Raw genomic sequence first — 144,179 nt, forward strand, 5'->3', positions numbered from 1 at the left:
CTCTGTTTCCAATGCAGCATAGTCTGCATCATTCTGGATTTAGTTTCAGCTACAGAAAGGTTGAAAGCATTCCACACTTTACCTGTCTTCTGCTTGGCGGTGGTAAAGATATGGATATGGACCATAAGTTTGAATTATACATTGAGGAGATGGGTGGTCTAACAAAGAGAAGCGCATATTCCACTGTGAAAAGGACTTTCTGCCCCAATAGTTTACTGTTCCATTATTAAATTTTGGCCATTTGTAGCGCTCAGCAGGAAGAGAGTGGCTTTAAGGGCAACTTTGAAAATACACAAATCATTTAAATAACATGCTTGGCGGATGCCTTAAAGCTGTACTTAGTTTTACAGAACAGTATGATATTCACAAACAGTCTCAACAACAGAGTACACTGGCAGGACTTTTTGAAAAAAGAACTGGTAGAAATATGCAAGAGAAAAAATTACAAACAAGTGTTTTACTACAAAAAACTGGAGACTACAGATAACACAGTGACAGCAGTGTAAAACTGGCCAGCAGAAGGACAGTTTTAAAGAACGAGGTTAGGCCTAAATTTACTAGAGACAAAAAGCACAGGCTGGGGCATTACTACAGAAATTAAGATAGTACAGAGGATACAGCATAAATAAAAACCCCAAATTCTCCCCTATTTCCTTTCTGTTTCCTAACTGACCCTAATTTCTCCCTATGCAGTTTGTCTGCTTTCCCTATCTTTACCCTACAGCACCTTCCAATGCACTGACACTAGGGCTTCCCAGTACCCCGTTTTTATAGTGAGTAGGCTGGTTCATATAAAAGCTTCCTTTTTGTTCCTTCTAACCCTGCTGTTCACAGTTTAAATGTCATGCATTGAATTATTGCAAAAAAAAAAATTCCTAGGATTGCAAATCTCGAACTCACAGGATTTACCTTGAACCCATAGTGGAGGACCCAAACATAATTACATAGCCCGGCCCTGGGCTATACCGCGGGTCCCATCGCTGAAGCATGGGCCCTCTAGCAGTTTAACTGGATCATGCATAAGGGTCAGTATACAAAGACATTTGTGTTTTGATCTGTTCGTATTTCGGATTGTGAAATGTTTGTGCAGAATTTGAAATGCAGTGTTTAAATTTTGATTTGGGTCTTATGCAGCAGTGTATTCTTTGCAAATTATTCATATGAGAATGGCAGATCTTTAGAAATGATGTTTCCAGGTACAGAAAGCATGCATTGTGTATGAATGATAATCTTAAAGTTAACCTGAACACAGAAAGTGAAGATTTTCTATCCTATAGGAAATATCTAGAATTATTAATTGCGCCTAAGCAGTTCATTGAAAAAATAACTATTTTGTCTAAGATATATGTTAACCCTCACCTTGTAAAACAACCCATTCAGGTTAAAACATGAAAGACAAAACATTTGTGTATAGATATAAAAACATTATAAATACCTTTTTCCCCCCTTTTGTAAGTGATCACATGCCCTCTGTTCTCAGCTGCATAAGGATCTCAGAGAGCTGGGGGAGGAGAAACAGCAGAACACTGACCTTCCTAGTGAATGGCTGTGGGGGGTGTTGGGGGGGGGGAGGTATCAGCACAAGTCTGACCACACTATGCTCTCCTGCCTAGTGTGGTCATTTAATAATAGCAGGAAGAACATCAATTATTTCACACAAAGGAAGCAACACAGAGAGAACAGGATCCTTTTTCATACAAGTACATGGTACAGCAGGCCCATAATGGGAATATAAAAAGTTGGGTTTACATATTCTTTAATTTCTCTTAACCTCCCTGGCGGTATTCCCAAGTGTAGCTCGGGTTAAAGTTTCTGTACCAAAAGCGGTAACCCCGAGCTACACTCGGGCTTACCATGCGGCGCTGCATAGGGAGTCCCTGCAGAGCTTACCTTGTCCTTCGCTCCCGCGATGTGTCGCCTGCAGCGTCCCCGGCCATCTTCTCCGGCTGATGCCGGCATCCGGCTTCTGTGTTCTGGTCCCTGTGACATCGGGACGTACGGGCGCCGCCGGTGGCGGGAAATTCGAAAATTTAAAAAAAATGTCATTTTTTTCAAAACGAATTTTACATAGTAAAACATTGCTGTTTCAAACCATTTCACATACATTTTGTCCTGAGTGCTTTGTCCTGTCACCTGTCTGCATTTTTACTGTTCTTTCTGCCTGGAAACTTAGAAAAGTCCATGGCGTCCAAAAAGTGTCCCTTTAGGTCAAAAGCGGGTTTAGATCAGCTAGAGAACAGCGATAGTAAATCAGAACCACTTGCAGAATTGAGTGATAATGATTCGTGGAGAAATTCGTCATCAGACACTGAAAACAATTTTGCGACTTTTCTCAGTGATGTGCGAACTTGGCGCTCTATTTCAAATTTCGGTGCTTTTGGTTTGATTATATTATTGAATTAAATGTATTATTATTATATTATTATTTTTTATGATTATTTATTAACCACTTGCCGACCGCGCATAGCCGAATGACGGCTTCACCGCGGCCGGCCAGTTCTGAGTGGACGTCATATGACGTCCTCCCAGAACGCGCTCTCCTGCGCGCCCCAGGGGGCGCGCACCCGGCGATCTCCGTGATCGCTGTGTCCTACGGACACAGCTGATCACGAGATGTGGTGAAAGGCCGATCCCACCGGCCTTTTACCACGTGATCAGCGGTGTCCAATGACACGCTGATCACAGGAAAATACAAGTGCCGGTTCTCGGCTGCACTTTCCTCACGCTGTCAGATCGTGAGGAAAGTACTGCCGAGAACCGGCAGTTGTCAGAGCGGGGATCGGCACCGATCATCAGGGCACTGATGATCAGTGCCCTGATGATCGGTGCCCAGCAGTGACCCCCGCAAGTTCCGATCAGCTGTGCGCCCACTAGCCCCGCCCACCCATTCCCAGCAGTGCCCCCACCTGTGCCCAGCAGTGCCCCCACCTGTGCCCAGCAGTGCCCCCACCTGTGCCACTCTGCAGTGCCACCTACCTGTGCCCAGCAGTGCCACCTACATGTGCCCAGCAGTGCCACCCACCTGTGCCCACCCACCTGTGCCCACCAGCGCCACCCACCTGTGCCCACCAGTGCCACCCACCTGTGCCCACCCACCAGTGCTGTCCACCAGTGCCACCCACCAGTGCCACCCACCAGTGCTGCCAGTCAGTGCCACCAGTCAGTGCCCAGGGGTTGTGCCAGTCAGTGCCGCCAGTCAGTGCCCAGAAGTGATGCCAGTCAGTGCCGTCTATCAGTACCCATCATCAGTGTCACCTATCAGTGCCGCCTATCAGTGCTGCATATCAGTGCCGCCTATCCGTGACCCCTAATTAGTGCTGTCTATCAGTGCCGCCTATCCGTGCCACCTCATTAGTACTGCCTATCAGTGCCCTTTAGTGCTGCCTATCAGTGCCCATCAGTGCCGCCTATCAGTGCCCATCAGTGCCGCCTCATCAACGCAAATCAGTGAAGGAGAAAAAATACCTGTTTGAAAAATTTTATAAAAGAAACAAATAAACTTTTTTTTTTTTTTCAAATTTTTTGCACTTTTTTTAATTTATAGCGCAAAAAGTAAAGCGCCCAGTGGCGATTAAATACCACCAAAAGAAAGCTCTATTTGTGAGAAAAAAATGATCAAAATTTCATATGGGTACAATGTTGCATGACCGCGCAATTGTCAATCAAATTGCGGCAGCGCTGAAAGCTGAAAATTGGCCTGGTAAGGAAGGGGGTATAAGTGCCTGGTAGGCAAGTGGTTAAATTATAATTTATGATTTTGTGTTTCAAGTTTTATCATACCCGGGATGTTTACTAGACTCTTGTTCGGACAGATTTCAGTGAGTTATTCCTAAATATTACAGCCTACAATAAAAAAACTACATATTTCCATGCAAAATAATGGTACCGCTTTCAGCACCAAAAATCTGAAATAATCATACCGCCAGGGAGGTTAAAAATAGCAGTCACACTTCCTCACATTCTTGTGAGCCTCAAAGCCCAAAATCTGCAGGTATGAGAATATCTAAGGTGCTGCTGCCTCAATAATTAGTTTGTAGTGAGGTTTATGATGTCACTGCTGTTCTACTCAGTCTGCTTCTTGCTGGAGAGGAAGCTGTAGCTGAGGACCTGCAGTGTAAAAATTTACTTTTGCTGCATCCATACTGTGGATCTGAGGTTCGACCACCTGCTGCTATTCGATTTTTCCCCGACCAGTCATCAGCGCTGACATGAGAAGGTAAAGTCCTGTCTCCTCCAAAATGGGGCCTAGACACAGAGAAACATTGCAGAACAAGGCATGGTAAGAGAGTAATGAGAAAAGAGATCAGGTTCAGGGAGCCTACAGCCAACACTGGTGACCAGGGGTGGACTGACCATTTGGAAACTCGGGCACTGCCCGAGGGCCTGGGGTCAGTAGGGGGCCCCATGAGATGCCCCTGGTACCTTTTTCATAGGCTTTTTTGAGTTTGGGCAAGGACACGGGGGCCGCATGATCCCCTATTGCCCGGGGGGCCCCATGAGTTGTCAGTCCGCCCCTGCTGGTGACTAGTCTTTTGCCATATGCTTGCATTTATTGGGCACTGCATCCACAATTGAGATTCTCTTTAAAGGTAACCTTTATTGAGAGAAATGCAAAGGTTGCCATCGCTGATCACCATCTGGAAAAAGTCTACAGACACGTAGAACTGAAACTGACATATTATGAAGAGCACTGAAGTGCAGAATTTCTATAGCATCCCCCTGGGCTTCCCTGAAGCTTGGGACCCCAAGCAACCACCCATGCTATCCTTATTATAATCTGGCTCTGTAGAGGCCTAATCAGATCTGACAGCTACCAAACCTAGGAACATTGATTTGAGGTCTCTAGTTATGTAAATGTATGTGGTGGGAAGGACAAGGCGATTGAAGCCAATTAAGGTGATTTCAGCTCAACTTAAATCTTGGCTCTAATAGCCTAGTCACTTATAATTTTCACTTGTCTTCCTGGCAGGTTTAAAATTACCTGAGAGCTGACAATGACATATTCATTTTTTATGTTTTTATAGCTGGCCTTGACCACGAAATAATGCAAACTGAGAGCGTGCTTTAATTTGTTTTTACACCATTTTCCTTTCTACTCTGACGCAGAAAACAAATCACAAAACTTCTGAAGGAGCCATTGAGGCTGACCTTGACAAGTGACAGCTACTGCTGTTAGATTAATTAGTCCCGATAAAGTGAATAGAGATTACTTGATATTGTATTTTATAAAAGTCATTGGTAACGCAGCAATTTTTTTTATAGGTAGGAGGCCTAACGGTCCTGCAGAGCAACCTTTTTTGATGTTTGCACCCTTTATTCTTATTATTTTGGTTAAATCCTATAGCTAATGCCCATAGGTGAGGATTTACTGACTAGAGATCCTTGTCTCATAACACAGTTCAGAGTTTACAAGACTCAAGCATTGCCTTGGATGAAGGACATACCACTGCCTAAGCTCCTACAACAATGGGCCCAACACTCAGAGAACCCTTAGTACCCCCTTCATGACTGAAAAATTAATAATTAAAGTGGAACTATGGGCAAAAGCAAATTGACATACAGTATCTCCCAGAATTGAGTACACCCCTGACATTTTTGTAAAAATTTTATTCTATCTTTTCATGTGACAACACTGAAGAAATTACACTTTGCTACAATGTAAAGTAGTGAGTGTACAGCTTGGCAACAAAAGTGAGTACATCCCTAAGTGAAAATGTCCAAATTGGGCCCAAAAGGTCAATATTTTGTGTGGCCACCATTATTTTCCAGCACTGCGTTGGAGTTCACCAAAGCTTCGCAGGTTGACACTGGAGTCCTCTTCTACTCCTCCATGATGACATCACAGAGCTGGTGGATGTTAGAGACCTTGAGCTCCTCCACCTTCCGTTTGAGGATGCCCCACAGATGCTCAATAGGGTTTAGGTCTGGAGACATGCTTGGCCAGTCCATCACCTTAACCTCAGCTTCTTTAGCAAGGCAGTGGTCATCTTGGAGGTGTGCTTGGGGTCGTTATCATGTTGGAATACTTCCCTGCGGCCCAGTGTCCACAGGGAGGTAATCATGCTCTGCTTCAGTATGTCACAGTACATGTTGGCATTCATGGTTTCCTCAATGAACTGTAGCTCCCCAGTGCCGGCAGTATTCATGCAGCCCCAGACCATGACACTCCCACCACCATGCTTGACTGTAGGCAAGACACACTTGTCTTTGTACTCCTCACCTGGTTGCCACCACACACGCTCGACACCATCTGAACCAAATAAGTTTATCTTGGTCTCATCAGACCACAGGACATGGTGGGCTTTCTTGTGCATCATCTTAAGAAGAGGCTTCCTTTTGGGACGACACCCATGCAGACAAATTTGATGCAGTGTGCAGTGTATGTTCTGAGCACTGATAGGCTGACCCCCCACCCCTTCAACCTCTGCAGCAATGCTGACAGCACTCATACATCTATTTCCCAAAGACAACCTCTGGATATGACACAGAGCATGTGCACTCAGCTCCTTTGGTCAACCATGCCAAGGCCTGTTCTGAGTGGAACCTGTCCTGTTAAGCCGCTGTATTGTCTTGTCCTTCGTGCCTAGGCCATCTTTATGTAGAGCAACAATTCTTTTTTTCAGATCCTCAGAGAGTTCTTTGCCGTGAGGTGCCATGTTGAACTTCCAGTGACCAGTATGAGAGAGTGAGAGCGATAACACCAAATTGAACACACCTGCTCCCCTTTCACACCTGATCCCTTGTAACACTAACGAGTCATATTGTCAGACACCGGGGAGGGAAAATGGCTAATTGGGCCCAATTTGGACCTTGTCACTTAGGGGTGTACTCACTTTTGTTGCCAGCGGTTTAGACATTAATGGTTGTGTGTTGAGTTATTTTGAGGGGACAGCAAATTTACATTGTTATACAAGCTATACACTCACTACGTCACATTGTAGTAAAGTGTAATTTCTTCAGTGTTGTCACATGGAAAGATAGAATAAAATATTTACAAAAATATGAGGGGTGGACTCACTTCTGTGAGATACTGGATATGATGCCTGTCAATAGCATTAACACAGCAGTGTTTGTTTCACCGAGTCTCCCTTCTAACATGCCTTTATTTCCTGTCAATCCTTCCAGTAGATCTACATAGAATGTAGTGCAAAATCTCACTCTGAAAGAAGAAAAGTCCTTCATACACAGTTTCACCAGTCCATCACCAATATCAATAGCGTGTGATATCTTCAATAGTCTTCGAACAATATTCTTCTTACTATTCTGATCACTTTGTGCAATATGTATGCTCACCTTCTAGGGTGGATCCCAATATCAGTTAAGGTCATAAGAGCATATGTTCTCATATCCAGAGAGACATTTCAACCATTAAGCTCCTGTCTTCTACTCCTTCTCCTGCTGTAGCTCGACTCTCACAGGATGAGGACAAAAAAAGAAACAAAATAGTGCTCTTCGTAAATGACAAGAGATTCAAAATACTTCAGTAATGCACAGGGGCAGACTGACAACTCATGGGGCCCCCGGGCAATAGGGGATCATGGGGCCCCTGTGTCCTTGCCCAAACTCAAAAAAGCCTATGAAAAAGGTACCAGGGACATCTCATGGGGCCCCCTACTGACCCCGGGCCCTCGGGCAATGCCCGAGTTTCCAAATGGTCAGTCTGCCCCTGGTAATGCATTCACATTATGTGCAATTAAACAATCCTCATTCCACAGTGTAAACTGGCTGCTTACCTCTTCCAATGGACCAAGATAAACACATCAAGGTTATGTGTTTATATACAGTAGGTTGAGAGTAGTAATGAGTGATTGTGCCAAAATGTGATTGAACTAAATATTTTAAAATTAGAAAAACATTTATAAATTCAAATTGTGTATTCAAACTGCACTGAAACTGTGGGAGCCTCCCATGCCATTTGGATGACAGCAGCTGTTCAGAGAGCCAAAAATGACCATCAAACTGTTCTTTCTGCTCTAGAGTTTTAGGAAGCAGGACAGGTGTGAGTTTGAAATGCTGTTTTCCAAACATCAGTGAGTAAATTTAAGAAAATTTACCAAAGAATTAGCAGAGAAGAAGCCAATGCTCACTTTCTTGGATGGATTTTTAAGCCCTTCCCAGCATATATTAAAGTAGTAAAGGGATATACTGAACTCATACTAGTTCCCTCAAGGAGATTGCACTCTATTAAGATTGGATCAGGGGCGGACTGACAACTCATGGGGCCCCCGGGCAATAGGGAATCATGGGGCCCCTGTGTCCTTGCTCAAACTCAAAAAAGCCTATGAAAAAGGTACCAGGGGCATCTCATGGGGCCCCCTACTGACCCCGGCCCTAGGGCAGTGCCCGAGTTTCCAAATGGTCAGTCCGCCCCTGGATTGGATGTATGTTCTGGATTTGCTCAATCGTTCAAGTGCGTGAACCATTTGGCTCAGTGAACTAGAGAATCAACTCCCAACACCCAAATGCATGTGTCTCTACTATGGGAGCTCTCAAAATTTGTAGAGTTAGGACCACAGATTATCGGGGTACTGTGACGTGGCTCTGTGGTTTACGTATGTATTTGCAAATGTGTGCTAACTAAACCCCTGTTTTTAACATATACTGTTAGACAGGCTAATTTGGTTGTCAGTAAGCTGGCTGGCAAGCTGAGCTGCGAACTTTCTTTTTTTTTTTTTACATGCGTTGCCCGTCCATGTGTTCCTTGCTGTAAAAGCCAGTTGTAGACCGGAGCAGTGGCCATTTTTTGTACTTTCAACTCCCAACACCCCTTGTCACAGAGAGCTCTTGCCAAGTAGTCAGCTAGATGAGTGGAACCCTGAAGGATTCCAATCTTATTTACAGGGGACAGGAATCTGTGGTGCAGGATTCCTTGCCCATGCCATAACCCTAAAAAGGAAGTAGTATACCGTCTTACTGGATGTAATCCCAAACATATAATTCTTCATTATTAGGACTAGGATATCATAGGAGCAAGGAAACCCCGTTCAATAAATGTGTGAACCTTCTGCTTGTAAATAATTGCAAGTATTCTGCTCATGCTGTTACCCAGACATCATTTGTCAGAGATCACGATTCCATGCTGACCCTGTTTACAAGTTTTAATTTCATGCAGGGAAAGTCATTTAGTCTCTTGTACAAGAAATGAAAAAGAAAGTATTTTTCAAGAGCAAGAATTAATACATTCAGTTCCTAGATATTCAGTTTCTTCATTTGAGTCAACACTGAAGACATACAGTTGCAAGAAAAAGTATGTGAACCCCTTGGGATTACGTGGAGTTTTGCATGAATTGGGCATAAAATGTGCTTTCAACATCATCTAAGTCACAACAATAGAAGAACACAGTCTGCTGAACATAATACTACACAAACATTAGATGTTGCCATGGTTTAGTTGCACATAACATGTAAACATTCACAGTGCAGGGAGGAAAAAGTATGTGAGGCCCTAGCTTAATGACTTCTCCCAGAGCTAATTGGAGCCAGGAGTGAGCCAACCTTGACTCCAATCAGTGTGATGATATTGGATGTGTTTCTGACAGCTGTCCTGCCCTTAAAAAACATACACCTGTTTTGGGTTTACTGGTTTCAAGAAGCACTGTCTGATGTGAACCATGCCTCGCAGAAAAGAGCTCTCAGAAGACCTACGATCAAGAATTGTTGACTTGCATGAAGCTGGAAAGGGTTACAAAAGTATCTCCAAAAGCCTTGATGTTCATGTGTCCACAGTAAGACAGACTGTCTACAAATGGAGAAAGTTTAGCACTGTTGCTACTCTCCCTAGGTGTGGTCATCCTGTAAAAATGATTGCAAGAGCACAGCGCAGAATGCTGCATGAGGTAAAGAAGAATCCCAGAGTGTCAGCTAAAGACCTACAGACCTATTGTTGCCAAAGGAGGGTCAACCAGTTAAGTCCAAAGGTTCACATACTTTTTCCTCCCTGCACTGTGAATGTTTACATGTTATGTGCAATTATACCATGGCAACATCTAATGTTTGTGTAGTATTATGTTCAGCAGACTGTGTTCTTCTATTGTTGTGACTTAGATCACGTTCAGAGCACATTTTATGCCCAATTCATGCAAAACTCCACGTAATCCCAAGGGGTTCACATACTTTTTTCTTGCAACTGTATTCCTCTTGGGAATCGGTCTAGCCAAGAGTTGGGAAGGTTATCAATTGCTATCTCCTTTTTTGCTTTCTGCTGAATTGATACTTTTTTTAAATTCAAGGAAATGTTCATAAAGTTTTATAGAATTTAGGTAGTGATGCACTGATATAGTAACCGCCACAAATTATCAGTCGAAAATAGGGTTATTGGCAATTTGCCGACAGAAACAAAAAGGTGCCGATAATGATAATTTATTATTATTTATTAATTCAATGCAAAATTGTGTCCCGTTGGCTTCAATGCAGAAATGCCCCCTATTGCCTTCAATGCAAAAATTTCTTTAAATTTTATTTACTGTATATTTAATTTTACTTTCTGTCCAATTTTTGTGTGTTACTTTTAATAAAAGTTATTTTATATTACTGGATTATATTATTTATATTCATGATATTAATTATAAAGTCAAATATAATACATTTGGTTACTCAAATATAATACATTTGGTCCTGGTTACTCTGCAAACAGGACATCAATCTATACCACACAGAAATTATGTAGCTATTTCAGGACAATTGTGTTATCAAGAATAAGGCTACTCCATCACAGAGGACAAGGGGGCACTCTTTACGTCTGGAGGAAAAGAAATTTAATCTTCAAACACGGAAAGGTTTCTTCACAGTGAGAGCTGTGAAAATGTGGAATAGACTCCCTCAAGAGTTGGTTCTGGCCAGCTCAGTGGATTTCTTCAAAAAAGTCCTGGATTGTTTCTTGGATACACAGAATATAACTGGATATAACATTTATAGGTAAAGTTGATCCAGAGAATATCCAATTGCCTCTCAGGAGACCAGGACGGATTTTTGTTCCCAGCAGGAGCAAATTGGATCATGCTTTGCTGAGTTTTTTTGCCTTCCTCTGGATCAACTGTGGGTATAGGATTACAACTTTTTTTTTCTATGGTTGAACTGGATGGACTTTTGTCTTTTTTCAGCCAGACTAACTATGTAACCTGATTTTTGTTGCCTAGTATTTGCTAAAATAGTGGCTAACTAAGGATATTATTGCATTTGCACGCTAAATAATTCAAAAAGCCAAGAAGTATGAAAAGGAATTCAACCCGTGTTTCATTGATTACTGAAAAACCTAAGGCTGTGTTGACCATGTGAAATTATGAATTTCCTAAGGAAAACGGTTGTAGCTGAACACCTAATTTTTTCTAGCAAGCACCTCTATACTGATCAAGAAGCCATAATCAAGAGAGAGAAAACGTTTATGCTTCACATATAATGAAAGAAGTAGGACTGGTAGATGATGATAGAGGTGTCAAGGCTGATGGAAAAAACATGAACAATCTTCAATATGCTGATGAAACTAGAATATCTCTGAAACAGAAGAGAAACTTAAAAGACTAATAGAACAAGTTAACATGACTAACTTCAGAGTTAATAGTGAAGACATTTTCCTTGGATTAATTATTAACAACAAAGGATCCAGCAGTGAGGAAATATGACGCAGACTGATCTTTGCAAGAAGAAGGATGAAAGTACTGATGTGACTATATGTTTAAAGATCTGAATTTTCCAGGCTACATAATGTGTGTTACTCACTATGGCTGTGAAAGTTGGACAATGAAGATGCAAGTTGGGAAAAGCATTGATGCATTAGAATTTTGGTATGTGCAGAGATTTCTAATAATATCTTGGGCAGCAAGGAAAAAAAATGAATGGACCCTTCAACAAATCAACCCTGACTTTTCATCGGGAAGTTTTTCTTTCACTTCCTGTCCCAGTGTTCACCTGATATACATTGGTTGTTAGCTAGATAGTGGGACAAGAAGAGAGAAAGGGAGAAGACACTTCCTCAGTAGAGACAAAGATGACAAACAATAAAGGATGAGTTCACCTTTCGTAACATATTACACGTTAAACCCACATTCAAGGTGTAACATGTTACAGATGCACCTACCCCCACACCCCCTGATCCCCTGTTTTGACAATGAGCAGGGATGTTCTCACTGTCACAATTTGGTTAAAAATGCTCTGTCTGCCCCGGCCGCATCTTTCATTCTCAAAGATCTGTGATTGTGATAACTACAAGTCTGTCTGTGCCCCTGTTGAGGAGACTTAGACAGAATTTCTGTCCTAGTGATGGGAAAGCACCAAGGTACCCATGAAAATGAATCCCAACTCTTGTACCTCCATGTACAAACTCTGTAGAAGAACTCAGTATGCAAGAATAAGGTGCAAAATTCCAGGCCAGCAAAATGGCCATCAAAGACATTCTCCTGAGCGATAATGAGGAGAAGATTCTGATTCCAAACAGGGGTTGGTCATAGCCTACAAAGCTGGGAGAACATATTAAAAAAACAAATAGGGCTGGATCAAAAGGTTTCCTTCAACAATGTTCAATACAGGATTACGGGTTGATTTACTAAAATTGGAAAGTGCAAAATCTGGTGCAATTCTGCATAGAAACCAATCAGTTTCCAGATTTTTTGTTAAAGGTTAATTTAAAAAACTGGCGCTAGAAACTGGTTGGCTACCATGCACAACTGCACCAGATTTTACAGTCTCCAATTTCAGTAAACTAACCCCAGGTCTTTAAAAGTAGGAGCCGTGTGCCAGTACTCTAGAAGACTTCCTCCACACTGCTCCCTAAAGCTTTAAAGAGCTCCTAAAAAAAATAAAGCAATTCTATGACCACGGCAACCCATTATTTATTTACACGTTAAACCCACATTCAAGGTCTAACATGTTACAGATGCACCTACCACCACACCCCCCTGATCCCCTGTTTTGACAATGAGCAGGGATGTTCTCACTGTCACAATTTGGTTAAAAATGCTCTGTCCGCCCGGCCGCATCTTTCATTCTCAGAGTTCTGTGATTGTGATAACTACAAGTCTGTCTGTGCCCCTGTTGAGGAGACTTAGACAGAATTTCTGTCCTAGTGATGGGAAAGCACCAAGGTACCCATGAAATTTAATCCCAACTCTTGTACCTCCATGTACAAACTCTGTAGAAGAACTCAGTATGCAAGAATAAGGTGCAAAATTCCAGGCCAGCAAAATGGCCATCAAAGACATTCTCCTGAGCGATAATGAGAAGAAGATTCTGATTCCAAACAGGGGTTGGTCATAGCCTACAAAGCTGGGAGAACATATTAAAAAAACAAATAGGACTGGATCAAAAGATTTCCTTCAACAATGTTCAATACAGGATTACGGGTTGATTTACTAAAATTGGAAAGTGCAAAATCTGGTGAAATTCTGCATAGAAACCAATCAGTTTCCAGATTTTTTGTTAAAGGTTAATTAACCAATTCAATACCGGGCAATTTTCCCCCTTCCTGCCCAGGCCATTTTTCAGGTTTCAGCGCTCTCACACTTTAAATGACAATTGCGCAGTCATACAACATTGTACCCAAACTAAAATTTTATCATTTTCTTCACACAACTATAGCTTTCTTTTGGTTGTATTTAATCATCGCTGGGGTTTTTATTTTTTGCTAAATTAACAAAAAAGACCGAAAATTTTGAAAACAAAAAAAAACGTTTTTCTTTGTTTCTGTTATAAAAGTTTGCAAATAAATAATTGTTCTTCATAAATTTAGGCCGAGATGTATTCTGCTACATGTCTTTGGTGAAAATAACCCAAATTAAGATGTATTTGTTAGCTTGTAGGAGAGTTATAGAGTTCACAAACTATGGTATAGATCTGAATATTGATCAATCCTGAAGTACTGACAGCCAATCTAATTTCTTGAGCTCCAAGAATGTCAGAATAGTACAGATATCCCCCAAATGACCCCTTTTTGTAGAGTAGACAGTCCGATGTACTTCATAAGAGGCATGGTGAGTTTTTTTAAGTTGTATTTTTTTGTCATAATTTTTCGGAAAATGAAAAAATAAAACAAATTATTTTCACTATTTTTTTTTTACATACTGTCACCAGTGCAGTACAGCGTCATCATATAACTGGCATGGCGGTGATCAGGGACACTGACTGGTGTCAGTGTGAAAAAAAAAATATATATTTTTTTTAATTTTTTTTTTATAAAATTTTTTAAATTTTTTTTAAGATTTTTTTTTCATATCTCACTATGACCAAAGTAGTACAATATTACCATAGTAACATTGTACTACTTTGGGGAAGTGATCATTATTATTTTTTTTTTTTTTTTACACAATTTGCTTATAGCAAAGAATTACTTTGCTATAAGCAAGCATTTACCTGAATGACATCGATTCATTCAGGGTTTTTTTTTTTTTTTTTTTTTGTGCTTAGCTGTGATTTGGCCACAGCTAATCACATGACATGTGCATGTGATTAGCTGTGACCATTCACAGCTAGACACTAGTATACAATGGATGGCATGAATGAAGCCATCCAATGTATACAACTGTCATGTGACCTGCTGTGATTGGTCACAGCAGGTCACATGGTACCGGCAACGGGGGCCGGTACTCAGATCTGTCATCGGCCGTGTCCGAGGTACACCGCCGGTGACAGATTGCGCCGCTGCGCGGCTCTGCAAGCGCGCAAACTGTGCGCGATGGACGCCATATGGCGGCCTCCCGGAAAGCTAATACATTTTTACGGACGCCATTTGGCCATAGGCCGGGCGTCAAATGGTTAAAAAAACTGGCGCTAGAAACTGGTTGGCTACCATGCACAACTGCACCAGATTTTACAGTCTCCAATTTCAGTAAACTGACCCCAGGTCTTTAAAAGTAGGAGCCATGTGCCAGTATTTTAGAAGACTTCCTCCACACTGCTCCCTAAAACTTTAAAGACCCCCTAAAAAAATAAATCAATTCTATGACCACGGCAACCCATTATTTATTTCAACCACCTTTATTATTCCATTTGCTGGTTAATTTATATTTTATGGCCTCCCATACTACTAACTTTGTTTTATACCCAAGAACTGTGCACTGAGGGATCAAGATGACTGTTTAATTGGGCCAAACTCTTTGCCAATGTTTGTTCAAATGACTATGAATATCTAATGTTATTCTCTTATAAAAATGAAATGTCTGGCTGTTTTGGCCTTGGAAGTGGACTAAATCTTTTGAATGCATTTGGGATTTCTAAGTGTCTTTTATTATTATATTATTTTTCTATACTTGTCTCCCACTGACAGAGTATACACAAAGAATGTTTCACCTTTATTTGTCCTCCAAAAAGGTGCTAGCAAAAAAAAAAGACTAAAATAGAGAATGTCATACCATCCTTATTTGTCCTCAAAAAAAGGTTAAGGGCAAAAAAAAAGTATTATCACCAGTATTCCTAAATGTTGCTGTGGAGCTGCTAGTTAGATTGTTAATGCCAATTACAATGGTTAATTGATAACTCCGACGACCACTGTGCCAAGGATTTACATTTGGTCAAGCTGCTGTCAAATATGATCTTTTTGTAGAACATATTTTCTTTTTCTTGTCATGCCCATGCAATCACCTCTCCAGGGAAATTAATTCATTGTTTTGGATCCTTCTTATTACTTGCTATAAACTACTCTAAAGCAAATTCCTATTTTAATTCAAATTTGATATCCAATGCTGGGTGGCAGATTTGGGTATAGCAATCGTACCTACACCTTCACAAATTGGGCATAAAGAAGCAGGGCATGCCAACTAAGTACTCCCTTAACTTTATTCCCATCACAGAAAAATAATCAATTATAAACAATAGGATGATTCTGCATCATTAACGATAATTAAAGTTGTTATACATTTCTGACATGAAATATGAATGAAGCATAAACCTCTATGGTGTGTGCTTGTCTCAGTTCAGACACTTCTGACAAGTCTTCCTGACATCAAGAGGTAAAAAGTTGACAGGGGATAGAGCTCCAGCACACAGCCTGTGATTGAGAGTCTCAACTCTGTTCCTGTGTGCTACGTGAATGGGGTTGTGTCCCTTCCCTCCTGTCATCTCTCAGCTTTCCTCATTGAGCTCTGCATAGTGTAACTTCTGCTCCATGTCCACTGCTGTCTGACAGCTCAGACAGGTTGTATAAATTCTGCATTCTGAACAGCTGTAGAGAAGACTGCAGATAATCAGGTACAGCTTATGTAGGAGGATTTGTTTAATCTCCGAGGCCAGTCACTTCACTGGCTATATGTAAGGGTTCACAGCCATTTAATAATAAATAGGTAAAGTGTTGCCCTTTTTTTTCATTCCAAATGTTCTGCTCCTCAAACAATTTTATTTAAAAAAAAACTTTAATTTTGCCTTTTTAGCATTCATGTGGAGAGTAGGCAGGACATTAATTTTTAATGGAAAAAAAAACTCAATCTGGGAGTCAATCTTGATAATGTTAGACCTTACAATTACTCAAAGGGTAATGCAAGTTTTCAAATTATGAGAAATGTCAAACTCCACGGTTTAAATCTGAACTCCAGGAAAAGTAAAAATGTGTCCATGCAGTGGGGATATCCCCACACTGAAAGGATTCATTTAGATCTAGGGAAACACAAAAAAGCAGTTTTACTTACCCGATCCTCCACTCCCATAGGCTCCTCCAAGGCTGGTCCTTGCAGCCTCTTCTAGCTTATGCTCTGGTGGCTGCAGGTCTTCTGTTGTCATCAAGTCTAATGCAAGGTACAAAGCCCTGCATAGGATGTGAGGACATTGAAGGACTGTCCACCGGTGGACCATAAGCATAAGCTGGCTGCTGCAGGAGCAGAGGATCTGCTAAGAAAAGCTGCTTTTTTTTGTCCTGTAGACCTAAACAAGCATTAAAAGGAAATCTATGGTCATTTCATACACTTTCATTATTTAACATCATCATTGTAATAATAATACAAACAATAGTTACTTGTGCCAATCTAATATAAAAATATCCTTTAATTTTATGAGTTCTGCCTGTCTGAGGGTCATCTCTTTCCACAACTTCCTGGATTCCCAGCATGCTTTCCAGCTTCTCCTCTATTTCTAAGGACTACATGTCCCATGGTACCTTTCCTGCAAGCTGTGATCACAGGACGGACTCCACCTTCTGTAACCCCTCCTCTCAGCATCTCTGTAGTTCAGAAGGCAGGCTCTGTGAAATGTGTGACGCGTCAGTATCTACTCACATGACATAGTGACTATGTGTCACAGAATTCAAGGAAGTAAATGTGTGGGATCTTCACAAACTACGTTTACACACTTCAACATCATTCCGAATGATAGGAGAAAGCTAGACATTATTGAAATACAATGTGGATATGATTTTACATTTTGACCATAAATATGCTTGATTCTTTGCAGTGCGGTGGCAGCTCTATTGCGAAGAAGCATTTTTTCTTTGCCAGGAGTTGAGCTGTAAGATCTACTTGCTGCTTATTTGATTTACTCAAAGTTGAGTTATCTCATCTAATCACCATCTTTGTTATATCCATATGGAAAATGATATGTATAAAATTTTAGACCCCAACTATAGCCGTCACAATTTACTAATGTCTATCCCATATTCATAGACACTACAGAAGCTACGTATATCTCAAATACAGGGGCGGACTGACCATTTGGAAACTCGGGCACTGCCCGAGGGCTCGGGGGTCAGTAGGGGGCCCCATGAGATGCCCCTGGTACCTTTTTCATAGGCTTTTTTGAGTTTGGGCAAGGACACAGGGGCCAAATGATCCCCTATTGACCGGGGGCCCCATGAGTTGTCAGTCCGCCCCTGCTCAAATATATATTTTCTTCAAGAATTTTCAATCTCCTAGCTTAGTATGACCATCTTCTATCAAAAAGAAGCTTTGATTTACTCAGACTTAGAATTTCACTTTCATTCAACCACTTTCTTTCCTACATTCAAGTGAAAAATGATATCCATAAAATTTTAGGTCCAACAAAACCTTTCACAATCCACCCTACAGTCTAGCCCATATTAACATACTTAGATACTACAAAACCTTTATCTTGGCTATATATTTTCTTGAGGCATTTTCAATCAGCTATCCTAGTCTAACCCTCTACCATCAAAATGTATATGTCCTTTTTTTTTAACGCATGCAGCAATAGAATTTATCAAAATAAGTTTGGCAAGAACTGGGAAAGACATTTTTTAAAGAACAATAAAGAGAGATTCAACTTAAAACTGTATGGCTTCGTCTTCTCTGGATGTTGAATTTTATAACAAACATGTCCTAAATTTATTCAACATAAAGTATATTTAAATCAACTAATTATTTTTTTTGGCATCGATTTTGCATTTTCCATTTCTCCTTAGGGCTCGTTCACACTAGGCTGTTTTGCCAACGCTTGACAAACGCCCCTATAGCGTTTGGCAAGCGTTGGTCCGGTGTTTGTGGAGCGTTTTTAACGCTCGGCAAACGCTCCGCAAACGCCGCATGCGCGGTTTAGCGGCGGTTGCTAGGCGTTTGCCGAGCGTTAATAACGCCCCACAAACGCCTATAATGCATTTGAGTGGTGTTACCGCTCCGCAAACGCCCCGCAACCGTGTCGCAACCGCACCGCAAACGCCGGTCGGGCGTTTGCGGAGCGGCACCATAGACGAGAATAGGAGGCTTCAAAGCCTCCTGACTCGACCAGAGGCGTCCGTTTTGCCGCGACGCAACGTGTCGCGACGCAAACGCTCCCGTTAGAACAGCACCATGTGCTGTAATGTGCAGAATTGGCAGAGGCGTTTGGGAAGCGGTAAAAACGCTTCCCAAACACCTCTCTGCCGCCTGCACACAAGGCTAGTGTGAACGTAGCCTTAGAGTCAATCTGTAGACCTTCTTATGTTGTCATTCCATATTCCATCCCATTCTATTAGGGCTCGTTCACACTAGGCTGTTTTGCCAACGCTTGCCAAACGCCCCTATAGCGTTTGGCAAGCGTTGGTCCGGTGTTTGCGGAGCGTTTTTAACGCTCGGCAAACGCTCCGCAAACGCCACATGCGCGGTTTAGCGGAGGTTGCTAGGCGTTTGCCGAGCGTTAATAACACCCCACAAACGCCTATAATGCATTTGAGTGGTGTTACCGCTCCGCAAACGCCCCGCAACCGGGAGCGGCACCATAGACGAGAATAGGAGGCTTCAAAGCCTCCTGACTCGACCAGAGGCGTCCGTTTTGCCGCGACGCGACGCAAACGCTCCCGTTAGAACAGCACCATGTGCTGTAATGTGCAGAATTGGCAGAGGCGTTTGGGAAGCGGTAAAAACGCTTCCCAAACGCCTCTCTGCCGCCTGCACACAAGGCTAGTGTGAACGTAGCCTTAAATACACACACAACTGAACACAATTAGAATGTCCTTGCCTACTACGCACAGAGGAAACACCCAAGCCCAATTGCTTGTACCTTAAATGTAGATACTGAAGACTGGCGCACAGGCTAAGGCCTCCAGTTCCCCATGTGATTCACAACAGAAAAAAGCCGGCCACTTGGTAAACTACCTAATTACAGGTGACAGGTACTTACCTAATAAGTACATTATGTTTGTGAATATAGTGGTTGTGTTTTAAAATATAATTATAGTTTTTGCTGTAAGGGATGACCAAGAATATGTTTGCATTTGCCTTTCCTTTGCCTATTTTGTCAATAAACATGCATTAGGTTTAGACATTACAAAGATCAAGAAGCAATGTTACTAGCTACCACTTGGTAAGAACACATATTTCCATTGCCAGTAGGCAAGGATTCACAACAACAACAAAAACGCCACTCAGTAAACTCCTCTTGTCATTCTTTATTGGGTACATATTAAGAATACAATGCATGAAAACTGACGCGTTTTGGCTATACAGCCTTCCTCGTAGTATAACATAATTCTAGAGACCATCACTTATATACTCTTAGACCCTTCTCCACAAATAATTGTAGAGGCAGGGTAAAAATCACTAAGAACAATTACTGTGTAATCCAAACACTTGGATGGAATGATCTAAGAAATGATGGGAACTCCCACCAGGAAAAACAACAGAATTGTAAGTATAATACCTGAATACATGATTACTTCAAATATAGGTCTATTGTTTAAAGAGGTTGTAAAAGTAGAAGGTGTTTTACCTTCATGCATTCTATGCATGATGGTAAAACACCTTCTCTGTGTAGCAGCCCCCCTAATATCACCTAAGCACTGGAGTCTCAGCTATCCTGGGACTCCCTCTCCTCTTTAGTTGAGAAAGCAGCAGGACCCATTGGCTCCCGCTGCTCTCAATCACAGGCAGTGAGCCAATAAGGAGAGAGGGGGGCGGGGTCAAGCTAAAGTTCTGTGTGTCAGTGGACACTGAGCCTGCTTGGGCACCCCCTTAGCAAGCTGCTTGCTGTGGGGGCACTCAGCAGGAGGGAAGGGCCAGGAGCGCCGGAGGGGGGCCTGAGAAAAGGAGGATCCAGGCTCCTCTGTGGAAATCCACTGCACATAGCATGTAAGTATAGACATGTTTGTTATTTTAAAAGAAAAAAAAATTGCCTTTGCAATCTCTTTAAACTGAATGGTGTTCTTCTGTGAAGTATATATCCATCACACTGCTGTCCTTCAGAGGTTTCTTGACCTATTCTATGTCATGAAAAGAATCCATATTACTATTATGGATGTCTTTAACCACTTGAGCTCCTGAGGATTTAACCCCCTTAATGACCAGGCCTCTTTTTGCTACTCGGCGCTGCACTAATTCCACTGATAATTGCGCAGTCATGCGATGCTGCACCCAAACGAAATTTACGTCCTTTTTTTAACACAAATAGAGCTTTCTTTCGGTGTAATTTGATCACCTGTGCGCTTTTTATTTTTCACGCTATAAATAAAAAAAGGCCAAAAATTTTTAAGAAAAACAATATTTTTTATTTTCAGCTATAAAAAATATATAGTAAACTCAAAGTTGGTTATAAATTTAGGCCAAAATGTATTCTGCTCCATGTTTTTGGTAAAAAAAAATCCCAATAAGTGTATATTGATTGCTTTGTGTGGAAGTTATAGCGTCTACAAACTATGGTATAAATACTGCAACTTACACCATTTTTCTGCTATACAGCGCTGCGCTAGTTTAACGGACAATTGCGCGGTCATGCAATATGGTACATAAATGAAATTTACATCTTTTTTTCCCCACAAATTGAGCTTTCTTTTGGTGGTATTTGATCGCCTGTGCGGTTTTTATTTTTTGCACTATAAAAAAAAAGGCTGACAATTTTTAGGGAAAAAAAAACAATATTTTGGATTTTTTGCTATAAAACATGTCCAGTAAAAAAAAATGCAAAAATCAAATTTAGTCATAAATTTCTGCCAAAATGCATTCTGCGACACGTCTTTGCTAAAAAAAAAAACCTAATACGTGTAAATTAATTGGTTTACGTGAAAGTTATAGCGTTTAGAAATGGCGGGAAAGATACTGGGATTTTTAGGTTTTTTTTTATACTAATAATGGCAGCGATCAGCGAATTATGGTGGTGATCAGGGACTTATGGCAGCGACCAGTGACTTATGGCGGGACTGTGGTGGACATTTTGACATTGGGGGGTACTGACTTGGGGTCACTGACATCCCCAAAAACACTAATACAGTGATCAGTGCAAAAAAAAAAAAACTGACACTGTACTAACGGCAATGGGGAGGAAGGGGTTAACTTTATTTTGCTGGGAAGGATTATAAAAGTGAGGGGAGTGTTTTACTAGGGGGCGGAGGTGTGTACTGGGCGGGACAAGGCTGATCGAGAAAGAGAAACTGTTCTTTCTCGATCAGCTCATCCTCGAGCTGACAGGGAAGTGACAGACAGCACAGCTACTGCAGCTGTGCTCTCTGTCACTGTTTGCCGCCGATCGCCGGGACATAGCTGCTAAGGAGCGGCTGTGACCCGGCGACTGACATCTGCTGCGGTGAACCGCGGGACAAATAGGGCGGCGCGCGCCTCGCGCGCGCCCCCTATTTTGTTTACAAAACACACGTTTTAAAACGTGGTTTTGCCTGTGAGTGCCGCCCTGCCGCCGTATATGTACAGTGGCTGGGCGGCATGCGGTTAAAATGTTTATAGACATTTGATATATTTTTTGCATTCCACTTCTTTGTGTCATTGAAGTGCTCTGAGATTCTAATTCCCAAGGGACGTATAGTGCACCTTTAATATTGAACTTTACATATATCACACTCTATCACATACACCACTGACTTTGTATTACAGTTAATATATTGTTTAATTTGATCAGCTCTGCCAGTAGTGAAGGATACAGTTTTGGTGCTTTTTGCAGTATCAGTAACAAACCCTCAACAATAAGACCTTTTTGAGGATAGCCATCCACTAGAATTGAAGGCACTGCCTGAGAGGAATGGACTAGGAGATAACATGCCAGCAAGTGTTGGTGTCTGTCTACTCAAAACGTTACCTCAAAATAGTATGTAAATCTCTATTTGCATATAGAATGGACAAATGCTGTTCAATGATATTAATGACCTGGCTGTACTCAGCTGAGAATGATGTCACAAATCTGACCCCTTTACCAAACTGTCGATCTCTCTTGGATTTAAACGCAGAATTTTTTTTTATCAAGTCAGAGTGATCTCTCTGTGTGGCACTAGTTCTACCTTTAGAAATCCAATGTTCCTTGTAGCTGTCACAACCTATTGGTGATTGTTCTACACTCCCTATTGAAGTGGTCCTGTGTGGAGCAAATTCTTCTGGCTCCCACAAATTCACCTGTCAGAATTGATCTCACATTATGAAACGGGTGACAGCTGGAGGCCAGTAGCAAAAAATTACCTGCACAATCCTTTCTATAGGTTCTGCTCCTAACTCTTCCTGTATCAACATCACCTATGAGGACCAAGTTCAATAGTAGATGTGTTCTGGGTGATGTGTGTTGGCTATCCACAAAAGGGTCTTATTGTTGCTAGTATGTTACTTGCAGATACTAAAAGAAACAAAAAAAAAGCACTATAACTGTATCCATAACTACTTGCAAAGCTTCTGAAATTAAACAATATATTAAGTGTAATACAAAGTCAGTGGTGTATGTGACATATATAAAGTTCAATATGTAGGGTGCACTATATGTCCTTTAGGTATTAGAATCTCAGAGCACTTCAATGACACATACAGGTGAAACTCAAAAAATTAGAGTATCATGCAAAAGTTCATTTATTTCAGTAATGCAACTTAAAAGGTGAAACTAATATATGAGATAGACTCATTACATGCAAAGCAAGAAAGTTCAAGCCGTGATTTGTCATCATTATGATGATTATGGCTTACAGCTCATGAAAACCCCAAATCCACAATCTCAGAAAATTAGAATATTGTGAAAAGGTGCAATATTTTCGGCTCAAAGTGTCCCACTCTAATCAGCTAATTAAGCCATAACACCTGCAAAGGGTTCCTGAGCCTTTAAATGGTCTCTCAGTCTGGTTCAGTAGGAATCACAATCATGGGAAAGACTGCTGGCCTGACAGTTGTGCAGAAAACCATCATTGACACCCTCCATAAGGAGGGAAAGCCTCAAAAGGTAATTGCAAAAGAAGTTGGATGTTCCCAAAGTGCTGTATCAAAGCACATTAATAGAAAGTTATGTGGAAGAGAAAAGTGTGGAAGAAAATAAGTTGCACAAGCAGCAGGAATGACCGCAGCCTGGAGAGGATTGTCAGGAAAAGGCCATTCAAAAGTGTTGAGGACTTTCACAAGGAGTGGACTGAGGCTGGAGTCAGTGCATCAAGAGCCACCACACACAGATGGATACTGGACATGGGCTTCAAATGTCGTATTCCTCTTGTCAAGCCGCTCATGAACAACAAACAATGTCAGAAGCATCTTACCTGGGCTAAAGAAAAACAGACCTGGTCTGTTGCTCAGTGGTCCAAAGTCCTCTTTTCTGATGAGAGCAACTTTTGCATCTCATTTGGAAACCAAGGACCCAGAGTATGGAGGAAGAATGGAGGGGCACACACTGCAAGATGCTTGAAGTCCAGTGTGAAGTTTCCACAGTCTGTGTTGATTTGGGGAGCCATGTCATCTGCTGGAGTTGGTCCACTGTGCTTCATTAAGTCCAGGGTCAACGCAGCCGTCTACCAGGAGATTTTGGAGCACTTCATGCTTCCTTCTGCAGACGAGCTTTATGGGGATGCTGACTTCATTTTCCAGCAGGACTTGGCACCTGCCCACACTGCCAAAAGCACCAAAACCTGGTTCAATGACCGTGGGATTACTGTGCTTGATTGGCCAGCAAACTCACCTGACCTGAACCCCATAGAGAATCTATGGGGCATTGCCAAGAGAAAGATGAGAGACATGAGACTGAACAATGCAGAAGAGCTGAAGGCTGCTATTGACACATCCTGGTCTTCCATAACACCTCAGCAATGCCACAGGCTGATAGCTTCCATGCCACGCCGCATTCAGGCAGTAATTGCTGCAAAAGGGGCCCAAACCAAGTACTGAGTACATATGCATGCTTATACTTTTCAGAGGTCCGATATTGTTCTATGTACAATCCTTGTTTTATTGATTGCATCTAATATTCTCATTTTCTGAGATTGTGGATTTGGGGTTTTCATGAGCTGTAAGCCATAATCATCACAATGATGACAAATCACGGCTTGAACTATCTTGCTTTGCATGTAATGAGTCTATCTCATATATTAGTTTCACCTTTTAAGTTGCATTACTGAAATAAATGAACTTTTGCACGATATTCTAATATTTCCAGTTTTACCTGTACAATTGGAATGCAAAAAATATATCAAATGTCTTGAAACATTTTAGAGACGTCCATAATGGTAATCTGGATTCTTTTTCTTTTCATGGCATAGAACAGGTCAAGAAACCTCTGAGGGGCGCATTTATTTTGCAGAGAGAAGTGTGGTGAATACATACTTTACACACAAGAACACCATCCAGTTTAAACAATAGATGTGATATAAAATGATTTTTTAAGCAGTTATGTAATCAGGTATTATACTTGCAATTCTATTGTTTTTTCTGGTGGGAGTTCCCAGCATTTCTTAGATTGTTCCCTCCAAGTGCTTTGGATTACACACTAAATATTCTCAATGATTTTTACCCTGCCTCTACAATTATTTGTGGAGAAGGGTCTTAGAATATATAAGTGATGGTCTCTAGAATTATGTTATACTACGAAGAAGACTGTATAGCCAAAATGCGTCAGCATTTCATGTATTGTATTCTTAATATGTACCCAATAAAGAATGGCAAAAGGAGTTTACTGAGTGGGGTTTTTGTTGTTTTTGTGAGTCCTTGCCTACTGGCAATGAAAATATGTGTTCTTACCAAGTGGCAGTTAGTGACATTGCTTCTTGATCTTTGTAATGTCTATACTAAATGCATGTTTATTGACAAAATAGGCAAAGGAAAGGCAAATTCAAACATATTCCTGGTCATTCCTTACAGCAGAAACTATAATTATATTTTACAACACAGCCACTATATTCACAAACATAAGATACTTATTAGGTAAGTACCTGTTACCTGTAATTAGGTAGTTTACAAAGTGGCTGTTTTTTTTCTGTTGTGAATCATATGGGGAACTGGAGCCTTAGCCTGTGCACCAGTCTTCAGTATCTATACTTAAGTACCCAGCATTTCTTAGATTGTTCCCTCCAAGTGCTTTGGATTACACACTAAATGTTCTTAATGATTTTTACCCCGCCACTACAATTATTTGTGGAGAAGGGTCTAAGAGTATATAAGTGATAGTTTTTAGAATTATGTTATGCTATGAGGAAGGCTGTATAGCTGAAACGCATCAGTTTCATGTACTGTTTTCTTAATATATAGCTATTAAAGAATGACAATAGGAGTTTACCGAGTGGCTGGCTTTTTTCTGTTGTGAATCCTTGCCTATTGGCAATGAAAAAATGTGTTCTTGCCAAGTGGTAGCTAGTGACATTACTTTTTGATTTTTGTGATGTCTAAACTAAATGCATGGTTATTGACAATTAGGCAAAGGAAAGGAAATCGAAAACATATTCTTGGTCATTCCTTACATTAGAAACTATAATTATATTTCGAAACACAGCCACTAATTATATTCAGAAACATAAGGTAGCCAATGTAAACTAAATGTAATACGATGTTAGTTCCAAAAAAAAAGAACACCTCTAACCTCTATAAGCATCTATCAAGAATTCCTATTAGCCAGCTGAACAAAAATGCACACCGTTGCACTCGTGTATCACAGCTTGTGTATGAATGTCCAGATTCAGCATTAGCACCAGAAGGCCTATTTAAGGGAGATGTCAGTGTTAATTGTTCTTCAGCACATTCCTTACTCAATGACTCTTGTTCTGCATGTGTGTCCTGTTATCGACCAGGCTTCCTACTGACCTGATGTAGATTCTGCTCTGTATTTCTATTCTATCTGTTCCTGACCTCAGCTTCATTCCTGACCTCAGTCCAGCTCTTGATTTAGTAATTCGTTGTTGGCACGTTGCTGACTTCGGCTTGATCTTGACTAGGCTCATGCCTTTAATTCTGCTGAATGCCATTGTTGAGTGCCTACTTGCCTTACGTGCTGATGTAGTTGCCTGCTTCTATGCATAGTCCTGCTTCACTCCTGCTGGCATCGTTTGAGAGCTCTGCTATCCTGAATTTTCACACAACTCTTTGTCAGGAATGGACTCGCCAATGGTGGTGGGACTCACCTGCCTTGTGGGCTGCAGTACCAGGGCTGGCCAGCGGGTGCTCTCAGCAACCAGAAGCTCACTCCTGCAATCAGCCATCACCTGAGGCTGATTGCAGGAGGTGTATTTAAGGAATGGCCAGACCTGCAGTCAGTGCCTTGGTGTTTGTTTCCCATGTGCCCTGTCTCCTGCCTGCTGGACTCTCCTGTTTGACTCTGACTCTGATAGAACTCCTAAAGAAAAATGTGTATACGAGCGCACCTAATTGCAGCAGCTATACATCAGGTAACCATACACCTTAAAAATACCGTAAATCAAAAATGCAGCGCTACAGAACCAAGATATTCAAATGAAGACAGATGGATGATTCATGTGAATAAATGTCTAAACACACATAACAGTTCATAAAAAGGGTGACTTTTAGTGATTTCTTCTCTGTCCTGCACTTCTGGTGCTCAGGCGTTGTGCAAAATAGTGCTGAGAGAATGCACACTCACCAGAACGCCCAGGAAAATGAGCGTTTAGTAATTATATATTCCCCTTAGAGACATCAGCCGGTCAGGATAGGATAGTATGCTAGCCTCCCTCAAGAGCTCCTGGAAGTTTCTGTGTGATCCCTTGATAGGTAGCCTGTGGACTTCTCCTTGAGGACCACATACGTTCCTTACCCAACGATGGCTGCAAATGAATACTCCCCAAGGGAGTCAAAACAAGGACGCCTCCATAGTGTAGTAGATGATAACAAAGGTTTTATTACATAAAGCATCCAAAGTACACAGCGGTGTATACAAAAACGGACTGACTGTCCAGTGGTAAAGATGGCCGCCGGAGCTCCACGATGCTCCGGCGGCGTGACGTCACGGCGTTCCTGGCTCCTCCTACACGTTTCGTGCACACGCACGTCGTCTGGGGGGATTTGCCAATGAACGCCGAGCCGTGCGTCGTACATTTATATGCTATGCGCATGCGCAGTAGAGAGGGCGCCATATTCTAGAAGTGCGATCTGAGGACACCCGAATAACGATATGGGCGCCATTTTTCATTAGTTCCATTGTTTATACATACCGTTACAACAGCAGCACGTAAAACCGGCCAGCTGTCATTATTAATAACAGTACTACAACCCCTAGATGGTCTCCCTTCGGTATTTAATCCAACTGCCAATTTCATATGTATTAGGTAAATACCTTCCAATTGACCAAATTAAAGGGCAAAACGAATCAATGCAGTATGTATAGCGCTAGCATATAAACCACTTCATAAAAATCCATGTACATATAATATTCATAAAACGGAGAATCTGCTAGTAGACAACAAAATAATGGGCACACATAAGTCCATACTAAAAATATACATAAAATTGTACATAAAATGATGCAAATGACTGTATCCTTTTAATTGTTAACCAGTCCCAATCAGTGACACTAGAAATATAAAACTAAACCAAGGAACGATAAACGAAAATTACGATAAAATAATATCATCACATCCTATTCTCTCAATATGACGATAAAACATACATAAAATACAATAAAAAGAGAGGATCCATAGAGTTTTAGCTATTATTGATAAAACAATTTAGATCTATGTCTATATTGTGGCCTTTAGGGTGTAAAGTCTGCAGCTCATATATCCAGCGTGTTTCGAGTTGTGAAACTCCACGCAATTTATTTACCCCCCTCCAATGGGGTTCTACTATATCTATCCCAACAAACTGTAAAGATGATGGGTCATTTTTGTGCTTACATTTAAAGTGATAAGACAATGAGTGATCTTTATACCCCTTTTTAATGTTGTTGATATGTTCTCTCAGTCTATCACCTAGGCGTCTGGTAGTACGTCCCACATACTGGAGTTTGCAAGAACATTCAAGAAGATATACCACATTTTTACTATAGCAGGACAGAACTCCGCCTGCAATGACCCCGGCTATTCCTGACCATTCTTCTGCCTGCTCCCGTTGTACCTTTCTGCCTGATTGTTCCTGACCAGGCCTGCCTGACCACTCCACCTCTCCAGCCCTGACTGCACCTGTACCTATTAGTTTAAGGTTTGTTTTGTTTTGCACGGTGTTTGTTTATTTTGTGCAGCTCATAATAAATATTGTTATTATTTAATCATTTCTGAAGCCTGTTGTTTCCCTGTGTCAGTCCACACATCTCTGGTCATACCTGGATCCCTGACACTCATAGTTCCCCTGTAAATTTTTGCTGATTATCCTGCAGGTTCCTCATCTGACACTCCTGTATGGCCTGCTGGATCTTCCTGGTCGGCATCTCCAGTTCAAGGTTCTGCAAGGTACATCATTTGGCACACATTTTCCTCCCGTCCCTTTTCACCGTCTGTTCCCCCTTCAGGGGAACATAGGCAGGAAATATAAGAGAGGCTACCCTCATCATCTCGGTCTTTCATCAGCACCATTAGTAACCAAATTCTGGGAAAGGTCACTTAACTACTATCATACACTATATGGCAAAATATTTATGTACACCTGACCTTTATGAGGTTCAAGGGACTATGGGGGTTAATATGGAAGTGATCCCCACACACACACAATATGCTTGTATAAAAACCTCTAATTTTCTGGGAAGGCTTTCCTCAAGATTTTGGAGCGTGTCTTTGGAAACGTTTGCTCATTTTTCCAAAAGAGCATTTGTAGGATCAGTACTGACATTGAATAAAAACAATTGACTCCCTATGGGCATTTTGGTTCATCCCAATGGCATTCAGTAGTGTTAAAGTTAGGGTTCTTTGTAGGCCACACATTTATTAAGTTGGCTTTGTGAACATGAGCACAGTCATACTGGAACAGAAAAGGGCCTCCCCCAAACTGTTTATCTAAAATGTCTGTATCATTGACAGTAACCTCCACTGGTAAAACCTGATCCTAATAATTTGGAGAGGTGTCCACACTCTTTTGGTCCTATAGATGTCCTTTTCTGTGTAGTACCCTCTAGTGTGCTTCTAGAATAGTGTAGAGAATCATAGGCAAAATAATTGTGGATGACCCATGGTAGTTGTGTGAGTCATGTGATTGGGGCTGGGTTATTGCAGGTCAGATGGATAACTCAACAGATTGTGGCTCTCTTTTCTCCTTATGGCTCTGGGGGACCATGAAACCTTCCGGATGTTGGTAAGAAGAAAGAGGTGGAGGCCCAATATGCATATTTATGGGGGTCCAGCCAATCCCAGGTTTGATGGCCCTGGTAGAGTGGTGGACTAGCCTGTAAATATGAGAAAGTCAGGCTGACAGGGGAGTTGGGTGGAAGATGGAGTGCTGAGGAGACTGTTGGTGTCTAGGAGGCCCCCTGGGGGGGGGGGGGGGCAGCCTCTAGGTTAGACTTGTGCTGACTCAGGAGGATACATTTTGTGGAGAGGCATAGATGTGATGAAGGCCTGGAGCAATAGGGAGCAAAGAAGACAGTGTGTGTACAGAAGTACACTCTGCTATCTACAAGGGGAAAGACTGCCACATGTAGCAAGCTTTCTAAGGACAGCATTGAGCTCAGTCCTTTGTCCTTGTCCCGGGATATCTTCCTAGAAGCCAGGAGGGCTGGTAGTGCTTGCAGGCTGCAGAGCTGGGAGGAGCTCTACAGGGGGAGAGAGGACGTCTCTCTATGTAGCTACGAAACGTAAAGTGATTTTCGAGGGTCTGCTAGTTCCTCACCTATAAGGGGCAGCTGCTACTGATCCGCAGTGACTGACAGCTTTTGGGAAAAGAATAGTCCAGGATCTGCATGGACTATATAGGAAGGAGGATTCCACTTTCCTTTGTTTCAAGTTAAATTGGGCATCCCATAATCCCTATTTCCCTATCCAAGTTGAGTTCCCCTAATACAGTGGTTCTCGACCTTCCTAATGCCGTGACCCTTTAATACAGTTCCTCATGTTGTGGTGACCCCCAACCATAAAATTATTTACCCAGTAATTATAATTCATGAGTGTCGTTTTACCTCCAATACTGCTGCTTTCAACACAGTAGCTGCTTTTAACAGAGTAGCTGCTTTCAACACAGCAGCTGCTTTCTACACAGTAGCTGCTCTTTACACATCGGAAATATGTGTTTTCTGCTGGTCTTAGGGGACCCCTGTGAAAGGGTCGTTCGACCCCCAAAGGGGTCACGACCCACAGGTTGAGAACCACTGCCCTAATACAACAACAAAACCAAGCTCATGGACTGGTCACTGTCTTTGGAGGCAAGTTTGTGTGAAAAATACCTGTTGCCTGGCTGTGCGGAGGGTAGCTTAGGGATTCCCGCAACACAGCGACCCTCACGAGGGTAGCACTACATCTGTAATTTTTTTCATTGGCACTAATCTATATCTAACATTATGTAATATGTGTTTTTTTTTTACTCCCATAAATGTACACATTTTGTACATGTGATGGCTGTTGTTTTGTAAAGGTTTTGTTTAGTGGAAGGAAGAATTGTGGAGGAAGATTTTAGAGGATGGATTGTGGAGAATTGTGGAGGAAGATTGACACATTAGCAGATGGCCCCTTGTGATCAAAGATCTCAAAGATATTCTCATGTTTGAAGACTCTGGTCTCCAGAGATCCATACATCATCAGTGCAGTGCTAGTGTTTGAAATTCCAAACATGACTAATAGAAAGATACAATATTTCCTGGATTTCTAAATAAAATGTTTGGCTGGACAATCCACTGCTGTGAGCCTAAATACAATGTCACTTCTTAGATTGTAAGCTCCAAGGAGCAGGGCCCTCCTAACCCTCTTGTATTGAACTGTATTGTTGCTGTATTGTCTCCCATTATATTGTAAAGCACTGAGCAAACTGTTGGCTCTATATAAATCCTGTATAATAATATATATATATAAATCCTGTACAATAATAATAATAATACTAAGCTTGTTTTTATCTCCTATTTATTAAAGTGGTACTACATCCACAACAGTAAAATCAGCCTGTATATGCAGTAATGCATGCTTGTCAAACTCACTGTGGAATCTAAGGGGTTAATTCTCTGCATTGAGTAAAAACACTGTTTGATCCTGACTTATCTGATCCTCCCCTTCTTCCAGTGTCCTCCTCTTATCTCCTGATAAGATATATCGTGTGGAGTCATTCTGCACATGCTCAGTTTTGTGTGTATTGCAGAGAGTTTTTTTTTTGTCTTGGGGAAAGTGCATGTGATCAGAACAGGGCCAATCAGCACTGTCCAGATAGAGATCAGGGTTCTGCATCCTCCTAGAGCAAAATTAAAACAAGCTTTAACCAGTGCTCTGCTGGACACTGATAGAAGTCACAAGACTGCTATATACTGCTGATGAGAAAAGGTATTTAGCAGTTTATATTTACTAAAATAATTGCATTTCTATGTTTTGTGTACTGTGGGAGACCAGATATAGTGAATGCGGGGTCCGGGGAGACCGGATATAGTGAATGCAGGGTCCGGGGAGACCGGATATAGTGAATGCAGGGTCCGGGGAGACCGGATATAGTGAATGCAGGGTCCAGGGAGACCAGATATAGTGAATGCAGGGTACGGGGAGACCGGATATAGTGAATGCAGGGTCCGGGGAGACCGGATATAGTGAATGCAGGGTCCGGGGAGACCAGATATAGTGAATGCAGGGTCTGGGGAGACCAGATATAGTGAATGCCGGGTCCGGGGAGACCAGATATAGTGAATGCAGGGTCTGGGGAGAGCAGATATAGTGAATGCCGGGTCCGGGGAGACCAGATATAGTGAATGCAGAGTCTGGGGAGACCAGATATAGTGAATGCAGGGTCCTGGGAGACCAGATATAGTGAATGCAGGGTCCGGGGAGACCAGATATAGTGAATGCAGGGTCCGGGGAGACCGGATATAGTGAATGCAGGGTCCGGGGAGACCAGATATAGTGAATGCAGGGTCCTGGGAGACCAGATATAGTGAATGCAGGGTCCGGGGAGACCAGATATAGTGAATGCAGGTTCCGGGGAGACAGGATATAGTGGATGCAGGGTCTGGGAAGACCAGATATAGTGAATGCAGGGTCCGGGGAGACCAGATATAGTGAATGCAGGGTCCGGGAAGACCAGATATAGTGAATGCAGGGTCCGGGGAGACCAGATATAGTGAATGCAGGGTCCGGGAAGACCAGATATAGTGAATGCAGGGTCATGTGTTTAGTAACACTTTAAAGATGTATTCAATTCACTGAGATTTGTAAAACGTCCTTCGCCAAGCACTGTGTAATAGGAGCTAGGAGATTCGACTTAAGTTTAGATAAGCAAAGCCATCCTTAAATTCCTAACAAGAACATTAGTATACTGGTGTATAGGAGCCTCAATCACACTACCAATAAAAAGAATGAAGTCTATGTAGTGATGCCAAAGGAAAAGGTTTGCATCCAGCTTATGAACAAGTCAAATGGCTAAATGTCCCACCTGATTCTGTTTTGCTCCTGTTACTGATCCAACTTGCTTCAGGACCTGCTTCTCAAATTCCCCTTTACTTTGTTTAAATGTATGCTCTGTTGTTACTTATCCTGTCCTGCTTTCTGACTACTCTTCCGCCTGCCATCTATACCTTGTCACCTGCATATTGAGTTTGGCTTAATCCTGCATCAATCACTGATTAAGGATGAGCAAATCTGCCTAAGTTTAATTTGCAATCAACTTTGTGAATCTTGCTTGAAGGTTTTGAACTTTGCAGCAAAGCCCATTCAAGTCTATAGGGGTCAAATCTTGATTTTAACCACTTGCCCTCCTGAGGATTTACCCCCCTTCATGACTAGGTCATTTTTTGCATTACGGCGCTGCGTTACTTTAACTGACAATTGCATGGTCATGCAACGCTACACCCAAATGAAATTTACGTCCTTTTTTCCCCACGAATTGAGCTTTCTTTCGGTAGTATTTGATTGCCTGTGTTTTTTTTTATTTTTTGCTATAAGCAAAACAAGACCAACAATTTTGAGGAAAAAAAACAATATTTTTGACTTTTTGCTATTAACCACTAGCCTACAGGGCACTTTGTCCCCTTCCTGCCCAGGCCAATTTCCAGCTTTCATAGTTGTTGCACTTTGAATGACAATTGCGCGGTCATGCAACACTGTACCCATATGAAATTTGTATCATTTTTTTGTGACAGATAGAGCTTTATTTTGGTGGTATTTAATCACCTCTGGGCGGCACTGACTGGCACTGTTAGGTGGCACTAACTGGCACTGTTAGGCGGCACTGATAGGCAGCACTAACGGGCACTGATAGGCGGAACTGATGCACACTGATAGGTGGCACTGACTGGCACTGATAGGCGGCACTGTCTGGCAGCACTGATAGGTGACACTGACTGGCACTGATGGGTGACCCTGAAAGGCAGCTCAGACGGGCACTGATATGTAGCACTGATGTGCACTGGTAGACACTGAAATGTGGCATTGATGTGGCACTGATGGGCACTGGCAGGTGGCACTGATGAGCACTGACAGCTGGCACTGATGGACACTGACAGGTGGCACTGCTGGGGCTACACAGATCATCAGAGCACACTGATCATCCGTGCCCTGATGATCAGTGTAGATGTCCCCTCTGTGGGATGCCGATTACCGGCTCTCCTCTCCTCTCATCTCGAGCTGTCAGTGTGACAACTCGAGAGGAGAGAAATGCCGATAACCGGCATTTCCGTATTTACATGTGATCAGCTGTGATTGGACACAGCTCATCACATGACCGAGCCGACATCTTCAGCTCTTTCCATTGATCGGTGATCCGCTGTGTCCGAGGGACACAGCGCGCTGCCGATCGCCATGCTGCGCGCTCCCGGAGCCATGCATGTGCGGTTAGAATGTGACAACGTCATATGATGTCCTCCCAGAACGAGAGAACCGCCTTGCGCCCGTCATTGTACTATATGGCAGGCGGGAGGTGGTTAAACATATTCAGTAAAAAAATTTAAAAAATCAAATTTCATCATAAATTTTGGCCAAAATGTATTCTGTGACATGTCTTTGCTACAAAAATCCCAATACGTGTAAAATAATTGGTTTATGTGAAAGTCATAGCGTTTACAAATGGCGCTATAGATAATGGAATTTTTTTTTTCTACTAGTAATGGCAGCGATCAGCAACTTTTAGCAGGACTGCGGGACTGCAGCGGACATTCTGACACTGGGGGGAACTAACTTGGTGTCACTGACACCCCAGTGATACCAATACAGTGCTAAAAAAAAGCACTGACAGTGTACAAATAGCACTGGGCAGGAAGGGGTTAATGTGAGGGGCAATAAAAGGGTTAACTGTCTGCTGGGAGTGTTTTACTAGGGGGTGGGGGGGTGTTCTTCACCGTAAGCACACTGATCAGGATGGCTGTACTGTGCACAGCCATCCCGAGCAGTGTGCTCGAGCTGACAGAGAGGAAGATTGTTTGTAAACAAAACAGTCTTCCTCCCTGTCGGAGATGCTCAGTAATCACCGGGCAATTACCGAATTGGACCCAGTGATTGACATCCGCGCCCACGAATGGCGACGCGGGTAGGGTGAACATGCGGCTTGTGCGTGCCCCCCTACCCAGGAATGCGAATTCACATATATATACGTGAGTCTGTGCACAGGTGCCACCCTTTAGCAGATTATCTGCTACACGGCAGTCCTTAAGCGGTTCATTCTGGTCATTTGAAGGACTAATGATCAAACAGTGGTCTAAGAGAAGGCATAGGAAACTAAGTACTACCATGGGGGACAAGTACCAATGGCAAAAAAAGAGAAAAAGGTAATGACAAAAAAAACCAGTGGGCTCTATTCACAAAAACAGACCACGTGTAATATTTAGGTGTCCAGGCACATTTTCCTTAAATATCGCATGTGATCCTGAAATTGTCAAGTCATTATGCCGTTTTGTGGTATTTACTGCAAAACACTTAGTAAATACCTCATTAAAAAGGTTAAAGTCAATTCACAGACGGAAATAAATAAGTAAATGTATGCAGTAATTAAGTAGTGGTCCAGGTATGCGGTATTTAAGCAAAGTAAAATATAATAGCCAATTTTGAGTAGACTTTTTGGATCAGTTCTCGCAACAGTAATGTGTAGAAACCTAAATATGGAGATATGGAAATCATTGGGGTTGATTTACTTAAAGTATAACTAAAGGAAAAACCTTTTTTAGTTTTGGATACAGTGGAGGTGGATTAGAACCCCTGTCAAGTTTTTATTGTTGTCTGTGCCCCCGTTAGGGAGATTCACCCTCCCTATTTACCATTATCATTGATAATATAGGGATCATTGTAATTTGTAGGGATTTCCTCTCTCTTCCTTTTTTGACTATGGGACAGGAAGTGAAGGGAAATCTCCCCAAAGGAAAACACATAAATAATTAAAAAAAAACAACCCTCCTTTACTCTATAAAAAAATGAAAAAAAAAATGTGCCTATAGTTTTACTTTAGAGCAAATAGACTGTGCACTTTAAGCACTTCCAGTCCGGACGCTTTCACCCCCTTCCTGTCCAGGCCAATTTTCAGCTTTCAGCGCTATCACACTTTGAATGACAATTGCGCGGTCATGCAGCACTGTACCCATATGAATTTTTTAGCATTTTTTTGAGACAGATAAAGCTTTATTTTGGTGGTATTTATTCACCCCTGGGATTTTTATTTTTTTTGCTATGTAAATGAAAAAGTTCAAAAATTTTGAAAAAAGTGTTTTTCCTATAAAAGTTTGCAAATAAATATTTCATCATAAATCTTGGCCAAAATTTATTCCGTTATCATTTAGTAAAAAAAAAAAAAATAACCCAAATTATTTTATAACCAAAAATTATAATTTTTAAACATTTTTTTTTACATTTTAATTTTATTTTTTTTATATTATTATTTATGGGGTTTTTTTGTTTTTTTTACATACTTTCACCTTAGCAGTACAGTGTTACCACGGTGACACTGTACTACTTGAGGGGGGTGATGAAGATTTTTTTTTTCTTTTTACGCTGATTGCTTTTACACCCATAAAGGCTGTAAAAGCAATTATTTCTCCATCTCTCTGGCTGCATTCTTGGCTGCAGCCATTAAGAACTACTGAGTGAGCTGTGATTGGTCACAGCTTGTCACATGGTACAAGGCTGTTATGAATAGCCCCGTACCATGTGACCTCTGTGATCATTCGCAGATTTCACACGTAGTAGGCAATGATGTCAGAAGTGACATCTTGCTTACTACTCTGCATGTGATCACTGATTGGCCAATCAGTGATCACATGATCGGGACCTCGCAGAGAAGTCCCGTCCAACGATTGGTGTTCCACTGTGTCCAGAGGACACAGCGGGCACCGGATCGCGGTGCTGGGAGCTCCCAGGGAGCGCACACAAGCAGGGGGCGGGGAGGCCATTTATAAACGGCCACCCGACCCTGCACTGCCACCATCCGGCCGTTTATATACTACGGCCAGATGGGTGGTGGTTAACATATATCATAAAAGTGCAGCGCTGTAAACTCATGAAACAAAAATATCTTATATCATACTCAAATATATAAAGTGTAAACAAGTGCGTGAATAGTACAACTGTAAAAATCACTGAAAGTCCGTGACAACCATAAATATCACACAACAGGCAGTGAAAACGGCTAATGTCCTTTATCCAAGTGTACAAGTGCAAATGGGCAGTTATTCAAGAAGGGAATCCCCCGCCTCGGATGGATGTACACTCACCAGACAGCAAACAAATCAGCTCATCTGTTTATGTCACACATCTGGGGGTGTAGTGGTATAATGACAGCTTTAATCCTGCATACGTTTATATTGGGACAGTTACCGATACCCTAAGTGCTAGCAGCTATTCTTTTATTCGTAAATAATTTATTTACATCATTTTATACTTTTTAGAGATTGCTTTCATACTCTCTGTTTATGTGAATTTATGTATTATATGGATTATAATTGTTACCTATTCCCTACAGTACTAATGACTACTAGGTATAATACTAACTATATGATCTCATTATATGCGTTCGCTCTTTTCTACGAGGCATGGTTCACATCAGACAGTGCTTCTTGAAACCAGTAAACCCAAAACAGGTGTGTGTTTTTTAAGGGCAGGACAGCTGTCAGCAACACATCCAATATCATCACACTGATTGGAGTCAAGGTTGGCTCACTCCTGGCTCCAATTAGCTCTGGGAGAGGTCATTAAGCTAGGGCCTCACATACTTCTTCCTCCCTGCACTGTGAATGTTTACATGTTATGTGCAATTAAACCATGGCAACATCTAATGTTTGTGTAGTATTATGTTCAGCAGACTGTGTTCTTCTATTGTTGTGACTTAGATGATGTTCAGAGCCCATTTTATGCCCAATTCATGCAAAACTCCACGTAATCCCAAGGGGTTCACATACCTTTTATTGCAACTGTATATTTATAGACTGTGCAATTTGCAAGTTGTTCCAGAGCTTAATAAATGAGGTAAGACTTCACTTTTCAAAGAATACCCAATTACATACAATAAAAAAAACAGCATTTTTGCTTGCACATGATTGGATGATGAAAGTCAGCAGAGCTCCCCTCCATTTACTAAGCTCTGGAGTAACTTCACTTGCCTTTAGTTTATCCACCCCATTACATGTAGTAAAATCTATTTATTTTCTCATGTCATTTCGCCAGATGTTCAGGGATATTGTGTATATACAAGCATATATCAAACCCGCCCCGCAGGCCAGAGTACTTGGTGTCATTCTGGACTCCAACCTATCCTTCCAGCCCCAAGTCCAATCTTTAACAAGCTCGTGCAGACTCCACCTCCGCAACATCGCCAAAATCCGCACGTTCCTAACCCCAGAAACCACTAAACAGCTCATCCACTCCCTCATCATATCACGACTCGACTACTGCAACTCCCTCCTTACTGGCCTGCCTCGCCGCTGGCTATCCCCACTTCAGTCCATCCTGAATACGGCTGCCAGACTCATTCACCTTTCCAACCGCTACGTCTCTGCCACACCCCTCTGCCAATCTCTCCACTGGCTTCCGATTGCGCAACGGATCAAATTCAAAATCCTAACATTGACGTACAAAGCTGTCCACCATACTGCCCCAAACTACATCACTGACCTAATATCCAAGTACCGCCAAACACGCACACTCCGCTCCTCACAAGACCTCCTTCTCTCTAGTTCCCTGGTCTCCTCCTCCCATGCCCGCCTCCAAGACTTCTCCAGGATGTCACTCATTCTCTGGAACTCCCTGCCCCAACCCATCAGATTATCACCTACGCTCCTCTCCTTTAGGCGCACCCTGAAAACCCATCTCTTCAGGGAAGCCTACTCCACCCCCTGCTAACTTGCCAACCTCCTCCACTCTTCCTACCACCCCATCCCCCACAGCTATCTCCTCCTGTACCACCATCCCCTCCCTCCTAGATTGTAATCTCAAAAGAGCAGGGCCCTCAATCCCCTCATGTTTTGCATTGTATTGGTATTGTTCTGTCACATGTTCTGTCCCCCTTGTAATGTACAGCGCTGAGCGAACTATTGGCGCTTTATAAATACTGTATAATAATAATAATGTATATCATTTGCTGCAATAAACCTCCCAATCACTCCAAACATAATACAATGTGCATGAATATCACAATGGTCTAATCCCTTGTTAGAACATAAGTCATATATAGTGGGGATACTTTACTTTTCACAATTATTTTTAGAGATATCTTCCCACTGACTAGTTCCGACTATCATTGATCTTTTTAGCTATCTATGATAATGGTAATTTTTTCCACTGACCATCACACTAATGTATCATGAGTTGTAGATATAGTAATTTGTACCAAGGGCTCCCTGAGACTGGGAAGTTATTTCAAGAGTTCCTCTGTGTGAAAAGTTTGAGAAAGGCTTCTTGAAAGTGTATCTAAAGGCAAAACTTTCTTTTTCATTTTGAATAGAGTAATGGAGGGTTAAAACCCCTGTCAGTTTTTTTTTACTATCTGTGTCCCATTGGGACCCATTCCTGCCCCTTTGCCAAAACTGGAAGTGAGAGGAAATCCTGCAAATTAAGGGGAATCTCTTGGGGACCCCCAGGTCGCCAGAACTAGTGTCCCCATAGGAAGATTTCCCCTCTTTTAATTTTCTAGTGACAACTTTTAATTTCACTTTCAATGATAATGGTAAACATGACAAATAGAGAGGGGGAATCTCCTTAATGGGGACAGACAGAATTAAAAACCTAATATGTGTTCTAATACCTCTCCAGCCTATCCTAAACCAAAAAAAAGGGTTTTACTTTCAGTAAATACAAAATATCCTTCTAAATGTGAAATATTGAATGGAAATAGTATCAAAATCAGATACATATATAACCACCCTTATCCCACCAATGAAAAAGACAATGTTGTAGATTAAGAAGGGTATTTATATATCTGTGTGATTTTTTTATACTTTTCATTCAATATTTGACATTTAGAAAGATATTTTGTATTTACTTAATTTATCTTAGTTGTTTTTGATACACCACATGTGTCCTGTGAAAGCAGCTTCCCTTTGGCTTGTATTCTAGTCACTTTTTTTCTTTTGTATTAATACATACACTATATTGCCAAAAGTATTGGTCGGCCATCCTTTACACGCACATGAACTTTAATGGCATCCCAGTCTTAGTCCGTAGGGTTCAATATTGAGTTGGCCCCGCCCTTTGCAGCTATAACAGCTTCAACTCTTCTGGGAAGGCCGTCCACAAGGTTTAGGAGGGTGTCTATGCTCCTTAGTACACATAGAGCTGAAGAAGGTATTTAATAAATTTGCCTTCTTTTTGTCCCCAGTCACCCACCCAGTTCCAGTAACACGTCATAGGCATCTGTGTGACTCTACTGTTGTTGTAGCACCTGTCATATTAGCGAAGGGTGCCTTGACTGGAATGTACGGTAGGCCACTTTCAACATATGGGACTCCCAAGTAGGTTGCCTCAGATGCATAGTCAGAGCTCTCTGTATGCATCTCAGGGTTTAAATTTGACCTGCACAGTTTTATTGTCTTGTATTGTTCTTTTGAATAAAAAGGAAAAAGTAATGTACTGCATTTTTATATGTATACGGTATTGTGTATATAATTCTTTATTATTGTGGAAAAAGTTTTAATGTCTAGTTTTTATTATTTCATTTATGAATAACGGAATATAGCCCCTATGCCATGGAGATAGTAATCATTATTAAGAGGGCTTCTGCAGCACCTATTGGTGCATTCCCCCATATATATTGTACTTTGACAAATGGCTCTAGGTCGGGCCTTTCTTTTTGGGGTGGAAGGTATCTGTACCCATCCATATATGATGAACCAGCATCTAAGTATGTACCTGCTTTTCTATTCTGCATATTTCTAGCAGCAGCTGTGAATTTCCTGCTGTTTATGATCCATGGCAATATGACGGCGATCGGGCGGCGCATGCGCAGTTTGATACTGCACAACCGCGATCCACGGCAAAATGGCGGCTGTTCGCGCATGTGCAGTTCCGCTTCTTTTAACTTCGGACGATAGAGCGGGATTTTCGCATGCGCGGACCGCGTTTAAACCGCGTTTAAAGGGAAGTCTGGCTGTCACACTGCTAGTGGCGTCCATCCTCTGAAGAAGTGCTTTTTGCACGAAAGGCCTCAGGAGGAGCCAGTAGCAAGTGTGACTTCCTGACCACTGAGACCACGAGGAGGTCCAGTGGTCTTTGTTCTATACTATTGCCGGGTTAGTACAATTTTTTCGATCTCATACCTACCTGTCCGTTATTGGCTAATGGTATATGTATGTGTATGTGCATGTGACCCAGGCATTATGATTTTTGCTCCAATAAAGTTTTGAAACTACCACACTATTGGCGTTCCCCCTTTTTTCTTGACTCTCCTGTTGGAGGGTTGCAGATTTACATCTTCCATTCTTGGGGTACCTGGAACCAGAAGGGGGGATCCCTGTCTACCTATCATTTGGGGCGAGAGGGCCTCTGGATCTGGAGGTATTGCTACACCCAAGGCGGATGTCAGTGTTGGAGAGGGAGGATCCGTGTGGTTTCTGGAGCTGCATACCTGGCTGGTCTTCTGGATAATATCATACACAGGCGCATTTAAAATGTGCGGTCAGTGAGTGCGCATTTCTGCTATTTGATTCCAGTCACCTAATGAGGAGAAAGCCTGCACATATTTGGTTTTATTATTGCAAGAAAGACTTTATGAACGAATTTATACTAATTTTATCACATTACAGCGCTGCACTATATATATGTATAATGTCTCTGTTATGAGGTCTAGTGATCCCTTGAAGTGTTCCAGCGGCTGGTTTTTCTGAGCGCTCGCTATACCCACAATTCATTTTCAATGTACTGCAAGGATCCAAGCAACCAATTAAAAAACAAAAAATGCCGCAAGGCCATGTTGCCCTAGATCTGCAAATCCAAGGTGTTTAGGTTGTCAGCCAAATAAAGTTTTTTTCTTCTAGACTATGTTGTTTTGATTCTCTTGATTATCTATATTAGGTATAGTCAGGGGCGGACTGACAATTCATGGGACCCCCGGGCACTTGGGGATCATGGGGCCCCTGTGTCCTTCCCCAAACTCATAAAAGCCTACGAAAAAGGTACCGGGGCATCTCATGGGGCCCCCTACTGACCCCGGGCCCTCGGGCAGTGCCCGAATTTCCAAATGGTCAGTCCGCCCCTGGGTATAGTTATCTTCATGGGTTTTTTTTTATGAGACACTTGAAGCTCCTATTATATATAGCAATTAAAAAATACAATGTTTCCCAAATCTATCCAAATCTAAAAAAAACCCTAACTGAATGGCTTTTGAGGGTCTATTTCTCAATGTTTTTCCCTGAGAGCCACACAACTTTAACTCAAAATTCAAACATTTTTCAAATAAAATCTTTGATTTAAAAAAAGTGGAAATATTGGGAGAAAATGTTGATAAATAGACCCTTTAGTTTTCCAAAGGACTGTGTACATATAACGAGATGAGAAGAGCAGTTTCCAACACCTATGGACTATGAAATGTCACATAGGTCTATTCTCTACAGCCTTGAACAGTCATCACCTGTACAAGGAACGTAATTCTTTTAGCTGGGAAATAGGAAATAACCTAAGGTTAGAGAAGAAATTACCCACTGCAATGTAACCTTTGTTAAAACTCAGAAGCAATTTTTCACGCACGAAACAAGCACATTCGTCTAACGTTAACCTCTCTCTCAAAACGTGGTAAAGTAAACACCATTGCAGAAGAAATGACTTCTGGCCTACTAACAATCCAGAAAACCTAAAAAAAAGCCATTTAGAACATTGTAAAGCAAATTGAGACTTTTTTTATCTCATGTTTTTTCACTCCAGCAGAAGTCAGGCATTAGACTTGATTTAGGAAGGTGAGAGAACGGTAAAGGGTGGGGTGTCAACCCATGGAGAATAAAATCTTCTGTTGAGGTTTTTATTTCTTTCTTTATCCACTCTGAAGAGATATCCTTATCTCTTGTCCCAGTGAATTGTTTGAAAATCTTTTTTGTGATCAAGGGCGGACTGACAACTCATGGGGCCCCCAGGCAATAGGGGATCATGGGGCCCCTGTGTACTTGCCCAAACTCAAAAAAGCCTATGAAAAAGGTACCAGCAGCATCTCATGGGGCCCCCTTACTGACCCCGGGCCCTCGGCAGTGCCCGAGTTTCCAAATGGTCAGTCCACCCCTGTTTGTGATCCATAGCTGATTCTTTCCTTTTTCATTGGAAAAAAGAAAAATATTCTCCTTTTGTGCACTATGAAAGTAAACGTTATTGCATTGTTTAGAATATGGTAACCTATTTCAATCACAATGCCTTCTGGGTTCTTCAGGGGTGCCCTGATCAAATGCCTACAAAAGTCCCCAAATTGCCCAATAATTGCCCATAAACCAGTGAGTGGATCATGCCTGCCTTGTGACCCAAGATAAATACTTAAAGCAAAGTTACAGCACCCCCCCTCAAAAAAGTTAAATCAAAAGTAAGCAGCTGCAAAAACTGTAGTTGCTGACTTTTAATATTAGGGTACTTACCTGTTCAGGCACTGAGTGGTGTCCTCACCTCGAGCCAATTCATCAATCAGCTGTCGAGTGCTGGCACCACCAACCACCATCTTGACTAAGGGAAACCGGCAGTGAAGCTTTCCTACCTGTCAAAACCAGGTACCCGCTCACCCCTCCCCCCCATAAAAGTGCCAAATGTGGCAGCGGAAGGAGAGAGGAGGCAGGTAAGTGGAGCTTACACTTTTGGGTGGAACTCTACTTTAAGGGTCCTCGCTCAGGCTGTCAAGGTTTGGTGAGTTGAATGCTGCCTGCCAGTAAGAGAGCAGATCCGTCCAGACTCAAAGTATACTGCAAAAATCGAAAGAAGTAGCCCATCCACCGCACACCTAACCTGGCCCAAGAGGTAAGCAGATAAAAGCAGCCTCAGCTTTATTCATCCAGACCATGGGAGGTGTGCGGCGGCCAGGCTACCTCGTTCTATTTTTGAAGCCTGCCTTTGTGCTACACAAAGCCACAGGTTTTTATGGTGCAGCACTAAAACCAGCCGCTGGTATCCTAACAATTGATGACAGCATCTGTTGATGAGTAGCATGTTTGGGGCTCCTTGTTGGATGTCCCGCTCCTTCAGCACTGGGGTCACGGTAAATGAATGAGAGAGAGAAACTGGGGGTGTCTTGAGATTGTGCAGATTTTTAAAGGGTGCCTTCACTGAGAAAAGGTTGAGAAACACTGTCATAGGGCATAACTCTGAGCTCCAGGCTACCCATGCCCAATGATCCAAGTGTCCCCCTAAAGTGCCTGCTGGAAGTATGTTGTCCTTTTTTTACTAACCTTTTCTAGATGCCTTCAGGCTGGTCATATGATTCACTGAATCCTCTTCTGATGTTCTTGGTGGTCCTCAATGATGCAGTGATGAAGTCACATCAGAATCAGTCCATAAGGACATCCCCGCAAGGGGTGGACCCATAAAGCCCTGTACTCATCCCTACTCATTCAGACTGGAAGGCTAAGGACATCTTGTGAGTAAAATGGATCACTGTAGGGGAAAGCTTAAGACTGAATGAATTTTCAATTTTATTTTTTAAGCTGTAAAATGCTGCTATAATGTACGTTGCAGGATGTTAAAACGAAACATAAAATGGCAGTGTCCTGCAATTCAGTGGCACTCACACTGTGTAAGAACAGGCCCATGGACCTTTTATGCTGAACAGAAAGACTTTGCTGGGGAGCAGTGTATCAGAAGACTGCATTAACCTCCCTAGCGGTCTGATTATGTCCATATTTCTGTGCTCAAAGCGGTACATTTTTTGCATGGAAATATGTTTTTTATTGCAGGCCTGTAATTCTTAGGAATAACTCACTGAAATCTGTCCGAACAAGAGTCTAGTAAACATCCCGGGTATGATAAAACTTGAAACACGAAATCATAAATTATAATTTAATAAATAATCATAAAAAATAATAATATAATAATAATACATTTAATTCAATAATATAATCAAACCAAAAACACTGAAATTTGAAATATAGCGCCAAGTTCGCACATCACTGAGCAAAGTCACAAAATCGTTTTCAGTGTCTGATGACGAAATTCCCCACGAATCATTATCACTCAATTCTGCAAGTGGTTCTGATTTACTATCGCTGTTCTCTAGCCAGTCTAAAACCGCTTTTGACCTAAAGGGACGCTTTTTGGACGCCATGGACGTTTCTCAGTTTCCAGGCAGAAAGAACAGTAAAAATGCAGGCAGGGCGCAGGACAAAGCACTCGGGACAAAATGTATGTGAAATGATTTGATACAGTAATGTTTTACTATGTGATTTTAGTGTATTTAGTGAATGTCACTTTTTGTCATTTTCAAATTTCCCGCTGTTCCGTCCCCCGTACGTCCCGACGCTTGCAGGGGACGGAACGCAGATGACAGATGCTGGCATCGGCCGGAGGACATTGCCGGGGACACTGCAGGAGGGACATCGCGGGAGCACAGGACAAGGTAAGTGATCCTTGGATTGCGGAGCAGCGCTGCATGGTAAGCCTGAGTGTAGCTCAGGGTTACCGCTTGTGGTACTGAAACTTTACCCCGAGCTACACTCGAGAATACCGCCAGGGAGGTTAAAGGGATAGTACTTCTTGATCTTGTATTAACCCTTTGAGGGACTGTCACCTTCATCTCTTCCTACTTAAAAGGTCTGGATCATTGTAGTGCACCAACTGGGCCCCAACAAGCACGCAAAAGATTCCTCACTGCATTTAAAGGTATGTTGACTACTCTTAATGAACTCTTTCCTATCTCAGATTTAAACCTTATCATCAGATCCTGAGAACCCAAAGTGAGCTAGTTCAACCTTTGATACAGTAGTTTCCTTGCTCACTGGGGACTAGAAATTCCTTAGGTTTGGAGGTTTTCGGTTCATTTCTGAAAAGCAGGCCTGCCAACACTGATTGAGATTTTTCTGTATGTGTTGTTTTCTTCGCTTAGAATTGCTAAGAGCGATAATTGCCATTACATACAAATATATCAGTTTATGATGTTTGACCGAGCTTACAGTCAAGTTTAATATAAACATCATATCAGTTCACTTCAATCTGTGTGTGATTCTATTTTATGGTGATAATTTACTCTGGTCAGAAGATTACTGTGGTGTCAACAGGGGTTGGGCTTTCAGAGAGGGGTTCACAGCGACAGGGAGCCCAAAAATAACTCAGCAACTCCTCGGGGGGTAGTGCTACAAAGCTGCTGGGGGACCTAAAATATTATTCTTGAGTTGGGCTAACAGACAAACTGCATCTGGGCCATGCTGCTGTCCCTGTATGGGTGTAAATGCTTGGATGTACAGGAAGATCCACACAATCACTTCTTCAGTCATCCTGGCTTTTATTTTTAACTGCCTGCTGCACATTGTGTGGGCTCTGTGCTCGTGTTAATTGCCCCCTAAACTGGTATTAAACCCCAAACCAAAAATATAATATATTGCAGCATAGCAATCAATAGATGTGGTGGCTTCATTCATTTTATGTGTTTTTTTTAGCTTTTTTCTGATGCCTGTCAATGCCCATCAGTGCCACCTACCAGTGCCTCCTCATCAGTGCCCATCAGTGCCACCTATCAGTGTCCATCAGTGCAGCCTATCAGTGCCCATCACTGCAGCCTCATTAGCGCACATCAGTGAAGGAGAAAAATCACTTATTTACAAAATTTTATAACAAAAACTAAGAAAAAACAATTTTTTTCTAAATTTTCAGTGGTTTTTGATTTGTTTAAGAAATAATAAAAAACCCCGAGGTGATTAAATACCACCAAAAGAAAGCTCTATCTGTCACAAAAAAATGCAAAAAAATTTCATATGGGTACAGTGTTGCATGACCGCGCAATTGTCATTCAAAGTGCAACAGCGCTGAAAGCTGGAAATTGGCCTGGGCAGGAAGGGGGTATAAGTGCCCTGTAGGCAGGGGCGGACTGACCATTTGGAAACTCGGGCACTGCCCAAGGGCCCGGGGTCAGTAGGGGGCCCCATGAGATGCCCCTGGTACCTTTTTCATAGGCTTTTTTGAGTTTGGGGAAGGACACAGGGGCCTCATGATCCCCAATTGCCTGGGGGCCCCATGAGTTGTCAGTCCGCCCTTGCCTATAGGCTAGTGGTTAAAGCAATCCACTGAGCTGGCCAGTAGACATTACACTTACAATACAATTTGGTACAAGAGGAAGCAGCGGGCCCCGCTCATTCGAGTTTACAATCTAGGAATAACTTTCACATGTTACAAACTTGTTCTTTAATGTTTTCATCATTGTATTAAATGTAGATATTTATAGATAAGTCAGTAAAGTGAAAGGATGGCCTGTTTAATGACATACATTAGTCTGAATTAAAATTTAAACCTTCAGATGCCAAAAGGGACTGGGGATTACTGGAGTGATTTCTGTGAAAATGACTGAGCCATGCAATGTTAGCCTTCACTGAAATTTCATCAAAATTAGCCTAATATTTTCTTTGTCGACAGCTTAGTCACAACTGACTTGAAAAGAAAGATCAGATGTTTTTGATTACAAAGCCTTGTGACATCATGTCAGCACTGGTGACCCATGGCTTTGTTTATAAACAAAGCCATTTCATTGACAGCTGCCACTGTATTTTTTCTAGGTGCATTCCATGTGCACCAACAGTAAACTGTTCTCTGAAAAATGACTGCACATAGTTAAAACATAATAAATATAAATTTTAAAAAAAATACACATATATAGATTTTTTTCCCCAGGATAGTTAAAAGCAGGGGCGGACTGACAACTCATGGGGCCCCCGGGCAATAGGGGATCATGGGGCCGCTGTGTCCTTGCCCAAACTCAAAAAAGCCTATGAAAAAGAAACCAGGGGCATCTCATGGGGCCCCCTACTGACCCCAGGCCATCGGCAGTGCCCGAGTTTCCAAGTGGTCAGTCCACCCATGGTTAAAAGGTGCCTCCCCAACCCCTATGAGCTGTTTAGTTCCAGGATAGTTACCTCTCCTCCCCCTTCTTCCCCTTCCAATGAAAGGGATTTATTTACTAAAGGCCAATAAACTGTTCACTTTGCTAGGGAAGTTATAGTTTGCAAGGGAACCTTCCCCAGAGTTTAGAGAATACAGTGAATATTCACTTCGCAAAGAATATTCAATAAAGGTAAATACAAAAAAAACTGCATTTTTGTTTGATTTGATGATGGAAGTCAGCTAAGCTTCACTTCTTTCACTAAATTCTGGGGGAAATTCCCTTACAAAGTGCAACATCTCTTGCAAAGTAAACCGACTGTTGGCCTTTAGTCAAACAACCCATTGGAATTGATTTACTACAGGCAATGGAAGTTGCACATCCATTGCAAAGTGTACATGCTATTTGCCCTTAGTAAATCAACCCATTGGGGGCAGTGGTGTACAGGGGCGGACTGACAACTCATGGGGCTCCGGGCAATAGGGGATCATGGGGCCCCTGTGTCCTTGCCCAAACTCAAAAAAGCCTATGAAAAAGGTACCAGGGGCATCCCATGGGGCCCCCTACTGACCCCGGGCTCTCGGGCAGTGCCCGAGTTTCCAAATGGTCAGTCCGCCCCTGGTGGTGTATTTAGGTTTCATGCTGCCCTAGGCAACACAAAAATTAGCTCCCCCCCACGGAGAGACCCTGACACCGAGCAGCACCCCCTCCCCCCTCATACACTGGCAATACCCCTCCCCCCCTGCCCCTGCGAGAGAGAAGACACTCATCTTCACAGCTCCAGACATCACTGGAACAAGAGTCAGGCTCTGCATACACCATCAAGCAGCCTCTTTCAGATCCCACCTGATCCCCATGCTGCGTGTGTCCCTTTTTCCATCCCCTCCTTTTGGGGGGCAGCGCTGCCCCCCTGAAAAATGCCACTGCCCCCCTGAAAAATGCCGCCCTAGGCAAATGCCTTGTTTGCCTTGTGGTAAATACACCCCTGATTGGGGGTTCTTTTTGCCAGGGCAGTTGCACTTTGCAAGGAAACCTTCCCCAGAGCTTAATGAATGTAGTGCAATTTTACTTTGCAAACAATGCCCAATCATGTGCAAGGAAAATAAAAAACAGCATTTTAATTTATTTTTTCCTGCACATGATTGGATGAGGGAAATCCCCAAACACTATGAGCTGTTTATGAGTCTGAGCATTGACTCCTCCCCTCTCCTTCCCCTTCCTATGGAGGCTTCATTGACAGACACTGTGTTGGAAAGTGAGCAGCTACTGCTGTGCTCTTCCTTTAGAACATACAGGCTGCTCATCATTCACATTGAACTTCCACATCAAACAAACTTTGGACTTTCAACTTGTTTTCTTTTTTCCAGACGTGGCGAGCTGTTTACCATGCCTTTCCTCTGCAGATTTCTCTTCTGTTTACTTTGTTAATTAGATCTAAATTGATTTCAAACAAAGCCATCCTCGCCTCCGAACTCCCCGGCTCTGCCGTACTTTGCTCGCCTGTTGTAGGGAGGTTCAGCATGTGATTGAAACAAACAAGAGAATAATAAGAAAGTAACAGACAGCTAAACTCTCCATAATGTCTTGTTAGTGATTTGGCAGCACATGCCGTAGTAGCAGAACCCGGCACTTTCCTTGTACGTCGACATATGGCTGCTGTAATTTGAAAGCGATCCGCAGAATTTCTAATGGGTACCTTGCAAACCTCTGCCGACTTAATGGAAACGCTTCTTTTTTGTTTGTTTTCTTTTTGTTTTATATTTACTTTTTTAAATTATATTTTGTACTTGATACTTGATTTTTTTGCTTTTGAAAAAAATATTTTTTACTTTTAGAGACAGAATGGCTTAACCTCCCTGGCGGTATGATTATTTCCGATTTTAGGTGTTGAAAGCGGTACCATTTTTTTGCATGGAAAGATGTAGTTTTTTATTGTAGGCTGTAATTTTTAGGAATAACTCACTGAAATCTGTCCGAACAAGAGTCTAGTAAACATTCCAGATATGATAAAACTTGAAACACGAAATCATAAATTATAATTTAATTAATAATCATAAAAAATAATAATACAATAATAATAAATTTAATTCAATAATATAATCAAACCAAAAACACTGAAATTTGAAATACAGAGGCAAATTCACACATCACTGAGTAAAGTCGCAGAATCGTTTTCAGTGTCTGATGATGAATTTTCCCCACGAATCATTATCACTCAATTCTGCAAGTGGTTCTGATTTACTGTCGCTGTTCTCTAGCCGGTCTAAACCCGCTTTTGACCTAAAGGGACGCTTTTTGGCCGCCATGGACTTTTCTAAGTTTCCAGGCAGAAAGAACAGTCAAAATGTAGACAAGGCGCAGGACAAAGCAGTAGGGACAAAATGTACCGTATTTTCCGGCGTATAAGACGACCCCCTACTTTTCCTGTTTAAAATGTAGTGTTTGGGCTATACTCGCCGTATAAGACTACCCCTCTTCCAGTGCACACCAGTGGGAAGAATCGTGCCCCATCATTGGTGTCAGTGGGAGGAATAGTGCCCCATCATTGGTATCAGTGGGAGGAATAGTGCCCCATCATTGGTATCAGTGGCAGGAATAGTGCCCCATCATTAGTATCAGTGGTAGGAATAGTGCCCAATCATTGGTGTCAGTGGGAGGAATAGCACCCCATCGTTAGTATCAGTGGCAGGAATAGTGCCCCATCATTGGTGTCAGTGGAAGGAATAGTGTCCCATCATTGGTGTCAGTGGGAGGAATAGTGCCCCATCATTGGTATCAGTGGGAGGAATAGTGTCCCATCATTGGTATCAGTGGGAGGAATAGTGCCCCATCATTGGTATCAGTGGCAGGAATAGTGCCCCATCATTGGTGTCAGTGGGAGGAATAGTGCCCCATTATTGGTATCAGTGGGAGGAATAGTGCCCCATCATTAGTATCATTGGGGGGAATAGCACCCCATCATTGGTGTCAGTGGAATAGTGCCCCATCTTTGGTGTCAGTGGGAGGAATAGTATCCCATCATTGGTGTCAGTGGAATAGTGCCCCATCTTTGGTGTCAGTGGGAGGAATAGTATCCCATCATTGGTGTCAGTGGGGGGGGGGAGGAATAGTGCCCCATCATTGGTGTCAGTGGGGGGGGGGGGAATAGTGTCCCATCATTGTGTCAGTGGGGGGTGGAATAGTGCCCCATCATTGGTGTCAGTGGGGGGTGGAATAGTGCCCCATCATTGGTGTCAGTGGGGGGGGGGGAGGAATAGTGCCCCATCGTTGGTGTCAGTGGGGGGGAGGAAAAGTGCCCCATCGTTAGTGTCAGTGGGAGGAATAATGCCCCATCATTGGTATCAGTGACACCAACGATGGGGCACTATTCCTCCCACTGACACTTGCTGACCCCTGTTCCAGTACGGTGCTGCTGCAGCCAGCATATGTGGTTGCAGCAGCACCTAAGCACGGCACACTTACCTGCATCTCCACTCAATTTTCGTGGGGCCGCTCAGCTCCGCCTCCTCGCCAGTGATTGGCCGCCTGTGTGCCTTTCCTGAGCTACAGTTCTGGCGGCCAATCACCGGTGAGGAGGCGGAGCCGAGCAGCCGCGCGAACATCCAGTGGACGAACCAAAGGAAGGAGCAGCCGTGCTTCCTGGACCGGATCGTCGTGGGACCGGAGCCAGGTAAGAGACAGCAGCCCCTGCCCACCCCTGTACTTAGTTTCCCTTCTGTTGGGAGTGTCAGCATGCCGTTACTGGCGTATAAGACGACCCCCGACTTTTGGGAAGATTTTCAAGGGGTAAAAAGTCGTCTTATACGCTGGAAAATACTGATTTCAAATTTGCCGCCGGTTCCGGCGCCCGTATGCCCCGACGTCACAGGGACCGGAACACGGAAGCCGGATGTCGGCATCGGCCGGAGGAGATGGCCAGGGACACTGCAGGGGACACATCGTGGGAGCGAAGGACAAGGTAAGCGCTGCAGGGACTCCCTGAGCAACGTTGCATGGTAAGCCCGAGTGTAGATCGGGGTTACCGCTTTTGGTACTCAAATTTTACCCCGAGCTACACTCGGGAATACCGCTAAGGAGGTTAAAGGATATGTGCACCTTTACCTGGTAAAACATCCCATTCAGTTTAAAATAGAAATGAAAGGCAAAACAATGTTATATATACACTATATTGCTAAAAGTATTGGGCCAGCCCTCCAAATCATTGGATTCAGGTGTTCCTATCACCTCCATGGCCACAGGTGTATAAAATTATACACATAGGCATGCAGACTGCTTCTACAAACATTTGTGAAAGAATGGGTCGCTCTCAGGAGCTCAGTGAATTCAAGCGTGGTACCGTGATAGGTGGCCACCTGTGCAACAAGTCCATCCGTAACATTTCCTGGCTACTAAATATTCCACGGTCAACTGTTACTGGTATTATAACAAAGTGGAAGCAACTGGGAACAACAGCAACTCAGCCACTAAGTGGTAGGCCACGCAAAATGACAGAGCAATGTCAGCGCATGCTGAAGCGCACAGTGTGCAGAAGTCACCAACTGTTTGCAGAGTCAGTAGCTAAAGACCTCCAAACTTGGTGTGGCCTTCAGATTAGTACAACAACAGTGCGTAGAGAGCTTCATGGAATGGGTTTCCATGGCCGAGCAGCTGCATCCAAGCCTTACATCACCAGGTGCAATGCAAAGCATCGGATGCCGTGGTGTAAAGCACACCGCTACTGGACTCCGATGGACGTGTCTGGATTTGGCGGTTGCCAGGAGAACAGTACTTGCCAGACTGCATTGTGCCAAGTGTAAAGTTTAGTGGAGGGGGGATTATGGTGACGGGTTGTTTTCAGGGGTTGGGCTTGGCCCCTTAGTTCCAGTGAAGGGAACTCTTAAGGTGTCAGCATACCAAGACATTTTGGACATTTTCATTCTCCTAATTTTGTGGGAAGAGTTTGGGGATGGCCCCTTCCTGTTCCAACATGACTGCACACCAGTGCACAAAGCAAGGTCCATAAAGACATGGATGAGTGAGTTTGGGGTGGAAGAACTTGACTGGCCTGCACAGAGTCCTGACCTCAACCCCATAGAACACCTTTGGGATGAATTAGAGTGGAGACTGTGATCCAGGCCTCCTCCCCCGACATCAGTGCCTGACCTCACAAATGTGCTTCTGGAAGAATGGTCAAACATTCCCATAGACACCCTCCTAAACCTTGTGGACGGTCTTCCTAGAAGAGTTGAAGCTGCTATAGCTGCAAAGGGCGGGGCCAACTTAATATTGAACCCTAGGGACTAAGACTGGGAAGCCATTAAAGTTCATGTGCTTTTAAAGGCAGACGTCCTAATACTTTTGGCAATATAGTGTAGATAGATAGATAGATAGATAGATAGATAGATAGATAGATATTATATATAGATATATTTAATAAACATTATACATATATTTTTTTAAATAAGTGATCACATGACCTCTGTTCTCAGCTGCATAAGGGGCTTAACAAACTAAGGGTGGCGAAACAGTAGCACACTGACCTTCTCAGTGAATGGCTGTGCAGGAAGCACGTCAGCACAAGTGTGGCCATTGGAGGACAGGCAGGTTGTGCTCCCAGCACAGTCTGAAAACTGACCACACTGGGCCATGCCTAGGATGGTCAGTTTGAAATAGGAAAGCAGAGGGATTGACAGGATCACCAGGCATTTTACGCAAAGGTATCAACGCAAAGAGAACAGGATACTTTTGAACACAAGTACATGGTACAGAAGGCACATATCAGGAATATAAAATAATGGGACAATGACCCAAAGCATACAAGTAATTCAACAAAACAATGGCTGCAACAGCACAGAATACGCCTTCTGGAGTGGCCCAGTCAGAGTCCTGACCTCAACCCGATTGAAATGCTGTGGCATGACCTTAAGAGAGCGATTCACACCAGACATCCCAAGAATATTGCTACACTGAAACAGTTTTGTGAAGAGGAGTGGTCCAAAATTACTCCAGATCGTTGTACAGGTCTGATCTGCAACTACAGGAAATGTTTGGTTGAGGTTATTGCTGCCAAAGGAGGTCAACCAGTTATTAAGTCCAAAGGTTCACATACTTTTTCCTCCCTGCACTGTGAATGTTTACATGTTATGTGCAATTAAACCATGGCAACATCTGATGTTTGTGTAGTATTATGTTCAGCAGACTGTGTTCTTCTATTGTGACTTAGATGACGTTCAGAGCACATTTTATGCCCAATTCATGCAAAACTCCACGTAATCCCAAGGGGTTCACATACTTTTTCTTGCAACTGTATATATAAATGTGTGTACACACAGACACACACACATGTGAATTTATAGTGTGGCGCTATATATGCACACTATCTTTATTCATGTGTAGTAGGACATAATAATTATTCTGAGCATGGCTTCTTCTGTTGTAAATTCTTTCCACTTGTTCATGCTCGGCAGTGAAACTTAAGGATTTTCACTTTATTCCGTTTCATTAAAATGTTTCATTCAACCATCTGGATGCTGGCTGTTTGTTCTGAGTAATAATGTGTTTCTTGAGCAAGCACACCTGCTAGACAGACTTATCAGGGGTTTTAAGCCTAATCACAATTCTAAACAATTAGACATGCGAATCATTTGCTTACTGTCACAGTTCATCATATTGATTGAACGCTGCTGATGAAATGTCTTTGTCTTGCACAGATTGGGCACCGTGCATGAATCCACTGTGCTATACTCATTGACCAGTCAGATAGTAGCTGACATGTTTCTAGTTCTATGCTAGAAAACAGGAGATCAAGCCTTATTGGCTGGTTTTTGTAGATGTTTTCGCATGGTTCTCAATTGTCAGTTGGAGGGACTGTCCCCTTTTTGGAACCAAATCCCTCTGTCCCTCATTCCTCTGTAGTTGTCCCTCTTTTTGATCTGATTTAAAAATAACTATAAAAAGAAAATCTAATATTTAATGTAATTTTAAATGTATAATATAATGTAATATTTACTAAAGAAAATGTGGTATTACAATTTTTTTTATGTAATATGCATATTTACTATTGAAATGTAGTTTTAATGCAATGTTTACTAATAAATATAATATTATTTTATTATGTAATATTTACTAATAAAATTTAATATTTAATGTAGTTTTTAATGCAATATTTACTGTACAATGTAACTATTAAAAATGTAAATGATTACATTTGTTAAGCCATACATAGAAAAGTGACGCCAGAAAAAGACCGAGTGGTCCATCGAGTCTAATAAAGGCAGAAGAAAATTGTGCGCTGCCAAATAATGAGAATAATAACAGGTGAGCTGCTGCAAACACGTGTGATGTGTGTAAACATAAAAAACAAACTAAAACAAATGAAAGTGTCGCTCTACTACCATGAATCAATACATGTAAATATATGAACAAAAACGTGACTGATAGTCCCAAAAGATGATACAACATAAAAAAAACACAATTCTTCAAAAAAAATCCAAATAAGTGAAAAATCTTCCAGCTGGCGATTGCACCCAAAATCCCAGTGCTGTAAATCTTCAATAAATGTGAATCACCACAGTGAACATAGACTTCGAGATGGACTCTCACCTTATCGCATGGACCTGTATGTGGACACAGGTCAAACAACGCATCTCCCCTATTAGTGGGGGTAACACATAACTTGCTCCTCTGTGCACTCTTCCCCTTATGAATTTCTGGACCTTCACAAATGGCACCCGGCTTCAGTACAGCCAACTCTGTGGATAAAGCTCGACAACCACAAAGTAGGTCCATTGAGTCTGCCCGTTTTTTTTTTTTGTGTGTGTGTTTTTGTTTTTTGGGGGTTTTTTGGGGAGGTGATGTTTGTTTTATTTTTGTTTGTTTGTTTTTGTTTTGGTGTTAACTATTTTGTCTGAGCATGGATCTATGCTTGTCCCAAGCATGTTTTAAGCTGTTTACTGTTGACTGGCTCACTCACTTATTCACTTATTTTGAAAGCCTGCTATAAAGGAAAAACAGTCATAAAAAGCATGTAGTTTTTGCTAATCAGCCATTTTTGCAGGGCCAAGACGAGGAAGGAGGTAGAAAGGGCCCTTGCCCTTATGCAAGAGTGGCCCATGGCTTCCCGTGTGCTTTGACAGCTACTGCTGTTACACCATGCTCCAACACACCCACTCTCTTCCCCATGAAAAAACACACCATGCATGCGCAACCTCCTGCCAGCTGGTAGAAAGCAATGAATTTGCCATGCATGCGCAGTGCACTTTCATTGCAAGCCAGTTGAAGCACAGGGAGAGGAGAATGGTCAGAGGGTGCTATATTCATTCTACACAATGCCTTAGTGGCAGAAATGATAGTTTTATCTCTACTCAACACTTTACAAAACTCTGGTCAGCCACATCTTGAGTATGCCATCCAGTTCAGGTCACCAGTCCTCAGTAAGGAGGTGCTGGAATTGGAGAGAGTCCAGAGAAGGGCAACAAAGCTAATAAGGGGGCTTGAGGACCTCAGTTACAAGGGACGACTACAAACGTAACTTTTTCTCCCTGGGGAAGAGACACTTAAGAGATATGGTGGTGATATACAAATATCTTAGTGATGATTCTAGCATAGGGAGAAAACAATTCAGCCTCAGGGAGCTTAAAAAGATACGTGGCCACTCATTGAAGTTGGAGGAGAAGCGGTTTAACCATAAACTTCACAGGGGGTTCTTAACTGTCAGAGCAGTAAAAGAGTGGAACTCCCTTCCCACAATCTGTGATGTCAGTGGGAAGCATCAATCATTTCAAAACTAGATGGGCATCTTAGAAAACACAGTATACGGGGATATGGTAAATGGTTGAACTGAATGGATTGGTATCTCTGTTCAACCGTACCAACTATGTAATTGTAGCGCCCCTCTAGCTAGCCAGGGGGAGCTAGATTAGGTTTTTAGGCAGAGGCTGAATAGCAGCTTGGGCATGAGTCAGCCTGGGTATGAGTCAGCCAGGTCAGCTGGGGTCAAGACTGCCCTTAGAAATAATTGGGCCTGGCATTAAGTGAGTCAGTGTGTGTTGGGTGGAAGATGGAGTAGGAGGCTGGAGTGTGGAGCATGGGGGGGGGGGGGCCAGGGAAGGGGCCTACCTACAGGCAGGTTCTGGAAGAGGAACCTCCACTGTGCCACCATCTACTGGGAGGGACACCCTGAGCAACAGGGAAGGGGCCAGCCCAGCAGAAGGCCTGACAGCAGCCACCAACCCATAAAGCTATCAGGAAGGACAGTGTGAGTAACCATACACCCCCTGGGCCGGATGAGGGGAGAGGGCCATCAGGTGGAGAACCCAACTAGCTCCTCAGCCAAGACTGTTTAATCTTTGGCAGCTACTGAAACCCCTTGCCCAGGGAATACCCTTTATACTGCTGGGTGAAAAGGAGGATTCATCTGGGGTCTGAGGAGGTTCTGGGAGAGCAGATGTGCTCTCAAAGAGGAGAGAGATTTTGCACCCTGTCCATAGACTTCTACATAGTTTGTGCTCTCAGTTCACAGTTCCTTGGGCATCCCATGTGTCCCTCAACCCCATCCATTTATTACCCCTAAATAAAATCTGAAAAACAAGCCTAAGGAATGGTTATTGTCTCAGTGGACAAGCGTGGAAGAAGAAGATATGTGTTGCCTGACTGTGCAGGACTCTGAAGTGGCCCAAAAAACGTAGCGACTCCTAAGGGAGTAGTGCTACATAACTATATAGCAGGGGAGGGATACAGTTCTATATCCTCATCCTGGACACTGGATGAAGTAATCTGATAGAGTACAATTTTTTGATTTATGATTTATTTTCATGATTTATGTATCCGGCATTCAATCAGATGCAGTCACTGTTTAGCTATTCTGGTATCCACAGGTGCCAGCTGTCAGATTACAATAGCTGGCAGTGGAGATACCTCCATCTAGGCTGTTTAGCATGGAGCATGGATGGGGGGGTTAAAAGATATCTTTCATTCAACCAGTATGTGGCCATCTTTAGTACCCTCACTTCTGTTCTGTCAGTCCATAATTTCCCCTTTCACCAGTCAGCTTAAAGATTAGGCCTAGTTTGCACTTGCAGTTGGGTGGGGGGTAGTTAAAATGTCGCTAAGCCACATTTTTACTGTCTCCTAACTACTCCTCCTTAACCTGCAAAGGTAGCAGATGGGGATATACATATGCAAAATTTTATACCCACTGTGGAAAGTACTGTCCACCAAACGTGACCCAGTCAACTCAATGGGTCACACCTCAACCACGTGCAATGTACGCGGTTGTGACATGGTGGTGTCTGTCAAATGCCCTCCAAAGAGCAATTTGCATTAGATTAGATTGGAGGCAACACAACTATAAGTAAAACTTTAGCAAGCCAGATTTCAGGTTTTTATTTGTTTGTTTATGTATTTATTTATTAGATGGAACTTCTTTAAAATCTGCAGTTTGTTATATAATTACATTTTTTTTTCTGCTAACAAAAATATGTATTGTTGTGCTATTTCCAGCAGGAATAAAAGCATCCTCTAGTGTTTTTCTTAGCGACACCTCCGCAGAGTCCTTCCGTCTTGTCAGAAGTTTTTCTTCTCTCGGTGACTCGGATGACCCTGTTAAAGTTGTCAGGCTGATTCCCACCAGCACGACTCTTCAAACCAGATTTGTAAGAAGTCCTCATCTGTCTTGTCACTCGTAATCAGGTGAACCCGCCGACAAGACTTGTTTGGGTTTGTTGTGACAATAGCGAAAATGATGACCACCGAATCCCGATAGTCCCAGGAGAAGGGGCTAGATATAGGCTGGACTCAGAAATGAAAGCGTTCTGTTATGTTCTACTGCTATCCAGACAGACAAACCTACTTAGCTCACTTTTTACAAACATACTCTGATCTAGTGGAGAAAAATAGCATTAGCAAGGACATGCTGGATTCAGTAAATGCAGCCAGTTAAAGATGAACTCTAGGCTGAAAACCACAAATAAACACAGCTCTGTAATCATTAATATATCATTATATGTGTGGTTTTTTTTTTAAATAAAAGCAGTGTAAATACCTGCATATGACCTGGTATCAGCCTCTTGAAGTCCCTTTACAACAGGGCTGGAGTGTGAGAGAAAGAAGCAGTACAAGGGGTAAATCAGTTCATGTGCTGATAAGGAGCCTGCTGATTGGAGGAGAAAGCAGGGTGTCAGACAGGTGAGCTCATCCCTTTTCCCACACCAATATACCATCCAGAGTCCTCTACTGCACATACACACACACTGTCTGCTCATACCTTCTATACTGCTCTCTTGTATATGCTATACTGCCTGCCATCATATTCTCCACACTGCTTTTCTGCACATACAAGCCGACTTCACGCATTCTTGTCATCAAACCCTCCTTACCTTTTCCTGCATATACTACCCACCATCATACCCTTCAGACTCCTTCTCTTCACATACTGCCCACTGTGATACCCTCTGCACTCTCTCCTGCACATAGTGCCCACCATCATACCCTCTGCACTCTCTCCTGCACATAGTGCCCACCATCATACCCTCTGCACTCCTCTTCTGCACATACTACCCACCATCATACCCGCTGCACTCCTCTCCTGCACATAGTGCCCACCATCATACTCTCTGCACTCCTCTCCTGCACATAGTGCCCACCATCATACCCTCTGCACTCCTCTTCTGCACATACTACCCACTGTCATACCCTCTGCACTCCTCTTCTGCACATACTACCCACTGTCATACCCTCTGCACTCCTCTTCTGCACATACTTTCCACTGCATACCCTATGCACTCCTCTCCTGCACATACTTCCCACCGTCATACCCTCTGCACTCCTCTCCTGCACATACTACACACCATCATACCCTCTGCACTCCTCTCCTGCACATAGTGCCCACCATCATACTCTCTGCACTCCTCTCCTGTACATAGTACCCACCATCATACTCTCTGCACTGCTCTCCTGCACATAGTGCCCACCATCATACTCTCTGCACTCCTCTCCTGCACATAGTGCCCACCATCATACTTTCTGCACTGCTCTCCTGCACATACTACCCACCGTCATACCCTCTGCACTCCTCTCCTGCACATACTATCCACTATCATACCCTCTGCACTCCTCTTCTGCACATACTTCCCACCGTCATACCCTCTGCACTCCTCTCCTGCACATACTACCCACCATCATATCCTCTGCACTCCTCTCCTGCACATACTTCCCACCGTCATACCCTCTGCACTCCTCTCCTGCACATACTACCCACCATCATACTATCTGTACTCTTCTTCTGCATGTACTACTCCACATTATACTCTCTGCACTCCACTTCTGCACATACTACCAACTATCATATCATCTGCACTCCTCTCCTGCACATACTACCAACCATCATATCCTCTACACTCCTCTCCTGCACATACTACCCATCATCATGCTCTCTGCCCTCCTTTCCTGCACATACTACAAACCCTCATACTCTCTGCACTCCTTTCCTACACATACTACCCACCATCATGCTCTCTGCCCTCCTCTTTTGCACATACTACCCACCTTCATACCCTCTGCACACCTCTTCTACACATACTACCCACCCTCTGCACTCCTGCACATATTGTCCCTGTAACAGGGGCGGACTGACCATTTAGAAACTAGGGCACTGCCCAAGGGCCTGGGGTAAGTAGGGGGCCCCATGAGATGCCCCTGGTACCTTTTTCATAGGCTTTTTTGAGTTTGGGCAAGGACACAGGGGCCCCATGATCCCCTATTGCCCGGGGGCCCCATGAGTTGTCAGTCCGCCCCTGCCCTGTAATACCCTCCACTCTCCTCTTATGCACATGCTGCACACCATCGTACCCTCTTCATTTTTCCATTTTACATGCTGCTTGCTATCATATCCTCTGCACTTCTCTCCTGCACATATCATAATACTCTCTGCACTCCTTTCCTGTACTTAAGGCTCTTTCAGATGGGTGGTAGGGGGGTGGGGGGTGGTCAAAACAGACAGCTGAGCATCAGTTTTAAAAGTGTTGCACATAAGGACTACCTTCATTTGTTACACACGTTGGAAACAGCAAGAAAACTGTGGCATGGCTTTCACAAATTTTAAGCAGGATTTTCCAATACGGTAATATCATCAGTAAAGTGTCACAAAAGTCAAAACAAATGTCCCAAATATGCATTGCAGTGCACTGCAATAATAAATTAGAGCAGGAGTAATTCTCTTGCATTTCGCTGCAGTAACACAACATGCTTCAACTCACAATATAATTCATTGCAGCACTTGCATTACTGCAGTTCAAGGTTGTGTAAACAAGCTCACTCAATTCTATCCAAAACTGAAAAAAGTTTGAGCTGTAGATCTAATTTAATTTTTACTGCCTTTATATATTATATATATATATATATATATATATATATATATATATATATATATATTTTATTATGACCAACTTTTTTGCCTCTAAAAATCACACCATGACAGCATACACAGGCAGAGCAACGTGACCAACTATTGAGATATTATTTAGCAAAAAGACTTTAGCCCCTTTGAAAAAATTCATAACACAATTGAGGCATAATAAACAGACTTATATAACCCATTTGCATAAATATTCTTTCCTTATCCATGGAGGACACATTTCCCGGAGTATTTGTCAGGCTGGATTGAGATCCCGTTACGGTGTCACGCATGATGAGCTTATGAAAGCACCGAAAATACGCCTCTTTGAAAAAATGTCTTTATATCTGAATTTTCCCTTCCAGAAAAAGCCTGGCTGCTCTAAAACCAAATGATAGCTTGAAAATATAGCTGTCGTAAGGAAAAAATATGATTTACATCCTTTTGTGAAACCGTTGGCACATCTGACAAAGTGAGGAAAGTCAAAACATGACCTGGGGTGAAAACCTTTGAGATCCCATTCTTTTTTCTATGAGCAATGAACAGACTGATAGATTGGCATAGCACCATATTATCCAAAATAATCTTTTATTTTCTCTCTTGTGGTTCATAAAATGATTTTTTCCCCTTTAAATGTCATATGAAATTGTAGCTGTTACTTAAAGTAGAAAAATATGAAGCTGACCTTTAGAAATATCAATGATGAAAAGGTTTATAGCATAACAGGACACTGGAGAGGTTTTTACAATGGAAAGCTATGATAAAGTTTTAGTGCTGGTGACGGGGCGATATAATTGTAAGATTCTTCTTTTAAGGGCATGTATAATTTCAGTGAATGTACTAGGACCACCTTCTTCAACCAGGGTTCCGTGAAACCGTGGAGTTCCTCCAAAGGTTGCTAGTGGTCCCTTGAGCTATTACCTATTTGTGCCTCTAAAATAAGTAACCACTGATACCAATAATCTATCTGTAAGGAGGGAAATCTTCCTACTGACCACCAATAGCACAAAGAGCATTCTTCATATTGACCAATATACTAACGAACTGTAAGCTGTAGGTGTCAGGGATCCGGGTGTGACCAGAAATGTGTGGACTGACACAGGGAAGTAGCAGGCTTCAGGAACACAGGCGTAGTCAGGGCTGGAGAGGTGGAATGCTCAGGCGGGCCATAAGGTACTGTCAGGCACCGCCCGGCGGGATCTCTAGTGACCCACAGAACAGGATTCCCCAGGGCGCAGAGTCTAAGCCCCAGTCTGCCTTTTCACCAGAGCTCCTGATGGTGGGGATGGACTTGGCGCAGGACTGAGATCAGGTCTCGGCCCCTGAGTGCACCCAACTGTGGTAGAGGGGTCCGCCGAGGGTATGTACCGGGGGAAAGCCTGATGTGAAGGGGCTGGCAGGTTTGGACAGTAGTGACTGGATCCGTGCGGGATGAATGGATCGTCTGGGTAGCGTCAGGCGTAGTCAGGCAGGCCAGGTCAGCAACGTACGGGCAGTGAGGTACTGGAGGAGCAGGCAGAGAATAGTCAGGGTCACAAGCCGGGTTCAGTAACTCACGGGCAGCGCGGTACAGAGGATCAGGCAGAAGGATGGTCAGGCAAGCCAGGGGTTCAACAGGAGACGGTCAGCAGAGGTCAGGATCAAAGCAGAGTCAGCAACTAGGCAGATAGGCAGGAACACAGGATACCAGGTACAGGGGCTCATGGGAAACATCACCAAGGCCCTGACTGCAGGTCTGGCCATTCCTTAAATACACCTCCTGCAATCAGCCCCAGGTGTTGGCTGATTGCAGGAGTGAGCTTTTGGCTGCTGAGAGCACCCGCTGGTCAGCCCTGGTACTGCAGCCCACACGGCAGGTGAGCCCCACCACCAGTGCTGAGTCCATTCCTGACAGTAGGTATATTAATTATTAGGAAGGGTTCCCTAAGATCGGAAAGTTATTTCAAGGGTTCCTCTGTGTTTAAAAGATTGAGAAAGGCTGTACTAGTGTATCTAGCAGTATCTAGTCACATTTAGCTGGACTTGTTCTATAATGTTGAAAATGTTTTGAAGTTTACCAACCTAATTTTTCAGTTCCTAGAGAAGTGTTTCTCGACCAGGGTTCCACAGAACCTTAGGGTTCCTCCATGAGGTTGCTAAGGGTTCCTTGAACAGTGAACAATGATGAATTGCTCTCCCACCTACCCTGACCACCAATGCAAGGGGGCAGTTTTCCACAGAGCACCAGTATAAAGGGGTCACTGTTACACTCAACACTAACATTAGAGGACACCACAACTTTTAATGTCTATCTATCTATCTTTTCTGCTATTATTATTTTATTTTATTTTTAGAATATTACTGAAAATAATTTTGTAAAGGTTTGTAACAAAATGATATGTCAGATATGCTAGGTACTTTACTTTTGAACTTTCTTCATTTTATTGATCCCTGTAAGTGTCGCTGTAGTAGGTTGTAAACATTGCCAAATAACTTTCTGGTCCCAGGGAACCCCTGCTAAAATTTCTATAGCTATATCTCATAATACATTAGCATGATGGACAATGGGAAGAATGCTCCTTACACTTGTGGTTATTGGGAAGAATTACCCCCTTACAGACAGCTAAAAAGATCAAAAGTGTCAATGGGAACTTATCTGAGAGGCAGAAATTGTTCATTGCTCAAAGGACCCCTAATAACCTCTGGAGGTACTCTAAGGTTCCATGGAACCCTGATTGCAGTGGCGTCGCCATGGGGGTGTGGACTGCACCCAGGTGACACCCGGGAGAGGGGTGACACTCAGGAGAGGGGTGACACCAGGGGTGGTCCACACCCCCATTAGGGGGCCTCATGGGAGACTCATTGCTGGATCTATCTCATTGCTACCTCCTGGCACCCAGGTACTGCCCTGCTGCGATCTCCGGACGGCACCCACATCTCTTTCAGTCTGCCAAATAGAGATGGGGAAGTGTCCTAGGCTCCTCCCTATAATAGCCAGTGAAGACAACAGTGGTGGCCAGAAATGAAGGAAAGTGAAGTTGAAAGGAGAGTGGCAAGGATTGTGGTAAAAGGACAATGTTCAGACTGGACTCAATGATCACAGATTGTAAGAGAAGTCTCTCTCTCTCATTCCACCTCTATCATCCCCCCCACACATCATCTCTCTCACCCCCATCTGTCTCTTACAGCTCTCCCTCATTCCACCTCTCTCAACTCCCACCACCTCTCTCACCCCCCACATTCTCTCACTTCCATTCTCTCTCTCACCACCCCCTTACCCCCCTTTCTCTCTATCCTCCCTCTTTCTCTTATTCACCCTTGCTCACCTCCCACCACCTCTCTATCACCCCCCTCTATCTCTTATCCACTCTCTCTCTCATTCACTTTATCTCTCTCAACCCCCTCTCCCTCTCTCGCCCCCTCTCTCTCACTTACCCACCCCCATCTCTCATTCCCCCTCTCTCACTCCCCCACCCCCATCTCTTATTCCCTCTCTCTATCACCCCCCTCCAGCTCTCTCCCACCTCCTCTCTCTCACCCTTATTGGAGGGGGGGGTGACGCCATGTTTTACTGCACCAAATAACACCAACCTTAGTGACTCCACTGCCTGGCTGAGAGACCGTGAGCTAAACCATGACCTGGTTAACCTTCACAGACAACCTACTAGAGTCATTTATGGTGGATTGTACACTTTCTCTGTCTTGATTCCATGATCACATCTCCTATTCTGATGTGTAGTTGCCCGCTCTTGAGGCAGTGACAGATGTGTGCTGGTCCAATCATTGTTCTTGCTTTATGATTGCTTTGAGGGTTTTAAAGAAGGAACCTTTAAAAAACAGAGCTTGGTTAAATCTCCAAATATAACCTGTTACTGCTTTTATCTTTTCACTGCGCAATAGTAGAGCTTGCTCCCTTTACTATAGCCTGTTAGTGGATACACAGCTTATATTCAGACGTTTAAAGAAGAGCCTACTGCATAATGGGTGTTGAGCTCTTTTATCCTCTCCTCAACTATGACATCAACGGAGGAGCAGAATGAGATTAAACTCCCCATATATGTAGCTTTCTAACATTATAATGGAGCTGTATGAGAATGCAAGTACTACTTAGCAGAGCTATGCTAGATGACAGGCCACTGGGGGGCCGTATTGTTTTCCCAGTTGTGACTATTATCTGAAGATCTTGCTCTGAGATGCACCAACTTTTAAATGGAATATGCAGATTATAGTATGTTAGCAAGGAGTATAGTGTAGGCGGATGATGGTGGACCTTCCTCCATGTTCCTCATTAACTCGTTGGGTGCCAAGTCCAGGTCACATAGGAGGACTACCCCAGGGGTGGATTCTTCTGGGCTGTGCTAGGCACCTGTAATAGGATCACTTTCAATACACATGGGGTACCTTTGTTCCGTGCCATTTTCACCAGTGCCCTGGGACAAGGCTAAATAATTGACCTTAAAGTGGTTGTAAAGGCTCAAGATGTTTTGCCTTCATGCATTCTATGCATGAAGGTAAAACAATCATCTGTGTGCAGCAGTGCCCCCAGCCCCCTTCAATACTTACCTGAGCCCCATCACTTTCCATTGATGTGTACAACAGCCTCGGCTGTCCCCGGTCACTGCCTCACTGCCTACAGTCTATGCATGAAGGTAAAAATCTTTCTGTGTGCAGCAGTGCCCCCAGCCCCCTCAATACTTACCGGTCACTGCCTCACTGCCTACATTCTATGCATGAAGGTAAAAATCTTTCTGTGTGCAGCAGTGCCCCCAGCCCCCTCAATACTTACCTGAGCCCCATCAAGATCCAGCGATGTGAATGACAGCCGCGACTGTTGTGGGTCTCTGCCTCCTCTTCTGCTGAGACAGCAAGCAGGAGCCATTGGCTCCCACTGCTGTCAATCACAGCCAGTAAGCCAATGAGGAGAGAGATGGGGCGAGCCAAGCCACGGCTCTGTGTGTGAATGGACACACGGAGTAGCGGGTGCCCTCATAACAAGCTGCTTGCTATGGGGGCACCCGACAGAAAGGAGGAGCCAAAAAACCCTGCAGGGGACCCAAGAAGGGAAGGATTCAGGCTGCTCTGTGCAAAACCACTGCACACAGTAGGTAAGTATAACATATTTCCTATTTTACAAAAAAAAACCGAATGAACCTTTAGAAAGTACACCATGTACTCTTGCACCATAACTGTTCTCCAGTTAATTGCAAATGTGCAATTGTACATCTTCCCACTGCAGACTTGCAATTAGGAGGGACACGCTGAGACTTTTCCACAACCATCTGTCCAGCATTTTCCACTACCCTTTCTCAGTAGTGTAGCAGGCCCCACACATGCACTTAACTTTGCTCTTAAACTTCCGTACCTCTGTGCAGGATGAGGACCTCTGTGATGGAGATCTGCTCCTGTTGCTGTGGGAGACCGCTGGCGGAAGAAGTGCTGACAACATCTCCCTCGCTGCTAGAGGCTGATCCACCTATAACAGGTACATGTTAACGATAGGATGCTTGTCAAACTTCCATTACCCTGGGTAACAACTAATTCAGGTTATGTGCTGCCCTGGCATACTTACAAAAGGTAGAGTCCATGTGCTAAAAGGTCCATCAGTGGCTTTTCCCAGCAGCTGATGTCTTCTGGGTGAATCCCAAGTACACAGGACCCTCCACGTTGTGGTAGCAGCAGGCAATGTTCTTGTACTACACCTGGGTGCGGCTTCCCAATCTTCTCTCTTTCTCTCTTCTTCTCTCCTCTCCTCTCTCTTGCTCCAGACTACTGTCCCTCTTTTGGACCTAGAGGTAACCAGCCAAAAACTAAAGAACCGTGAAAGACATTAACCCTTAACCTCCCCTCCTGGGCACCAACTAACTAGAACAAATTTCAACCTGCCTACAAGTAGAAAGTCACAAGCATTGTACTGCACTCCTACACTGCATCTCCTATACAAGCATACCCCAGCTTTTGATTAGACAGTAAAGGATCAGCAGCACAGCAATGATTGGCACAGAGTGTGCCACTCACTTTCCTGATGCTGCTGTACAAGGAGTTACAGGAGTATGGTATTAGGGCTGATTCACAATGGAATTGCACAGGAAAGCGTGTCGTGTTCTCGTGCGATTCCCATGCATTCCCATGTGTTGTGATTTTGCAGCCTATTCACTTGAATGGGCTGCAAATTGCACTGGAATGCAGAAAAATTAGCGTATGCATTACTTTTAAAAACTGCAGTATCATACATTTTGAACCAGCAATCCTGGGGATGATTTACTAAAACTGAAGAGTGCAAAATCTGGTGCAGCTCTGCATAGAAACCAATCAGCTTTCAGGTTTTTTTTTTTTTTGTCAAAGCTTAAGTGAACAAGCTGAAGTTAGAAGCTGATTGGCTACCATGCATAGTTGCACCAGATTTTGCACTCTCCAGTTTTAGTAAATCAATCACTCTGTGTTTGCATTTTGCGTTTGGGGTACTATTAACATTAATTTGGCACCCACAACAGATCGCAAAGAAAGTGCACATGGAACGCGCCTTTCCTGCACCACATTCTAGTATGAACTGGCCTTTAAAAAGGAATCAAACTCCACTTCCAGGCCCAAGCTTTTGCCACCATATACAAGTATGAACAACCTATTTGCACATATTGGCAGACTTAACTGTCAAAGCGTTGTGATGGCCACAATGTCCTTCTTCACTTCATTGCTGCCACTGACTTCTTTGCCTGATCCTCTTCTGAGTTCTTCAGCCATCTTAATTGGCCAGCCCAAGGTGAGGAAACTCTTGCACATGTGCTTGGGAGTAAATTCATCCCAGAACCTGGCAGATCCTGGGCATGTACCCTGAGCTGGCCATGCATGTCCCAGTGTACATTCACAAAAGACATTGCTGGCGGGCAGGTGAGTCTTTTTTTATTATTGTTTTGGATTTTGATCCAACTTTCAATGCAGTTATGTGGTGCTACTTGGATGGTACCATAGAGTAGTATTGACTGTCACCATAAAATGTATTAGAAAATGCACTCACAAATTCACATATAAAACTCGCATTGTATAAAACACACTAGCTTGGGACATGAAAGTTCAATACCGCCACACTTTCGCTCCGCGGCTCTGATGTCACCTGGCTCTGCCTCTGGGTACCTATAACCACACCTGGCTCTAAATTAACTCTACAGATTACATGCAGCAGTGCAGTGGAGTTCTTAAAGACATGGTGGCCCAGTGGGAGAGTGGAGAGACCAGGACCACCAAAAGACCATCCATTACTATCCTTGGAGGGAGGGGGAAGCGAATCTTGACCTATTTTCTTTATAGGTGATTGAAGTGAGTTGAGGGCACATCTTTACGTAATATCAAGGTGGTGCACAGGGGCGGACTGACAACTCATGGGGCCCCCGGGCAATAGGGGATCATGGGGCCCCTGTGTCTTTGCCCAAACTCAAAAAAGCCTATGAAAAAGGTACCAGGGGCATCTCATGGGGCCCCCTATTGACCGAGTTTCCAAATGGTCAGTCCGCCCCTGGTGGTGCACATTGTATGGAAATGTGCTTTCAGCTCCGGGATTTGAGTTCCCACACCCTGCGAACTGCACTTGGAAGCACGGTCTATTAAGCAGAGAGCACTGGAAGTGTATGAGGACAGTTTGTTGGATTGAAAAGTGTTTGCAGTACCGGGGTTTGGTTAATATACCCTGTGAAGAGTGTATTTAGGAGCACAAAGTGCATGAAGACAGTACTTTTACATACCTCCCAACTTTTTGAGATGAGACCGAGGGACACCTATTAGCACATGTATGTAGGCATAGGACACACACCCCTGCCACGCCCCCTTAAAGGAGAATTATACAGAAAAATAGTAGTTAAAGGATAAGTTCACCTTTGGGAACATGTTACATGTTCCAACCATTTTTAGTGTGGAACGTGTAACATGTGCCCACCGCCTTCCCTCTGACAGATAGTGCGGGGAAACTTCTCCCTGTACAATCTGTCAGATTTGATAACAGTGTGGCTGTGCGGGGCTCCGCCCACACACCCGCGTCATTCATTCACGGACTTCCATGAATGAATGAACTGCAAGTCCCGACAGCCTTAGCGGCCGTAGGCTTGTTGTTTTCAATGAACTACCACGGTGCTGTGGTAGTTCATTGAAGCTTCCTATCAGAATATCTGCTTGGCCGTACATCCTGAACATTCCGTACATCCCGTACGGCAAGCAGATTATCTGACAGGTCTGCAGGAGGCCTGCACGGTATCAGCCATCTACTGATCGCTGGTGCAATGTTTTCCAGGCTCCTTTGGACAAAAATAATATATGTATATTTTTTTTTACCTGCAAATAAATGCGTATTTATTATTTTTGTCCAAAAGGTGATCTTATCCTTTAAACGTACAAGTGCTTTTTTATCACTACTATATCTTTATATTGGCTTTTGAAGTTTACAAATACAGCAACTTAGAAAGGATTGAAACTTTTTGAAATATAAAGAGTACATGTTATAGAGAACTATATGGATCAGACCAAAATGAGGGGCAAATGAGGGGGAAAGAGGGGCAGAGGGACTTTGTTTTAATTCAGGGACAGTCCCTCGAAATCATGGACAGTTGGGAGGTATGCTTTTAACTATATGGGACTGAATTCATTTTGATTTATTGATTTTTATTGATTCACACATTGTATTGTTGTTTCAATTTGTTTGGCGACTAATTCATTAATAACCTCATAAGACACAAGGACACAGTATATGTTGGTATTTTATTCATACAACACACTTTATTATTTTTTCATTTATAGCGGTGAACACACACTTTGGTGATTGCAGCAGCTGAACCTTTTTTTTGGAAGTTCCACCGAAAAGGAAAAGTACTGGTCCCCCACTACTAAGGAATTGGCACCTTTGGGGAGTGGGTACCCAATTTTGACAGGTACCTTGCTCCACTGCGACCACCTAGAACAGGGGTGTCAAACTCAATTTCATGGTGGGCCACATCAGCATTATAGCTACCCTCAAAGGGCCAGTTGTATCTGTAAGACTAGCTGTCCAGAGCACCCCACCCTCCCTTATATCACAGTGCACCCTCCTTACCTTGTGCTGCTGCCAGGAAGAAGTTGAATGCGGAGCTGGGAAGCAGAAAGTGCAGGGTCTGGAGAAGGACCAAAGGAGGTGTGGCGTCAGCTGCTGAAGTCTGCAGGGGAGGTGGAGAAAAGGGGGTGCTCCTCTCTGCTGCCAATTGCTGAGACCAAGGGTGGGGGGTTGCAGAAATGAGCCTCTCTGTGGCTATATGGAAAAGAGCAGGATCTGGCGGAGGAGATTTGTCCTCCTCTCTTCTGTTGCCTGCTGAGACAAGGTGGAGACGAGAGAGTGCAACAGCTGCAGGAGAGGTCTGAGGGCCAGATGAAATGGTCTGGAGGACCGGATTTGGCCCTCAGACCTTGTGTTTGACACCTGTGTCCTAGACGAATGGAAGCAGAAGTTGTCTTCTCTCCCTCCCTTCATTCTTCTGGGACATGTGACAGGTTCCAGAAGACTGCGGGACTATTCACAAGGCACAGCGCTACTCACAAATGCACATTGGGCACCCGGCTGTGAAGCCGCAAGCTTAGGATGCCGGGGAGCTAGGATGGCCAGGGAATTTGGCTGCGGTGAGGACACTGCTAGATCCTAGGACAGGTGAGTGGCTGTTTTTTAAGTCAGTCTAGTTTATGTAGCTGCTGACTTTTATTTTTTTTTAGGTTTGACTGGAGCTCCACTCTAAGTAGCGGCAGCATATAAATGGATTTGGGCATACCAAAATGCAATGCACCCAGTTTTTTTTTTTACCAGTGTACACCAGAGCAGTGCAATTAGTGTGCTTTGAAGCCATGGGGCACAAGGCAAAGTGCTCTGTACATGCGTTGGGACTGCATTGGGCAATGGTACCCAACACTGCTGATGTGAATAAGCCATTAATGTTCTGGGTAACGTGAAATATGAGCCAGATTATGAATATCATATATTATAAGCACTGAAAATACAAAGGTGGGCGAGGAGAGCTACCGCTTTTTTCATAGACCTCATCAGGGGCGGACTGACAACTCATGGGGCCCCCAGGCAGTAGGGGATCATGGGGCCCTTGTGTCTTTGGACCTCAGCTAGTCTGATGTAAATTGCTTATAGATTATTCTGAACCACGTAGATGTTTAACATAGCCCGGCACTCTGAAATGCATTTGTGATTGCTGTACGGAGGCGTGTAATCATTTCAGTACATTTTGGAATTCTTGGCTAAACCTTTTAAGTAAACATATCCTTGTGCTGAATGTAATTTTTAACACTCCATATACAAACTAGAAAGAAGTGAAAAAAAAATAGTTACACTTCCTGCAGCTGGAAATAAGGATGCAAATACACTTTATTGCAAATCTTTACCTGCTCCAGTCCTGCAGCTGTTGGATTTGGACTTTTCTTGGTGTTTTCAAAACTACTTATTAGTACTCATTAACACTGGAGTTGCCCTCTGAATCGTTTTTCAGAGGGCTTTAACAGGCGGTGAAGATGTGCTATGTTGCCTCCTCAGCACCTTTTTTAATCCCTAAAACCCATCATTACCACGCTGCAAACATATGTGCAAAGTAGGGCCACCTTGCTTCCACACGTGGACCTCATGTGCTGCCAGGTACCAACCTCTAAGAATACAGGTTGCAAGGTGCCACGGTTGTTTAGCCCAAGCAAATGGCACAATGTGCACAGATGGTGGCCTGAAGCCTACCCTTTCCATTCTCCTGGCCATCTATTCTGGAGAACTCACTTACATGGGCCCATGATTGACATATGGAACAGAAGAGGGTTCCAGAGTCCAGCCGACCACCCGGAGCCCATGCGACCCATGGGGGGCCGAGTCACTCTTATTGCCAGCCTATGAAAAAGGTACCAGGGGCATCTCATGGGGCCCCCTACTGACCCCGGGCCCTCAGGCAGTGCCCGAGTACTCAAATAGTCAGTCAGTCCCTGCACAGAACTCACCTCCCTGTCCAGGTATGGACTGTGCTGAACACTTTACCCATCTGATTATCACGCAGAGCTTTACTGTTGCAATAAACTTCTTTTTACTTGAGTAATTCTTTAAGTGAACAGTCCATACATTGACATTGGCTATGTTCTCTTTCGAAGAGACAGGATAAAAAGGAAAGGTGGTGGTGTCTGTCTTTATATGAGAAGTGATCTCAGAGCGAGTGTGAAAGAGGACCTAGTTGATGGAGAGTGAGATGAGGCTGAAGTATTATGGGTGGAACCAGGGGCGGACTGACAACTCATGGGGCCCCTGGGCAATAAGGGATCATGGGGCCCCTGTGTCCTTGCCCAAACTCAAAAAACCCTATGAAAAAGGTACCAGGGGCATCTCATGGGGCCTCCTACTGACCCCGGGCCCTCGGGCAGTGCCCGAGTTTCCAAATGGTCAGTCCACCCCTGGGTGGAACTGCACATGGGGGTATGTTCTACAAAGGTAATCATTCGAGTTTGTTATAAGCCTCCCAGTGTTAACGAAGAGGTGGAGACTCAGCTCCTTGCACAGATCGAAAGGGCTGCGACAGTGATAATAATGGGCGATATTCACTACCTGGAAATTGACTGGAGTAATGGTACTGCAGGAACAGTTACATAGTTACATAGTTATATAGTTAGTCTGGCTGAAAAAAGATAAAAGTCCATCCAGTTCATCCATAGAAAAAAAAAGTTATAATCCTATACCCACAGTTGATCCAGAGGAAGGCAATAAAACCCAGCAAAGCACGATCCATCTTGCTCCTGCATGGAAAAAATTCCTTCCTGATCCCCTGAGAGGCAATCGGATATTCCCTGGATCAACTTTACCTATAAATGTTATATCCAGTTATATTCTGTGTATCTAAAAAACAATCCAGGCCTTTTTTGAAGCAATCCACTGAGCTGGCCAGAACCAACACTTGAGGGAGTCTATTCCACATTTTCACAGCTCTTACTGTGAAGAAACCTTTCCATGCATCATCTGGAGCTGTTTCAATACCATGTCCATTATGGACAAGAGCTCCCCCATGCTCCTTTGTATACACAGAGCTGAAGAAGTGAGTTCATACATTCGCCTTCTCTTTGTCCCCAGTCACTCACTCTCGATTATTTTGTAAAGGGCCTACATGCTGGGACCGGATAATGGCCTACACCTATAACAAGGGCATTATCCAACTTTAGTGAAAGCTGAACAGTTTGTTTTTCTATACAGGAGACCTTTACCTGCATAGGCAGTTTTTTGGTAAAGGCGAACTAACCCTATAAATCAGAGGAGGAAGTGTTCCTCAGAACAGTCGGACTTGTGAGTTGTTCCAGTGAAGAAGTTTTTGAGAAAATTAAACTGCAAAATTTTACAAAACTTTGCTGAGAAAGTGTATTTGAGATAGATGCCATGGACTATATAAAAAAAAATATATATATAGCGCTCTGACCTTCAGCGGGAACGAGAAGGAATTGTTTATCTTCTCTCTGCCCTCCTATATCACTGTGGTTTGTGCTAATGACTGACTTTCATTATGAGGCAAACGATGAAATCTATGCTAATGCCCGTGATTAAGTGAGTTAACAAAGCAGCCGGGGTGAGAAATAGGACTGTAATTAATCATAATAATTACTCGGAGTACCTTAGAGGCCACTTCCACCGGGGCACACACTGGATATGTTCAAGAAATGTCAACACGGAGAGTTTCCAGGAAGTCTGCCGCCCGGTAACTATGGAGACTGCGGAATACGGAGCCATCGCCACCACAAGGAGTAAGCAGGAAGGATGTCTGTGTTGTCATAATGGAAAACAGGCGACGTAGGCCAAACTATATCTAAATACAAGAGAAATAGATGTCAACATAAATGATAAAGACCCGTCTCAGCAAAGTCGCTGGCATTGGTTGTCTGATACTTTTAGGGCTCATTTGTACTTTGAAATTTTGGCCACCCATTAACCTCCCTGGCGGTATTCCCGAGTGTAGCTCGGGGTAAAGTTTCAGTACCAAAAGCGGTAACCCCGAGCTACACTCGGGCTTACCATGCGGCGTTGCTCAGGGATTCCCTGCAGCACTTACCTTGTCCTTCGCTCCCGCGATGCGTCCCCTGCAGCGTCCCCGGCCATCTCCTCTGGCCGATGCCGGCATTAGGCTTCCGCAATCCGGGCCCTCCGAGTGTCAGGACGTACGAGGGCCGGAACCGGCGCCAAATTTAAAAATTTTTAGAAACTGTCATTTTCTAATAAACAAATTTGACATAGTAAAACATTTCCTGGATTGTAAGTTCGAAAGAGCAGGGCCCTCGAACCCCTCGTGTATTGTATTGTTTCTGTCTTGTCTCATGTTCTGTCCCCCTGCTATTGTACAGCGCTGAGCAAACCTTTTGGCGCTATATAAATACTATATAATAATAATAATAATAATTACTTTATCAAACCATTTCACATACATTTTGTCCCGAGTGCTTTGTCCTGTGTCCTGTCTGCATTTTTACTGTTCTTTCTGCCTGGAAACTGAGAAACGTCCATGGGGTCCAAAAAGCGTCCCTTTAGGTCAAAAGCGGTTTTAGACCGGCTAGAGAACAGCGATAGTAAATCAGAACCACTTGCAGAATTGAGTGATAATGATTCGTGGGGAAATTCGTCATCAGACACTGAAAACGATTTTGCGACTTTGCTCAGTAATGTGCGAACTTGGCGCTATATTTCAAATGTCAGTGTTTTTGGTTTGATTATATTATTGAATTAAATATATTATTATTATAATATTAATTTTTTTATGATTATTTATTAAATTATACTTTATGATTTTGTGTTTCAAGTTTTATCCTACCCGGGATGTTTACTAGACTCTTGTTCGGACAGATTTCAGGGAGTTATTCCTAAAAATTACAGCCTACAATAAAAAAAATACATATTTCCATGCAAAAAAATGTACCGCTTTCAGCACAGAAATATGGACATAATCAGACCGCTAGGGAGGTTAAGGTGTGGTTTTGATACATTTATGGCACATATTTAACTCCTTCGCGTTGCATTACATAAAGCTTTCCAGGTGCTTCCTCTGTGTTGGTTATTCTGCTTGGATTTCTGTATCATCTCAGCTGATAACGCATTCTAAACGCATCCCAAATGTGCTGTAAACACCATAAGGGCATTTGTGAAGTGTTTGTGATGCATTTGCAGCATGTTTGCATTGAGATAAATGGAGGCATTTGGAGAGCGCAACCGACACACGTCAGATCAATTTTGGTGTGACGCAACATGAAGTGACGCAACATGAAACGACATAACGTGAAGCGACGCAATGGAGACCATGAGAATAACACTGGCCGCTGCAATGCACATGCACACCTCCTTTCGGATGCTATTGTGAACTTAGCTCTAGCGGTCAATACTGTCAAGGCCAATCGGGTTTGGGGTTGAAGCCAAATTCAAAACAAAACTTTCTTTTTTTAATGGGGGGGGGGCATTTTTTGGATTTTAATGCTGCCTGTGTTCACACTGAGATGATTTCCTCTCACTTCCTATTTTGTCTGACACCCATCACCTAAACAGGTAGTGAGCGGAAATTCTCCCAATGGGCAAACATGTAAGAGGGTTTGTGACTGGCCCATGTTGTTGCCAACTTGTACAAATCCCATGAACAAGAACCATGTAGCAAGCATATGGTGCCTCTTGAGGCTGGATGGGACATGATCACCAAAGAAGAGGGGAGCAGCATCCCAAGCTATCCCAGAAAACTAGGCAGTATGGAGAGAGAGAGGATGGACGCCGCTCATACCCGTCCTCAGGAGTCCTGTGAAGACACTGTGCTTCAAATGCCTCAGCCATCACTCCAGCCATGCCCACTGGATGGCTGAGGCCATTTGCACCAAAGTGTCTTCACAGGACTGCTTGGGATGGGTATGAGAGGCGACCATCTTTTCTCTCTGCATACTGCCTAGTTTTCTGGGATAACTTGGGATGCTGCTCCCCTCTTCTTTGGTGACCGTGTCCCATCCAGCCTCGAGTGGCGCCATATGCTTGCTACATGGTTCTTGTACAAATCCCCTTGCTTTGTCTTGCTAAAACCACACCCCACCTGCTTGAAGCCCTAAACCTTCACCTTCTTGTGCCCAACCTCTTGCCAGAGGCCTTACCACAGCATCCCCAGCCATTACCTTTTATATTCTATTATATATATTTCTACATTCTGAAGAAAGGAATGTCCACATAATAGAAGTATAGTTGCTTCACTTTAATGGTGTTGCTTCAGAAGCAGGGGCGGACTGACCATTTATAAACTCAGGCACTGTCCGAGGGCCCGGGGTCAGTAGGGGGCCCCATGAGATGCCCCTGGTACCTTTTTCATAGGCTTTTTTGAGTTTGGGCAAGGACACAGGGGCCCCATGATCCCCTATTGCCTGGGGGCCCCATGAGTTGTCAGTCCGCCCCTGTTCGGAAGATGGCAATTACAGTCACATCACATAGACATACTTTTTGGGAGTCAGTTGATAGTACTTTGTCATCCAAATATAGTGGACAATACGCAGCACTCACATGTGAAAGCAGCACAAAACACTTTACGCTTCTGCCATCTTCCCTTTTACAGTCTCCAACCTTCCCAGGGTCATTAGTACTCACTCAAATGGCTCTGGTTTGCCTAAAACTATCTGTGTCCAGCTTGCGACTCCCTGTTAGTCATTCTAGAGATAGAATCACCAACGCTTCACCGTTAGCTCCAGTACACTTCTGTCAGGTCCTCCATTGGGATAGGCTAACTTCACAGAACACTTGGCCTGGCATGAAAGTCTTTTTGCAACCCACCCTAGCCTCCACCACCATTAGAGACAGGATGACTAAAGCCGACACTTCTGGGTGCAGAACTAACACTCCCTATCCTCAAGTCCTGTCCTGGGCCCCTGCACTAGGTAACTACATGTAGCACACCCTTGGGTGTAACTTGGCTGGATATATGGGTTCAGCTCCCACCGGAATCTGGTGACACCTTCGATTATACCCAGAACACTTTGACACTGTGAGATTATATATTTTTTATGGTCTTTATTGAAGAAGGCAAGCCTGTTTCTGGGCTGTCCACTAGGTAGCATTAAACAGTAGTAGAATTTCTCTCTCTCCTCTCTCTCTGCGCAATGTGTGATATCTGGCTCCCATGCCCCGACTGCCTAAGGATCCTCTCAACCTGGCTTATATATGGGCACTGATTGGCCCATGACATAATTACAGGAGGACTCTAACTAAAAGGGACCTAGCACCTGATTACACAATTCTCTGTTACCACACAATATTTTCGGACAGAGCCACCTAGTGCCAGACTAGCTAACTGCTGCTGCTTACATGCAAACAACAATAAAATCTCAAGATTTCAAGAGGGGAGGTGGAACGTTCGTTCATCTGCCCCTCCTCCATTCATAGATAGCTTTCCATTGCGGCAAGCGATAGTGCAGCTTCTATGAATGGAGGAGGGGGTGGACTATTGATGAGTACCTGTGACAGGTCCAGCAACCCCCACAGCAACAGAAGATCACATCTGTGTGGACAGATGATTTCACAGAAAAAAGAAGCCACCAGCACACAAGACACATCCCAAGCAATGCAAGTTCTGTCCCTTGTGCTGATAGTAAAAAAAAACAAACTAATCGTCAGCTTTAATTAAATTAAAGCATCCCACTAACACTTAACCAGGGGGGACTGACCATTTGGAAACTCGGGCACTGCCCGGGGGCCTGGGGACAGTAGGAGGCCCCATGGGATGCCCCTGGTACCTTTTTCATAGGCTTTTTTGAGTTTGGGCAAGGACACAGGGGCCCCATGATCCCCTATTGCCCGGGGGCCCCATGAGGTGTCAGTCCACCCCTGCACTTAACTATCCCTTACCTGAACATTCATCCGAAGCCTTTTCAGGGAACATCCCAGCAATCAGCCCTTAACGTGTCCCTTAAAGTTCCTTAATCACTTCAATACCGAGCACTTACAGTATACTCCCTTCCTGCCCAGGCCAAATTTCAGCTTTCAGCGCTGTCGCATTTTGAATGACAATTGCACGGTCATGCAGCGCTGTACCCATATGAAATTTTCATCATTTTTTTTCACACAAATAGAGATTTCTTTTGGTGGTATTTAATCACCACTGAGTTTTTTATTTTTTGCTAAATGAAACAAAAAACACCTGAAACTTTTGAAAAAAAAACGTACTTTTCTTCATTTCTGTTATAAAATTTTGCACATAAATAACATTTCTTCATAAATTTAGGTCAAAATGTATTCTGCTACATTTCTTTGGTGAGAATAATAATAATAATTGAATTTGTATTTTTTTTTTCAAATGTTCCTCTTATTTTTATTTTTTATTTTTTCCCTTATTTTATTTTTCAGCACACTGTGACCAAAGCAATGCAATGTTACCATAGTAACATTGAACTACTCTGGGCAAGTGATCAAGATTTTTTTAACACATTGTGATTGCTAATACCGATGTATTTCATTGATATTTGCTATCATTATTACTGAATGGAACTGATTCATTCAGTCTTTTGTTGTGATTAGCTGTGATTGGGGAAAGCTGATCACACGAGACAAATGGGCTGTGATTGGCCATGTCTGTATCATGTGGCTGCCTTGACCAGTCACAGCTAACAACATCCATTGTATACAATCGACATGTGATCTGCTGTGATTGGTCACAGCGATCACATGACACTGGCATCGGGCCGCTGTAGTGAAATGGACAAAGCCAGTGACAGATTGCACCGCTGCGGGGCCCCCTGAGGCCACGTGAACGGCTTGTTTTGACAGAATGTCATATGACTCCTAGTCACAACGGCGAGTGTCTCTCCCAACCGTCAATCTGCTATAGTCCGGGAAGGTGTTAAAGTGGAACTAAAGGGAGCCTTGTTTACCTTTCCTCCAACGATCTCCATCCCTCGCTGGCGCTGACTCCTTCCTCTACGTGCCGATCGTCTTCAACTCTCTTCCTTGGCTGGCATCACTTCTGCTTTCGCTCAGGAGCCAGATATCCCAGCTCACAAGGATTGGCCCGGTGCCCTAAGTGGAGCTGTGCATGCAGGTATTGTACAACAGACATCGCATGTTTCTTCTGCAGATTTCCTTTTACTTTTTACTTCCTTCATCGCCAAAACAGGAAGTGAGAGGAAATCCCTCCAAATACAGGGAATCCCTGGTTGTCACCAGAAACAGTGTCCCCATTGGAAGATTTCTCCTCTATTCCTGTTCTGGTGACAACCCAAAATTTGCGATTTTCTTTTACTGTTGATGATAATGGTAAAAAGGACAAATAGAGAGTAGATATGACAGACAGCAACCCAACGGGATTCTAATGTCTCTCCACTCCATCCAAAACTAAAAAAATAAAATTATGTCTTTAGTTATACTACTTAAAGTGTTACTAAACCCACAACAGTAAAATCAGTCTGTATTTGCAGTAAAGCATGCTTGTTATACTCACTGTGGAACCTAAGGGGTTAATCGTCTGCATTCTTCCAGTTCTACCCCTCTTATCTCCTGAGAAGACATATTGTGTGGAGTCATTCAGCGTTGTTCAGACAGAGGGTCAAGGGTTCTGCATCCTCCTAGAGCAGAATGAAAACTCCTCCTACAAGCTTTAACCAGTGCTCTGCTGAACACTGATAGAAGTCACAAGACAATGTACTGTTGTGAGCCTAAATACAACGTCACTTTACTAAGCTTGTTTTTATCTCCTATTTATTAAAGTGTTACTAAACCCACAGCAGTAAAATCAGTCTGTATATGCAGTAAAGCATGCTTGTTATACTCACTGTGGAACCTAAGGAGTTAATCCTCTGCATTGTGAAAAAAGGCTGTTTAATCCTGACTTCTCTGATCCTCCCCCTATTCCAGTGTCCTCCTGATAAGACATATTGTGTGGAGTAATTCTACACATGCTCAGTTGGGTGTGTATTGCTTTTTGTTTTTTTTGTTTTTTTCTTGGGGAAAGTGCATGTGATTAGCACAGGGGCAATCAGCGCTGTCCAGACAGAGGGTCAGGGGTTATGCATCCTCCTAGAGCTGAATGAAAACTCCTCCAACAAGCTTTAACCAGTGTTCTGCTGGACACTGATAGAAGTCACAAGACTGCTCTAACTGCTGATGAGAAGGTATTTAGCAGTTTATATTTACTAAAATAATTGGATTTCCATGTTGTGTGTACTGTGGGAGACCAGATATAGAGAATGCAGGGTGCGGGGAGACCAGATATAGTGAATGCAGGGTCCGGGGAGACCAGATATAGTGAATGCAGGGTCCGGGAAGACCAGATATAGTGAATGCAGGGTCAATGGAGACTGGATATAGTGAATGCAGGGTCCTGGGGGACCAGATATAGTGAATGCAGGGTCCGGGGAGACCAGATATAGTGAATGCAGGGTCCGGGGGGGGTCAGATATAGTGAATGCAGGGTCCGTGGAGACCGGATATAGTGAATGCAGGGTTCGGGGAGACCGGATATAGTGAATGCAGGGTTTGGGGAGACCAGATATAGTGAATGCAGGGTCCGGGGAGACCAGATATAGTGAATGCAGGGTTTGGGGAGACCAGATATAGTGAATGCAGGGTCCGGGGAGACCAGATATAGTGAATGCAGGGTTCGGGGAGACCAGATATAGTGAATGCAGGGTCCGGGGAGACCAGATATAGTGAATTCTGGATCCGGGGAGACCAGATATAGTGAATGCAGGGTCCGGGGAGACCAGATATAGTGAATGCAGGGTCCGGGGAGACCAGATATAGTGAATGCAGGGTCCGGGGAGACCAGATATAGTGAATGCAGGGTCCGGGGAGACCAGATATAGTGAATGCAGGGTCCGGGGAGACCAGATATAGTGAATGCAGGGTCCGGGGAGACCAGATATAGTGAATTCAGGATCCGGGGAGACCAGATATAGTGAATGCAGGGTCCGGGGAGACCAGATATAGTGAATGCAGGGTCCGGGGAGACCAGATATAGTGAATGCAGGGTCCGGGGAGACCAGATATAGTGAATGCAGGGTCCGGGGAGACCAGATATAGTGAATGCAGGGTTCGGGGAGACCAGATATAGTGAATTCAGTGTCCTGGGAGACCAGATATAGTGAATTCAGTGTCCTGGGAGACCAGATATAGTGAATTCAGTGTCCTGGGAGACCAGATATAGTGAATGCAGGGTCCGGGGTTAGTAACACTTTAACAAAATGTATAGAATATAATTGTTTTTGGTTTTAGGGTTAGCAGCCCTTTAAATGAAACCCAATTTTATTATTCTATTTTTAAACTGCAGCTTGTTTTTCCTCCCTGCAGACTATGTCCGGGTTCTTTTTATATGTTAATAGTGATTTGCTTGTCATCAGCATTGATACTGTAGCTTATGTCCTGCCAGGGCTGATAAGCTTATCCCCCGCCATAAATATTCATGTATGTGGTCGGCCATTGTTTTTCTCATGAATGTGGAAGCTTACTGCGGGGCGTTCGGTGCCGCAGTTTGCGTCACGGGTAATTTTCATTTAAATATCAGGCTGGAGGGGCAGCATAAAACATGACAGTATAGTAAATATGATAATCCGAAACTGCAAGGTAAGGAAGAAATGGAAAGGCCTGTCTCTTACAGCGTGGGGCATTGATGGGAATATATGTGGATACCCAGCATGCCTTGAGGCTGGGACGATAATGTTTAAAAATGGGGCTTTTTGAGATCTTTATCACATTGTTTGCTTTATTCATTTTTAAAGTAGGACGAGGTATTCTGCAACGCTAAGTGAAAATTTGTAACCGGTCTCAGGAAAAACAACATTATAGTGTCTAATGCAGTGGTTCTTAACCTTGTTGGAGGTACTGAACCCCACCAGTTTCATATGCGCATTCACCGAACCCTTCTTAATTGGAAAAATAAAATCTGATTTTTAAAATTCAAAACATAGGTATATATTTAGGTATATATTTATACATAGGTGCACAAAATGAACAAAACCGTTAAGAACAAAACCATTAAAACATGATTTTCACACAAAAATAAAAACATAATAATGAATATTTACTGCACGAATCATATGAGTCGGGTGTGGGTCTTCACCTCCGCCGAACCCGCGAGACTGATTCACAGAACCCCTGGGGTTCGATCGAACCCAGGTTAAGAACCACTGGTCTAATGTTTAAAGATGTTTTTACCTTTTTTTCATCCTTTGTTACATCTTACTCATGCTGATCTCCTGCAGCCTCTTTGCAGCCACTTAATGACTACATGCACTATAGGGGGAGCCAAAACGTCAGCAACTTCTAAAGGGGTAGTGCTACATTTGGGGGCTCGTCCGGGACCTCTTTGGGTCGAGGGTCAGGGGTTATGCAGCCTAATCAGGGGAGAATGAAAACTCCTCCTACAACAGTGGTTCTCAACCTTCCTAATGCCGTGACCCTTTAATACAGTTCCTCATGTTGTGGTGACCCCCAACCATAAAATTATTTACCCAGTAATTATAATTCATGAGTGTCGTTTTACCTCCAATACTGCTGCTTTCAACACAGTAGCTGCTTTTAACAGAGTAGCTGCTTTCAACACAGTAGCTGCTGTTTACTCATCGTAAATATGTGTTTTCTGATGGTCTTAGGGGACCCCTGTGAAAGGGTCCTTCGACCCCCAAAGGGGTCGCGACCCACAGGTTGAGAACCACTGTCCTACAAGCTTTAACCAGTGCTCTGCTGGACACTGGTAGAAGTCACAAGACTGCTCAAACTGCTGATGAGAAAGGTATTTAGCAGTTTATATGTACTAAAATAATTGCATTTCCCTGTTCTGTGTACTGTGGGAGACCAGATATAGTGAATGCAGGGTCCTGGGAGACCAGATATAGTGAATGCAAGGTCCGGGCAGACCAGATATAGTAAATGCAGGGTCCGGGGAGACCAGATATAGTGAATGCAGGGTTCGGGGAGACCAGATATAGTGAATGCAGGGTCCGGGGAGACCAGATATAGTGAATGCAGGGTCCGGGGAGACCGGATATAGTGAATGCAGGGTCTGGGGAGACCAGATATAGTGAATGCAGGGTCCGGGGAGAGCGGATATAGTGAATGCAGCGTCCGGGGAGACCAGATATAGTGAATGCAGGGTCCTAGGTTTAGTAACAATTTAACTTGGGTTGTAGAATCTTAGCTTCTAAATAATACACGGTCTCACAGGCACTTACCTCTATGGCCATCTGTACTAGCCACCTGCAGCACCCCACCAGGATTTTTACTCTAATGGAGATTTGTGCCTGAGACCTTACTCTTGCAGTGGACCCTCTCCCCACTGCAAGGGTTAAGTGCTTGTTTTGCCTAGAAGATGATAATATACTTACTTCATTCCTCGTTTGCTCAGACTTGCTCCTCCTCTTCCTTCAACTGCCCCAAAGCCTCTTCTCTTTGCTTCCTGACCGTTCACAGCTTACGGACATCACAATGGAGGACCAGCAGTATTGCATTATACTGGAGGATGCTAAGGGCACACACTCTGGGCATCAGACAGTGAAAGAGGATGCCAGCCGCAGGGGTAGCAAGGAATTAGGTGCATTTTAAATTGCTACGAGAATGCATCTGCATATCACCGTATGTCCATTTACGTATCCTCAACACACACACTGCAGCATAAAAGAACATTAATATGAAATTTACTCTTGCTTTGGAGAGATCTCTTCCTACTTCCTGTTGTGTCTCTGGGACAGAAAATGAATGGAAATCCCCCTGATGGAACATAAAACCTGAAAGAGGTCTTAACCATTCCCTACTCTAGTCTAAAACAAAAAATAAAATTGGCTTTATAAGCTTGTTAACTTGTTAAAACGTATATGAGATTTTAGGGAACTTATTTTTCTACTTTAACCACTTGTCATCCAGCATACGTATATAAAAAGTTCAGGACAGCAAGCAGTTATACCAGGATAATGGTTGCAGCTGCAGCCGTGATCCTAGTGCCATTTTTTTCAGCCAATGATTGGCTGTCAGGTAAAAGTGATCTGGGCAGCTGTAATCACTTTTCAATGCTGGAAAGGTCCCCCACCTGTTTCCTGGGCTCTCCTGTTCCTCTGGGGGAGCCATGGGACCTCGGTAAGCACTTGGGATGGCTTCCTGCAGAGGAGATGGAGGAACATCTGTTCCCCCATCTCCTCTGTGGCACAAGAAACCAGAAGCAATGAGGATTTTGTCACTTCGAGTTTTTTTTGCTTCCTGCAGAGGAGATGGAGGAACATCCGTTCCCCCATCTCCTCTGTGACACAAGAAACCAGAAGCAATGAGAATTTTGTCACTTCGAGTTTCTTTTGCTTCCTGCAGAGGAGATGGAGGAACATCCGTTCCCCCATCTCCTCTGTGACACAAGAAACCAGAAGCAATGAGGATTTTGTCACTTCGAGTTTCTTTTGCTTCCTGCAGAGGAGATGGAGGAACATCTGTTCCTCCATCTCCTCTGTGACACAAGAAACCAGCAGCAATGAGGATTTTGTCACTTCGAGTTTCTTTTCCTGGCTGGGTTTGATCAGCTGCTTTGGAGGGCAGAAGAAACATTTGGGGTCTACTAGACCTCTGATATCTTAACTCCTTGGTGCCAAGGGTATGAAAATATGTGGATCCTCAGAGGCTGGGCCTCGATGCCAAGAGGCCACATATTTGTGTACCAAAATGTAAATAAACTGTGCAGAGAGGGTGTGCTGTGTGCTCTCCCGGCACAGTTACCAGTGCTACCTGCGATCAGAAGCTTTCTGATCATGTGACCGCTGTGACAGCCAATCACGATGGTCACATGATCATAGCCCCCCCACCTCCTGGCATCAGAAACCCCATAAAGGGCAGGGAGGCACCGGCATAAAGGGGTTAATAATGACTGCCCAAAGCTATCACAAGGAGGCTTGTTTGACCCATTGTGATAGCAATACAGTTAAATGAAAACAAAATATATTTAAATAAAAGTAATTAAAAAAATTAAAGAACCCCATGCATACATACAAACGCACACGTAGGTCCGGCGTGTATATGTAAACGGTAATTGCACCACACACGTCATTGCAAATGTCCGGATAATTAATGCAATAATTCTAGGGCCCTAATCTCATGAGTAAAGTGGTTGTAAAGGCTCAAGGCTTTTTACCTTCATGCATTCTATGCATGTGTGCAAAACTACTGCACAGAGCAGGTAGGTATGACATGTTTGTTATTTTATACAAAAATAAAATGAATCTTTAGTATCACTTTAACTCTAAACGGATAAAGGCTTTTAGATACTGTAGTTTGGTGCCATTTCCCAGACTTAGGCAACTTTAAATCTTGACATGTTTGTTATCTATTTGCTCAACATGAAATCATCTTTTAACCACTTCAAGTCCAGACACTTTCACCCCCTTCCTGTTCAGGCCAATTTTCAGCTTTCAGTGCTATCATACTTTAAATGACAAGTCATGCAACACTGTACCCATGTGAATGTTTTAGCATTTTTTGGAGACAGATAAAACTTTATTTTGGTGGCATTTATTCACCACTGGGATTTTTATTTTTTTGCTATATAAATGAAAAAGTCCAAACATTTTGAAAAAAAAGTGTTTTTCTTATAAAATTTTGCAAATAAATAATCTTTCTTTCTAAATCTTGGCCAAAATGTATTCAGCTATATTTTTAGTAAAAAAAAATAAAAATAACCCAAATTAGTTTATAACCAAAAATTATAATTTTTCAAAAAAAATTTTACGTTTTGTATTTTATTTTTTTATATTATTATTTATGGTTTCGGGGTGCGATTCTGATGCGGTGAGGAATTCGCACAGAAAACGCTGTGAATTCTGCACTGCATCAGTGTGAACCAGAGCTAAAGCTTCAATAGAGCATCACAGAAACATCAAAAACACATAAAATTGCATGCTGAAGCAGCAGGTGCTTTAACCTCTTCACGCCGATCGAATGCAAATGTGCGGCCTCCCAGCATCTGGGCCTAGACTCCGAGCGGCCGCACATTTGCGTTCTATTAAAAAAGAACGTATGTGCTGAGAGCGCACGCCCTGGGCTGTCCCAGCACACATGTTCGGTACTCACGGAAAGGTCCCAATCTCCTCTTTCGATCGCGACCTTTCCCGATCATGTGACCGCCGTGACGGCGTGTCACGGCGGTCACATGACCCAAAACCTTTTTAGTAAGAAAAAATTACCCAAATTAGTTTATAACCAAAAATTATAATTAAAATTTTTTTTTACATTTTTATTTTATTTTTTTATATTATTATGTATGTTTTTTTTAACATACTGTCACCCTAGCAGTACAGTGTCACCATAGTGATACTGTACTACTTGTGGGGGTTATGAAGATTTTTTTTTAACACTGATTGCTTTTACACCCATAAAGGCTCTAAAGCAATCATTTCTCCTTCTCTCTGGCTGAATTCTTGCAGCCATTGAGAAATACTGTGAGAGCTGTGATTGGCCACAGCTTGTCACATCGTACAAGGCTGTTGTGAATAGCCTTGTACCATTCTGTGATCATTCACAGATTTCACTAGTAGTAAGCAATGATGTCAGGAAGTGACATCTTGCTTACTACTACTCTATTCATGTGATCACTGATTGGCCAATCAGTGATCACATGATAGGGACCTCACACAGATATCCCGTACAGCAATCAGTGTTTCGCTGTGGCCGGAGGACACAGCGGGCACAGGATCGCGGTGTGCTTCTCCCAGGGAGCGCGCACCGGCAGGGAATGCGGGAGGACATTTATAAACGGCCACCTGCTCCTGCACTGCTCCCATCTGGCTGTTTATGTACATGGGCTGGAATGGGAAGTGGTTAAAATCTACTTTCGATATCATGCGACCAGGGGCGGACTGACAACTCATGGGGCCCCCGGGCAATAGGGGATCATGGGGCCCCTGTGTCCTTGCCCAAACTCAAAAAAGCCTATGAAAGAGGTACCGAGGGCATCTCATGGGGCCCCCTACTGACCCCGGGCCCTTGAGCAGTGCCCGAGTTTCCAAATGGTCAGCCCACCCGTGCATGCGACATTGAGTATTGAAACAGCTACCATTTTTTTCTCCAGCATCTTTGCTTTCAGAAAATATATAATTTGGGGGTTCTAGGTAATTTTCTAGCAAAAATTGCTGATTGTGATGTGTGAAAAATGTCAGAATTGCCCTGGGAGGCAAGTGGATAAAACCTTGCAAAGTATTTGTATCCAGTTAAACAGTCTCTTTGTATTTCTCTATCAGTGAGACGTCTGTATCATATATGTGGCCACTCTAATCCAGCCTTGCATGAAGATCAGCCTTCTTTAGTAAATCTCACGTAGCGTGTAGAGAACTCAGGTGGCGCACTGTACTGAGATTTGATGGGACACAGCTAGTAATATTTTTTTGTATTATCACCACATATTTTTTGCCAAGATCTGTTCAATTGTACATCCAGCTGATTTTGATTTTTTTTTCAGTTATTTTGCATTTAATAATGACTTTTCAGATAAACTATAATACTAGGTTATATCGCAATGAAATAAAAAAACTCGCAAACAGCCGCCACTATTATTTCAATTTCTGAATGCCAAATCAGCATGCCGTGAACCGTCTGATTAGGCCAGGAAAAATCGTTATGTGAAGTAAAACTGTATCTCCGTCTGCAATTAGTCTTCGAGGCGTCCCCACGATGCACCGGGAAGCTGAGATGTTAACAGATACAATTTGGTTATTCTAAACCAATGCTGCCGTCCCTCGGGACAGACATGCTTTGCAGAACAAGGAAGTCAAAGAACAAAGAATTAAAATGGGAAGGAAGGTGGGGGCGAACCTATGCCCATCGAAATGAGGTGGAGAGTTTCATGTTAAGATTATCATACACGCTGATACTCGCCATCCTGCGGGCAGAGTGCGCCCGCGGAATTCTAATGGGCTCATTGAGCTGTCTGCATGTGCGGCCCAGCATTGCTATTGTATTCTGCAAACTGGGATTTAATGCTCTATCCTCTATCGTACATCATAAAAATGCATGGAAGAACACAGGCTGTACCGTTCTCATATGGATTTAAAACACATCAGTGAGCTTCTTAAAGAACTCACAAACATAAAAAGCTCTCTGTAGCTTATGAATATACTTAGTTCATTGAAAAGTAGCTAACAAAACAAAGACCATCTCAAAAAATGGCTACTGATGGTGTATTAAAAGTGATCTGATATAAAAGGCACAAATTATTGCAACTTAGTATTCATTAAACCATCCAATTTATTATTATTTTTTAAAATTAGACTCTTCTTTTATTGAGAAAAGAAAAGAAAAATCCGCTCTGGGCGATCTATGTATATTGTATACTTTGTAGCAGATTTCTGTCTTTTTTGTTCTGAAGAAAAAGATGTTTGTTCCACCATGTCCTTTCCTGATTGATTCCTTAATGAGCAGGGAGAGAGTCTGTGTTGATTGTCACTACCTGGTGCAAGCTCAGTGTTCTGATGAGGAGAGTTGCAGTGTCTGCATCACAATATTTAACCCTCAGGGAGTATCTCTTCAAAAATAAAATTCCTTCTGCATGGGATGCTTAAAAACTTCAGGCAGATGCCTTAGAAAATCAGTGCGCCAATCACACAAAGCAGGAAATTACATTTTTCTTTGGGCATTATGTACACCATCCCCAGCCCAGAATGTTATTTTCTGCTGGTATTGGCTAGCTGATTTTCTCGGACATCTGCCCTAAATTTTTAGGGAACACCTGCAATAGGAATTTCATTTTTTGGAAACATACAAGCTATATACATAGTAAATTATCATGTAAAGTAAGTAGATATATAACCACTTGAAGACCAAGCATTTTCAGTGGCTTTTTGTTTACAAGTATTAGTATTTGTTGCTAGAAAATTACTTAAAACCCCCAAACATTATAAATATATATTTTTTTAGGAGCAGTGGTCTCCAAACTGTGGCCCGGGAGCTGGATGCGCCCCTTTGCTTGCCTTTATCTGGTCCTTGGTGCACTATTCCTCCAACAGACACCAATGATGGAGCACCATTCAGCCCAGGACAACAATGATGGGGCACCACTCCTCCAACTGACACCAATGAAGGGGCACCATTCCACCAATTGGCACCATTGACAGGGCACTATTCCTCCTTCTGATAATATCAATGAGGCATGATTCCATCCATTGACACCATCAATTGGGCACTGTTCCTCCAACTGATACCAATGATGGGGCACTATTCCTTCTACTGACAGCATTGATGGAGCACTATGTCTCCTATTGACACAGTCAAGGGGGCACTATTCCTCCACCCAACACCAATGATGGCTCCTACTGATACCAACACTGGGGCACTATTTCTCCCTCTAGAATCAATAAAAGGACATTATTTACTGACACTAATGCCATGAAATTTTTTTCAACTCCCACTGGCCACAGTCCAGCCCTCCTAATGCCTGAAGGACAGTAAACCAGCCCTTTGTTTAGAAAGTTTGGAGACCCCTGCCCTAGAGAATGAAATGACGATCGGTGCAATTTTTTATGTCACATGGTATTTGTGCAGCAGTTTTTCAAATGCAATTTTTTTGGTAAAAATACACTTTAATGATTTAAAAAAGAAACAAAACACAATATATACCCCATCTTTTGAAGAAAAAAAAAAGAAAGATGATGTTACAACGAGTAAATAGATACCCAACATGGCATGCTTTAAAATAGCACATGCTTGTGGAATGGCGCCAAACTACAGTACTTAAAAATCGTCGTAGGCGAAGCTTTAAATTTTTTTCCAGGTTACCTGTTTACTTCTCTCGCGCTAACTTTCACGCAGGTACCTTACATGTGTGCCGCAAACACTGTTTACATATGCATGTACGGCTTACGTATGCGTTCACTTCTGTGCACTTTAAAATAAATTTTCTTATTTATTTTATTTTTTATTTTTAAATGGCCCCTTTATTCTTTTTTTATCACTTTTATTCCTATTACAAGGAATGTAAACATTCATTGCAATAGAAATAAGGATCACAGGTCCTCTTTAAGGAGAGATCTGAGGTCAAAAAGACCCCAAATCTCTAGTTTACCTTTAAAAACAAGAGATTAAAAAAAATGTTTTTGATCTTTTGCTTTAAAAAAAATTTTTTACATCTGCACCAGACAGAAGTGACATCATGATGTTGCTCTGGTCCTCCAAGGCCACAGAGGCAATCAGAGACAATAGAGTCTCGCATTGCCTCTGTGACCAATCGGCTGCACTGTCGGATCAGATGGTTGAGACTAGAGATGAGCGAAGAAATGAAAAATTCGATTCGACTGATTCGGCGAATTCGTGGACAATATTCGATTCGAGTCGAATAAATTCGCTGTGAATTTAACTTAAAAAAGGGTGTTTCTAGGCTTCAGAGAGACTTAATATTAGTGCAGAACACTGTACCTTTAATTTAAATGCCCTTGGAGTCTGCTGGGGAAGAGAAATAATACTGTCTGTCAGTATGACATGCAGATGAGTGCCGTCGATCTTAGAATCACCGCACACTTCACTCATTTGGGCAGTCACGGGGCCAAAACCAGTGTTTGGAGCCACAGTGTGGCGGTGGAGGCAGCAGCAATGGGAGGCCATACAGCAACCTATGACAAAATGGAAACCAGCAGGAGCGTGAGGAGACCTGAAAGTGGCACATGGCAGAGTGGGAGCAATGGGAGGCGGTACAGGGACCCAGGTCACACTGTGGGCCCAGCAGCAGCGTGACCAGGCGGTACGGGGGCCCATGGCCAATATGGGGCTTGGTGGCACCTATGGAAGGCCTGTAATCTGCCAGCAACCTATGACAAAATGGACAACCGCAGGAGTGTGAGGAGATTTCAAAGTGGCACATGGCAGAGTGGAAGCAATGGGAGGCCGTACAGGGACCCAGGTCACACTGTGGGCTCAGCAGCAGCGTGACCAGGAGGTACGGGGGCCCATGGTCGATATGGGGCCTGGCGGCACCTATGGAAGGCCGCTAATCTGCCAGCAACCTATGACAAAATGGACAACCGCAGGAGTGTGAGGAGATTTCAAAGAGGTACATGGCAGAGTGGAAGCAATGGGAGGCCGTACAGGGACCCAGGTCACACTGTGGGACCAGCATCAGCGTGAACAGGCGGTACGGGGGCCCATGGCCGATTTGACCTCATTCATCCCATAGTCCTGCCGACTCACGAATAGCGTGGCCTCCTCAAAGGGCCTGAGCAAGCGCAGGTGTCACACATGAGCTGACAATGGCTGACATCTAAGTTACACAGGGAGTACCTTTATCCGCTTTTAACATCAGGAAATCTGTGATGGCCTTTAGCTGTTCGTAAAGGCGGTCTAACATATGTAGGGTTGAATTACACCTTGTTGCAACGTCACAGCATGAGGAGTCGGTACGGGGGCCCATGGCAGATTACATGTCTGGCAGCAGCAATGGGAGGCCCGTAATCTGCCAGCACCCTATGTCAAAAAATTTAACACACCAGCAGTGTGAAGAGACCTGAAAGTGGCACATGGCAGCAGAGTGTGGCGATGGAGACAGCAGCAATGGGAGGCCGTACAGGGACCCATGAGAGACTCTAGACTTGGCAGCAGCATGAGGAGGCGGTATATAGGGGCCCATGGCAGATTAGGGGCCTGGCAGCAGCTATGTGAGGCCCGTAATCTGCCTGCACCCTATGTCAAAAAATTAAACACACCAGCAGTGTGAAGAGACCTGAAAGTGGCACATGGCAGCAGAGTGTGGCGATGGAGACAGCAGCAATGGGAGGCCGTACAGGGACCCATGAGAGACTCTAGACTTGGCAGCAGCATGAGGAGGCGGTATATAGGGGCCCATGGCAGATTAGGGGCCTGGCAGCAGCTATGTGAGGCCCGTAATCTGCCTGCACCCTATGTCAAAAAATTTAACACACCAGCAGTGTGAAGAGACCTGAAAGTGGCACATGGCAGCAGAGTGTGGCGATGGAGACAGCAGCAATGGGAGGCCGTACAGGGACCCATGAGAGACTCTGGACTTGGCAGCAGCATGAGGAGGCGGTATATAGGGGCCCATGGCAGATTAGGGGCCTGGCAGCAGCTATGTGAGGCCCGTAATCTGCCTGCACCCTATGTCAAAAAATTAAACACACCAGCAGTGTGAAGAGACCTGAAAGTGGCACATGGCAGCAGAGTGTGGCGATGGAGACAGCAACAATGGGAGGCCGTACAGGGACCCATGAGAGACTCTGGACTTGGCAGCAGCATGAGGAGGCGGTATATAGGGGCCCATGGCAGATTAGGGGCCTGGCAGCAGCTATGTGAGGCCCGTAATCTGCCTGCACCCTATGTCAAAAAATTAAACACACCAGCAGTGTGAAGAGACCTGAAAGTGGCACATGGCAGAGTGTGGCGATGGAGACAGCAGCAATGGGAGGCCGTACAGGGACCCATGACAGACTCTAGACTTGGCAGCAGCATGAGGAGGCGGTATATAGGGGCCCATGGCAGATTAGGGGCCTGGCAGCAGCTATGTGAGGCCCGTAATCTGCCTGCACCCTATGTCAAAAAATTTAACACACCAGCAGTGTGAAGAGACCTGAAAGTGGCACATGGCAGCAGAGTGTGGCGATGGAGACAGCAGCAATGGGAGGCCGTACAGGGACCCATGAGAGACTCTAGACTTGGCAGCAGCATGAGGAGGCGGTATATAGGGGCCCATGGCAGATTAGGGGCCTGGCAGCAGCTATGTGAGGCCCGTAATCTGCCTGCACCCTATGTCAAAAAATTTAACACACCAGCAGTGTGAAGAGACCTGAAAGTGGCACATGGCAGCAGAGTGTGGCGATGGAGACAGCAGCAATGGGAGGCCGTACAGGGACCCATGAGAGACTCTGGACTTGGCAGCAGCATGAGGAGGCGGTATATAGGGGCCCATGGCAGATTAGGGGCCTGGCAGCAGCTATGTGAGGCCCGTAATCTGCCTGCACCCTATGTCAAAAAATTAAACACACCAGCAGTGTGAAGAGACCTGAAAGTGGCACATGGCAGCAGAGTGTGGCGATGGAGACAGCAGCAATGGGAGGCCGTACAGGGACCCATGACAGACTCTAGACTTGGCAGCAGCATGAGGAGGCGGTATATAGGGGCCCATGGCAGATTAGGGGCCTGGCAGCAGCTATGTGAGGCCCGTAATCTGCCTGCACCCTATGTCAAAAAATTAAACACACCAGCAGTGTGAAGAGACCTGAAAGTGGCACATGGCAGCAGAGTGTGGCGATGGAGACAGCAGCAATGGGAGGCCGTACAGGGACCCATGAGAGACTCTGGACTTGGCAGCAGCATGAGGAGGCGGTATATAGGGGCCCATGGCAGATTAGGGGCCTGGCAGCAGCTATGTGAGGCCCGTAATCTGCCTGCACCCTATGTCAAAAAATTAAACACACCAGCAGTGTGAAGAGACCTGAAAGTGGCACATGGCAGAGTGTGGCGATGGAGACAGCAGCAATAGGAGGCCGTACAGGGACCCATGACAGACTCTAGACTTGGCAGCAGCATGAGGAGGCGGTATATAGGGGCCCATGGCAGATTAGGGGCCTGGCAGCAGCTATGTGAGGCCCGTAATCTGCCTGCACCCTATGTCAAAAAATTTAACACACCAGCAGTGTGAAGAGACCTGAAAGTGGCACATGGCAGCAGAGTGTGGCGATGGAGACAGCAGCAATGGGAGGCCGTACAGGGACCCATGAGAGACTCTGGACTTGGCAGCAGCATGAGGAGGCGGTATATAGGGGCCCATGGCAGATTAGGGGCCTGGCAGCAGCTATGTGAGGCCCGTAATCTGCCTGCACCCTATGTCAAAAAATTTAACACACCAGCAGTGTGAAGAGACCTGAAAGTGGCACATGGCAGCAGAGTGTGGCGATGGAGACAGCAGCAATGGGAGGCCGTACAGGGACCCATGAGAGACTCTGGACTTGGCAGCAGCATGAGGAGGCGGTATATAGGGGCCCATGGCAGATTAGGGGCCTGGCAGCAGCTATGTGAGGCCCGTTATCTTGCAGCACCCTATGTCAAAAAATTAAACACACCAGCAGTGTGAAGAGACCTGAAAGTGGCACATGGCAGCAGAGTGTGGCGATGGAGACAGCAGCAATGGGAGGCCGTACAGGGACCCATGAGAGACTCTAGACTTGGCAGCAGCATGAGGAGGCGGTATATAGGGGCCCATGGCAGATTAGGGGCCTGGCAGCAGCTATGTGAGGCCCGTAATCTGCCTGCACCCTATGTCAAAAAATTTAACACACCAGCAGTGTGAAGAGACCTGAAAGTGGCACATGGCAGCAGAGTGTGGCGATGGAGACAGCAGCAATGGGAGGCCGTACAGGGACCCATGAGAGACTCTGGACTTGGCAGCAGCATGAGGAGGCGGTATATAGGGGCCCATGGCAGATTAGGGGCCTGGCAGCAGCTATGTGAGGCCCGTAATCTGCCTGCACCCTATGTCAAAAAATTAAACACACCAGCAGTGTGAAGAGACCTGAAAGTGGCACATGGCAGCAGAGTGTGGCGATGGAGACAGCAGCAATGGGAGGCCGTACAGGGACCCATGAGAGACTCTGGACTTGGCAGCAGCATGAGGAGGCGGTATATAGGGGCCCATGGCAGATTAGGGGCCTGGCAGCAGCTATGTGAGGCCCGTAATCTGCCTGCACCCTATGTCAAAAAATTAAACACACCAGCAGTGTGAAGAGACCTGAAAGTGGCACATGGCAGCAGAGTGTGGCGATGGAGACAGCAGCAATGGGAGGCCGTACAGGGACCCATGAGAGACTCTGGACCTAGCAGCAGCATGAGGAGGCGGTATATAGGGGCCTATGGCAGATTAGGGGCCTGGCAGCAGCTATAGGAGGCCCGTAATCTGCCAGCACCCTATGTCAAAAAATTAAACACACCAGCAGTGTGAGGAGACCTGAAAGTGGCACATGTTTGAGGCATGATTCATGGCGGATTTAGTCAGTTGTGTCAGGAACTGGTGGTTTGAAATCCAGACTAATCCACGCCTGATTCATTTTCACAAACGTGAGTCTCTCCACACTTTGGGTGGACAGTCGTGTCCTCCGCGGAGTTACAATACCTCCTGCCGCACTAAACACGCGCTCCGATGCCACGCTACTGGCCGGGCATGACAGCCTTTCAAGGGCAAATTCAGCTAGTTGGGGCCAAAGGTCAAGTTTCGTTGCCCAGTAGTCAAGGGGATTGTCTACCTCGGTTGGCAGGGTGCTGTCCAAGTAGGCCCAAGCCTGTTGTTTGAGCTCCTGCTCCAGGTCCACCTGATGCTGCTGCTGCTGCTGCGGCTGGTTAGTAGTTTCCTCACTGCGCTGGTGAAGAAAGCTACTCATCATCGACTGCAGACTGAGGCAGCCACTGCTGGTGGAGCTGCCACTGCTCCTACCACCCCACCCCTCCCCTGCTGCCATGCCAGCGGAACGCGAGCGCACAGGGCCCACAGTGTCTGAGGATGGACGTTGGCGCACAAAGGCAGAGACCAACTGACTACATAGGTGGTTTTTATAGTACGTAATTTTGGCCTCCCTCTCAGCAGGTGTGAAAAAGGCCACCATTTTGGACCGGTAGCGAGGGTCCAACAAGGTGGACAGCCAAAAGTCATCCCTCTGTCTGATGGTTATTATTCGGCTGTCGCTACGCAAGCAACCGAGCATGCTATGGGCCATTTGTGCCAAGGAATGCGAGGGACTCCCTGCCTCCATCTCCACAGCATACTGCCACGGTGCGTCTGGGTCCTCTGTCTCCTCCTCCTCCTCCTCTACCAGATGCTCCTGCTCCTCCACTCCTGTCCGCTGAGTGGAAAAACCACCCATTTCACTCAATAATTCTTGAGCACAAATGTCCTCCTCTACCTCCTCCTCTTCTTCCTGTCCTGCCCCCACAGGGGTCATGTGGCGTTGAGATCTGTGCGCCACGTCTACCGCACCCTGACCAGCCATTGTTAACAGCATTTGTTCCAGGACGTGCAACAGAGGAATGACGTCGTTCATCCCATAGTCCTGCCGACTCACGAATAGCGTGGCCTCCTCAAAGGGCCTGAGCAAGCGGCAGGTGTCACGCATGAGCTGCCAATGGCTGACATCTAAGTTACACAGGGGAGTACCTTTATCCGCTTGTAACATCAGGAAATCGGTGATGGCCTTTCGCTGCTCGTAAAGGCGGTCTAACATGTGTAGGGTTGAATTCCACCTTGTTGCAACGTCGCAGATCAGGCGATGCTGTGGAATTCCGTTCTGCCGCTGCAGCTCAATGAGGGTGTTCTTTGCGGTGTAGGAATGGCTGAAATGCATGCACAGTTTACGTGACATTTTAAGGATGTCTTGCAGTGGGATGGTGGATTTTAGGAACCGCTTGACAACCAGATTGAACACGTGAGCCATGCATGGCGCATGGCACAACCTTCCTTGACGCAGAGCAGACACCATGTTCTTTCCGTTGTCAGTCAACATGGTTCCGATTTTTAGTTTGCGCGGAGACAGCCATCTGTCGATTTCTCTGTTCATTACACTCAGCAGTTCCTCCCCTGTGTGACTACGTTCGCCAAGGCATACCAGGTGCAGCACAGCGTGACACCGTTGCGCCCTGCACATGTGATATGCCGGTCGGGTAATGGGACTTGGCACGGGGGTGGCGGCTGAGGACACGGCGGAAAAAGAGGTGGTAGAGGCGGACATGCTTGCTGGACCAAGGACGTGCAAACGTGGAGGCAAAAGCGTCGTGACCTGTCCAAGTTGCTGGTGCGGCTGTGCCGGCACCACGTTCACCCAGTGGGCCGTAAATGACATGTACTGTCCCTGACCGTAGTTACAGCTCCACACGTCGGCGCTGCCGTGCACTTTGGCAGAGACCGACATGCTCAAAGACTGGCCCACCATCTCTTCTACATGTGAATGCAGGGCTGGCACTGCCTTTTGGGCAAAGAAATGACGGCTTGGCACTCTCCACCGCGGCGCGGCACAAGCCATCATTTCTCGGAAAGGTGCTGAGTCCACCAGTTGGAAAGGGAGGGACTGCAGCACCAGCAACTTGGACAGGAGGACGTTCAGCTTTTGCACCGTCGGGTGCGTGCTCGCAAACTGTTGTCTCTTGGATACGGATTCCAAGAAAGACTGTTGACGGAATCCGAGAAGAGGAGTAGCAGGAGAAGGAGCATCTGAACGAGCGGAAGATGCCAACGAGCGACAACTCCCCTCAGCAGAGGTGTTGGAGCCTTGACTGGCTGATAGAGGGCGATTGACGACGTCGGGTGATGGAGCAAGTAACGGAGCGGGTGATGGAGCGGGGGCTGGGGCAGGCAGAACCGCCGTATGTTTATCACGGTTTTCCCAGGCCACCGAATGGTGACGCTGCATATGCTGACGCAACGCTGTAGTCCCAACATGGGCCCCCTGGCCACGCTTGCATTTCTGGCCACATAGTCGACATACGGCTACGTTTACTTCCTCGGGCGGCTTGAGGAAAAATTGCCACACCACCGAGTAGGAAACTTTGCCCCCGCTACTCTTCACTGGCTGACTGCTACTTCCTCCGTGCGCACCGGCACCACTACTGGCCGTGGTGGTAGGCTGCAGTGGAGCTGGTGCTCTACTCCGTGGACGTTTGGCTCCACTGACACTGATGCGACCCTGCTGCTGTCTCCTGGGCAACCCACCGACTGTTTTGCTCGCTGCCAAGCTGCCACCCTCTTCTCCTGATGATGCGGAAGAAATTGCCTGATGACGACGAGGCTGCCAAGTGCGATCAACCTCCTCATCATCAAGTAGGGTCTCCGCCTCACTACTAGCCCCCTCGGCTGCGTCTGGGTCAGGAGACAGACCTGTCTCTAGACCGGCTACCGAGCCACTCTCCTCGCCAGTACTTGTTCGCTTGGCTGCTGAAAAGGCCGATGTCTCCCCCCGTTCCTGACCGCCCTCTGTTAGCTCTTCCTCACTGTACAGTGGGGCTGAGCCCACAGCATGCGATACTTCGCTTGGTGAGGGAACAGCAAAGGACAGGGGCAGGTAGAGGACACGTGATTTCAGTGGGCTTGCTCCCGGGCCATGCCAACTAACGGTTGTGTCTGACGTACCCACCGACCGTTGGCTGTAGGTGTCAGAGGTGACCTGGGAAGAGGAAGACGACCGAGCCAACCAATCAATGACGGCAGGGTTGTCGGTGGAGACACGACCGCTGGATGACACCGGGAGCACTGGCCTCTGGCTGCGAATACTGCTGCCTCGACCCCTTCCTCTGCTGCCACGTCTGCTCGCTCCTAAAACATTGCCTCCTCTGCCACTCCTCTGCATGTTGTCTGACATACTATTTAATTCAACGATTAGGTGTCCCTGAGTAACAATTCTCTGGCACTCAGTAACAATTCTGTCTGTCCCTGAGTATGAATTCTGTGGCCCTGAGTAACAATTCTGTGTCTGTGCGAGTAACAATTCTGTGTCTGTGCGAGTAACAATTCTGTGTCTGTGCAAGTAACAATTTTGTGTCTGTGCGAGTAACAATTCTCTGGCACTCAGTAACAATTCTGTCTGTCCCTGAGTAACAATTCTCTGGCACTCAGTAACAATTCTGTCTGTCCCTGAGTAACAATTCTCTGGCACTCAGTAACAATTCTGTCTGTCCCTGAGTATGAATTCTGTGGCCCTGAGTAACAATTCTGTGTCTGTGCGAGTAACAATTCTGTGTCTGTGCAAGTAACAATTTTGTGTCTGTGCGAGTAACAATTCTCTGGCACTCAGTAACAATTCTGTCTGTCCCTGAGTAACAATTCTCTGGCACTCAGTAACAATTCTGTGTCTGTGCGAGTAACAATTCTGTGTCTGTGCAAGTAACAATTTTGTGTCTGTGCGAGTAACAATTCTCTGGCACTCAGTAACAATTCTGTCTGTCCCTGAGTAACAATTCTCTGGCACTCAGTAACAATTCTGTCTGTCCCTGAGTAACAATTCTCTGGCACTCAGTAACAATTCTGTCTGTCCCTGAGTATGAATTCTGTGGCCCTGAGTAACAATTCTGTGTCTGTGCGAGTAACAATTCTGTGTCTGTGCAAGTAACAATTTTGTGTCTGTGCGAGTAACAATTCTCTGGCACTCAGTAACAATTCTGTCTGTCCCTGAGTAACAATTCTCTGGCACTCAGTAACAATTCTGTCTGTCCCTGAGTAACAATTCTCTGGCACTCAGTAACAATTCTGTCTGTCCCTGAGTAACAATTCTCTGGCACTCAGTAACAATTCTGTCTGTCCCTGAGTAACAATTCTCTGGCACTCAGTAACAATTCTGTCTGTCCCTGAGTATGAATTCTGTGGCCCTGAGTAACAATTCTGTGTCTGTGCGAGTAACAATTCTGTGTCTGTGCAAGTAACAATTTTGTGTCTGTGCGAGTAACAATTCTCTGGCACTCAGTAACAATTCTGTCTGTCCCTGAGTAACAATTCTCTGGCACTCAGTAACAATTCTGTCTGTCCCTGAGTAACAATTCTCTGGCACTCAGTAACAATTCTGTCTGTCCCTGAGTATGAATTCTGTGGCCCTGAGTAACAATTCTGTGTCTGTGCGAGTAACAATTCTGTGTCTGTGCAAGTAACAATTTTGTGTCTGTGCGAGTAACAATTCTCTGGCACTCAGTAACAATTCTGTCTGTCCCTGAGTAACAATTCTCTGGCACTCAGTAACAATTCTGTCTGTCCCTAAGTAACAATTCTCTGGCACTCAGTAACAATTCTGTCTGTCCCTGAGTATGAATTCTGTGGCCCTGAGTAACAATTCTGTGTCTGTGCGAGTAACAATTCTGTGTCTGTGCAAGTAACAATTTTGTGTCTGTGCGAGTAACAATTCTCTGGCACTCAGTAACAATTCTGTCTGTCCCTGAGTAACAATTCTCTGGCACTCAGTAACAATTCTGTCTGTCCCTGAGTAACAATTCTCTGGCACTCAGTAACAATTCTGTCTGTCCCTGAGTATGAATTCTGTGGCCCTGAGTAACAATTCTGTGTCTGTGCGAGTAACAATTCTGTGTCTGTGCAAGTAACAATTTTGTGTCTGTGCGAGTAACAATTCTCTGGCACTCAGTAACAATTCTGTCTGTCCCTGAGTAACAATTCTCTGGCACTCAGTAACAATTCTGTCTGTCCCTGAGTAACAATTCTCTGGCACTCAGTAACAATTCTGTCTGTCCCTGAGTAACAATTCTCTGGCACTCAGTAACAATTCTGTGTCTGTGCGAGTAACAATTCTGTGTCTGTGCAAGTAACAATTTTGTGTCTGTGCGAGTAACAATTCTCTGGCACTCAGTAACAATTCTGTCTGTCCCTGAGTAACAATTCTCTGGCACTCAGTAACAATTCTGTCTGTCCCTGAGTAACAATTCTCTGGCACTCAGTAACAATTCTGTCTGTCCCTGAGTATGAATTCTGTGGCCCTGAGTAACAATTCTGTGTCTGTGCGAGTAACAATTCTGTGTCTGTGCAAGTAACAATTTTGTGTCTGTGCGAGTAACAATTCTCTGGCACTCAGTAACAATTCTGTCTGTCCCTGAGTAACAATTCTCTGGCACTCAGTAACAATTCTGTCTGTCCCTGAGTAACAATTCTCTGGCACTCAGTAACAATTCTGTCTGTCCCTGAGTATGAATTCTGTGGCCCTGAGTAACAATTCTGTGTCTGTGCGAGTAACAATTCTGTGTCTGTGCAAGTAACAATTTTGTGTCTGTGCGAGTAACAATTCTCTGGCACTCAGTAACAATTCTGTCTGTCCCTGAGTAACAATTCTCTGGCACTCAGTAACAATTCTGTCTGTCCCTGAGTAACAATTCTCTGGCACTCAGTAACAATTCTGTCTGTCCCTGAGTAACAATTCTCTGGCACTCAGTAACAATTCTGTCTGTCCCTGAGTATGAATTCTGTGGCCCTGAGTAACAATTCTGTCTGTGCGAGTAACAATTCTGTGTCTGTGCAAGTAACAATTTTGTGTCTGTGCGAGTAACAATTCTCTGGCACTCAGTAACAATTCTGTCTGTCCCTGAGTAACAATTCTCTGGCACTCAGTAACAATTCTGTCTGTCCCTGAGTAACAATTCTCTGGCACTCAGTAACAATTCTGTCTGTCCCTGAGTAACAATTCTCTGGCACTCAGTAACAATTCTGTCTGTCCCTGAGTAACAATTCTCTGGCACTCAGTAACAATTCTGTCTGTCCCTGAGTATGAATTCTGTGGCCCTGAGTAACAATTCTGTGTCTGTGCGAGTAACAATTCTGTGTCTGTGCAAGTAACAATTTTGTGTCTGTGCGAGTAACAATTCTCTGGCACTCAGTAACAATTCTGTCTGTCCCTGAGTAACAATTCTCTGGCACTCAGTAACAATTCTGTCTGTCCCTGAGTAACAATTCTCTGGCACTCAGTAACAATTCTGTCTGTCCCTGAGTAACAATTCTCTGGCACTCAGTAACAATTCTGTCTGTCCCTGAGTATGAATTCTGTGGCCCTGAGTAACAATTCTGTCTGTGCGAGTAACAATTCTGTGTCTGTGCAAGTAACAATTTTGTGTCTGTGCGAGTAACAATTCTCTGGCACTCAGTAACAATTCTGTCTGTCCCTGAGTAACAATTCTCTGGCACTCAGTAACAATTCTGTCTGTCCCTGAGTAACAATTCTCTGGCACTCAGTAACAATTCTGTCTGTCCCTGAGTAACAATTCTCTGGCACTCAGTAACAATTCTGTCTGTCCCTGAGTAACAATTCTGTCTGTCCCTGAGAATGAATTCTGTGGCCCTGAGTAAGAATTCTCTGGCACTCAGTAACAATTCTGTCTGTCCCTGAGTAACAATTCTCTGGCACTCAGTAACAATTCTGTCTGTCCCTGAGTAAAAATTCTGTGGCCCTAATAACGTTTCTGTGGCCCTAAGTAACAATTCTCTGGCACTGAGTGAAAATTCTGTCTGTCCCTGAGTATGAATTCTGTGGCCCTAACTAGCGTTTCTTTGTCCCTAAATAACGATTCTGTGGCCCTCATTAACAAGTCTGTGTCCCTGAGTAATGGTTCTCTGTCCCTAAGTAACTTCTCTCTGTCCCCAATTCTCGTTTCTGTGGCCCTAACTCTGTCCCTGTCCCTAGTACAGAGCGGTCTGCCTCTGTTCAATGACTGCAGGCAAATGAAGATTTCCAAAATGGCCGCTATATATACCTCGACCATTACACAGTGCTGGCTGGCTGGCTGCTGATTGGCTGATGCGATCACATGTCGTTGAGGAATGCATTATGGGGCAGCGCGCCTTGTCTGCGCGCCTTCCCCGACATCCCCGCTCCGTCGCCGCACATGTCAGCCGCCATTTTCGGAAAAATTTCGATTCGCGCGTCCGAATTAGGCTGTTTTTCGGATTCGGCACGAATCGAAATTTTTCCGATATTCGACTCGAATTCCACTTCGGATACTTCGATTCGCTCATCTCTAGTTGAGACGGTCCCGCCACTACTGAAAGCAATCCAGTAGCAAGCAAGCCTCTTGGACAGCTTTCATGAGAAAGCCGGCTAACGTCTGAAAAAAAAGATATCTGGGTTATGGCTGATATCTTCATTTGCAAACTGCAATGTACAGTGCCTTGAAAAAGTATTCATACCCCTTGAAATTTTCCACATTTTGTCATGTTACAACCAAAAACATAAATGTATTTTATTGGGATTTTATGTGATAGACCAACACAGAGTGGCACATAATTGTGAAGTGGAAGGAAAATGATAAATACTGTAGTTTTCAAAATTTTTTACAAATAAATATCTGAAAAGTGTGGCGTACATTTGTATTCAGCCCCACGGAGTCAATACTTTGTAGAACCCCCTTTCGCTGAAATTTCAGCTGCAAGTCTTTTTGGGGATGTCTCTACCAGCTTTGCACATCTAGAGAGGGACATTTCTGCCCATTCTTCTTTGCAGACTAGCTTAAGCTCTGCTAGATTGGATGGAGAGAGTCTGTGTAAGGGATTTCCGGTAAAACGAATTGCGAATAGAAAAGCGCATAGAAACATCCAGAGAAGAGTGATCGGTTGTACGCATGCGCACGGAAATGCGCGATTGCACGTGCACACGCACGGCGAAGATTGGCGCCAGATGGACTATTTAAAGAGTGTCTCTGTCCATGTTAAGTGCTGACTGGTCTTCAGCTGGTCCCCGTTTCCTGCTCGTTCCTGTGTGATTTCCTTGTTGCTGACCCGGCTTGTTCCTGACCTGACTCTGATTACTCTCCTGCTTGATACTGGTTCCTGACTTCGGCTCTGATCCTGACTTTGGCTTGCTTATGATTTGGTACCTCGCTGTCCGCCCGTTGATTACCCAGGCTATTCCTTTGACACTGTTCCTGTCTCCCATCCCTGCTTCCTGCCTTGCTCTGGTGGACACCTGGCGACCTACCATACCAGCTCTGCATATCACTACTGTTCCTGAATCGGAGGTTCATCAGTCTTCCAAAGTCTCCAAATGCAAGAGCTGCAAACATCTGCTGGCGCTCTTGTCCCCCTGGTCCCTAGACAACCTCTGTTCCACTTCCAGTGGGGTCAGGGCTAGTGACACAAGTGAGGCTGACCTCAACATTTCAGTCTCCAAATCAGGTACGTGATAATCTGTGAACAGCAATTTTTAAATCGTGCCACAGATTCTCAGTTGGATTGGACTGTGACTCGGCCATTCTAACACATGAATATGCTTTGATCTAAACCATTCCATTGTATCTCTGGTTGTATATTTCTGGTCGTTGTCCTGCTGGAAGGTGAACCTCCACCCCAGTCTTTTGCAGACTCTAACAGGTTTTCTTCTAAGATTGCCCTGTATTTGGCTCCATCTATCTTCCCATCAACTCTGACCAGCTTCCTTGTCCCTGCTGAAGAAAAGCATCCCCACAACAAGATGATGGACCACCATGTTTCACGGTGGGGATGGTGTGTTCAGGGTGATGTGCAGTGTTAGTTTTCCACCACACATAGAATTTTGCTTTTAGGCCAAAAATGTTTGGTCTCATATGACCAGAGCACCTTCTTCCATGAATGCTGTGTTTGCTGTGTCCCCCACATGGCTTCTCAAATTGCAAGCTGGACTTCTTATGGCTTTCTTTCAACAATGGATTTCTTCTTGACACTCTTCCATAAAGGCCAGATTTGTGCAGTGCACGACTAATAGTTCTCCTGGGCTGTGGATCTCTTCAGCTTCTCCAGAGTTACCATGGGCCTCTTGGCTGCTTCTCTAATTAATGTTCTGCTTGCCCGGCCTGTCAGTTTAAGTGGACAGCCATATCTTGATAGGTTTGCAGTTGTGCCATACTCTGTTCATTTTCGTAAGATAGATTGAACAGTGCTCCAAGAGCTGTTCAAAGCTTGGGAGATTTGTTAATAACCTAACCCTGCTTTAAACTTCTCCACAACTTTATCCCTGACCTATGTGGTGTGTTCCATGATGCTGTTTGGTCTCTAATGTTCTCTAACAAACCTCTGAGGGCTTCACAAAACAACTGTATTTACACACAGGTGGACTCTATTTACTAATTAGGTGAAGGCAATTGGTTCCACTAGATTTTAGTTAGGGGTATCAAATGCACGCCACACTTTCAGATATTTATTTGTAAAACATTTTGAAAACCATTTATCATTTTCCTTCCACTTCACAATTATGTGCCACTTTGTGTTGCTATATCACATAAAATCCCAATAAAAATACATTTACGTGTTTGGTTGTAACATGACAAAATGTGGAAAATGCCAAGAGGTATGAATACCTTTTCAAGTCACTGTATGTATATATATATAGCGGTTGTGTAAACATACAGTATAAGCTGCATCAAAAATTAATAACTGGCTACTAGAACAAGTGCTAAAAGAAGTAAGTGCTAAAACACATTGGGGCTACATTTACACATAAATGATACATTTTCAAGTGTTTTTTCAAGTGTTTTTGAGTGTTATTTGGAGCAGAATTGCACATTTTTACCAGACATTTAATTTGTTTTTCAACTAAAAGATGTGGAGTGCTGCTGGAAAAGGGGCCAAAAACAGCTATTTGAACAGAAAATGCATGACAAAATGCTTGAAAAAAATCTTACGTCTAGCTTTTCAGGTGTTTCCATTAAAACCTATGGGGACAAAAACGCTCAATTCTGCCTGAAAAGTAGCTCATGTACTTTTTTGAGCAACAGGAGTTTTGCTGCAAGTGACAAGACTCTCAGATGTGAACAAGGGCTATTGAAAACAATGGGTTTGTTCTTACTGAGCGTTTTTTAGCTTTGAGCTACTAGCTACAAAACGCTCAAATGTGAATTGGGCCTAAGATACCAAAATACTAAAATGCCAAAATAAAACTGACTTCTAAAAATCAGTACAAAAAATCTGAGAGACTAAGATGCTGAAATAAAACCATTTAACTGCTTAATTTAGTCCAAAATGCTGAAATATGACTAAATGGCTACCAGAATAAATAAAAAAAATCCATTCAGTCGTATCTGACCCTTGGTGACTTGTAAGCAACTTTTTCCATGAATTCTCTTAGCAATTATTTTACAGGGTAGGTTGCCAGGTCTTTCTCCAACCCCTACCATGCAGGAGATCCTGCATGGCCAGGGAAGAAAGTAGGACAATTTAGACAGGAGCCAATTAACCTACCAGCATGTCTTTGAAGTGTAGGAGGAAACCGGAGAACCCGGAGGAAACCCACACAAGCACAGGGAGAACATGCAAACTTCATGCAGGAGGCGCCATGGTTGGGAATTGAACCCATCAGCCATTTACTGCACGGCAGATGTGTTAACCACTAAGCCACTGTGCCGCCCATCTTTTGTTTTAGCAGAGTCCAATTGATCAAGCAAAATGGTGCAGTGGCTCTCTCAAGTCTGGGTAGGTGTTCCCAGGGCTGTGGATAAGGGGGTACCACCAGTCCTCCTGTATGGGGCCCATGCCAGCAGGGGGGCCCAGGCCACTGGGTGAATTTGATGTGGGCAGGGATGGTGATCAGTTTGGCGGGAGGGCAATTACTAGAACCAAATCCTTGTATGACTCTTTCTGCAGCAGCTGAAAGCTGGCCTCTTCACTTCTCCCTCCCGCTGGCTTTCAGCTGCTGCAGAGAAAGCCATACAGGGGATCGGTTCCAGGGATGAAGAGAAGAGAACCACTGCTGCTATTTACCAACTTGTGTTACAAATTGTCATGGCTGAAGTCTGAGCAACATGGTGTCCTTGCCCTTTCCCACAGCTTTGTGAGGGCTCAGAACGCATTACAGGAACTGGTCCCAAAAAGGTTGAGAACCTCTGGTTTAGAGGACACTAACTTCATCTGAGGACTAACTGCCCCGAACTAAGAATTTTGTACAAATAGCAAATAGTATTATTGCTTTAAGGAACTTTTCTATCTGGCGTAAAGCTGTTAAGTAAATCTGACATGAGATATGAATATTTAATATGGTTACCATGTCTGCTAATGAATATAATGTGACTAATTAGATAAATAAAAGGTAGGATGTTTCTCAATTATGGAGTGCTGTTATTTTTTGACTTTGGTATGACTAGGTGCAAGGTGACCTTGATTTACTCAAGATGTTTTTATGTAAAATGCAGGAGGAAAATGTACAGCATTACTTGAGCCTGATTAGAATGAGTGCGAAAATCCAGCAAGGCTTAAAGAGGAGATATATTTGTGTGTTCTGAGTGTTCTGTGGTCATTATTGGTCTTTTTTCTGCAGAATAGTCCCAATTTTTTGCAAATTGACCACTGGAACCTGCAAACTTTTGCAAATATATTCATATAAAAAGAAAAAAAAAACATTATTTAAAAAGGTAGAACACAGTGACAGAACACAAGCTAGCCACATTGTCCTCTGCAGTGGTGTGCTCTACCCCTTATAGCAGGGGTGTCAAACTCCATTTAATCGTGGGCTGTATCAGCATTATGGTTGCCTTCAAAGGACCGATTGTATCTGTAAGACTTGATTTCCAGAGCACCCCACCCTCCATTATATCAGATGTCAAGAATCCCACACCCTCCCTAACATCACTGTGCACCCCCTTTGGGAGCAGAGCTGGAAAGCAGAAAGTGCAGGGTCTGGAGGAGGACCAGAGGAGAAGTGGAATCAGTTACCAGAGTCTGCTGATTGCTGAGACCAGGGGAGGCAGAGATGAAGGGGCACTGCAGCTTCTCTGAGAGGTACAGGATTTGGCAGAGGAGTTCTATTCTCTCTGCTGCCGACTGCAGAGACAAGGTAGGGGCAGAGACAAGGGGGTACCTGCAGGAGGGGTGCAAGGGCCACATGAAATGGCCCGGAGGGCCGGATTCAGCCTGTGGGCCTTGTGTTTGACACCTGTGCCTTATAGTATTAGTCCTCGTTTACGCTTGCTTTATAATGTGGCATTGGCATTCGTTTTAACCACTTGGCTACAGGGCACTTATACCCCCTTCTTGCCCAGGCCAGTTTTCAGCTTTCAGTGCTGTCGTACTTTGAATGACAATTGCGCCGTCATGCAACACTGTACCCATATGAAATTTTTATCATTTTTTTGAGACAGATAGAGCTTTCTTTTGGTGGTATTTAATCATCTCTTTTATTTTTTCCTAAACAAACCAAAAACAACTGAACATTTTGAAAAAAAAAGTTTTTTTCTTAGTTTTTGTTCTAAAATTTTGTAAATAAGTGATTTTTCTCCTTCACTGATGTGCACTAATGAGGCTGCAGTGATGGGCACTGATAGGCTGCACTGATGGGCATTGACAGGCGTCACTGATGGGCACTGAAAGGCAGCACTCATATATGGCACTGATAGGCGGCACTGATAGATGGCACTGATAGGTGATACTGAAAGGCAGCTCAGATGGGCACTGATATGTGGCATTGATGTGCACTGGTAGGCACTGATATGTGGCATTGATGTGGCACTGATGGGCACTGGCAGGTGGCATTGATAAGCACTAACAGGTGGCTTTGATGGGCACTGACAGGTGGCATTGCTGGGGCTACACTGATCATCAGGACACACTGATCATCAGTGCCCTGATGATCAGTGTAGATGTCCCCCCTGAGGAATGGCGATTACCAGCTCTCGTATCCTCTCAAGCTGTCAGCGTGACAGCTCGTGAGGAGAGAAATGCCGATAACTGGCATTTCCCTATTTTACATGTGATCAGCTGTGATTGGACACAGATGATCACATGACCGAGCCGACATCTTCGTCTCTTTCCATTGATCGGTGATCCGCTGTGTCCAATGGACACAGCGCACCACCGATCACCGTGCTGCGCGCTCCCGGAGCCACGCACGTGCGGTTAGAGTGATAGGACGTCATATGACATCCTCCCAGAACGAGAGAACCGCCTTGTGCCCGTCATTACCTTATATGGCGGGCGGGAGGCAGTTAAAGCACTCTGCCAATAAAAGCCCCTGTCACTAAAAAAACTTGTTACCTTGCAGTCTTGTTCACACTTTTGTGCTTGCTTTGCTCTTTAAAAATTATACATGTCGCTTTCTTGGTGCTTCAAAGCATCTTTAACGCCTCCATAGAGGTCTATGACAATGCTTGCTGACAGCACCTGCAGCATTTGCAGCGTATCTACTCAGAGTTAGCTTTGCTTTGTTTTGGAGGTAAAAGATATCACAGAATGCACTGGGAAACCAACAAGCAGACCAGAAAGACGTCATCAGCAGTCACTTCTGGTTCATGTGTATATTTTTGTAGTGTCTGGTGTAGACATCACATCTAATGTGCAGCATGGAGCAGCAGGAAGGTGAGCACAACGTGGGAATGCTATAGCAGAAGGTGAGCAGGGACCAAAGAGAGAGGACTGAGTGGTGGTGGATCAGCAGGGCTTGGGGACCAGAGCAGGAGAAACTAGAAGATGTCACATGTGGTGAGCAGTATGGGAGCAATATAGCTGGGGGTGAGCGGGAAATGGAGAGAGAGGAGGATCAGCTAAGCAGGGGATGAGCAGAGCTGGGGGCTACTATTGAGTGGGGGATCAGCAGAGCTGGGGTTACTACTGAGTGGGGGATCAGCAGAGCTAGGGTTACTACTGAGTGGAAATCAGCAGAGCTAGGGGTACTACTGAGTGGGGGATCAGCAGAGCTAGGGTTACTACTGAGTGGGGGATCAGCAGAGCTGGGGGTTACTACTGAGTGGGGGATCAGCAGAGCTGGGGGTTACTACTGAGTGGGAGATCTGCTGAACAAGGGTACTACTGAGCAGGGGATCTGCTGAAGGGGGTAGCAATGAGCTGGAAATCTGCTGAGCAAGGATTTTATTGAGCTTGGGATACTACTGAGCCAGGGTTCTACTAAGCCCCTTTAAAACAAATAGAAAATCAACATACAAAGGGCATTTCCCAAGCTTCATTAAGCCTGAGTTCACATATATGCGGTGCGGTATATCGCATGTGATTCACACAGGAACCAAACCACATTCCTGTGCAAATCACATGCGATTTGTGTGTGGTGCGATTGGAGCCGTACATTTTGTATGGCTCTAATCTCCCCGCACCAAAAATGTGCAGGTCCCTCATTTTGGTGCGCACTAGAACTGGATCACATGGGTATTCAAACCTATGCGATCTGATTCTGCACATCGCACCGCATTTTGCGGACCGCTTTCTGGGTGTTGTTAACATACACATCCACAGCGGTTCGCATGAACGGGGTGCGATTCTGATGCGGTGAGGAATTTGCACAGAAAACGCTGTGAATTCTGCACTGCATCAGTGTGAACCAGGGCTAAAGCTTCAATAGAGCATCACAGAAACATCAAAAACATATAAAATTGCATGCTGAAGCAGCAGGTGCTTTAACCTCTTCACGCCGATCGAATGCAAATGTGCGGCCTCCCAGCATCTGGGCCTAGACACCGAGCGGCCGCACATTTGCGTTCTATTAAAAAAGAACGTATGTGCTGAGAGCGCACGCCCTGGGCTCTCCCAGCACACATGTTCGGTACTCACGGAAAGGTCCTGATCTCCTCTTTCGATTGTGACCTTTCCCGATCATGTGACCGCCGTGACGGCGTGTCACGGCGGTCACATGACCCTAAACCTTTTTAGTAAGAAAAAATTACCCAAATTAGTTTATAACCAAAAATTATAATTAAAAATTTTTTTTACATTTTTATTTTATTTTTTTATATTATTATGTATGTTTTTTTTTTACATACTGTCACCCTAGCAGTACAGTGTCACCACAGTGACACTGTACTACTTGTGGGGGGTGACGACATTTTTTTTTTTTTTTTACACTCATAAAGGCTGTTAAAGCAATCATTTCTCCTTCTCTCTGGCTGCATTCTTGCAGCCATTGAGAAATACTGTGTGAGCTGTGATTGGTCACAGCTTGTCACATGGTACAAGGCTGTTGTGAATAGCCTTGTACCATGTGACCTCTGTGATCATTCACAGATTTCACAAATAGTAAGCAATGATGTCAGAAGTGACATCTTGCTTACTACTATTCTTGTGATCACTGATTGACCAATCAGTGATCACATGATCAGGACCTCACACAGAGGTCCCGTTAAGCAATCGGTGTTCCTCCAGACACAGCGGGCCACGGATCGCGGTGCCGCGCACTCCCAGGGAGCACGCAGTCTAAAATGGCGGGCGCCGTTTATGAATGGCAACCCGCTCCTGCACTGCCCCCGTCTGGCCGTTTATACACATGGGCCGGACAGTGGTGTATTTAGGTTTTGTGCTGCCCTAGGCAACACAAAAATCGGACCCCCCCCCCCCCCCGCCCACCTGACATTGACCAACAACACCCCTGCCCCCCCACCCAGAGAGTTAGTCACTCATCTTTACAGCACTGGCCATACCTGGGAACAAGAGTTGGGCTCTGCTTTCACCATCAAGCAGTCCGCAGAATCTCTCGGCTCCCACCTAGTCCCCATGCTGCAAGTGTCCCTTTTTCCAGGGGGTAGTGTAGCCCCCCTGAAAAATTCCACCATAGGTAACCGCCTTGTTTGCCTTGTGATAAATACGCCCCTGGGGCCGGACGGGAAGTAGCTAAATAGTTCTGCTTTCACCTGAAAAAAATATAGTTCCCCTTTAAATTATTTTTTCTGAAATTTAAAGGGTATGTAAGCCTTACCAATGAACTTCTCTTATTTGCTTCAGTTTGGTCTGGTAAATATATAATTGTTTTAGAAGTTAAACATTACCATTTTATCACGCTAGAAATCATGTGAAGTGATAGGTTTCTGTTTACTCTGCAATCAATTACTTTTATCAATTACAGGAATAGAGGGGAAACCTCCAATGGGGACACTAGTTCTGGTGACAACCATGGATTCCCTCAGTTTGGAGGGACCTGTTTTAGCCATGGGGCAGGAAGTGAAGGAAATCTCCCTAATGGGACACTATTGTTTAAAAAAAACTGACAGAGGTTGTAACCCTTCTTTACTCCGTCTATAATGAAAAAAAGTGCCTTTAATTCTAATTTATTGTGCTGATACCTTTTTGCTCAGTAGTCCAATGGCAAAAACAACAGCAATGGATGTCAAAAGCAAAAAATCAATATACTGCTAGCTGTAGACACCAATCAGATCCTCCTCTGTTTCTGGCATGGGTTAGTAGACAAAGAATTCCTCTGTTAGATGTTGTCATAGATAAAGTGTGGTGTGTCCGAAATTACATTATACATTGTTTATTACACTTCAGACAGACACCATCATAACGGATTTCTGAAACCCATAATAGAGAATGGAATTTTAATATATCCAGGAATTTGCTGCTCTTTGTCAAGTCGGTTTACCTCCCAGCTGACTATCTTTCCTGCTTGCATGGTAACACATGCAATAACTATACAGTATATATTTTAATACACATGTCAGGTGGCTTGTGCAATACCCAGATATTATTACTTCTGCTAACCTTAAAATTAGAAAAATGATAGAGGGAATGGAATGGAGCAAAATTGTAGCTTTTATGAAACAGCTGAAAAGGTCAAGAATCCTGAATCACCGGAGGAAATATGAAAATATTAAATAATTTGAGTCATTCAAAAATGGTTTGATCTAACATAAAATAACCCTTGAATGAGAACATGTTTACTAAATATTATGAGAACATCAATTTTGTGATTTCGGTCGGGGCTCTGTGTATCTGTACCGTCAAGCGTATGTTCATCATTTCAGAAAAATTGAAAAGGTGAACTAACACCCTACACCCTTTATCAACCCCCCAACCCCTGGTCCCTGTTGTACTTACACTCTGAATCTGATGTATTAACAGTGTGTGAGATGGGGAAACAGCTTTCGTTGAACACTGATTGAAGTAAATTAAAAACGTTCTGACTGACATTCTGCAGTTTAGCCACAAGATGTCACTGTTTTTTCTAACACAGCCTCAGACTGGATAGAGATTTCTATATTCATGAAGGGGTGGGGTTTTTACACTTGGAGAGTGAGCAGGAAAAGGAGAGGAGAGCAGCCATGCTTGAGAGAGAGAAGGGGGGCTGTGTGATCTGAGAATCCGATGCCATCCAGATGTGAGGACAGCCCTCCATAATCAGAAATTCAGTTGAGTGAAGGTGATGGTGTTCAAGACGCTGATTCTGTTCAGAGAAAGGAAGATCGCTGCCAGGAAGGCTGATGAGATCGCATGTTTGTTGGAGAGACATCTGTTCTGAGTCACCAGCGGATGCAAGGCAGACCCGGGTCGGTAAGATCGTGTACGCACCTCATTTCAGTGTTGGCACCTCCAGAGACTGAGACAGGCCTATAGTTAGTTAGTTAGGGTCTCTGTTTGTGTCAGACAACAAGTGTTGCTACTGATCATTGGAAGGACTCCACAACTTAAAGTGACATATCACCTTGGAGAGCTGATAAAATCCCACAAACTCAAGCCAGACTGGTGTTTTGCTCAGAAGGAATACTCAGGCACGTGCTACAGGACCAGTTATGGGAGAGGGAATACTGTAGATCTGTGTAAGATTGTAAGCTGTTGTGCTGCACCGTAGGCTAGCCCATACCATACACCCATACACTGATTCCTGCTCTTTTAGGGTAATAACAGGTAAGGTGTGGCAGCTTAGTTGTGCCCGCCAGTAGGTAAATTACTACACTTTCTACCTTCATCCATCAGAAGGCGCCGTGCTGTGCAGCACAAGGGTCTCAGCCTTTGGGCTGGGTGTGTGTAAATTTATTGTATATTTCAGCATTTGTGGTTTTGTTTATTTGCCACATCTAAGTAAAATTCTGTTGTGACAAAAGCTGGTGTTGGGGTTGCTTTCCTCATTCGTGACTTCACTGTATCCTGGGGAGCCCACCCCGGTACACGGCTTACAAGTGTCCATACAACTGGTGTAGTAGTCTGAGGATGTGGTTTCCAGGATGGATCAGAGCTATTTTGAATGGTCAAAGCGGTCACGTGCAGGTCAAAGTGAACCACCCCTACCTTGCCTATTGTACATATATATATATATATATATAATATACTGTTGCTGGATTGTTTGTTATTGTTATTAGTGTAGCACATCTAAGGAGCTGCTGGTTTGATAAGCCCTCTGAGACTCAGTCCCATTCTTCAGATAGTTGGCCTCTGCCCTTACCACTCTGGTGCACCCCATCTATTGAATGAACAACACCTGATTAGGTAAACACTGTCTGTATTGATAGTAAATTGCTTAAATTAAGTAATACAGTCTTCTATACCAGAGTTGTGTGCAACAAACAACACTACAAGTAACTGGGCCCAGTTTTTTATCCAACTATCTTAAACTACCTTACAGAGTAATGTAAGGGAAGCTAGAAACTGATAGTATAAACTCCCTGAGGCTACGCTGTGTTAGGCTCTAGAGTGACTCTGCCTTGCCCAAATCTGTATGTTGGGCTTCAGTGTTTAGTAAGGTGGATAACTACTAAAGTCTATGTAAACACTGTGAAACAGGAAGAGACAATCTCCAAAATATTTGATAATGGTAGTTATTTCTGGGTAGGGTTGGGGCCCTTTTGATGGTGCGCTAAAGATGATGGTAAGTGGCTTACTGATACCTCTCCAGTTTAGGAAGAGGGAACTTGAGGAAGAGATCTGGTAGGAGGAACTTGAACAGGACTTAACAGTAATGAAAATGCTGGCAACAAATACAGAGAAGAATTAAGTGGTTCTGAGTTATAAGGGTAATCCCAAGCAGGTGGTATGGTACAGTTCTGTGGTGCAGAGTCTTGGGTGGGTTGGCAACCCTCTCACCATTCCTGTGTTTCAGCTGTTCAAATGACGACCAGCAAACCCACTTTGAATGGTATTGGATGCAGATGATGACCGGTGAATCTGCTCTGTATGGCTGTGGATGCAGATGAATATGCCGCACTGGTGGGTGGGTGTCTGAGGACTCAGCACTCTCCCTGAATTTCCGCTTCCTTCCCCAGTCTGGCACCAAGTGCCCAATCCTCATTGAGCAGCCCACTAAATTTTCCTCTACTCCTCCTCCTGTCGCTTAGCTCCCTGGATAATATTGCTTGTTCCTTACCAATAAGATGCAGTACCACTTGTACTCAATGAAACTACATCTCCCACAATCCTTGGCTTAACAACTCCTCCTCCTTCCAGTCTGAGTTCAGCCGAAACTAAAAAAACGAATGAAGCCAACATGCTTCACTTTTGGATGAAGCTTCATTAGGGCTGCAACGTGTGTTAAGGTGTTGAAGCACATGGTAATTCCAGTAACTAGATCTATTTATCATGCATGGTAGGGGTGTGGTTACATTGTTTGTTTATTAATATTTTGATTTTAACTTTGTATAATCACTTTTTACACCGGGGAAAACCAGCCTATGCTGCAGGAGGCATAAGGGAGACTTTTATGTGCTGGTGGAGGTAGTGGTGGATCAGGACATAATTTGTAATAGGTTGGAATGGGCACTGTGGTGTGTTGGGCTTTAGATAGGCAGTCAAGTCTTTCAGTAGCCACCATGACCCTTAATACTAGTCCAAGCCTGTAGGTAGCAGGGATTGGCCAATGTGTTGACCTTCTTATATACACGCTTCCATCCAGACAACAGGAATTTTCAACAGAAAACATATCTGCTGTTTGGTGATATGTTTTATCTCCCCTTTGGATGGAGGTAATTGTATACAACCCCCAGGATTATAACATCATGCCCCTGCACTATACCTACATTGCTTTATTAGAAAGGTCCTACACCTGGCAGTTTTCTTTGACTTCCTTATACTCCTTATTCTTTGTTTCTTTTATAGATGTCTACTAAAAGTTACGTTTTAGGCCATGGTGGTTTGTTGTGTGGGTTCATCACATCCCTGCTGGGTGCTTTTGATTAGTATTTCCCATGAAAGGCCAGTTCATATAGTATATTTATATATCAGGCCACACTTTCTCTTTTTGATTTTAAGGCTGTATATCTAAAAATAAATAAAATATAAAAAGACTATAGTTTCCTTTTAAGAGCTAATTTTATTGCCTTGTTGTACTGCTAATGAGATTAGTGACCTGATTCATATGGGCACAAGGTTCAGGATGTTGGAATAAATTGTGCATTTAAAGAAAAATCAATACACAGGGAGATTGTTAGTGAGCTGTAACAGGCAAATTGCCTTGTAAAATAATAATTAATAAAACAGAAACCTATAACTACGCAGCACATTGGACAATCAATCACCCCTAGTAAACGAGCTGTATTTAGCATTAAGGTTGTGCTATGTATAAACCCCAAATGAAAAGCTGACTTGCCAGGATGAGTATGATGGGTGGGCTTCATCAGTGTTTCTCAACCACGGTCCTGCACTGTGTCTGGTATTTTTGCACAGCTTGTGTGAACAGATGCCTGCCGGAGGTGAAATGGCTTAGTCAAAGTAATGTCTGATTTGAGGCCTCACTGTCCTTGATGCTGTTCTAATTTTTGGAAAAGGTGTAGTGAAATAAGACTGGGTAACCCAGTGCCTGGGAGGGGGCACATTAGTAGGGAATGGCAAATTATGTCTAGTGGGACTTTTAAAAAATTACTAGGACTATGGAATACCCAGATGTCTTCTTCCCAGGGGCGGACTGACCATTTGGAAACTCGGGCACTGCCCTTGGGCCCGGGGTCAGTAGGGGGCCCCATGAGATGCCCCTGGTACCTTTTTCATAGGCTTTTTTGAGTTTGGGCATGGACACAGGGGCCCCATGATCCCCTATTGCCCGGGGGCCCCATGAGTTGTCAGTCCGCCCCTGCTTCTTCCTTAACCTGAATAAGTGCTTTACACAAGGGACTTAATCCTCAATATTACACTTGGCATCATGAAGAGGACCAACAACTGTGCAAGGCAAGGTCAGCTGTAAGTTGGAGATGGAGGTTGCTTGTAAGTTGGAGATGATCACATTAATTATGTGATTACTGAACAGAACTGAAGAATGCTGTGTCTTGGCAGGACTGTTTTACGTGGTTCTGCTGTAAACAATGGTCTTTTAGTTCAGGTGATACCACTGAACAAACTCAAGATTGGCTTTCCACTTCCCACCTGGATGCATTTGACTACAGCCAACAGCTAACACTGTGAGGATCATTCAAACAAATCTATGCAATTGAATCCAGCATGATTCAACTGACAAATGCTTGAATCCAGTGTGTGCAGCAACAGGTCCTCTTTAATGTATCATTTTTCCCTTGATGTCATAAAAGAAAGTTTTAACTTGAGCCCTCTGGACTGAATGAACTTTTGAGGCAGTTAATGTGTTTTACATTCTGATTACAGCACGTTCCCTGGCTAGGAAGATATTTTTAGTGCTAAGTTTATACAACAATTTCATAATGTCATAGAGATAAATGAGATGTCCCGAAGCATCTACAAAACAAATTGTATAGTAATCACTGCAGGTACATGTGGCGGAGGATTAGCAGCATCTGCAGAATTCTGAGAGGAGAACCAAATGTGTTCTCACTACTAATTTCCATACAATGTATTACTACACAATCTACATAAAATGTACATAGCAAAACCCTAGAAAGACCAAGCAAGAGATTGTCAGTGACTAGGGTGCTATACCATAAATCAGTCAAACTCTCTTCTCTCTCAACATCGTCTTTCCACTCTAAACCTCTTTTCCTCTGAACGATAATCCCCCCCCCAACCTACTACCCTTCCTCTCTTTAACTGGTCTCTTAGATCCTACACCCTTTGATTTTTGTTTCCTCCCTACACCTCTCCTCTCTGAACCTTTCCTCTCCACACTTTCCTGAAACTCTAATCTTCTTTCTGAAATGATGGTCTCTTGTCTCTGCTCCCCTTATAATACAAGGGATCTTCAAAATGTTTCTACACTTTTTTTCAACTCTATTGTATATATAAAACTGTGGAAACCTTTGCAAGACCCCTCGTATACCGCCTGCCTTCCCTTGTAAGTTAAACTTCAGTTTTCTATTACAATTAGTATGATCTATTAGTCTGATCTAAGTCCCCATTACTTTCCTCTGATGGTCTCTTGGCTCTGCTCCCCTTATAACACAAGGGTTCTTCAAAAAGTTTCTACACTTTTTTAAATTCTATTGTTTATGTAAAAGTGCAGAAACTTTTCCGCACAATTCCCTTCTTTCCTCACTTTCTTGAAACTTTTCTCTTCTCTTTTCCCATTCTTTTCTCTCCTTTCCTCTCCCTTCTCTTTTCTTCTTTCCTTCCCTCTCCTCTGCTCTCATCCCCTCTTCTCCTTTCATCTTTTCATCAACTTTTCTCTCTTTTCTTCTTCTCTCCTCAATTTCTGAAAACTCTCCCCCTCTCGCAGAACCTCTGGACTCCCTTCTGCCCTCTTCTTTTAACTCTTTCAACTTCCTGCCTTCCCTTTTAGTCTAACCTCCAAGTCTCTCTTTTCATTTCTCTATTCCCTCCTCATTTCTTTATTCCGTCTCTCCTCTCTGCTGTTCTCTGCTGTTCTCCCCTACCTCTCCTTCCCTCTCCTCTTCTCTTCTCTCTGTTCTGCCCTTCTCTGGTCCTCTCTTCTTCTCTCCTCTCTACTTCTCCTCTCCTCTTCTCTCTATTCTGCCACTCTTCTCTTCTCCTTTCTTCTCTCTTTTCTTTTCTTCTCTCTTTTCTTTTCTTCTCTCTTCTCTTTTCTTCTCTCTTCTCTCCTCTCTTCTATCTTCTCTTCTCTCATATTCTATCCTCACATTCTTAAAATTCTCCTCTGCTCTCCTCCTTTCCTGTTACCCATGTCTTCCCTCCCTTTTAGGCTGCTCTCACAGTTTCTATTTTCCATGTTTCAATTCTCCTCTTTTTTACTATGATCCTATCTACCCTACCATCTTCTTTCTTCTCTTCTCCTCTTCACCTTTCCTTTCTTCTATTTTCTCTCCCTGTTTTCTTTCCTTTCTTATCCTCTTTTGCTCTCATCTTTCCTTTTCCTCTTTTTTTCTCCTACCATCTTCTCTTCTATTTTTCTTTCCTTTCCTTTATTCTCATCTCCTCTTTTCTCCTTACTTCAATTTCCTGAACCCCCCTTCCTCTACCATCTCTCCTGCCCACTTACACCTACCTGCCCTCCCTTCTATGCTGATCTCCAAGTCTCTCTTGCTTGTTCTCTATTCTTCCCTTCCCTCCCTGTTTTCTTCATCTCCTCTTTTTTGTCCTCTCCTCCTTTTTTGGCCCCTCAACTTTTCAGCAAAGAGATCACATCACAAAAGAAAGTGCAACATTTCGGAGCCATGCAGGACCCCTTTGTCAGGCATGTGAAGCAAGTGCCAGGACACGGTCATCTAGCATCCAATGTGAAGACGACAGTCTGTGCCCCCCACACACACACACACACACACACCATCCATATGTGAGTTTCATGTCTCAGGAAAAATCTCCTCCCTAGCCCCCCAAAAAGTCTAGCATGCTCATCCACCCAAGTATAAATTCCCTCTGCAAACCCAAATTCCCACCAAACAAAAATGCAAAAATTCAACAGCTTGCCAGTACAAATCCACCTCCCGGCATAAATCTTGCCCCCCAACCCCTCCCCCTCAACCTACACCCCTCCTCACCGAGAAAAAAACTCCCCCCCAAAATAACAGCACAAATATTCCCCAACATGCCACCTCACAGCACAAATCCTCCCCCCAAATCCCCCTTCATAGCATAACCCCCTCAAAATCACTCCTCTTAGCACAAACCCCTCCTTAATCCCACCTCCTAACACAACCCCCCTCAATCCCTTTTCCCAGCACAAATACTCCCTCCTAGCAGGGTGAGTTCCCCTTCCTCACATGAGTTATCTGTGCCAAGTGATCCACCCCTTCTTACAACCCCCCCCCCCCCTTATCATGGCTTGGTTTCAAGTGGAATGGGCCCCATAAAGCATGGATTTGCTCTTTTAATATATAAGCCCTGTTCTGATATCCAGGGTGTTCTATATACAAGTGACTATATGCAGGGGATTAAGATAACTAGCTGCCCCTGGTGAAGTTGTAAGAAGAATCTCTCGGCAGAATTGTAATGAACACATTGAAATACTGGAGAAATGTGTGAGGCCTGACATTACAATTACATTCTGCAAACTAGAATTTTATGCTCTTGCCTTACATACATTATTAGAATACATTGTAGAACCAAGCCTTTACCTCTCCTCTTATGGATTTATAACACTTCAGTGAGCCTTTTAAAGAACTCCAGACAAATATAAAAACCTCTGTATAGTCTATGAATACATTCCGTTCAATGAAAAATTGCTAACGTGAACACAAAGTACATCTGAGATATGGCAGCAAATGGTTTATTAGGTAGAACCTTAAATCTTAAACAGCGCAGACAATGGTTTTCTATGTAGCTAAGTCAGTCGTGTCTCCAGGCAAAAAATAGCCTGAACATTTATATAGGGAGTACTTGTACTATCAGACTCTCAGGAAAGAAACAGGATGGAGGAATGACACAAATGACTGTCTACTAGAGATGGCTAAACTTGTAAAACTGAGTCTATAAAACAGCTGTTTCATCTGAATACTTCCCAGTATACCCTGTCTACCACTTTGCACATGTTTTATTTTTACCAAAATAGGAAATGTTTTGTAAAGGACATTTTTAAAATATCCACAATAGAAGATAAAGGTTGCAAAAATGATATATCTTTTATTAAAATATTTTAAAAACCTTATATTAAAACATTTTACAATAAGAATAGTAATACCATTGGTAAGCCTTTTGTACTTACATACCTGTCTAACACTTATTAGCTATCATAACAATAATGTACATTTCATTTGACTTGCAGTTCTGCTAATGTCGTGGTGGAAACATGGGAATAGCTCAACGCATTTTTCAGAAATATTCCCCTTCCTCCAGAGGTCAGTACAGACTAATTTTAGAACAAATATGGAAACATATAATAGAAAGTGCATAATTATCATACAGTTATATACATAGTTACATAGATCAACTTTACCTATAAATGTTAGTATCCAGTTATATTCTGTGTATCTAAGAAAGAATCCAGGCCTTTTTTAAAGCAATTCACTGAGCTGGCCAGAACCAACTCTTGAGGGAGTCTATTCCACATTTTCACAGCTCTTACTGTGAAGAAACCTTTCTGTGTTTGGAGATTACATTTCTTTTCCTCCAGACGTAAAGAGTGCCCCCTTGTCCTCTGTGATGACCTCAGGGTAAATAGCTCTACACCAAATTTCACTATATGCACCACTGATGTATTTATACATGTTGATCATATCCCCCCTTATGTATTATACATGGAGATCATATCCCCCCTTATCTATTATACATGGAGATCATATCCCCCCTTATGTATTATACATGGAGATCATATCCCCCCTTATGTATTATACATGGTAATCATATCCCCCCTTATGTATTATACATGGAGATCATATCCCCCCCTTATGTATTATACATGGAGATCATATCCCCCCTTATGTATTATACATGGAGATCATATCCCCCCTTATGTATTATACATGGAGATCATATCCCCCCTTATGTATTATACATGGAGATCATATCCCCCCTTATGTATTATACATGGAGATCATATCCCCCCTTATGTATTATACATGGAGATCATATCCCCCTTATGTATTATACATGGAGATCATATCCCCCCTTATGTATTATACATGGAGATCATATCCCCCTTATGTATTATACATGGAGATCATATCCCCCTTCTGTATTATACATGGAGATCATATCCCCCCTTATGTATTATACATGGAGATCATATCCCCCCTTATGTATTATACATGGAGATTATATCCCCCCTTATGTATTATACATGGAGATCATATCCCCCCTTATGTATTATACATGGTGATCATATCCCCATTATGTATTATACATGGAGATCATATCCCCCCTTATGTATTATACATGGAGATCATATCCCCCCTTATGTATTATACATCATATCCCCCCTAAATCTCCTATTCTCAAGAGAGAATAAATTCAGTTCCTCTAATCTTTCCTCATAGCTGAGCTCCTCCATGCCTCTAATAAGTTTGGTTGCCCTTCTATGCACTTTCTGCAGTTCCCCAATATACAGTTGTGCTCAAAAGTTTGCATACCCTTGGAGAATTGGTAATATACAGCATGTACCATTTTTAAAGAAAACATGAGTGAGAGGGCAAAACACATTTTGTTTTATTTCTTTTGGGATTCATATTCAACTGTAGGTCATATCAGAATGGCCCAATCATAAAAAAAAACATGGCAGCAAGTAAACAAATGAAATGCCCCCTGTTCAAAAGTCTGCATCCCCTTAGTTCTTAATACTGTGTATTGCCCCCTTTAGTATCAATGACAGTGTGCGGTCTTCTGTAATAGTTGTCTATGAAACCCCAAATTCTTGCAGGTGGTATAGCTGCCCATTCTTCTTGGAAAAACTCCTCCAGGTCATGGAAAGTCTTTGGTCGTCTTGCATGAACCGCACGTTTGAGATCTCTCCAGAGTGGGTCGATGATATTAAGGTCAGGAGACTGTAATGACCACTCTAGAACCTTCATCTTTTTTTGCTGTAACCACAGGAGGGTCAACTTGGCCTTGTGCTTAGGGTCATTGTCATGTTGGAAAGTTCAAGATCATGATCGCTGAATAAAGCTGTTGCCACCTCATCCCTTTAAAACAGAACACATATTAATTACACAGGTTCTGTAGCTTATTAAGGTGGTAATTAAGTTCATTTAGTGCCTTATCTGCAATAAATTAGCCTCAGAATCTGTGTAATTAATATGTAATATGTAAATAATAAGCGATGGACGCTTCAGCACCTGAATACACATGCAGCCACCTCTAATATGGGAACGTGTGCATTATGATTTTGCATTGCATGGACATCTGTGCATGAAGTCGCACAGATGTCAGCCACTTGCACCTGAAGTTGCACTCTCATGTGGCTTTGAATTTATGTGACTTCAAGTGAAGTCACACAATTTCAAAGTCGGATTCCATGTGAACACACAGTTAAACACATACACAGCCTAGGGTCATTTTGGGGTAGTAACTTACCTATGTAAACTTACCTACATAACTTACCTATGGCAATGGAGGGGCAGGATGCCTGATCTTGGAAGAGGCAGTCAGCTTCTGATGAATGAGGAGGACCAAGATGGTGGCAACCAAGATGGTGACTTTTGCACCTGATCAGCAGATCATAGCTGGACAACACTGAATTCTTTGGACAGATGAGTATCTAACTCAAGGACAACTTTGGATGACATGTGGGTAGGGATTAAAGTAGAACTAAAAGAAAAACTTTTTTTCATTTTAGATAGAGTAGGGAGGGTCATAACCCCTCTCAGATTATTTTTCACCTTCTGTGTCCCACCATAATGAATTGACCTCCTTATGTAGGCAGGTCATATGCGTTGAGTGCAGTTCTGGACACGGAAGGTTTTCCATTACCAATAATGAGGAGGATTGGCAGTGCAGCACTATTTAACTCTTTAAATTAACGGAACCCCCAAGTCACCAGAACTAGTATCCCCATTGGAAGATTTCCCCTCTATTACTTTTCTAGGGACAATCCAAAATTTTGTATTTTCTTGTACTTTCACTTTCAATGATAACACTAAACAGGACAGATAGAGAGGGTGAATCTCTCTAATGGGGCCACAGACAACAATAAAAACATGACAGGCATTCTAATCCCTCTCCACTCTATCCAAAACTAAAGAAAAAGATTTTGCCTTTAGTTATACTTTAAATAAAATTAGAAGGGTGAATGATGTTCCTCTTTAAGAATTAATATTCAGCAGAAGCACCAAACATACAAAATATATTATAACAGTAATTACAGAGGCAAATGAAAATCAGGTCCCTTTGCATAAATCAGAGGCACACAATAATCAATCCTTCCATCAATAACATTTTCAGCCTGAAGCCAATTCAGTTTCCAAGTGCCAAGCTGGACCAGGAGCTCACTTGGGCTTCCCCACCCGACTCTATATGCACATTTAATCAAATTTAGATTGCCAACATAATCAACTCTCCTGCTGAATCTATCAGCAGAAAAAAAAGAGCCTCATCTGCTGAAATATTCCAAAAGCCACTCTGCATTCAGCATTAAATCAGCTAAGGGTGATCGCCCCGGCTGTGAAAAAGAGAGCTGGAACTAGCAAGGAAGGTAATAATGGAAATGGTAATAATGGAAAATAGAAGGTACCAAGCTGGGTCAAAACTGAAGACAATAATGACAGGATGTCTCCCCGGTCAATGTACTGCCAACATTTCTGGCAAACTAACCAATGGGTTCCTTATTAGGAAGGTACACCTTGATCCCTTCTTATGATGTAATATAACGTAAAGTAGAACTAAGGCCAAAACTTTTATTTCTATTTTGGATAGAGTGAGGTCCACTGACATGGATGTCTAAATATGCCATGTTTTTAGGCATTTGGGTATTTTTTTTTCTAACGCCCTTTAGCTTAGCCAGTGGGAGTTTGTTATTTTATTTTTTTAGGCAGAAGCTGAGTAGCAGCCTGGGATGAGTCAGTCTAGGGAATGAGGTTACCTCAGGAGAGGCTGGGAGGCTATAACAGGTCAGGGCTTTAGGAGCCCTCCTGGCCTTCCTGAGAGAATTTTCTGGAAGAGGGATGGAGGACGGGAGTAGGCCTAGATCTGCATGTTTGAGGGACCCTGGCCAATCCCCTTGCAGGAGGCTGGGCATGGTGTCCAGGGAAACCCTCAAAAGTGGCAGAGCCTGTGCAGATTCAGGTCAGGGTGGGGTGGAAGATGGAGTGAAGATCTGGAATGTAGAGCCTGGGAGGGGGCCCACGGAAGGGGTCTACCTACAGGCAGGTGCTGGAGAAGAGGGTCTCCACTGTGCCACCATCTCAAAGGGAAAACAATCCTGAGCAGCAGGGAAGGAGCCAGCCCAGCGAAAGGCCTGAAGGCAGCCACCAACCCATAAAGCTATCAGAAAAGACAGTGTGAGTACGCTTCAGGCCCTTTTCACACAGGCATTCTATTTTTTTCATCAGTTTAGTCAAGTTTTTCCAAGAAAAAAACAGATCAGTTCACATTTGTTTTTCATCAGTTTACATCTGTTTTTTTTGCATCCTTTACAAATGCAAAAATGGACCGTATTTCTGTTTATATCCGGTTTTCATCCGTTTACATCCATTTTTGTCCATTTACATCCATTATTCGTCCGTTCTGTTTTTTCTTTTTTACGGAAGAAAAGTAGGGTTTTCTTCCGTTACAAAATACGGATGTTAATGGGTGATAACATTAACAGCTTTCCCGACACGCTATAGCAGATATACTGCTACAGGGCATCAGGGGTGCGCAAAATCACGTATATATACTGTACATGATTTTGCATTTCCGGGTAGGCTCACGCACGCCCTACCCCCGCCCTCAGATTGCAACATGTGGAAGAAGATGTGTGTTATCTGGCTGTGCAGGGATCTAGGGGGACCCAAAACTCAGCGACTCCTAAGGGGGTAGTATTACATTTTTTTTTTTAATGATCTAAATGCAGCCCATTGTTTTTATTGGACCTGTACATATAGGTGCATAAACCAGTGCTGCATGAAGATCAGTAAAATAAAATTCCAAAAATCTGGGCTGCTGGTCAGTATTTTACGCATGTACACGTGTACAGCACAAACCCTTGATAAAAAAAAGTAAGAAGAATATTTTTAATGTGCATGTACAGATGAGAGGGGAGGAGCCTGAGCATGTACACGTAGGTGCATGTGCAGTAAGCATGCACTGTACAGCTCATCCTCGTATTTTTACGCAGGGTGTTTCTGCCAGGAATATCTGACATTCATACATCAGTACTGTGTGCAAGAACCCTTAAAGCGGAGTTCCACTCACTCTGTAACAAATTAAAGTTCAGCAGCTACAAAAACTGTAGCTGCTGACTTTAAAAAAACAGCCACTTACCTGTCCGACGATCCCGGGTTGCCCCCGCCGCAGCCCATTTCACCGGACATCCTGTATTCCAGGCGCTGGCATCTTCAGTGTGGGCACCCGGCTGTGACAGCTTGCGGCTTCATAGTCGGGTGCCCACTGCGCATGCGCAAGTAGCTTTGCGCTTCCTGAATGGCCCCGTCGTCTTCTGGGACCTGTCACATGTCCCACAAGACTACAAAGAGGGTGGGTAGGAGGACAACTTCTGCTTCCAATTGCCTAGGCGATCGCAGTGGAAGTGGGAGCAGGTACCTGTCAATCTCGGGTACCCACTCCCCAAAGGTGCCAATCCTTAATGGGGAGCGGGGGACCAATCTTTAAAGCAGAACTTCCCCTTTTGGGTGGAACTCCGCTTTAAGGTGGGTTATAACCCCTGTCAGGTTTTTTTTTTTTTTTGCCATTGGGGAGATTTCCATTCACTTCCTTCACTATCCTCCCCACACAAAAGATGGCCGTGGAACGCCGCATGCTGGAACACTGTGGCACCGTCAGGTCCGGTGAGTGGAACGCACGCTGGTGCAGTGTTTCGCGGTCTTCTTTTCTGTGGGGAGGATAGTTCTATCTCCCTACTGCTGCCAGTTCACTTCTGCCTATGCTGCTGTGATTATTGAATATGTTATTGGGAAGTGTCAGAGTGGATCTTCTGTTTGCCTAAGGAGCAGGGGCGGACTGACAACTCATGGGGCCCCCGGCCAATAGGGGATCATGGGGCTCCTGTGTCCTTGCCCAAACTCAAAAAAGTCTATGAAAAAGGTACCAGGGGATTCTCATGGGGCCCCTTACTGACCCCGGGCCCTCGGGCAGTGCCCGAGTTTCCAAATGGTCAGTCCACCCCTGCTAAGGAGTTTGATTTACCAAAAGGCTTGTTTTTATTGTCATAATGTGAGTGCAATATAGGCATCAATTTTTAGTAATAAAAGATTTATACAGTATTATGCTATTGGTTCTTCCGTTTTTGGCATTTGCCATCTGTCCATGAGCGCGAGTTTGGAGGTCACCAAGGAAGGATTGCTGGGGGCCGGTTAGGAGGCTTTTTTGTTCATTTAAGCTGGTTACAAGTTTATTCAATGTAAGTGCAATGATGGACATTGGTCTTGTTCTCTGAGTTTCATACAGTATTACACTATTGTTTTTTCTTTTTTTGCATTTTTCATTCGTGAGGGATCGTTCTGGAAGGTATTAAGATTCGCCAAGTGAGATACACCTGTAGAGACCTCATCCCACCGCTAACCCTAGGTTCACATCTGTGCGGGTGGTGCCACTGCGGATCCGCACAAAAATCCGAGCAGCCGCACCACCCGCAGGCGGGTGCCATTAGTTCTAATGGCACGCCGCCCGCACTGGAAAATGCAGCCGTACTGGGAACTAAGGTTCCGTGCGGGCTGCGTTTTCCAAAGAAGTGCAGGGACTTCTTCCCTGCGTGTCATGGGCACGGGAGTCCATTCAAATGACTGGGCTCTCATGCCCATGCAAAACGCAGCCCGCTCGGCCGCATATATGTGAACCAGGGGTTAAGCTGTTTTTTGTTTCTTAAGCTATAACAGCTTGGAAATCCACTTTATTTAATGAGTGTGGGTGAAATAAAATATCACAGATGATATGAGAATGCTGGAAAATGTATATATTTTTCTATCACTTTTTTTTACTTTGGAGCACAAGAGTGTATTTAGGACTTATTTGTACTTTTTTTTAATATTATATTATACTTTTTTTTGTGCTGTGTTTTATTATCACATTTTGATGTTCTTTTCATCTTTGAGCAGCAGCATTTAAAGATTGTGGTGTATTCATTTCTTTGGTGCAGGTTTTTTAAGTCCTTATATGGTTGTCTATGTCATAGTTCACATCAGTTCTTGTAGTTTCAGCATGTTCTGGTTTCAGAAAATAAAGTAGAACAGGCTTCCTTTTTCCCAGCACAGAACTGTACTGGAACACGGTAAAATGCATCACCAGAACGGACCAAAAGCACCAAAAACGCACTGGAATGCACATGTCCCTATTTAAATTGAAGAAAAAGAGAGGGGAAAAAATTAAATTGAACTCATTAAAAAATTCACCGAAACGAGTAAAAAACGCATCAAAAAAACACTGGAACATGCCGAAAATGCATCAGAGATGCGCATGCAGAAACATATCCGGAACTAATCTGGACTGCATTTCTATAGTGTGAACCGACCCTAAAACAGAAAATTACAGCCACCACGTTCAAGGGCTTTAGTGGTAAGCAGGGGCGGACTGACTATTTGGAAACTCGGGCACTGCCCGAGGGCCCCGGGTCAGTAGGGGGCCTCATGAGATGCCCCTGGTACCTTTTTCATAGGCTTTTTTGAGTTTGGGCAAGGACACAGGGGCCCCATGATCCCCTATTGCCCGGGGGCCCCATGAGTTGTCAGTCCGCCCCTGGTGGTAAGCTGCACTATATAATATTTTTGATTTAGGGTTTAGATACTTTTTAAAGTTGAGCTGTAGGCAGATATAAGGCTGCATTCAAATGTGGTTGCTTTGAAAACGCAGGCAGAATCGCACATTTCTGCCCACGTTTTCAGAAACACAGCAAAATGTGCAACATGCTTGCAGTTCCCTTATTGCTTAATGGCTCCCCCAAACACGGTGCCATTTTGCCACTTTTGCCGCACAACAAAGTTATTCAAAAATCACAACAAAACAAGTGTCACCGAACGCCCCTGGGTCAGTGCCAAAATTTGACAGATGAGTTTCTTTGATGTGTTTGTAGCATTTAGGGCAACCCAATAAGCTGCCCCATGTATGACAAGCAGGGCCGTGGATAAGGGGGTACCACCAGTCCTCCTGTACGGGGCACAGGCCAGCAGGAGGGCCCAGGCAGCTGGGTGAATCGGATTTGGGCAAGGAGGGTGATCGGTATGGCAGAAAGGGCAATTACTGGAACTGATCCCCTGTGTGGCTCTCCCTGCAGCAGCTGAAATCTGGCTTCTTCTCCTCTCCCTTCTGCTTGCTTTCAGCTGCTGCAGAGTAAGCCATAAAGGGGGCTAGTTCCAGTAATTGCACCCTCACTGCACCCATCACCCTGCCTGTGTACCATACTTTTCACCCTGCCAGTTTCCCCTTTGTGCCCCCACCCTTGCAGTGCTGCCAACTTCCCTCCTCTCCTTCCCACCAGCAGCTGCAAACACATAATAGGTAAAGTCACATTTATCGATCATTCACTGTGTTCATTCATAAATACAGCATAGTAAACTGTTTTTCTTGGGGTCGAGGGCCCTATATATATATATATATATATATATATATATATATATATATATATATATATATATATAATATGTTTTTTTTCTGAGCTGGAACACAAGGGGGAATGCAGTTCTGACACCTCCAGCACTGAATGTATGTAATGGCACAAGAGTGATGGGGTGTGCTGGATGATCTGTTGATGTTTGCTGTTGGGGGCATATATTTTTGCTGGGGGAAGTCTTATGTTGCTGGGGGGTCAATTGTTGCTTGGAGGGATCTAATGTTGAGGGAGAGGTCTATTGCTACTGGCTACTTGGTCTATTGATGCTGGCTGCTGGGAGATCTATTGTTGCTGACAGGGGTCTATTGTTGTTCAAATTAATCTCTTGTTGCTGGGGTAATTTGTTGCAGGGGAGTCTATTATTGCTAAGGGGGATGTATTGTTGCTTGGGGGGGGCTTTGTTGCTGCCTGCAGGGGATCTATTTTACTGCTTTTCTTACTATCATTAACAAATTCCATAAAAATTACTTATCACCACAAAGGTGGGTGGGTACGGGTGGAACCAAGGGATGTACTCGGAGGTGGGTAGGGGGGAGAGTGTTGTGGCATGGAACACCTGAACTAATAACTGAGTCAGCTAAAAGTGCCTCCAAAAATAAAAATAATTTATAAAAATAATTTAACTGACTTAGTTTATTTTTAAAAAATGTTTAGCCAATGTGGCATACCTGGATAGTAAGCCTGTCATAAAGAGGAAGGCCTCTCATACAGCTCCTGCTCGAAAGCTACTGGTAGTGGAACAGCAGCCACGGGAGCGCGGTGAGGTATGAGTGCCTGTAATCAGTCCAGTAGTCTGCATGGTGGAAGTAGTCAGCAGGTATGTGTAGCAGCTGGAGAAGCTGGTGGCAGATGAGCTGGAATGGAGCTTTGGCTTGCAGCAGACTGTGGGAGTGCAGCAGGAAGCAGGACCTGTTGCTTATGTGTTAGAGAAGACACTGGTAGCTTGTGATGAGGCAGAATTCTGACTTGACTTGTGTGGCTTAAGTTACAAACATACAGAGCACATTTCAGCAGACAGTGATAGCAGACATCTTGCTTTGAGAGAGAGAAGAGAGGAAGAGAGAGAACCAACAAGTCTTACACATATGCACAACTGATAACCTTAGTGTACAGTGCCATCTACTGGTCAAGTGATATTAACATACAATACTATATATAGTACATTATAGTACATGCTGTTGCATTCCCAACAGGACCAAGATGTGGACTTGCTGGACTGAAGGGCTATAGCAGGCTAGATGAGCAAGATGTGGGGTCAGACAAGCTGGGTCAGTAACGATCAGGCAGATCAGGCATAGACAGCAGACAGCAGAATAGTCGGGTCACAAGCCAGGTCAGCAGCGGAGGATCAATCAGGCAAGAACAGGAGACAGAAGCAAAATCAAAAGGCAAGCTGAGTTCAGGGCAGGTAGCAGACAAGCAGAGGTCAGGAACAAGCTGGGTCAGGATCAGAGGTCAGGCACAGGAATCAGGAATAAACACACAGAAGCTGTAGACCAAGCAGCAATGAGATAACACTACAGCCTGTTTAAATAGCCCATTTGGCACCAGCATTAGTGACAGGCATGCGTCTGTGTGCTTGAGTGCTCATCTGCACGTGCCTATGCCCACAACCATGCACATCTGCCTTGCCAGTTGCCGCTCTGCACATGTGCATATTTATGCACTGAAAACCTTCATCCGCACTATGGGCAAGCCTTCCCAGTAAGGACTGGAGCAGGGGCGGACTGACCATTTGAAAACTCGGTCAGTAGGGGGCCCCATGAGTTGCCCCGGTACCTTTTTCATAGGCTTTTTTGAGTTTGGGCAAGGACACAGGGGCCCCATGATCCCCTATTGCCCGGGGGCCCCATGAGTTGTCAGTCCGCCCCTGGACTGGAGATTATTAAATATATTTATATTTATTTACATAAGTCACTCACAAATACCATAAATAATAGTCATTTTGTGATATGCATAGACACTAAGTTATTTGCATAAAAATTCTAAACTTTTCTGTAACAACAGAGTAGATATAGTATATAGTGAATAAAATCCAATAATTAATTTCTCCCTATAGACAAAATAACCAATGATAACTAATTGTCTCTCATGTAAGACCTGAAAATAACCTGATATTTTGGGGCTTATTTGGTGTTAAAAACGTCCACGGTTCTTTTAGATGCAATTGATAGCCTCTGCGGTCAGAGTGTCTTGTTGCTCACGTCTTCTTGAAATGTTTATAAACTAATAAAAACCATTGAAATACAAAAACTTCAATGGTTCAAACTAGAGAAATTATGAAGATATATTTTTTTCCTTCATAGAAATTGTAACAGGAGACAAGGGGTGACTTGAAAGTGAGGAGTACCTTCGCCTATTTTCTAAGAAAAAAAGCCCCGTATATAGTGTATATATTTTGTAAACGTCTGCTTCAAATCTGAGAAATATGTTTTCTTTTTCTTTTTTTTTATCTTAAAATACATTTTGTGTTGCCTTGTAATTAGTACATGTCATAAATTCTGGCATAAATGTCCAGTTTAATAATACTGAGGATATACCTATGAACTGTACATGTCTCTTTAACAGAGTAGAATGGAAACTATTGTGATGCTCACCTGTAACATTATTCAAATTCCTCTGTGTTCAGATTTTCATTCAAGTCTCATTTCTCCTTCCCCCTAAAAGCCGACAAGCATTTTAGGCTACTGAACTGTATAACAATGTCCATTAAAAGCTATTGTCTAGAGCCCTGTCTCCATCAGGAATTGACCTATTTTTCTTTTCGTGCTTCTTGTACAGGTGACCTGTTTACACTTCAAAAGGAAATGTTAGCCATGTTATGTCTCATATCTCATTTAAAGGCAGTGATTTTTGTATGCATGTTCTTTCTGTATTATTTGTTGGGATAAAATATAAACCTTTTAAAAGCAGTATTCAAATTTTTGGTCAAATAAATGAAATATTGTATGCCAGTATTTAATATTAGAGAGAAAACAGGTGGCACACACACCTAGTGCATTATCCAAGGTTTATTGTAGGAATGAAATAATAAAAACATACTCACAGACGAAGCATGTATCTAAAAAGCATAGAAAAATGATAATGGCCACAACGGCAGGCAAGGTGTTCTCACTGTCAGTGCAGTCAAATGGCTGACGCGTTTCGGGGACGAATCCCTTTCCTCAGAGCTGATGACCAACCTCTGATGCTGATGTATGATGTATGGACAGAAAGAGCCTCGCTGTTGATGCGTCTGAGGAGGGCTGCACCCCTGGAACATTTCCTTTGGTTGTCGCTGTCCTGGTACCCTTGGTTTCCCTTTTGGCTGTGCATATACTGAGGCGCTGGAGAGTACATACGATATCCAGTATTTAATATTGTTTACCAGTCAGCTTTTGGCTGCTCTGTTGAAAAAGCTCTGTTAAAAAAAGCCTGTTGTTTACAGAGCTCTGTAGCTCAAGCCGTAATTGACACACACAACTGAATAAGTGACCCTTGTTCCTCTTTCCCTTTCACTGTTCAGATAGGCCCATATAGAGATTCAATCAATAAGAGAGAGTCTGCAAAAAAAAAAAAGCTTATGCTATGCTCAATGCAAAACCAGAGAGACCACAAGCCAACATAAATTGCTTGTAAACATCTTCACAGCTGCTAAGAAAGTCATAATACATTCCTGGAAGACTCCCATACTCTCCCTCCGACAATATTTTACAAACATGGTACACACAAGGTTCTTTGAAAAACTAACTGCCCATCAAAACTATACTACTTCTACCTTTGGCAAATCTAACTGATCCCCAATTACCTATACACTTTTCTGGTAAAACTAAATAATTGGAAGTCATTGGGAAATTTTCCCTTACATTGGTGGCCAGAGGGAAAATGTTCCCCTTACAGTGCTGGTCAAAATGCCACTCTTACAGATAGCTAAAAAAAGATTATACAGCTGTCTCTGCCAAGTAGCATTGGACCATCAGACCATCAAATGGAAAGGCAATCACCCACAGCTCAAGGAACCCCTAGCTACCTCTGGAGGAACCCTAGGAATCCGGGATGAGAGTGGCTGACTTAGAGATTGGTATTTAAATAACACGTTTTTATAGAGGTCTTTACTTCCATCTTGTAATTTCTTCTGTTACATTCCAATATAATACCTCCTACTCTCTAGCTCCCTGGTCTCCACCTCCCACGCCCGACTGCAGGACTTCTCCAGAGCTTCCCCCATCCTCTGGAACTCACTTCCCCAATCCATCAGACTGTCCCCTACCCTCCTCACCTTTAGGCGCACCCTGAAAACCCATCTCTTCAGGGAAGCCTACCCCACCCTCACCTAACAGCCGATGCCATCCACTCCTCACTCCATTCCATCCCCCACAGCCATCTCCTCCTGTACCACCATCCCCTCCCTCCTAGACTGTAAGCTCGAAAGGGCAGGGCCCTCTAACCCTCGTGTATTGTGTATTGTTATGCTACTGCATTGTCTCATGTCTTGTCCCCCATTCTAATGTACAGCGCTGAGCAAACCCTTTGGCGCTATATAAATACTCTATAATATTAATAATAATAATACTGGAAAAACCTTTACATTAATAACCAATTGATAGTTACTTTGTTTTAATTTCAGGGACAAATTGATTTTCCTGCCCAGTGTAGTTTTACATTTATTGGTTATACTGTGTTACAATGTTCAAAACAACAATAAAACCTACTAAATGTAAATAAAATACTATTATATATATATATATATATATATTTGATCTTAAACATTGAAACAGTTATAGTTTCCCTTTAGCCTTTTTGTACTTAGAGGTCATTGAAACCTAGACTTCCACAGTTTAGCACGCATAAAATGTGTCAGTTAACTTGACTATAACTAAATTGCCTACCTATATATTTTTTACAATTTGTAAAGACACACAGTATAAATCTTTTATTTGGTACAGTTTCAATAAAAAAAAACCCTGTTTTTCTTTAATATAGGCTTACCAATGGACAAAAATGTAAACATGTTTTTTATGTTATATTTTTAGTAATTATGCTTTTAAATACTGTATTTGTATCTGGCAATTGCAGTATTAAACATAGGCATGCTGCTATGTTCAGACTACAGTGACATCTGCAGTCTGAAAGTTTAAACCTCCAGGTCCTTATGAACACATGCTGCTTGATCCCGTAGGCTTATTTAAGTCCACATTTGATGTGTTTTTCTTTCAGTGCAAATTAAAAGTTTATCCTAAGATCCTCTTCTACATAAGCCAGCAATAGATTTTTATACCCACCCAAAATTCATATTATAACTAAAGTAAGTCTACAGAGAGGATGCTAGGAAATGCTATATGGCCAAATGTTTGTGGACATCTGACCTTTCCACCTATAAGATGCTACCAGGGCTGCTGTACATGGGGCCCCTATAGCCAACCTGACAGGGGCCCCCTCCAAAAACCAACAGTTTACGTCACTTGATTGAACACAGTGAGTGATTGGTACCGATCACTCATTGTGTTCATTCATTCAAGAAAGGGGGCTAGTAAATGTAACATATTTACCGGAACCTTTTCCCCCACTCTCCATTCTGAAGGACCCTATTGAGTGCTTGCAGCTGCTGGTGGCAAGCAGAGGAGGGACACCGGCAGCACTGCAGGGGTGCGGACACACAGGGAGCCTGGGCTGCAGAGGGAAATGTATGGTGCACAGGGAGGGTGATGGGTATAGCGGAGGGTGGGGTAATTATTGGAACCAATTCCCTGTATGGCTATCTCTGCAGCAGCTGGGAGGGAGAGAAGAAGAATTCAGCTTTCAGCTGCTGCAGGAGGGATTGGTTGCAGCACCCCCCCACATACACACACAAACACATACACGTCATGCTGATCACACTCACTGCCCACATCCAATTCACCTAGCTGTCTGGGCCCCCCTGCTGGCCTGGGCCCCGTACAGAAGGTACCCCCTTATCCACAGCCCTGGATGTTACTGGACATTACATATCAAAACCATGGGCATTCATATGGATTTATTTCCCAACCTCGACCCCACCTCACCCCCCTTCTGCTTATGGGAAGGCTTTCCATAACATTTTTGAATGGCTATGGGAATTTGTGCCCATTCAGCCTAAAGAGCTTGTAATAAGTGTTCAAGGTTAGGGGTCTGTGTAGACCACTCAAGTACCTCTACACCAGACTCATCAGATCATGTCTCTTAGCAGTGGCATCCCTAGGGGAGTGCGGGCCGCACTGGGTGACACCATCACAGGGGGTGCAGGAGCAAGATTCCAGCAGAGCTTCTGGGCTCTGTGAAGGTTCTGGCCAGTTATTGGGGTGATCCCGGATTCCTGGCACAGTGACAGCTGCCCCCCAGTGTAGTGATAAAATGAGTATCCTGTGAAGATATGTATCCCCCTGAAGCAACTGCGCATGTGCCGGTTTCAGGCCGAAGAAGCCGATCGCAGATCTCCGACTTTAGCACAGAGCTGCCACAGTTAACCCCTTACAGGCTACAAATTGCTGAAATTGATCCCATGGATCACTAAGGATTGCAAGATCAGTTAAGCCTGTATAGGTTCAACCTATACGGGGTTAACTGATCTTGCAACCCATAGCGATCTGCGGGATCAGCTTCAGCGGTTTCCAGTCTGTAAGGGGTTAACTGTGGCAGCTCTGTGCTAAAGTTGGAGATCGGCTTCTTCGGCCTGAAACCAGCACATGCATAGTTGCTTCAGGGGGATACATATCTTGATGGGATACTCATTTTACCACTACACAGGCACCGCTCCTTAGTCTCTGGAGGGGTGACACCAGTGGGTGTTACCGCACTGGGTGACACCAACCCTAGGGATGTCTTTTTGGAGCTGGCTTTGTGTACAAGAATACAATTATGCTAGAACAGAAAAGGGCCTTCTCCAAACTGTTACCACAAGGTTGGAAGTACACAGTTGTCAAAACCATCCTAGCATTATCAGTACCAGGGGCGGACTGACCATTGGGAAACTCGGGCACTGCCCGAGGGCCCGGGGGTCGGTAGGGGGCCCCATGAGATGCCCCTGGTACCTTTTTCATAGGCTTTTTTGAGTTTGGGCAAGGACACAGGGGCCCCATGATCCCCTATTGCCCGGGGGCCCCATGAGTTGTCAGTCCACCCCTGATCAGTACCCTTCATTGGAAACACCTAAACTCAAAAATCTGGCCATATAGTGTAGCAGTAGTAGCTCACTGCTTTCTTTCACTTGTTGCCTGGAATGACTCTTTAATGGAATATCATATAAAGACAAATTTAAACAGAATAACAACCTATATAAAATACAACATTTGGGGATTATGACACCATTCAGCGAGCGTAATAAACTGAGAGATTTGTTAAGCACCAATCTCCAGAGATTCTCCAACCACCGCTCAGGAGCCCAATCCTCATTTGCATAAGCAGATACCGAAACAGTGAGGCGTGAACGCCGAAGGGCACGGACGAAAGCGATGCCGGATGATTTTGCACATCAATAACCTAATTCAGACCCGTGCAAGTCTTGTTTTAAATGGTTCAGAGTTTGCTTCTCTTTCCAGCAGAATGCACAAGTGAAACATCTCATTAATACGAAAGGATAACCAGTTTTCCGCGCAGTCTAAATTTGCAGTGACAGTCTTTGGCATCCGCCGTGTGTTTACCGTAATTTCCCCGCGTCTAAAGCCATAACATATTTCCGCTGTCTCATGTCTCATTAACCTCATTATAAATCATCATGCAGGCCTGATGGAATGTGTTATTAAAGAACGAAGCTGACTTATTGTGAAATAGATGGCTACATTCATATCTTCATAACACCGCTGTGGTGACCTGTGCCTCTGCTTCTCCTTCAGCTATGTGTTTCTGTAATGAAATTTGCTGTTTGTTAAAGATAATTACCCAGGCTGATCGATTTAACTGCAATAGGCCAGCACTTAATAATCATAAAATGAAAGCTTTAGTCAATGCATGTTGTTTAGTACACCGACTGTCGGAAGTAGTCAAGTGAAAACCACAACGTGGTCCTTTTAATTCTAACTTTTAGTTATAGAAATTATTATGTTTATCCCAAAAACCATCTCAGTACAAAAAAGGGAATGAGTCAGCGAAATGACATTGCAATCTAGGGTACTGCTGCTATTTTAAATTAAGAAAGCAAACTGAATACATATAGCCAAATGTTTCTTAACACCTGACCATCACGCCTATATAAGCCATTCTAGATGGGCCTTGACCATTAGCCGCCTGGCCTATAGCCGTTTGGCGGCCGCAAAAATGCTCTAGCTTTCGGGGGTGTACGCCATTTGGCGTCCTCCCACACATGCGCGGTTGCAGAGCCACGCAGCGTGGCGCGATCTGTCACCGGCCGTGTAGCTCGGACACAACCGATGACAGATCTGAGTACCGGCCCCCATTGCCGGTACCATGTGACCTGCTGTGACCAATCACAGCAGGTCACATGACAGTTGTATACAATAGATGGCTTCATTCATGCCATCCATTGTATACTAGTGCCTAGCTGTGAATGGTCACAGCAGGTCACATGCACATGTCCTGTGATTAGCTGTGGCCAAATCACAGCTAAGCACAAAAAAAAAAAAAAAAAACCTGAATGAATCGATTTCATTCAGGTAAATGCTTGCTTATAGCAAAGTAATTCTTTGCTATAAGCAAATTGTGTAAAAAAAATAAAAATAAAATACTGATCACTTCCCCAAAGTAGTACAATGTTACTATGGTAACATTGTACTACTTTGGTCATAGTAAAATATGAAGAAAAATCTTAAATTTTTTTTTTAAAAAAATGTAATAAAAAAACTAAACATAATAATAAAAAAAAATATATATTTTTTTTTTCATACTGTCACCAGTCAGTGTCCCTGTTCACCGCCATGCCAGTTATATGATGACACTGTACTGCACTGGTGACAGTATGTAAAAAAAAAAAATAGTGAAAATAATTTTTTTCATTTTTTCATTTTACGAAAAATTACGACAAAAAAAATACAACTTCAAAAAACTCGCCATTTCTCTTATGAAGTACGTTGGACTGTCTACTCTGCAAAAAGGGGTCATTTGGGGATATCTGTACTGTTCTGACATTCTTGGACCTCAAGAAATTAGATTGGCTGGCAGTACTTCAGGATTGATCAATTTTCAGATCTATACCATAGTTTGTGAACTCTATAACTTTCCTACAAACTAAATAATACATCCTAATTTGGGTTATTTTCACCAAAGACATGTAGCAGAATACATCTCGGCCTAAATTTATGAAGAACAATTATTTATTTGCAAACTTTTATAACAGAAACAAAGAAAAACGTGGTTTTTTTTTTTCAACATTTTTGGTCTTTTTTTGTTAATTTAGCAAAAAATAAAAACCCCAGTGGTGATTAAATACCACCAAAAGAAAGCTCTAGTTGTGTGAAGAAAATGATAAAATTTTAGTTTGGGTACAATGTTGTATGACTGCGCAATTGTCATTCAAAGTGTGAGAGCGCTGAAACGTGAAAAATGGCCTGGGCAGGAAGGTGTAAAATTGCCCGGTATTGAAATGGTTAATATGGAGTTTTTTCCCTTCATGACTTTAACAGCCTCCACTCTTCTGGGAATGCATTCCACAAAAACTATGTAGTGTCTCTAGGCACTCTGTAGTATATTCACTGACCTGAAGATGGCACTGTGCCATTGCTTCAGATTGGCAGGGGTCTAAATTGTCCTCTGTTATGGACTCCAGGCAACCATCTTTGAGAGGACGGCACCTCCTTTTGCCAAAAAGTTGGGCATGTATCTTGACTCAGAAGTGCATAAAAGGCAGTTTTTACATCATTCAACGTGCCCACGGTCTGAGAGTGGGATGTGGACAGATCCCCGCTGGGTAGGCAGAGAGAAATAGAGGAGCCTGCTGAGGAGTGAAATAGTAGGTTTCTCCTTACAGGGTGTCCCTTCTGCCAGCTTACCGGAACTGTCTCCCTCCTGCAGTTGGATAACTGCAAGCAAGAACAGTTAAAGGGCAAACATTTTTAAACCTACTACAGGACAATGTTATGGTACAGTTCATAAAGGCCACAACTAGGAATGATGCTCTGCTGGACCTGATAATCTCAAACCATGCAGAGCTTATTACGAATGTCCATATAAAAGAACATCTGGGTAGCAGTGACCATAACATGATTTCATTTATTGTTAGCTGTAAACAGCAAGCACATACGGGAAAAATAAAAATGCTCAATTTTAAGAGAGCTAATTTTCCAAGGCTGAGAGCTGCTCTCCAAGACTTAGACTGGGAGGGAATATGGGCATCAATGAACACAACACAGAAATGGGAGTTCTTCAAAAAGACTGTATGTGAACACACTGCAAAATATATTCCCATGGGCAACAAGTTTAAAAGGCTAAAAATCAAACCTATGAGGCTTACGGCCAAAGTTAAAAAAGCTATAGATAATAAGAAAAGGGATTTTATTAAATATAAAAATGAAGGAATGCATCATAGTTTAAAAATGACAAAGAACAAAGAATATAACGGAATATGCAAAAAGGAAATTAGGCTGCAAAAATTTAAAACGAACGACAGATTGCAAAAGATAGCAGGACAAACCCCAAAAAATTCTTCAAATATATAATAGTAAAAAGGTTCGGTCCGAGCATGTAGGCTCTTTACAAAATAATCTAGAGTGGGTGATTGGGGAAAAAGAGAAGGTAAATATATTAAATACTTTCTTCAGCTCTGTGTATACAAAGGACCATGGGGGAGCTCTTGTCCATAATGGGCATGGTATTGACACAGCCCCAGATGATCCACATTGGCTCACAATTGATATGATCCAAAAATATTTAGACAGAATAAAGGTGAATAAAGCACCTGGACGGATGGCATACATCCAAAAGAATTGAGCTCTGTCGTTTCAAAGCCATGGTTTCTAGTTTTTAGGGACTCTTTATTGACTGGCATAGTACCACTGGATCGGTGTAAGGCCAATGTGGTGCCAATATTTAAAAAGGGGTCAAAATCTTTACCAAGTAATTATAGACCTGTCAGTTTAACTTCTATAGTTGGGAAGATACTGGAGAGTTTAATAAAAGACCACATAGATGAGTTCTTGCTGGAAATAAATATTTTAAGCAACAGACAGCATGGATTCATGAAACAAAAAGCAGACAAGAGCGCACTCTCATCGTGCATTACTGTGGTACACCATGTATTTATTGTGTAGACAAATAGATGTATACTCACAAACCAACAGAAATTAAAAGCAATTTGGTAGTCTGCAAAAACCGTCAGTAATGCTGTGCCCTTAATAGGGATAAACTGCCGCGTTTCGGGAGACGAACCCCCTTCCTCAGAGCTTTAGCTGACAGCTTGAGAGAGGAGAGCCGGTAATCGGCATTCCGCGGAGAGGACATGTACACTAATCATCAGAGCACTGATGATCAGTGTGCCCTGATGATCTGTGTAGCCCCAGCAGTGCCACCTGTCAGTGTCCATCAGTGCCAGCTGTCAGTGCTCATCAGTGTCACGTGCTACGTGCCAGTGCCCATCAGTTCCACATCAATGCCACATATCAGTGCCCATCTGAGCTGCCTTTCAGTGTCACCCATCAGTGCCAGTCAGTGCCACCTATCAATGACAATCAGTGCCACCTATCAGTGCTGCCAATCAGTGCCACCTATCAGTGCCAGTCTGTGCCGCTTATCACTGCCAGTCAGCGCCGCCTATCAGTGCGCATCAGTGCCGCCTATCAGTGCCAGTCAGTGCCACCTAACAGTGCCAGTCAGTGCTGCCTATCAGTGCCAGTCAGTGCTGCCTATCAGTGCCATATATCAGTGCTGCCTTTCAGTGCTGCCTTTCAGTGCCCATCAGTGATGCCTGTCAATGCCCATCAGTGCTACCTACCAGTGCCTCCTCATCAGTGCCCATCAGTGCCACCTATCAGTGTCCATCAGTGCAGCCTATCAGTGCTCATCACAGCAGCCTCATTAGCGCACATCAGTGAAGGAGAAAAATCACTTATTTACAAAAATTTATAACAAAAACTAAGAAAAAATATTTTTTTTTCAAAATTTTCAGTGGTTTTTGGTTTGTTTAAGAAAAAAATAAAAAAAACCCTGAGGTGATTAAATACCACCAAAATAAAGCTCTATCTGTCACAAAAAATGATAAAAATTTCATATGGGTACAGTGGTGCATGACTGCACAATTGTCATTCAATGTGCAAAAGCGCTGAAAGCTGGAAATTGGCCTGGTTTTTGGTTAAAAAACTGTTGACCTACTGGGATTTTCACACACAACCATCTCTAGGGTTTACAGAGAATGGTCCGAAAAAGAGAAAAAGATATCCAGTGAGCGGCAATTGTGTGGCTGAAAATGCCTTGCTGATGTGAGAGGTCAGAGGAGAATGGGCAGACTGGTTGGAGATGTTAGAAAGGCAAAAGTAACTCATGTCAATATGGACCAAAATCTCTGCGCAATGGTTCCAACACCTTATTGAATCTTTGCCACGAAGAATTAGGGCAGTTCTGAAGGCAGGAACCCGGAGCTAGCAAGGTGTACCTAATAAGGTGACTGGCGAGTGTATATCTCCTCAAAGGGAAATGCTCCTCAGACATTCTGTTTTCTGTAAGCTCAGGTTATATCAGTATTGAAGGCATACCGTTGCTGTAAACTGCATCATTATTGTGATTGTTTTAAGTAGTACAATATAAACAACTTTCAGGTAGTCATGTGTGTTGATTCCCAATTTTTAAATACACTGGTAAGTCCCCGCCTACATTAGGATTTTTTTGCCCATTCAGCCAGAACAGCATTTGTGAGGTTAGGTAATGGTGTTGGATATGAGGACCTGGCTTGCATCTCAAAATCCAATTCATTCCAAAGGTGTTCAGTAGGTTTGAAGTCAGGGATCTGTGCAGCCAATCAAGTTCCTCCACACCAAACTGGTCAAACCATGTGTAGGGATCTGCTGTCATATATTGTCTGCTGCTAGTATCATACTGTAATGTTTAAATATGTATGTCACTTCATGACTCTGGGATTGTTGGGAAAAGATCCTGGAAGGAGGAAATCGAGAGAGAGAAGTTCTCAGCCACATTTCCTGTCCATGCTTTTAAAACCAGATCAGAAGAGACAATTATGCAAGTATTTCTATGCTCTAATAGTATAACCGCAGCTGCTCATAGCTTCTTGAGAGTATTGCTGGATCCTTGTGACAAATAGAGTGTTTCTGTGCTATTACTATCTCACATGCACAGTGCCGCATAACTAGGACTGCATTCCAGGCTGGTTAGGTAACAGCTAGACGGTCTCCTCATCAATGCAGATCTTGTATTCAGTTCTCCAACACAAGGACACATGCCATATCTTCCTCAGGGTACCCTGCAATGGCAATAATACCTATATATACCCAGGTATATGTGCAAAGTCCAACTTAAACTCCTATGGGGTCCTTTTCTGATAATATCTGTTTGTACATTGAATTAATGTGCAGTACTCTTATTAATGCTTTCTTATATAGAGATCATATTATTTCTATACTGGTGTGCATCTATACGCTTATGGTTAATGTTGCAGTACTTCTTCCGCTTCCAATTACTTTGATTAGATTACTGGCTAATTTCCCAGGAAGGGAATCCCCTCTGTTCACTGTGCTGGATTGAGGCACTGCCAACTTTATGATCAATCCCACTCTTTCTCTTAGCAAAGGTTCTAGTTCTGTTACATTCAGGTTTAACACAATATCCTGTTTGTGAAGGGCCATTTCTCGTAACCCCCCCCCCCCCCCCCGCCTCCCCCATCCCCAAAAGAGGGCTACACATGTCTTTATGGAACTGGCTTTGTATATAAGGGCAAACAGAAAAGAGCTTCCCCAAACTGTTACCCCAAGGATAGAAGTCCATAGTTGTCAAAAGTTATTATATGCTGTCGCATTACCAGTACTCTTCACTGGAATCACCGAAATTCAAAAATGTGGAAGCAAGGGGTTTCTATAAACTTTTGGCCATATGATAAATCTGATATTTATAAAAAAAAAATACTTTCAGTGCAGTTTAGCAGCTGTTACCTATTTCTATAGGGGTATACCAGGATTCTAGCACCAGTATCACTGCTGTAAGACCATTATTTATTTATTTATTTCAGGTACTTATATAGCGCCATCAATTTACGCAGCACTTTACACACACATATATATATATATATATATAGTACATTCACATCAGTCCCTAACCCTCAAGGGGAGTACAATCTAAGGTCCCTAACTCACATTTATACATACACATACTAGGGCCAGTTTAGACAGGATCTAATTAACCTACCAGCATGTCTTTGGAGTGTGGGAGGAAACTGGAGTACCCGGAGGAAAACCCACACAGGCACAGGGAGAACATGCAAACTCCAGGCAGGTGGTGCCATGGCTGGGATTTGAACCAACGACCCTAGTACTGCCAGGCGGAAGTGCTAGCCATTTAGCCACTGTGCTGACCATTAAAGTGTTAGTAAACCCAGGACCCTGCATTCACTATATCTGCTCTCCCACAGCACACAGTATCAATGCTGATGACAAGCAAATCACTATTAACATATAAAAAGAACCCAACTTGGACATCGTCTGCTTGGAGGAAAATCAAGCTGCAGTTTAAAAATAGGATAATAAAATTGGGTTTCATTTAAAGGGCTGCTAGCCCTAAAACCAAAAACAGTCACATTCTAGGCATTGTGTTGCTATTTCTGCATATCTGGTCTCCCACAGTACACAGAACATGGAAATGCAATTATTTTAGTAAATATAAACTGCTAAATACCTTCTCATCAGCAGTTAGAGCAGTCTTGTGACTTCTATCAGTGTCCAGCAGAGCACTGGTTAAAGCTTGTAGGAGGAGTTTTCTTTCTGCTCTAGGAGGATGTGAAACCCCTGACCTCTGTCTGGATAGTGCTGATTGGCCCTGTACTGATTGGCCCAGTGCTGATCATAAGCACTCTCCCAAGAGGAAAAAAACTTCTCTAGCAATACACACTAAACTGAGCATGTGCATGTGACGACGGATTCAGTCTGTATCAGGTGATCATTTCAACAAGAGAACAAGAGGAGGGGAAGAGAAGAAAAAATCAAACAGCCTTTTTACACAATGCAGATGATTAACCCCTTAGGTTCCACAGTGAGTATAACAAGCATGCTTTACTGCAT

The sequence above is a fragment of the Staurois parvus genome, unplaced genomic scaffold (assembly GCF_062004578.1).
Source record: "Staurois parvus isolate SC_StPar_1 unplaced genomic scaffold, SC_StPar_1.0 ptg000187l, whole genome shotgun sequence".
Taxonomy (NCBI): Eukaryota; Metazoa; Chordata; class Amphibia; order Anura; family Ranidae; genus Staurois; species Staurois parvus.